This window comes from Lepeophtheirus salmonis, chromosome 13 (assembly GCF_016086655.4).
Source record: "Lepeophtheirus salmonis chromosome 13, UVic_Lsal_1.4, whole genome shotgun sequence".
Lineage (NCBI taxonomy): Eukaryota > Metazoa > Arthropoda > Copepoda > Siphonostomatoida > Caligidae > Lepeophtheirus > Lepeophtheirus salmonis.
The window spans coordinates 44,966,001-45,110,179 of NC_052143.2; the positions used below are offsets into that span (position 1 = coordinate 44,966,001).

At 31.1% G+C, this 144,179-nt stretch overlaps 6 protein-coding genes and 5 long non-coding RNA genes across 26 annotated transcripts; 7 read left to right on the forward strand and 4 right to left on the reverse strand.

Moving 5' to 3' along the window:
* The first annotated feature begins 1,923 nt into the window (after positions 1 to 1,923).
* Positions 1,924 to 7,580, forward strand: LOC121128232 (guanine nucleotide-binding protein G(q) subunit alpha). 5 transcript variants are annotated; one of them, XM_071892865.1, is made up of 6 exons: positions 1,924 to 2,058; positions 2,776 to 2,994; positions 4,214 to 4,455; positions 4,530 to 4,694; positions 5,893 to 6,221; positions 7,215 to 7,580. In XM_071892865.1, the coding sequence occupies exons 2-6, from the start codon at positions 2,805 to 2,807 to the stop codon at positions 7,360 to 7,362; spliced, it is 1,074 nt and encodes a 357-aa protein (XP_071748966.1). In that variant the 5' UTR covers positions 1,924 to 2,058; positions 2,776 to 2,804; the 3' UTR covers positions 7,363 to 7,580. The 5 variants fall into 5 exon arrangements, with proteins under 5 accessions (XP_071748966.1, XP_071748968.1, XP_040579740.1 ...); XM_071892867.1 differs by having other exon boundaries at positions 1,953 to 2,055; positions 2,772 to 2,994; XM_040723806.2 differs by having other exon boundaries at positions 1,962 to 2,058; positions 2,759 to 2,994.
* Positions 7,581 to 18,825: 11,245 nt separating this feature from the next.
* Positions 18,826 to 21,543, reverse strand: LOC139907053 (uncharacterized). Its single transcript, XR_011783366.1, has 3 exons — positions 20,824 to 21,543; positions 19,314 to 20,760; positions 18,826 to 19,251 (listed from the first exon to the last, which is right to left on the reverse strand). It is a non-coding gene; the product is annotated as an uncharacterized lncRNA (long non-coding RNA).
* Positions 21,544 to 27,652: 6,109 nt separating this feature from the next.
* On the reverse strand, positions 27,653 to 29,100 carry LOC139907034 (uncharacterized). Its single transcript, XR_011783343.1, has 2 exons — positions 28,853 to 29,100; positions 27,653 to 28,736 (listed from the first exon to the last, which is right to left on the reverse strand). It is a non-coding gene; the product is annotated as an uncharacterized lncRNA (long non-coding RNA).
* Positions 29,101 to 29,736: 636 nt separating this feature from the next.
* Positions 29,737 to 32,272, reverse strand: LOC139907035 (uncharacterized). The gene is made up of 2 exons (XR_011783344.1): positions 32,133 to 32,272; positions 29,737 to 32,048 (listed from the first exon to the last, which is right to left on the reverse strand). It is a non-coding gene; the product is annotated as an uncharacterized lncRNA (long non-coding RNA).
* Positions 32,273 to 32,508: 236 nt separating this feature from the next.
* On the forward strand, positions 32,509 to 33,226 carry LOC139907036 (uncharacterized). The gene is made up of 3 exons (XR_011783345.1): positions 32,509 to 32,743; positions 32,806 to 32,823; positions 33,161 to 33,226. It is a non-coding gene; the product is annotated as an uncharacterized lncRNA (long non-coding RNA).
* An 89-nt stretch (positions 33,227 to 33,315) lies between these two features.
* Positions 33,316 to 35,626, forward strand: Cdk1 (Cyclin-dependent kinase 1). The gene is made up of 2 exons (XM_040722867.2): positions 33,316 to 33,774; positions 34,690 to 35,626. The coding sequence occupies exons 1-2, from the start codon at positions 33,469 to 33,471 to the stop codon at positions 35,317 to 35,319; spliced, it is 936 nt and encodes a 311-aa protein (XP_040578801.1). The 5' UTR covers positions 33,316 to 33,468; the 3' UTR covers positions 35,320 to 35,626.
* A 327-nt stretch (positions 35,627 to 35,953) lies between these two features.
* Positions 35,954 to 38,983, forward strand: LOC121127483 (uncharacterized). 10 transcript variants are annotated; one of them, XM_071892998.1, is made up of 6 exons: positions 35,994 to 36,143; positions 36,737 to 36,884; positions 36,962 to 37,145; positions 37,250 to 37,564; positions 37,625 to 37,979; positions 38,042 to 38,983. In XM_071892998.1, the coding sequence occupies exons 4-6, from the start codon at positions 37,291 to 37,293 to the stop codon at positions 38,364 to 38,366; spliced, it is 954 nt and encodes a 317-aa protein (XP_071749099.1). In that variant the 5' UTR covers positions 35,994 to 36,143; positions 36,737 to 36,884; positions 36,962 to 37,145; positions 37,250 to 37,290; the 3' UTR covers positions 38,367 to 38,983. The 10 variants fall into 10 exon arrangements, with proteins under 10 accessions (XP_071749094.1, XP_071749099.1, XP_071749098.1 ...); XM_071892997.1 differs by having other exon boundaries at positions 36,737 to 36,877; positions 36,962 to 37,149; XM_071892996.1 differs by having other exon boundaries at positions 36,737 to 36,877.
* A 1,841-nt stretch (positions 38,984 to 40,824) lies between these two features.
* On the reverse strand, positions 40,825 to 43,858 carry LOC139907037 (uncharacterized). Its single transcript, XR_011783346.1, has 4 exons — positions 43,510 to 43,858; positions 43,371 to 43,454; positions 41,755 to 41,848; positions 40,825 to 41,219 (listed from the first exon to the last, which is right to left on the reverse strand). It is a non-coding gene; the product is annotated as an uncharacterized lncRNA (long non-coding RNA).
* Positions 43,859 to 43,903: 45 nt separating this feature from the next.
* On the forward strand, positions 43,904 to 48,540 carry Set8 (SET domain containing 8). 2 transcript variants are annotated; one of them, XM_040722886.2, is made up of 5 exons: positions 43,904 to 44,558; positions 45,570 to 45,869; positions 46,138 to 46,498; positions 46,549 to 46,941; positions 47,078 to 48,540. In XM_040722886.2, the coding sequence occupies exons 1-5, from the start codon at positions 44,549 to 44,551 to the stop codon at positions 47,289 to 47,291; spliced, it is 1,278 nt and encodes a 425-aa protein (XP_040578820.1). In that variant the 5' UTR covers positions 43,904 to 44,548; the 3' UTR covers positions 47,292 to 48,540. The 2 variants fall into 2 exon arrangements, with proteins under 2 accessions (XP_040578820.1, XP_040578819.1); XM_040722885.2 differs by having other exon boundaries at positions 44,280 to 45,062.
* A 147-nt stretch (positions 48,541 to 48,687) lies between these two features.
* On the forward strand, positions 48,688 to 50,442 carry LOC121127498 (tubulin alpha-2 chain). The gene has a single exon (XM_040722883.2). The coding sequence runs from the start codon at positions 48,949 to 48,951 to the stop codon at positions 50,335 to 50,337; it is 1,389 nt and encodes a 462-aa protein (XP_040578817.1). The 5' UTR covers positions 48,688 to 48,948; the 3' UTR covers positions 50,338 to 50,442.
* Positions 50,443 to 93,089: 42,647 nt separating this feature from the next.
* Positions 93,090 to 98,918, forward strand: LOC121127837 (uncharacterized). 2 transcript variants are annotated; one of them, XM_040723373.2, is made up of 8 exons: positions 93,090 to 93,333; positions 94,016 to 94,113; positions 95,140 to 95,692; positions 95,765 to 96,460; positions 96,521 to 96,657; positions 96,715 to 96,816; positions 97,180 to 97,544; positions 97,959 to 98,918. In XM_040723373.2, the coding sequence occupies exons 2-8, from the start codon at positions 94,081 to 94,083 to the stop codon at positions 98,257 to 98,259; spliced, it is 2,187 nt and encodes a 728-aa protein (XP_040579307.1). In that variant the 5' UTR covers positions 93,090 to 93,333; positions 94,016 to 94,080; the 3' UTR covers positions 98,260 to 98,918. The 2 variants fall into 2 exon arrangements, with proteins under 2 accessions (XP_040579307.1, XP_040579308.1); XM_040723374.2 differs by lacking the exon at positions 94,016 to 94,113 and having other exon boundaries at positions 93,092 to 93,333.
* The last annotated feature ends 45,261 nt before the right edge of the window (positions 98,919 to 144,179 follow it).

Genomic DNA, 144,179 nt, shown 5'->3' on the forward strand with positions numbered 1-144,179 from the left:
ATTCATATAAACAGCTCATAACATTAAGAGGATATTATATTAGGGAAGATTTGGGATGCATCTTTTTAATTTGCAATGTTGAAATCATACATTTACTAAAAATTACTCATAATTAAAGTATTTCATTTTGATATTCTTGACTCTCTTTCACTGTATTTAAGAAGTTATTGAAGATTATATGCCATGCATATGTCGCAACGAATTTTTTAACTTTTGATGATTTGTCGGAGATACACAATAAAGAAGGGAAATATATGCAGGTAGAGTTGGTATTACTCCAGAAATTTATCAAACTCATTGACGAGACTTATTCATGAATTAACATAACAAAAAATTGTTGTTTGAAAAATGTGTTATTAAAAATTCACGATATAATAATTTAACTTTAATTATTCCATTTTAAGGGTTTTGTATAATGTTTTATTTCTATTCCGGCTCTTAATTTTATCAACTAATTTCTAAAACTAAAACGAACTCAAATATCCAAATTATGTGGAATACATCAAATTAAAACGATAATATATGATACTATGACAAGCTTTTCCTAAAATTCTTGATTATTCTATTAAAAACTCTTCCCTTGTTGGATCCCAGTGATGTAATAAACTTGATCACTTTTGATGTTATCAACTATGTATCCGTTCCTATATTTGGAATTTTCAGCGATAAGGCCACATATATCGCAGATGCGACCAAAATTATACCCCTCACCTCTTCCACAACAATCGGTTCATATGACGTCAGCCTGCTTGCAATTAGAGCTTTTGAGTTTAGCAGAACAAAGTCAGTTGCTTTGGTTTCAAGTGAAGCTCCTTTTTTCCTTCGTGAAAGTCCAAACAGCACACTCGCTTTCTGAAACTTTTCATCTCTTTTATCAAACCTTTCACATTTAATTTTACAATCTGCTTTAGAATGGTTAAATACGGACAATCTACATAAGCATGGACTGTGTCATTGAATATCTTACCAGAGTCCTGACAAAGCCTCGAGAAAAAAATACAATTAGCAGAATTTTTTTGTAATTATAATCCACTTTTGAACTAATGTCAAATATTATAGCGCATGACTAGTCAAAAATCTATTAGGTGCTCATAATTATTTTTTTCTTTTTTAATATTTTGAACTTTTTTGATAGTTCAGTAGAAATATGTAAAAGGAAAGATGATGATTTTTGCTCTCAAACAATTCTACCTATCCCTTTTTTAGATTAAAATATAATTTTGTATGTTTCACAAATGTTTAATCCACACTTTTTGACAAACACTTTATACAATACAAAATTTTCTTTTATCAAAGAAAAATATCAAACCGTTCTTAAATGGCATTCCCCATCTTTTAAGGAGCTCTACGTTAAAAATTGAAATAGAATAGTGTATGTAAAGCCAGGGAAAAGTAATTTAAATGATTGAACTATATTTAAACATTTGTCCTTAAACTTGTTTCGATTTTTGGAACATGAACAAAACAAAACAAAAAATAGTTTTGAAATATAAAAAATTTAACAATAAAGCTTAATTTGTTGACACATCAATGACAAGTTTGGGAACAACCAATTGTTTAAAAATCATATTTTATTTAAAGAAGGTGACCTCCCATTCTGAATTAAAAATCGTCAAAAGGGATGACTAAAAAAAATTTAATATTCAATTAGTCTTGAACAATTATGTAGATAAATTATTTTTTATTGATTCCCGAGATATAGAGACTAGAGTCATTTAATTGTACTACTTTTTCAAAAGTTATAATAATAATTTGCAGATATAATTAATCAAACTGACTTTATTTTTCTTATTTTGTGTAGTGACACATTCACTCGTGATATATTCTCATTCTTAAAGCAATATATATTTAATTTTGTATTCTTGAAAGAAAAAAAAGTAGTTTTATAGGAAATGAAATGATAAGAAGCAAATAACAACAAATAATTCCTTCGCTAGTTAAAGATTAAAGCTCATTCTAACAGATTCAATTATAGAGTAACGTATTTAAAGAATTTACAGCAAAAATAGTTGGTGAAACGTGTTGTAGTGTGTAATTAGTTATCTAGTTTCGGAAAAAGTTAAGTACTCTACGTATATTCTTCAATATAATTTATTTTCAGACAACGGAAGTTTTATGATTGAGCAACAAAACCTTTCTTTTTAATTTTCTTTTAAAAAATATATATAATTTTCATAACATTATTATCCAATCATGAAATTAACTAAAAAATAAATAAATGCTCATTGGTTTTCATATCAATTCCGTTTTCTAGCTAGTGAACTAGAGCTACAAATTATCATTTCTAACAATGTTTATAACTTCCTTTTCTTGAAAATAATTTATTTCCTTTAGCTTACTTTAGATAACTGAGAGACAAATCATATATTTAACTAACCAAATTATAAATACACTTTGTTCAGATATTAGTAAGTTTACATTCACTAATACTATTAAAATGTATCAATGAGTTGTTTCCTAACTTTCATATAGGAAATAACTATGTTACATAAGATTAGGTTTTGAAAGCGCTACACCATTTTAAAAAGTTCGTTTGGGAAATATTGGTCTTTTTTTATTTTTTTTGGCTTCCTTAGGATTTTAATTTCCTGTTTTTCTTTCTCAAATGCACTATGAAAAAGATAAAAATGAACGTAATTTAATTAAAGTTTTATAATAAGAGCCAATGAAGTTATATAGAATTAATCTTATGCTCATATAAGAACCGCTTATGATATTGCAAATCCAACTAACTTAATTGTCTGATTTATTTTATAAGTTTGTTCATTTCTAAAGGAGGTAATTTGATTTATCGTCGCATCACAATGGGAGGTGACTCCTGTTGTTTCTTAATTAGACCCAAAACCGAAGAGGACAAAATTAATGAGGACATTAACCGACAACTTCATAAGGATCGTAAATTATTGAGGAGAGAATGTCGGATATTGTTATTGGGTTGCGGAGGAGCTGGAAAATCCACATTTATCAAACAAATGCGAGTAATACATTCTGAAGGTAGTTACTGAAATATTTTTTTAGTACTCTTACAATATATGAGTATATAATAGTTCAATCAAAAACAAATCAGGGTTTGTTTTTTAATCTAAAGGTATCATAGAACAAGGGTATATAGTAATAACTACTTTGGATGTACCGATACCAAAATTTCAACTGATTCATATTCCGATACCGTCGTTATGAACAATTCCGATTTTTTATTAATATGTTGTATAAAGGAATTACATAAAAAATGATTTATTTTTATTAATTTAGAGGACTTGACGAGAAAAGACATCAAAATATCCTTCATAATTAGTTGAAGATCATTTGAATTTAAAAGTATTCAAAATTTTAGTTACTATTTGTGCTCCGGAGTCTATTTATTCAAGGTGGGCTCATATATATTACCCGCATTAGTAATAAGATTTTCATTTTCAATTATTATTATTTTCTGTTATGTATGTCCATTATTATTCCACTTATTATATATTAAAATTAAAGACAAAATAATTTTATCTGGGCCACCAGGTAGGACCCCCAAGTCCTATTGTATACTTTTGTCCTCACTTCCTTTGTATGGTTGACCATTTTTTTTTTGCTTAATTAAGTATGCACAGCCAAGCGTGGAATCGGCCCTATTGATGACCGATTGGGATCATTCAAAAAATGAAAATTCTTCCCGATTTTGATAGATCGGTACACCCCTACTAGATACTAATATCTGCAATACTTATGCCCTAGTCTATATTTAAAAAGTTATCTCTCTATTTTTCCATCCCCCTCCCCTCCCCCAATGATATCATATGTAGCTGATAAACATCCCATCCCTCCCTGCCCACCCCTTGGAGGCATTCTTGCTTTTGAAGCATTTTACTATAAAACATATGCATTATTATTTAACATACTAATTCTGAATCGCCTTCAGGGAGAGGGGAGCCCAATCAGGGGGCTCTGGAGTTGTGCCTTTCCTGAAAAAACCATGATAAAGAAAAGTAATTATTGTAAAGAAACTTTATGGGGCCCTTCAAAAAAGTAAGAATTATAATTATTTCACAAATAAAAAACTAACATAATCTTTTCTATAAAAATAAACTTCTATAATTTGTCTTTAAAATTATTTTCTCTAACCTGCAGACCCTGCAGACGCCCCTCTCATTACAAAGATGCTTAAACGCTGAACAAATTTATTAACCGGAAAATACTTTAATTCATGAATTTACATAAATTTTTCAAGGCTTTTCGAAAGAAGAACGAATACGCTATAAAAAGAACATTGCAGATAATATAAAAGACTCCATCATTGCACTATTGGACAACAAGGTTGGAGAATTCGATACTAAAGAAGAAGAGGATTCTGCCATTCGTTGTCGCTATATTGATGATATGAATGATGTTATTGATCTCCTACAAGACATTGATATTGTTTGGAAAAGTGCTCCTATTCAAAAGGCCTATGGCATGCGAAATAGATTTCAGGTAATATATTAAAATATGTAGTTAAGAAAATATCTTATTACTTCATCGCTCAATTTCTTTTTATTTTCTTTTAGCTCCCAGAAAGTTGTAAATACTTTATGAATAGGAAGGAAGTAATAATGGCACCCGACTACATCCCAAAAAATAATGATATTTTCAACATTCGTGTTAGAACAACTGGTATAATTGAAAACTTTTTTGACGTGACAATTAATGGGGTTCCAAGTAGGCTAACGTTTGTAAGTTCTTTACTCAGACAATTGATTATATACATTAGAGCCATTGGCTGCTTAATTGTTATAGAAATTTTATCCATTGCAATTTGAAAATTATGCTAACTTTATTTTGATAAAAAACTATTAAAATTTTGACTGATTAAGAAAATTAATTGATATTCAGATTAATTGGTGTTATCTTATTAAACACGGGGATGTACTTAATGATACTACCAATAACTTTGTAATTTTGACTATTTGGAATTTTGGACAACTTTTACATATTTAGGTCAATTTATTATTTATATCAAATTATTATAAATAGCTCCAAGTCAAATGGTTCAGGGGCATTAAAAAAATATCTATTTTTATTGACTATAATTAAGCCGTTTGTGTACAGTCTCAAAAACTTTCTTATCGATAAATTGAATTAAAACAGGCTAAAAGTAACAAGCTTAGTAAACTGAGTTAGTATTCAAAGAGTATATTCGCTATAATAAAATAATTTATATTTTAATATGTATTACTTTTCATGATATCATTAAAACTTATTCATATTATCATTATATATAGCCTATAACGTATTTATAAAAGTAAGCATTAAAACATTTCAGTAAATGACTTATTTAATTCATTGTCCTAATGTATGAGCCTTATGTCAGGTGCTATTGGTTTCGATTATTACTACATGGGATTTGTCCAAAATAGTAACACCTTAAAAACGAGACTCAAAATAATTTAATATGTCTATAATTAGCAAAAACCGTTTTTTTAAGTAATTTGATAGTGCTTCTGTTGCTAGACTCTACCGTTTTGAAGACCAAGTGGACTTGTTAGTAGTGTTGATTCTTTTTATCTTGAATAATTATGAATCAAGATGAATTAAAGTAATATTATTGATGTAAACTTTCTAACTTATACGGCATTGCATATATTTGGTAATTATCTTACTTGGAAGTCAGCACGTATGGGAAGGTCATTAAGGTGTGCAATGATTAGAAGTTCCTAGTAATTGGACCCCAAACTGTCAAATATTTAAAAAAAAAATTTTTTTTCCTGTAGAGTACTTCTGCTTAACTTTGAGTAGAGGCCCGCATTTTCAATTATACAACTGTTTGAAATGTATTGTTTTTAAATATGAAATGTAACGAATAAAGTAAATGATTAAGCTTTATTTAGAATAGTTTTAACAATTTCCTACTCTTAATTTATTTTTCAATAGATAGATGTTGGAGGTCAAAGAAACGAAAGACGGAAATGGATTCATATCTTTGATAATGTGATGCTCATACTCTTCATAACTGCTATTTCTGAATATGACGAAACCCTTGAGGAAGATCCTTCGATGAATCGTATTCGTGAGAGTTTGAATTTATTCTCAACCATTCTTAGATATAGATGGTTCTCTGAGAAAGGCATAATTCTATTTTTGAACAAGAAAGATGTATTTAAGGAGAAAGTTGAGTCTGGGTCAAATGTTGTTGATTACTTTCCAGAGTTCAAAGGCGAAGTTAAAAACGTTAAACCTGCTATGGAGTTTTTTCATAGAAAGTAAGTCTAAAATAATAAATGGTATTGGTTGTAAATAGTTGCAACTTCTTAATAACGTGGTTGTAAATAAAAAACCATATTTTGAATATCAGAGATATATAATTTAATATTCAGATCATGAATAACGGCCATTATAGCTGTTTGAGCGCTTACATAGAAGAAATGAGAGGATACATATTAAAAATTTGCTGGATATCTAACTATCATTTATGTCGTTATTTGTATATCGACATAATTACTGTTATGAAGCACACCTGCTTCATTTATCTATCAATATTTATCATAGCCTTCCATTATCGGTATCGATACTGCATTGTCAATTTATCAAATTAATATCGATATCTGAAGTATGGATTTATAACATAAACAATTTCGTGAATCCAACATTAATTTTGCTCAGCAGTTGAATGAGTTGTAGCCTTTCCAACTTAATTATGTACAAAATTGTTAAGTCTGCCTTTAGAAAATAAACGATTCTCATACATCCCTTAATTGTAAATGTAGAATGATTGCTTGTTGACAAATTCAAAAACTCATGCCTAGTTAGGTTTGACAAAATTACGACACCTTTATAGTAAAAATCATAAATTAACTAAATTTATGGAGTATGAAGCGTTGATATGATTAAATTTAACAGTTTAGAAGTATACATATAGTGCTATAATCACAGTTTTGTTATTTGGGTGGGGGTAGATTTATTATTAAAGTGACTTTTGTTTAATAGTATAGATAAATACTATCACTGAAAACATTATATCAACCATGATAGTGATGTCAATCGGGTGTATTTTTTAGCTAGCAACTCCCCTCAAAAGAATTCTTCAAATTGTCAGGGTTACCATGTTGATTTTTGGTTTTTTTTAACAGCCTCCAAATACACACGATTTTCAACACTACCCAGTTTCCACGGCTGTCTCCCCAATGATTATGGCCCTAGTATATGTTATAACTACATAATTCATCTTTTTGTTAATCATTTTTATTTAATTCCAGGTATTTAGATTTGAACCCTGATCCCAAAGCTCGAACAATTTATGTACATAAGACTCAAGCAACAGACACTAAAAACATGAGTGTCATTGATTCCGTCATTCATGATATTATTATGCAGAAAATATTGAATGAAGCGCATTTGAACTAGTACATACAATTATGGAAAAATATGAATGTTTGAAGTATGATTTTTATCCTAAAAGTTGAAGTATCTAATGTTGATATTTCTAAATATTTACCTTCTTCATATTTGATAATGTTGAAAAAAAAAACCCGATCATTTTAAGTATGTTTATTATATTTTTCAATTGAAAAAAAGCATTTATACGAATGATTATAAATTTGTGTGTATGAATGAAAAATGTATCACTCGGCATAAACTTATTTCACTAAAAGTCTTGAACACATCTCCAAAAAAAAAAAGTTAGCCATCGATTTTTTAATCCTCCTCTCCCTTATTAGTTATTGGTGTTCTTCACACTGGTTAGTTAAACACGAATTCCTTTTTAAGATATTTATAGTACCATGAATGGCCCCCATAATTGGGAAGACAAGAAACTATCAAATCAAAAGGATACAATTTTAATTTATCACTTCTTTTAAATTCAATAACGAGATAGAGTTTAATTTCATTATTTAACTGGCAGAAATTGATGTGATACATTCTTTAAGTAGTCTCGGAGTTGTGAAAAGACCTTGAACCCGGAAAAGGTGGGCCCGACTACACAGGATAATACGTTCAAATGAAGCATATTTCTTCTAAAATAGCAGTCCAACAAAGGCTTCCACTTATAATTTCCCGCCCAATCTTCCTTAGCAGTATTGTTCACTAGCTCCTTCTTATGATCCTTCCTCAAAAATTAAATAATGACAATAACAGCTTTAAAAAATAAAAATAAACCTAATTCTCGTTGCAAAAATTATCACACTCGTCTAACTTGATATTTTATAACCTACTTATAAATAGGGTTGTAAATCCTAAGGATTTTTTAGTGTGCGAGTTTTTTTGTTGGCAATCTGTACAGTATTTTTTATTTTCTAAAGCTGTTATCCATAATATTTCAATCATTAGAGGATAACTAAAGATATAAAATCCTCGTGAGTATGCAAAAAAATTATAAAACTATATATCTATTGGCAAGTTTGATAGATGACTAACAGTTTAAATCCGGTGTGTTTTTTAGCTGGCCCGTTAATTTGTAATTGGTAATATAAAAAAGGAATTTTCTTCTCCTCAGTAGTTTTCGTTATTATTTAATTCCTGAGTGGTGGACTCTGAGCATCCTTTCCTAAATAGATTCAATTAAACCTGATGGAACATTCGTGTGTGCTCATAAAAGATGGAGATTAACTCTTAGGATTGGTCGCGGAGTTATAGATGTACGTTCTTGTTGGACTCAGAGTAGAATAGAAGATCGACATGAGAGTAATTTTAGCAAATTTCCTTGTTTGTTTCAATTGATGAAAATCCAGTGTGGAATGGGCATGTTAAAGAGAGAAACCAAAAATCAACATATTTAAAGAATATTTTGGAGGAGAGATAGAATAATGCTCATGTGTCTTGACGTTTTATTAGATCAGATTGAATCAGCTGTGACAAGGGAGGAAGGAGAAAAGGATATAAGCAAAGACATATGCTAGAACTACTCCGATATCGATCCCCAATTCTACTCTGAGTCCAACAAAGACTTGTAATTATAACTCCAACAGGTTGTTTTAGTGAACTGCTGGACCTTGAGGCAGCTTAGATTTATCTGCTACACCTTCCCTGAGCGTCAAAGAACCCTTATAAAATCATAAAATATCCCCCAACTGTAATATTATTTGCATTAATATTCTAATTAAAAATAATCCAATTCCAGACTCTGAACTTGCTCCTGTGTTTAAAAATTGTTTTTTGACTTCATTTATCAATGTTGTTATTCAGGAATACAAAAGAGTTTACAGAGTTTTCCTTTGTTAATATTAAAACTTTAAGCATGAATATATCAAACAGATTTGGCTTTGGGCAACCCGTAAGCCAGGGTATATTTAGCATATAAAAATGGTTCGTTGGTGCTAAGATACACGGCGGAGGAGGAGGTTAAACTGCCTTGGGGCCCAGCATTTCATCTTTACAACCTGAGGGTAGGAGTGTATTAAGGGATATTGAAAGAGTTCCTTGATCCTCAGAGAAGCAGAGGTAGATAAATTTAACTTGCTTCCGAGCCCAGCAGTTCACCGACAAAAACCGATGGTCACAGTGTTATAAAATAATAGAAGGGTTCTATCCTGGCATGTTTCTTCATAATTCAATAGTTTTATCTCCGTATAGAATATAAATTACAACAAAATTAACGACGACTAATGTCTTGCAATAAAATTACTCACAATCATATTACATACAATGATATTACTTCACGATGATATTATCCAAAAACGTTTATGTCTTTCAATAATAATAAACATAACGATATTACCACACGACGAACAACCCCAACGTTTTTGTTCTCAAGCATATGACCACAATCACTTTACTGGACACCGATCAATTCGACTTGGTAAATCCATATGAAATTGTAGAATTATAACCCTATAATTTTTGTCGTAATTGTAGTTTCATATCAACATCACGTGGTATCCGAAGTAACTCTTCCATTAAAAAAATAAATAAATATAAAAAATTTCATAACAACTAATCACATTTTTGATCTTTGCTCTGAATCCAACAATTTATATTTGCTACTCGAAATCAATTTAACTCATTCTGCAAATACACTCCACCCTTCCAACTTTATGAATTAATCACATTAGTATCCAAAGGATAAAATAAGAAAAGTTATCCATAATCATTTGAATGAAACTTACTTACAAATTCATCGGTTAAATAATATTTTGAACGTTTCCCAAAGAAAAACCTTCAATATTATAGCTTTATAAATTTTAAAGTAAGTTTCATTCCAATAATATGAAATATTATATATCCTCCATTAATCTTTGAATAATAATGTAATTAATTCTTAACAATGATTATGTTTTTACATGTTAGTAGCCCAACAGAGAAAACTCTATACAGCCTTTATCTGATTACTCAATTTTCTAATTCAAGAGTTTAGAAGGATCAAAATAATGTAATATTAAGTATTTAAAATTAATTGAGCCGGAATTAAGGAAAGTTGCATGTATTTACGCATAGGGTGGAATGGTTTAGGAATTGCATTAAGTGTTTTTCCAATAATATGAAATAGGGTATGGTTGATCAAGTGACCCGGAGTCACATGTAGTGGATTTTCAACACAGATAATATGCATATTTATCTATGATTTGAAGTTGCAAATTTTTAAATCACTCCAGATTGGAGCCAGGCTCTCTATATAATCCAACCTCAATGTCTGGACCGATATAAATTAGAAAAGGAAAACAGGTGACATCACAAACCTTTTTACAAATAATATATGTATATATATTATGATAATTCATTTCATTGCTATTTCCAAATAGGGCATTCCTGTGATTGTATAATTTTATAAGCTTCTTTCTTTTGTGATCATCGTCTTCATTCTACAGACTGATGCAGGATGGAGTCACGTGACAAGAGTTTTTGTATTGCTTCTTTTCTTTCTTTCTTTCTTTTTTTTGTACCAGCCGAGTGAGTTGATCACGTGATAGACTCAGACCGACTAACACAAACACCAACTACATAACAACTCTAAAATTACTTTACCTTTAAATAATGTAGTATCCTGTGTAATATCAAATGCTTCAATAGAATGCTTATGGGCCATAGGTATTTCAAAATATTACCAAAGTCAACTCAGTTATACAATGTCACTATTTGGTTTTATTGAACAGATTAAATTCTCACAAGTGTTCATTTGAATTACAAAAATCCAAGACGAAGTAACTGGTTAATGCAATCTCCCCCTTCATGTTACTAGCTGAAAAATTATTGCACAAATTGAATTCTCATAAGTGTTCATCTAAGATTATTTAACTGGCTAATGCAATCTTCCTTTCCCTTCTAATTTAAAAAAAATATATGAAGAAAACAAAAACTGTTGCTAGGCAGAAAAAAAGGAGGAGGAGGAGGAAGATTCAAAATTTTATTTTTGTATATATAAATAGTACTGCGAGTTGTAATTCCTTTTAGTGAACTAAAAAGATTTGTTGAAAAGATTCATTTATCGAATCTTTTCTAAGATCCCCCCTCCAATAAATAAAAAATTCTACCATTTTTCGCAATGATTCAAACGGATATTTAAAAAACCTGTATTCAATCAATATAACAAAAATTTTAAGGATTAAATTGTAACGGGAAAATATAACATACATTTAACATCTTTAACTTGTCCTCTAGTTAACTTTTTTTTAATGTAAGTATTCATTTTCGTTCATAAATGATTATTAGTTAAGATAACCTAACCACCCGTGGGCCAGGGTGTATTTTTGTATATAATGAGAGGTCCCTGATGCTCAAGGAAGCGACAGAAGGGGAATTTAAACTGCCTTAGGATACTTCAATTACACAACCCGTGGGCCTGGGTGTATTAAAGCATCATAGAAGAAGTCCTTCATCCTTACAAACCGAAGAGATTCAGTTCTTTTGAAGATTCAGTCCTTTTGAAGATTCGTTCTTTCAAAGATTCAGTCAATCAGTTCTACTAATATCTGGAGTGAACAAGGGTCAATCACTTAACCTCATGTTCATTTTTTATGTTTAAAAATCAAATTGCAAAACCTAATTGACTTTGTACAATGTTACTCAATTTATAATTCAGCAGCATCAGAAAATCCATGGTAAGTCACGTGCTATAATTAATATATCTTCCAACAAGACAACATTTTTGAAGTGAAATAAAAAAAAAATTGATTAAAGAAAACTTGAGTAGAGTAAGTGTTTCAATCTGAGAGTGATACAATTATTACCTTTAATATTTTTCTACGAGTCTATTACAAAAAAATAAATACCGAAAGTAAAGTTTAGATTGAACAATTTATCCGTTATAGTTAGGATTCATCTTTTTGGCTAAGTATGTACAATATATATAATGTAAATCTTTAGTAGAGAACTAAGAAAGAGATATAGGATCGAAGGATCATTTTCTATTCAAACATTTCAATGATTATTACGTGAATTTGTCCTCACACTTATCGAAACATTCGCTGGAAAAGGTCAAAATGTTACCACAGACAACTTCTTCATTTCTTTGAGATTATCAGAGCAATTGACAGCTGAGAAGACGAACATCATGGAACCATGAACAGGATAAGGACAGAGATACCAAATGAAGTAAAATCAATTAAAAATCCCCTATACTCCAGCATAATATTAAAAAACCAAAACACAAGCATAACAGTTTAACAATACAAGCCGTTCAAGAATGTTTTGCTTTTGAGCACAGTATATAAAACTCTATCTTGCTCAGAAAACAAAAAGAAAACGCCTGAAAGTGGTAAATGTATGGTATATAAGGAGGAGACAGTTATTTTTAAATCGTGTAAACCTTGATGGTTATGTTCAAAGCTATTATTGTAGAAGGTTATATGAACATTTTGTAATGAATGTAATTTTTTCTATGCCTTTTTCATCAATACATATTGCAAATTTACTTTGAGTAAAACGTACTTTTGTCTCTGCTTATTCCATCCGTACATGTGGGAAATTTAAATGAATTACAGTACTTCATTACATTGTACATAAAAGTAACCAATTCATAGAATGAGGTAACTATGAATATGTATTTTGTTATTTGCTCTTTAAATGCTCCAAAGTATCGCAAACATAACTAAAATAATAGCTAATTAAAGACGTGTTTCGATAAGGAGTTCTTTATTTCGAATGATTAATATAATAATTAAGAACAGAAAAAAAACCTTCCTTTTTGGAGGGAAAAAATAGTTGAATGTAATCAGGGTTGCCAATAGGTGATTATATGGCCAGATATGCAAAAGACTCAGATTCCAACAGACAGATTCTCCTGTGTTCGTAAGGTTGTCCGACCCCCACGACAGTTTTACTAGTTGTATAATTTTATAATATTGTAATTTTTAGATTTATCTTAAATAATTGTTTTACTTTATCCTTCCATACATAGGTTAAGATGTTTAGTCGTCGCCTTTTAATAATTTTATATAACTTCCTTTACACTGTGTTTTCTTCCTCAATTCATGATGATGAGTATCAGCAACATCTCCCTCTGATGTTTCCTCTTAATTGCAAGGAACTGGTTCTACAGACATGGTAGCTGTTTCCCCAGGAATGACTTTTCCTCTTTCACTTTGTGACAGGGGCAATCTCGAACAGGAGATTGGAACTCCTGTGTTGAATGTACACCCAACTAAGGGACCGTCAACGTCTTCTCTTGATTTCTAGCACATCCACATTGATTGGTCAATTTATATATCACCATTTCTTTTTCAGCAACGTTAAACTCTGATAGAGCATTTTTTTTTTTTATTGAGTGTAAAAATTTCTGCCATTTGTTAAGCTCAGTGTTGCTGAATTGACAATGTTGTTCAAGTTTTTATGGACTTCAGTAATCTTTGCTAACTTCAATGAATCTTTCTTTAATAACTCAGGTTTTAGGATTACTGTATCCCCCTTTTTCATTGAGATGGTATAAGACTTCAACCCTTTTTTGCTAATACTTAATTCATTTAAATATTCTTGTCTTCATCTTGTCCAAAAAACTTTCATGATTTTTTTCCTTGACAACCACATGTTACCGTAGGGTAACGTGGACAATATTGGTTTTCTTTTGATTCATTTGGAGTGTTTATTACACCCTTTTGATGGCAATGAATCAGGAGGTTTGTAGTTTATAGCTGAAGGTGATGGGGATCGGAAACTCCCAATTATTATTTATGATACTTGTTACTTCTATAATTAAAAGTTTATTAAATATAGGCAACCTAACAATGACCAGGCAGAGTACCAAGCAATACTGTAGTCATTGATCTTAATTTCGTCCAAGAGAAAAAGATTATCATTTCCGACCATTTCTTTTGTAATCTTTAACGATACTACTTTACTTAGGGACTCCAATTACTTTGTGATGGTGTATCGAGATGGAATGTTTTTGCCAGTATAAAGTTTTATAAATTTTACAAGATTTAGTTGGCTATCAATATGGAGTGAAACATTGCATCTTGTTCATATCTGACATAAAATTAGAAGCATCAGGATGGGATTCAATTACATACATTGAATAAAGCTTCAAATTGTTATTGTCAATATAGTTTTTCTTATACTTTTGAAATGTGAATTTTCTAAAGGCTTGGATCCCAAAATCACAAAGGCCACGTGACAAAAATCTTGAAGCCTGACCATAAATCTATACTTTTTCTCCTTCTTTATCGGCGAAAAAAGGAACTAAAACTATATATAACAATTATCAAAGGAAAATTAATGTTAAAAAATAAAATATAATTGTTAGATGCATAATATTATATTTAAAACATGTTAGAATTCTTCATAAATAGTAAATCTCAAATATAATTAAAGAAAAGTTTAAGGTCCAATATTTTGAGCTGTATTTGAGTCCATCTTTTTAGTGTTTAGGTCAAGTCCGAGTCATCATGCTCGGGGTCTTTCTGGTCCGGAGTCATCATGCTGTGGGTTTTTCGGGTTCTGCGTACAATTCTTCATGCTCCGTGCACGTGGACAAATAAGTAATTTCTGGATCTATCGTCTAACGCAAGATATCCTTTCCCACAAGTTCTTCCTCAATCTTTGACAACACTGATTTACTTTTGGACTCCATTGACTTTATGACGGCGTATTGATGATGAAAAAGAATATAAGAATAATTATGACAGCCTTTGTAAATAATAACATATATTAAGGCAGAACTCTGAATCAGGTAACAACTGCAAAAAGGTTCTTCTTAAATAGTATTTTATGCAACTCTGTATATTACTCAAACTTTTGCGTACCTTGTCGCCTCTATGTAAGGATACAAAAGTGTGCGAGGAGAAGGGAAGAAATACTTATGGTATCATTGATTAGAATAATAAACATCTTCCTCTATCAAGAAAGTTATCAATTCCCGCCTTTACTATTCAATATTAATACAATATTAGATACTGATAGTCGAAAAAGAACTGAATAAAATGCCTAAAATAACGTCGCCTTCTGTCTGGATTTTCAAAAATGGAGGCCCATGAATTTGGAAAATACTTACCGGATGAGAAACAAATGGCTTGTCGGATTTGTCAATATAAATGTGCCTTTAGTCCCCTGTCTAGAATTACACGCCACTCATTATCCTCATCTCATATCAAGAATATGGATATTCATCCATAAAATCAAGTTAATGATGAATACATCAAGTCAGACTTTAATTCTCACAAAGATGCTTATTGCATGTAATATACCCCTATCCATTGCTAATCATCCTACGTTCAAAATAATTTATGGAGAAATACACGGGTAAACCCGTCCCTTCCCGAGAAACCATCATTAAATTAATGGACCATGTTGGTAATGATGTAATCACCAAAACGAAAAGAAAAAGTCGAAGAGAAGGATATTTTTGTTGTTGTCGATGAGACAAAAGATAATTTGGAGAGGTCAATAACTGCTTTATTGATTAGTCCTTTGGCACTTATTTCTTGGGTCGTCCATATCTCATTCAAGTGATAGACATTAAAAGTGGTGATTATGCCAAGAACATTATAAATTTTATTGTCGAGAGTATTCAAGTTACTCTTGGAAACAACTTTAATGTTACTCGCCTGAAGGTGTTTATCACGGATGGAGCTTCTTATTAGAAAAAAGCTGGCGAAGACCTAAAAAGATACTACCCTCAGTTGAAACATACTACCTGCGCGGCTCATGGGCTCCACAAAGTTGCTAAACTTGCTCGTAAATAATTCCCTAGAAAAATGAATTAATATCCGAAATGAAAAAATATTTTTGAACGCTGGACTATAAAAACGTAGATTCGCTGCTTCTTACCAAATTCCCTTACCCCCAGCTCCAGTAATTACACGTTAGGGAAATTGGTTAAAAGCAGTAGATTACAATTTCAAGCATTTCATAGTAATCAGGGAATATTTAAGTAGCATCCATGAAAAAATGCATTCTATAATTAAAGCAAAGGAGATTATTAATGACGAACATATATTTGAAGAGTTGACCATTATTCATAATAATCAAAATCAAATTTCTGGGGTCATCACAGCCTTAGAAGGAAGATTAACCTTACTTATCAGCATTACCATCGTTGACATGCTACGAAATTATATTAAGCTAGAGCCATTCCGATCTAAATTGACCAATTTCCTATCAGAAAATCCAGGTTACAATGAATTGCGAGACCATGTGTTGAAGATTCAATTTATAGAAATACTCCCATTATAAATTGTGAAGTTGAGAGAATCTCCAGTATGTTAAGTGTCATCCACACTAAATTACGATCAAAGTTATCAGTAAAAAGTATAAAATATTTACTTATTTCGAAATGGAACTCTGAATTTTTCACCGTCTAACATTAAGTATTCATTTTTTTAAATCTAATCATAAAATATGACTCTATTTTAACTAAAAATATCTAGCATTATGATACAAAACTCTTTAAACGGCAAAACAACTGCTTAAATGGTCACAACAACGAAGGTAATCACTTTTGATTGTTCGTAACTAATTTGTCTGATAATAGTTTCTTCACTTAAAGAAGGGATTATCAGCTGCCTACTTTATTATGATTTTTGAGGGTATAACGAAAGTATTTATTAGCAAAATGTTTAATGAAGATATACTACGCGTTTTTTATCCGTTATAGTAGATTTGAAAACGTCACACTCCATGAAATTGACATTCAATATGAACCACTTTCTCAGATTAATAACTAATGAAACGACAAAGTAGAGTATTTCGAAATATATTTGAAGTTCCAAATTTAAAAAGAAGGCTTAAATTAAAATCTACATACTAAAAAATAAAACATCATAAATATATATTAAATATACAAAATTAAACAATTAGAATCATATAACTAGTAATAACAATAAATTATCAATACAGTATATTGAAATAATAGATTGATCCAAATAATATTTTCTTGTTCTGACATCGGAATTCAGTTAAATATGTTATAACTTTAAGTTGCTAAACACAAGCCAGACGTGGAGTTTAATCAAAAAAGATCATCACCCTTTTTTCCTAATGTGGAAGTTGCTATATACAATTGTGCACAGGATAGATATATCTCTATCGATGAGATCTAAATAATTATTAACAATAAAGTAAATGTCAAAATCATAAAATTAGACAATAAATATACTAATAAAAAAAATGATAGAAATAAATCCATTATAAAGATTTAGAGCAAAAGCTTATTATGTAATAATGTCCGGCGATATTACACCTTATTAAGAGCATCAAAAAAAGATATTTTCCCCGTTATTTATGCTTATATAACAACATACTATGAAGGATATACACAAAGGCGGGAATGATAATGTTCTTGATTGATAGAAGAATATGTATATTATTTACTCAATGATACCATAAGTATTTCTTCTCTTCTCCTCACACGCTTTTGTATTCTTACCAAAATTATCAACTTTAAGTCCATAACGCGTGTATGACTGATGTTTGACTTCCACCACACTTTTAATATTGACGTCATAGTTAAAGTTGATAATATTGTAGAGAAAAACGCGTGCAAGGAGAAGGGGGGAAAATACATATGGTATCATTGTTTAAAATACTGATGTGATTATCATCTGCCTGCTTTATTATGATTTTTGAGGGTATAACGAAAGTATTTATTAGCAAAATGTTTAATGAAGATATACTACGTATAATTGACTTAGACGTTTTTATCCGTTACAGTAGATTTTATAACGTCACACTCCATGAAATTGTAATTCATTATGAACCTTATTCTCAGAATAATAGCTAATGAAACGACAAAGTAGAGTATTTGAAATATATTTGAAGTCCCAAGTTTAAAAAAGAAGGCTTTAATTAAATATAATCTACATAATAAAAAATATACCATCATACATTTATGTTAAATATACAAAATTAAACAATTGGAATCATATAACTATAGTTGATAATACTGTAGAGAAAAACGCGTGCAAGGAGGAGGGGGAAAAATACATATGGTATCATTGTTTAAAATACTGATGTGATTATCATCTGCCTGCTTTATTATGATTTTTGAGGGTATAACGAATGTATTTATTAGCAAAATGTTTAATGAAGATATACTACGTATAATTGACTTCGACGCTTTTTATCCGTTACAGTAGATTTGAAAACGTCACACTCCATGAAATTCTAATTCATTATGAACCTTATTCTCAGAATAATAGCTAATGAAACGACAAAGTAGAGTATTTGAAATATATTTGAAGCTCAAAGTTTAAAAAAGAAGGCTTTAATTAAATATAATCTACATACTAAAAAATAAACCATTAAACATTTAAGTTAAATATACAAAATTAAACAATTAAAATCATATAACTATTAATAATAATAAATTATAAATACAGAATATTGAAATAATAGATTGATCCAGATAATTTTTTCTTGTTCTAACATCGGAATTCAGTTAAATATGTCATAACTTTAGGTTGCAATACACAAGCGAGACGTGGAGTTTAATCAAAAGATAATCACCCCTCTTCTTCATGTGGAAGTTGCTATATACAATTGTGCACAGGATAGATATATCTCTACTGATGAGATCTAACTAATTATTAATAATAAAGTAAATGTCAAAATCATAAAATTAGACAATAAATATATTAATAAAAAAATGTTAGAAATAAATTCATCGTAAAGATTTAGAGCAAAAGCTAATTATGAATTAATGTCCGGCGATATTACTCCCTATTAAGAGCATCAAAAAAGATTTCCCCCCGTTATTTAGGTATGCTTATATAACAACATACTATTATCATGAAGGATATACACAATTGTTAATTATAATGCAACACCCAATGTAACTACCCTCGTTGTTGGGACCATTTAAACAGTTGTTTTTGCCTTTTATGAGTTTTCTGAACACCATTTCTTGGAGCCCATCAACCATAACTAAGCCTTAAGTGATAAAAAAGTAATATTTATTGACTATGTAATATTGGAAAACCTAATTATCATACCCAAGTCTTAAAGCGAAGTAAGTAGTCTCAGACAAGCTAGTTGCAAACCATCCAAAGCTACTACCCCCGTTGTTGTGACCATTTAAGCAGTTGTTTTTGCCCTTTACTGAGTTGTGTATTATAATTCTTGATATGTTTAGCTAAAATAGAATCATATTTTATGGTTAGATTTAAAAAAAAATTGAATACTTACTGTTAGATAGTACAAAATTCAGAGTTTCATTTCGAAATTAGTAAATATTTTATACTTTTTACTGATAACTTGATCGTCATTTGGTGTGGATGACTCAAAATTTTTTATATGTATTTCTATAAATGACATCAGTACCAACATCCTCCATTAATTTAATGATGGTTCCTCGGGAAGGGATAGGTTTACCCGTGTATTTCTCCATAAATTTTTTGAACATAGATGATTAGCAATGGATAAGGTTATATTACATGCAATAAGCATCTTTGTGAGATCAAAGTTAAAGTCTGACTTGATGTATTCATCATTAACTTGATTTTTTAGATGAATATCCATTCTCTTGATATGAGATGAGAATAATGAGTGGCGTGTAATTCTAGATAGGAGACCAAAGGCACATTTATTTCGACAAATCCGACAAACCATCTGTTTCTCATCTGGTAAGTAATTTCCAAATTCCTGGGCCTCCATTTTCAGAAATCCAGACAGAAGGCGACGTTATTTTATTCAGTTCTCTATCGACTATCACCATCTAATATTATATTAATATTGAATAATAAAGGCGGGAATGATGACGTTCTTGATTGATAGAAGAAGATGTATATTATTTAATCAATGATGCCATAAGTAATTCTTCTTTTCTCCTCGCACGCTTTTCTATTCTTACCAAAATTATCACCCTTACATATAACTAATAACAATATATACAGAATATTGAAATAATAGATTAATCCAAATAATATTTTCTTGTTCTGACACCGGAATCCAGTTAAATATGTCATAACTTTAGGTTGCAATACACAAGCGAGACGTGGAGTTTAATCAAAAAGATAATCACCCCTCTTCTTCATGTGGAAGTTGCTATATACAATTGTGCACAGGATAGATATATCTCTACCGATGAGATCTAACTAATTATTAATAATAAAGTAAATGTCAAAATCATAAAATTAGACAATAAATATACTAATAAAAAAATGTTAGAAATAAATTCATCGTAAAGATTTAGAGCAAAAGCTAATTATGTAGTAATGTCCGGCGATATTACTCCTTATTAAGAGGATCAAAAAAGATATTTCCCCGTTATTTATGCTTATATAACAACATACTATTATCATGAAGGATATACGCAATTGCTAATTATAATGCTACACCCAATGTAACTACCCCCGTTGTTGTAACCATTTAAGCAGTTGTTTTTGCCTTTTATTAGTTTTTTGAACACCATTTCTTGGAGCCTATCAACCAAAGCTAAACCTTAATTGATAAAAAAAATGATATTTATTGACTATATAATATTGGAAACCCTAATTATCATACCCAAGTCTTTAAGTGAAGAAACTAGTCTCAGAAAAACTAGTTGCGAACCATCCAAAGCTACTACTCCCGTTGTTGTGACCATTTAAGCACTTTTTTTTTGCCATTGAATGAGTTGTGTATCATAATTCTTGATAATATTGAGTAAAATAGAATCATATTTTAGGGTTAGATTTAAAAAAAATGGAATACTTACTGTTAGATAGTACAAAATTCAGAGTTCCATTTCGAAATTAGTAAATATTTTATACTTTTCACTGATAACTTGATCGTCATTTGGTGTGGATGACTCAAAACATTTTTATATGTATTTCTATAAATGACATCAGTACCAACATCCTCCATTAATTTAATGATGGTTCCTGGGGAAGAGATAGGTTTACCCGTGTATTTCTCCATAAATTTTTCGAACGTAGATGATTAGCAATGGATAAGTTTATATTACATGCAATAATCATCTTTGTGAGATCAGAGTTAAAATCTGACTTGATGTATTCATCATTAACTTTATTTTTTAGATGAATATCCATGCTCTTGATATGAGATGAGGATAATGAGTGGCGTGTAATTCTAGATAGGAGACTAAAGGCACATTTATATCGACAAATCTGACAAACCATCTGTTCCTCATCCGGTAAGTAATTCCCAAATTCCTGGGCCTCCATTTTCAGAAATCCAGACAGAAGGCGACGTTATTTTAGGGATTTTATTCAGTTCTCTATCGACTATCAGCATCTAATATTATATTAATATTGAATTAATAAAGGTGGGAATGATAACGTTCTTGATCGATAGAAGAAGATGTATATTATTTATTCAATGATGCCATAAGTATTTCTTCTCTTCTACTCGCACGCTTTTCTATTCTTACCAATATTATTAAAATTATCACCCTTAACTAAGAGTAGTTGTGGTTTTGTCAAAATCTGCCTGTTTTGCCCAGCAGTCGGTACAATACATCTTCTTTTGGCGTGCGTTTTTTTTTTTTTTTTTTTACTATAGTGCAAATTGATTATATTATTATTATATTAATTTATTAATAAAGTAAATGCAGTAAATTGAAACTTTAACTGCTCATAAGTAATAACTTCCACTTTGTAAACTACTAAAAATTTAATTTTTTTATTGAAAACTTAAAACATAATTTCAATTGAACTTAATTTTATAATGAAACAAATATAATATGTATAATATACAAATGACATTGATGAAAAAAAGGAGCCAATTCAGAAATTCAATTTGATTTCAGCTTTGAAATTTTTTTAGTATAAAAATAAATTTTGCAATCACTTGACCTTTTTTAATTACATGAAGATGGTTGTTTGCTTCAGATACAATTTTTTTACAACCATATTAAACATTTTTGATGCAACTTGATTTAAGGAAGTGCTTCACTTGTATAATTAGACTATTTTGTATCGACTAAAATTGATGCAATTGATGATACTTATTTTAAAAGTAGGCTAACACGATTTTTTCTTTTTTTTCAGCCTCAAAAACTGTCGACAACTGACATAGTAATTTCCCCCAGCAAGTTATCCATACCACCCAAAACGCCTTTCTATTGGGTACGATTAATTTTACGAAGAAAAATAAATTTAACTTTATTTTTATCGAGTATATATTTAGGTAAATGGGCTAGTTCTATGGATGTTTCATAGGCGGCATGAAATGTCTTGGAAAATAAACCACCTCCATGTTTCTTTAAGGGTGTATCACATTTTCTAATCCATTTTGCAATCTTAATCAAGAAACCAATTTGTTGTCGCTCATTTACAAAAATTAGTTTGAACGAATCGTCTCTCTTTTGGACGTACTAAGTATTAAAGTTCACATTTATGCAATTCCATAAACTCTCAAGAATATCCATAACTTGTGTTGTTTGTTTGAAGCTTCTGAATTGATAATTTTTTGACCATAATGATGAAGTGCATCATTCACAGTGGACTCGTAAAAAAACTTTACAGAAAGATCCGCATGACACTTTCCAATTGGTTGAGGCACAATAACTTTATGAGTCAGCTTGTGAGTTAATTTCAATCCCTGACCTATCTCCATGTAGTAGATCTGACTCAAATTCGGCTTCAAGAATAACATCCTCATTTTCAAAAGATATGGACATGATCATTTTCGTCTGGTAGTAAAGTTGTTATAAATTTTTTTGAAGATATGTACCGAATCGAATAACATAAATATTTTTCTTTTCGAAGTTGATTCAAAGGAAAGGATTCAGTATATGTCTAGGAAAAATTCCATTTCCTAGTTCATCCACATAGAATTTTCTGTTTGAGGCATGCGCATCCGTGATGGTTGCAACGGGTTCTAGACCAACTACTTCAAAAACTTTCATATAATATTATTTTATAATGGAAGATTTAATGATTGGTACCATAGCTACCATGTTAGTGTATTTCCCCAAGTACACTCTTCACCATAAAACAAAGTATGGTTTTAGAATAGTTTCCATTCCTATTATATTCAAAAAAAAAAAAAAAAATGTCACTACTAAATTCAACTCTCTGTGAGGAATATGTAGACTTCATCAATTGTTATAGAAACATACTTGTTTTATCATTCAATAATTTTACTCTGGATTTAAAAAAATCAATTGTTAGGACTCTCACTCCTCCTTGAACTGAGAACACACTTGTTATTCTTCCTATACGCGATTCAGATGGCAAGTAAATAATTCCAGATTTTCTAATTTGCTAATATAAAGCTTGTATTGTGCCAAAGTATTGAAATCCCTACAAATTCAGGAGAGGATCTTCGTCCTTTTGCACTTTCAGAGTGAAGGTGAAGTTGTTTTATAATAAAGGTAATATGATTTTTTGAATTAAAGTCTTGATGATGTATTGCTTCTTCCAATATCTTAATGCCATACTTTATGCTTGAAGCTAGTTTGGGCTCATTCTCTTTATTTTTTAATAATGCTAAAATCTTATTGATATCAGAATAACGGCTCAGACTCTTTGATGAACAACTATGATTCACTTTGACAATAGGTATAGGAAGTCCTTTTAAAAAAATTGAGAAAGAGAGGTGATTATTCACTTTTTAACCAAACAAAATGTAATCAACACGAAGCAACTGTGATGATAAGGCGAAAAACATGACGAAGTCTTCATTATGTATTACATTAATGCCTTTGGGTAAACACAATTTATCCAGGGGTTTTTTTTTCCCCGTGAAATTTATTATCTCATCTTATTGAAATAAACGTTCAATTTGAGGATTAAGACGAAGTCTATCTTGCTCAAATCTGAAAAAATAACAATACACTTTAAACTACTTCGAAATGTTAATATACCTTTCAGTAGAAGTAGATAAAGTTGTTGTCCTTTCAGAAAAAGTTTGTTTTCTCAAGTTTTTTGGAATATCCGGAAATACTGTTGGGACAGCATCAGATTTTAATTTATATCGTTTAAGTGGACTATATATTTTTTGCCGAGTTGAATTTGTAACCGTTCTTTCATGAATAAAAGCAGAAATAGAAAAATGTTTAATACAGATTCTTGAATATTGATTTGGCTCCTATTTTTTTCTTCAATTGGAATTGACCCAGGCTTGTGAACGGAACGGATTTTTTTTTTAACGATGAACGCTAAAAATGAGATTTTAGCGTTCTATTTCAATAGTCAATAGGTAAAAGTAATTTTGGAAGGGGTGTAGTTTTCTACGGGATAAGTATCCTAGAAACACGAATATGCAAATTCAGAGGCAATTTTTGTAATTGGGGAGGGACCTAAAGCCTCGACCCCTCCAGACGCCCCTGATATTAATATTCATGTAAATGTTAATTAACCACCCTAAAAGTACATAACTCTTATTTATGTCCCTTTTACGCAGTAATAATTTAATTTATCTTGTACTGAATTAAACACATTCACACGCTTTTTGTTTTTATCTTTGGGTGTAATTTTTTGTATCGATTTAAAGTACTTCATATCGAGTGGATATTTGAGTTACTGGTTACAATCAAGGTTAATAGTATTTCTATTAATCTTGGCTGCAATGTACTTTTTCAATGTCGCCAACATGTCCGGGTTTAGAATCCCATATATATTTACATATGGGATTAAGAGAAAATCGATATGATTGAATCACATGGGACATAGCTATTCTACTTTTGGGAAAATAAGATATTATAACTTTTAGGCGACTACTAGTGTTTTGAACTTGAGTTTGATTAATTATTTTTATGATTCACATATGCATTTTAAACAATAAAAAAAAGCTCTGGTGTCCCAGACATAGATGAAAACGTTCTCGTTTTTTACATTGAATTAAATTTAGCAATCTCATTTGAAGTATTCGACTTTTGTATGCCTCAAAAATTGTAGAGCTTTATTTAACGAGCGTGCTAATGTATGTAATTATACTGTACAAGACTGGTACAAAGTTTTAGCCTGGTACTACCTTATAATTGGAATGCGGAACGGAAATAATGGCTGAACAATGAACGAAAAAAGAAAATTGAACGGAACGCTTACAAGCCTGAATAGACCTATACTTTAATAAGTTCAGGATCTTTTGGAAACTTTTGAAGATAATGTTTTTCTTCGACAATTTCTTCCTCACTATAATTTTGATGAGTTTTTTTCTTAAGATAACCAGCCCTACAACTTGAAAAACAGCAAATCATTCTCTCTAAAATAATAAATGCAAAATATCAATTTATTAGATAAAATTGTTAATAAGTTCATTAAATAATTCCTATGAAAATGTAATACATTTATGTGATAAATCATATATTTTATAAATATTTAAGGTCCCCAGAATGACAAAATGTATGTATACTATTGTGAAGGTTTATAATTACCAAATAAAAGTAGATATATAACAATTGTTCAAAACAAAATTATGTTAATAAATTTAACCACAAAGTCTCTGAGTACACAAATAATTAGAATAAATATATAACAAATGAATTATTCATTTGTTATTTGCAGTCTTGTAAAACAAAAAAAAAGAGCGCGTTCCATATTCATTTCAGTGTTCCCTGCCTTGTATCTCTATTAGTAGTTACCTTAATATAATTAAAGTAAAATAGCAAGGCCTATGTTTATTCTAATATCTATATTTACATTTCCATATTATTTATCAATTTTCTTTCTATATAAATTCATATAAATGTAAGTAACATTAACTTTAAGGATTAGTTGCAATAAACAATCTTAGAACTCTCAATCTGCGTTTATTTATCGCCCTAGTGGTGAAAATATATGTTGATTGTTGTGAACTGAATTATTCAATTGCCAATTAATTAGTTATTACTTATTACTAATAAGGAATAACAGTCAACCAGGTCATATGAGTGCTCAAAATTGTAAAAAGAAGCTCTATTGTCACTGTTCCGTCGTAGGTTGCAATAAGGCTTATGGAAAAGGGCTTGAAAATGTTTGAAGTGACTGTAATTACTCAGACCATTGTAGTAGGCGATTGCTGAAATAAATAGATAGGCCATGAACATTTTAAAGAGGGATAAATATTCCTCTTAAAATATAAATAAAGTTATATAAGAAAAAATGCATTAACCATTTTTCTTTTACAAAATGCAATTTTAGTATCCTTCTATAGAATATCTAGGGTTGTTGGTATCGTTGAATAAGAACGAATTTGATTGGTTGAAAGAGATTATATAAAAAAAGGAATAACACACGTTGGTATCCTTGCATCTTCTAAACAACTTTTCCTCAGTATTGTACTAATTATCAGCCAATTAACTTCACCCTACTGCTCTCTGACGTGCGTCATAATCATGCCGAATAAAGGTTTCCTTTTTTCATGGGTTTTAACAACAGAGGTACTCTTCTGTGGAATTATGATTTGGAAAATAAAACTACATCTTGCTGTTTTTGAACTTTCTCGTACCCATTTCGTTCTTTACGGCTTTATTTATCGATCACTTAAAAGTCTTCAAGAAACACAAGATTCAAGGAGAAGAAGGATAATTAAACGGTTCATCATCCCAATTTCTCCTTTAATTTATCATTTAATTGTCAACACGGGAATATTAACAATATTTTAAAAATAATTTGTTACTTTATTGCCTCATTTCTATTCTTTAGATTTCGTGCCAAAGTTATCTACTCATCCTTTATGGTCAATGACCACTAAGAAGTTATGAGTACACTTCCTGTAATGATGGGTTTGATGTTCTCTAACTAACAATATATTTTGTCTTGTATAAATTTATAGAATATAATATACATTTATAAAATTATTTATAGGGAAGTTATATATTAATCATGTACAATAATCCCTCTTCCTTTATGTGTAAATAAATAAATAATTTAAGTTAAGGATCTATTCTAAACGATACTCTTTTAATTGGGTTGGAATCGATATTTACTTTGAACTCTTGATCCAGCGACAGATACAATTGCACCACTAGTATATTTTTGAAGTAATTTCCATGGACATCCAATGCATCGATGGGTAATTTATTCAGTTCAAAATTTTGAACTGAGTTGATGATCGAAATAGAGTTTTCTTTTAGACAACTGCATACTCGTGCATAGTGGCCTCTCTTACCACGAAGTAACTTCATCGCGAAGTATAAGTATTTCGACCAAATTTAAGACTATCTCTCCGTTAGACTTAGATTGTCGTTACAGTTTTTCTTTGTCTGAATGGTTTTACGACCCCATGGTAGGAATGAACATATACAGCATCATGCAAAAATTATTATAGTTGTCATTTAATTTACACACATGCTATTTACGATTTGTTATATCCACCTTTTATATTGATATTCGTAACCAGAGTTTTATATTTTGACAATTAATATTTAATACTATTTGTATCATACAATAAATTATAACTAACATTTAGACATTTTCTTGATAATATTATTTTGTTTAAATAGTACCAAGTAAAGCTATATTTTGGTGAAGGAAAGCTTCTATATGTAGTAAATTTTCAGAAAAGTTGTAATATTAAAAAAATCATAATTAATATATCTTATAAGTATGTTCGAAATTACCCATTGGCATAAAGTATGATTTATGAATAAAGGTTGTTTTATGTCCGAAAGAAAACAGAGGAACCAGATAGTTGAAGTTGTATTTGCGGACGCGCTTGCGCAAAACACGATTCCCACAACGCTACCTCCAGGATACATATACAGGGTGTCCACGATAAATTGGAACTACTTTAAACTTCATCCAGATCCATAATGTGGATATTCGGGGTTAAATCATACTAATATAAAAGGTTGCGTGAACAATACAATATAACTTCCACCACAATTGTTTTGGCAACAAACAATAGTCATCATGGAACAAGCAAGGAGAGACGCCATCCTTGAATTGGCTCGCGCGGGACACAAGCCCCCTGCTATCTACAAGCTTCTTAACTACCCCTAGACCACGGTGTACCGGTTCTTCAATGCCTGGGAGGTTGAGGGGAAGGTCTGCTGCAAGGCCCACAACATGAAAAGTGATCGAATCCGCACTCCCCGCTTCCTTGAAGGCCTCCGAAAGTCCCTCAAGGCTTCGCCGGGGACTTCCTTGTCCAGGTTGGCCAAGAACCGTGGAGTGAGCAAGCAGCTGGTCTCCAAGGCTGTGAATGAAGACCTCGGGTACAGGTCATACCGAATGGCCAAACAACACATCATCATGGCATCCATGAAGACCACCAAGTTCATCAAAGTGTAAGCGTCTCCTCAATGACCTGATGGATTATTGATAAACTTTTGGATCGAGAACATACTTGAAGGAGTTCTTCTTTGGTATAGGTAGTTTGAATATATTGATCATTTGTGGTCAACGGATCTGATTGATCATCTCCATCTTATTTGGAGTTAAAATACCGCCGTTGATGTTCTCAGTCTGTATCTCCTCTAGTAACACATCCAAGTATTCCTCAGGAGTCATGCTTATGCTGTTGTCATCGATAAATATTTTACCATTCTATATAAAATTATGGGTTGATAAATTCAAATTTTTTAGGAAGATTTAAAGGCATTAAACTTTCAATTTTCAATGTTGATCAAACAAAAATTTTCCTCAGTTGGATTTTTACTTACTTGTGACCAAGGGAAAAATAGATGGCACTGCATCTTGTTTCAAATGTCAATATACTTTTTGTCCCAAGGAAGCTAGAGTTTCCCTTCCCTCTCGGAAATCTTCATGCTTGAAGTATTTTTTACATAATACAGAGTATGGTGATGGCCTTCAGAGTGAACCATTAACATCTTCTCGTCTCAGAGCAATCCATCATTTAAGAAATGTTCTTTCATTTGAATGGAATCGAAATCCTCCTCCTCTCGAGCACCTAGGAACAACGCAAGACAATGGCATATGTATAAATTATAACAATGACTAACTTAGAAATATCCCAATATTGCAATTTTTAAAGATGAAATATTATTAAATAATAATTGATATTATTATATGTATAACTATTAAGTATAAATCTTATAAGTTATTAATTATTATAGCCAAAGAATACGCCGGCGACACACAACAGTTGACGTAATCTTAAGCGACACTAGTGGCCTTAAGTAATATATATATATACAGGATATCTGCTTGCTTGAATATGTACCTTTAACCTCGTGAAAGTTTAAATTTATATTATGAATTAAGAACCAAAGTGTGGATTACTCAACATATTAAGTCAATATTTTGCCTATTTGAATCCAATAAATCGTTAATAAGGGGGCTCTTAAACTGAAGACACGGCACATAATGAAGTTGGGTTGATATTTCTTTCATTTCATATTGATTTTAATAATTTATTGTGAGAGTAAGTTCAACTTTTACTACCTGATATTATTTAGTTCATTATACCTATATGTATATGATTGTTATGAATCTTCAATTTGAATAGCTCATGATTACATTGATCAATGATCAATCGATCTAGATAAATTCACCTATAAAATACCATGTTAGAATAAATTTATAATTTCTTTTTCAATTTTATAATTACTATTTTTATTTGAAAATCCTATCATGGATTACTCAACATCAGTATTGAGTGATCCTATTTATTATAAATATAGTAATTCAGTTCATAGATTTTAACTTTATTATTTTTGGCTGGGACGTTGAATTTTATTTGCCTAGATTGAACAGACATTTATCTTATTCTTTCATTTTATGCTACTACAAAGATTTTTATCATAGTATTGAAAAAAAATATTGGATATTGTGGACATAAAAGGAGAAAAGAAATGTCTTGATTTACAAGATATTGAAAATAATTGGTAAGATGTAGGGCAAGACATAATAACTGAGTCTAGAAATTAAAAAAAAAAAAAAAACCTTGGACATGGATAAATTAATAATACCTTGAATGCATAAAATTTTCCACAAATACCTTATTCTGAAACTTAATACATAAGTGTGCTCGTCTAAAACTGAACACCCTGAAATTTTTAAAAATAGTTAAATAATTATGTAATTTTTAAAAGTGGTCGACGAATTAATTTATTTAACATAAAAGATGAGAGTCTTAGACACATGTCTATTCAATATGGATTCCCATGCTCTCCACTTCCAACTCCAGCCTGGACCGGAACTTGCTGCATGACTTGGCGATGAAACTCTGGTCGAGGTTGGCTCAAGTATTCTTGAGGGCAGACTTCAGCTGGTCTTTGGACTTTTATTGGACTCCCGACAGCATCCCCTTTAAACGCCCAAACACGGCGAAGTCAAGCGGCGAACAATCAGGCGAGTGAGGCGGCCAAGAATTCCGATCGAAGAAGGCTGGAGTCTCGATCTGAAGGAACTCTTGGGTAAAGTTGCTAGTGTGGCAGCTGGCACCGTCCTGCTGCCACCACCACCTGTCCCCAAAAGTAGCCCTGCCCTAGGGAATAATTTGTCCTTCAAGTATTGGCAGTACGTCTCGGAATTAAGCCTTTCGTGGTCCTCTAAGAAGATGAGATCACATTCCTGACCGTCGGACGCAACAACAGCCAGGACCTGGAGGTTGGCGAAGTGCCGTTCTTTACCCACATGGACCACGTCATCATCCCTGGCACCGAGAGACCCCGCCAGATAAAATCCGGTGTCGTTGGCCACTATCTCGCCTAGGCTGAAAGGCGTCTCATAACTGAACAAAACGACAACATCGGCTGGCTTTTTCTTAAGCATGTTGAGAAGAATCTTCGACCTTGCGAGGCGTTTTTCCTTTTCTACAGGCTTGAGGGCTTGACGAGGGATTCTCTTGTAGACCTTAAGGCCAAGATATTTCTTAACTAGCCGGTTCATGGTCCTTCTGCTGACGTTGAACTCCCTGGAGAGGCTCCTGACGGTGACCTTGCCTCTCTTGTCCTCGACATACTTTTTCACGGGAGCAACAATTTCGTCCGACCTTCAAGGCCTTGACTTAGATCTTGAGGTCGCCTCAGGAGTTCCTTTGGCTACCACGCTGTAAACGGTGGTGCGGCTGAAGTTCTGAACCTTGGCAATTTCAGTGGGAGTTTTTCCCCGCGCAGAAAGTTCCAAAATTGCGACTCGACGTCTCTCCATATTATCGGCTGTTGTTTCACTGTTGCTATTTAGATTTTGCTGGAGTTTTGTTTATAACTAGTCTAGACCCTTGCCTCGAAGTATAAATCGGTTTCAACTCTATAAAATCCCGAATATGTGCATGGCGTATAATTTAAAAGAGTGTTCAGTTTTAGACGCGCACACCTGTACAAACTTCTTCTTCCATCCAATATACTCTTATTTTTGTAGGTATACAATTTATATCTATTTTTTGATTGAGCTCCGACATATTATTCTCTCAAAAACTTTTGCGAACTTAATTCCATTTCATCAATTTTCCATTTACGCCTTACTCGGTCATTTTCATTATATTAGTCCTTTGTATATCCTATATCCTAATCCTATATTAGTCACTTCCGTTTTTATCTTAAAGAGAGTATAGAATTGATGTCTAATTGTGTATAAGTTCATATATGTATATTTTATTATTTTTCGATTGGATGTTGAGTTTTTATTTTTTCTAGAATAAACATATGTTTTTCTTAGACATAATAACTAAGTCAAGAGATTGGAAAAAAAAAGTACGTTAAAAAAATGGGTAAAATTAACATTATACAAGTATTTTGTTTAAATGTCACTTCTGTTTTTAATCTTAAAAAGGTATTGCATTTTTTTTTTTTGCGGAGACACGTCTTTGTAGTTCTCCATTTAGTTTCTGTTTCAAAATCTTCATGTTTAAAATGAAGATATATTTCATATAACTACTTTTCAGAGCTGCCAAATCTATAATAACAATAAAAGTACATAAATTTAACACTCATTAGATATTACTAGAATAAATATATTGTATTTTTTTTTAGTAGGTACTTATAAATTGGTATAGCTAATTTCCATTTATAAAGAATTTCTATGTTTGATGTTGGAAATTTATGTGAATAAGTGCTTATTTAATTTTTTTTTGAGCTTTCGACCAGATGCTTTACCAATGCGACAACAAGGAACCCCGCAAGTTGAAGGCATATTTCACGTCTAGGAAGAATAATCACTTTCTAAGCAAATTATTTTTTTATTTTTAACTAATTGACGAGTTAAAAATGTAACTTTCGAATCAAATAATAATGTTTATAATAGAGAGGTTACATAATTTTAAAAGTAAAAAGTTTATCCACATGTTAAGTAATCCATGGTTTAGCTAGTTTAGCTCTGCAAAAATGTCTGCAACATTGTAAGGATGTTTAAAAGAAGACGAAAGTAGCTAATTATTATACAAAATAAGATAAATAATATTTTAATGATACAAGTAATGTTAAATAATTTCTTTCATTTTCAAAATTACGTCCACAGTCAATCTGCTAAATTATATAAGATTCAGAAGTGCCTTTTCCTATATTTTTTATATTCTATTTTGTAAAATATTCATCACATTAAGATTTTCATTTATTTTGTTGATTAGCGTTAAACAAAACAAAAATGTGTACGTAAGTAATTAAAAGCATTAATAAGTGTTCAAATAATTATCATTATTTCTCTATCCCTCAAGGATCCAATTCTCATGATGGTTGATTAATATATATAATAACATATATTTTTTTTAATACTAAAAAATTAGCTTAAAAATCTAAGTTGTAGAGAACTATTTCAAGTTTAAATTAAAGACATATTTTTAAAAGAAAAGAAATAACATTTTAGTATTAGATTAATAACATTTAACGTATTATTTTCAATAAGACTTTTTATTAAAGCTAGAATATTGTTTTGTTTTGTTTTTTTCAACATAATCGAAGGATATTTTTTTTTCCTTCACTTTATGCCGTGTGCATGTACAAATTTGCTACCAAAAATGAAATAAAGCAATAAAATATTGTTGTTAGTATATATATCACATAAATTCATAGTGATTTTAATAGATCAAAACGGAATTGTAGCATCCACATATATCTAGTTGTTGCTAATTAGAATGATAATATTAGAATGAAATAAGGTATTATATCTCATTACTAACTTTTTAAGACAAAGAGATTGTAACTTGGATTTACACTATGTAGTCCCCGGGTCAAATTCGAGTTTGAAACCAAACTCCTGGTATCTCTATTCTTTTCCCTCCTTCCTTCTTTTTTGTACCTTGAATTCAAAAAACGTTGATCATTCCTGAAACAAGAAAAAGGAGCGAAGCTGAAGGGAATCCCTCACGAAAAGAAGGAAGATGAGTGGAAGTAAGGGACTAAAGATGGACGATTTCACCAAGATTGAGAAGATCGGTGAAGGGACATACGGTGTTGTGTTCAAGGGTCGGAATCGCAAGACGGATGAGATCGTAGCCATGAAGAAGATTCGTTTGGAGTCTGAAGAGGAGGGGGTTCCTTCCACAGCCATTCGCGAAATCTCCCTCCTTAAGGAACTTCAGCATCCCAATATCGTCTGTCTTCAGGATGTCTTGATGCAAGAAAACAAACTCTATCTCATTTTTGAATTCCTCACGATGGACCTGAAAAAGTTCATGGACTCAAAGGTTAATCACATCCCGTGGGCCAATTCAGTTCATTGACCTCAGGCTTATGTAGGATTCAGACCTCATTGTCAAGTCACTGTCCTGAGATCCAGACTAGGCTCAGGCTCATATAAATTCATTTTTAGGGCTTCTCTCCATTATTTCCCATAGAATCAAAAAAATTAAACAACAACAACTTGATGTTCACCACATTTCGTTTTTCATATTCAGAAGTTTCAATTTTTTGTGATTTTGGAGTTGTTCTGTTTAACACTGAGTTTTAAAAGCAAGGCAGAAAAAAATATTTGGTGGGTTGAGGGCCAAATTGTTGCAACCCGAATATTTACACAAAGCAGAATGAAGCTTGTTTAACAATGTTTGTTTTTTTCAAAATTGTATCCTATATATCGGTATATACTAGGGGAATTTCTTTGTTTTCAAATATTAGACTCATAGAATGACATATACGATAAAACTAATACATATTTATAATTTTTGAGTCACTACAATTTGGCCTTCAACCCACGGGTTGCAAAATCGTGTACTGATCGACAGATTTCTTGTTTTTAATGAACTGATCGAACTGGTTCTTATTTTTACCCGTCTTTACTAGTACTAAACCATTTGGGGTTAGGTTTAAATAATAAGAAGTACGTAAAATACGGCGTATTTTGTGATATTTTCATCACTGAAATGCATAATTTATTACATTATTCAATGTTAGTACTCATAAAAGGAACCATTGGAACTTTTTGCATTCCATGTCATACATACTTTTGAAATTAATTTTTTTCATTTATTCAATCAGTTATTACGTCTGCCCGATATTTATCGGCAGCATAAATGGTTTAACTTTTTCACTGGCTGCAGAACAATAATGAACTGGTTTGGTTTTAAAGTATTTTTTACCTTACTTAATATTTATTTATTTTATAGGCTAAAATGGATATGGATTTAGTGAAATCTTATACATATCAGATTCTGCAAGGAATTTTGTTTTGCCATCGTCGACGTGTAGTTCATAGAGATCTGAAACCTCAAAATCTTCTTATAGACAAAGAAGGTGCAATCAAAATAGCTGATTTTGGTCTGGCTCGTGCATTTGGTATACCTGTTCGTGTTTACACCCATGAAGTCGTCACTTTATGGTATCGTGCACCTGAAATTCTTCTTGGCTCCAATAAATACTCTTGCCCAGTTGATATTTGGTCCATTGGATGCATCTTTGCTGAACTTTGCAACAAAAAACCTCTTTTCCAAGGAGATTCTGAGATTGATCAGTTGTTTAGGATCTTTAGAGTTCTTAGAACTCCAACAGATGACATATGGCCCGGCGTTACTCAGCTTCCAGATTTCAAAGCTACGTTTCCTTCTTGGGTTGAAAATAATCTTGCTACTCCTATGAAGAATTTGGAAACAGAAGGATTAGATTTACTTCAAGAAATGCTACACTATGATCCTGCTAAGAGAATAACAGGAAAACAAGCACTGAAACACCCCTACTTTGACAATTTAGACAAGTATGCTCTCCCTGCTAAACCGGGAGAGTACGAAATATCGATGTGAGGGTTTTATTATTGTGGTTGTCACTTCCGTACCAGTGAATTCATTTCGTGTATATATATATATATTTATAAAATAGTATAAACTATTGTCCGTCTTCTACTCTATGACTATTTGGACGGGTTATGACATTCCTTCTCATCCCTATCTTTTTGGCTCAACTTTTTATTTACCATTTGTAGATTTAAACAATGAAACTTGTATTCACATACTTGAATGCTTATAACCATAAATTTTTAAATTGATATTTTTTCAATTCCTGTTAAAGATGATGTATTTTTTGAAAAAATATAAAAAAAACGTCTAGGTACTTATTTTGAAAATGAAAATATTGAATATTGTCATAAATTTGTATTGTTGGTAGATGTTAGTTATTACTTATCTACTCCATGATTATTTTAATTTATTAATAGTGTGGGGTTTCTTTTTTCAAAGAGTGCAATTCAACTCGTTAACTAATATAATGACTGATGTAATTTGATCTTTATTATGCTAGAGTCAAGCATATGTATATGTTAATTTTCAGGATATATCTTTCGCACATTACGTTTAAAACAAAGTAACATAATATTATCTTTCTGATGCGTGTTTTTATATTAAAATTGGGAGGTTGAGAGGCTGAAGAGCTGCCTTAATTACAGGTATTCCTTCTCGTGTTGTAAAATATCCAAATAACTGCTATTATTATTTAATATTGCATAGCCTTTGACTAAAGAACAATATATCTCGTTAGTTCAGTTATTGAAAGTTATTCCGTGCTCAAAATAAAAAATAGGAATTATTTATTTAGAAAAGAAGTGTTATTAAGTATTTAATAGAGAAGATGGGTAAATCGTCTCGAATTAATCTAATATAATAATAAAAGTGCTTGTCACGTCATCGAGCCCAAGCTATAAAATAAATAGTGAGATAGATGGCGCTGAGAGTGAACTTCGTCAGCATTATTGTTTTATTAATTGTCTATATATATGTATGTTGTGTACTAGTAGCGATGTCTGTACGAGTTGCAACTTGTATAAGCACATTTTACAATTACATGGAATGAGGATAATGCAATAGTTGAATCTTCAATGGATGATTGATGCATAAATCTTGGCATTTTTGAGAATATAAATATAAATTATTAAATATTCTGTAGCACATTATAGAGTTAAAATGCCCACAGCTATATTACTCCTATATACATAATAATAATGTAATTTTAATAGATACGTAGATTATATAGATCAAAATGAAATGTTAGTATCAATTATCTAATTGTTAATTAGAATGCACATTGTAGTAATTAAATAATGCCTTTTAAGACGAAGAAATTGCAACTTGTACAGACATCTCAACTTGTACAGGACAAGTATATTATTATATATTGAATAGTCAATAGCTACTAGCTAAATCTGAGATCTGTCCATTTTCTTTTCAGTCCATCATTTTTCACCTTTATTTTTAATTAAATTTCATGAATCCTTAGTTAATTGATGGAATGAGGAGCTTTTGATCCACTCTTGGAAGGATAAGTGGCCATGAATGAGAAAGTGAAGGAGGAAGAAGAAGACTTGGAAAAGTAATTTGTAAATGAATTATAAATAATGCTTTGATGTTTTGTTGATACTTGATGAACTTTTGTAAATTCTATTTTGTGTTCCAGGTTAGCCGTGGAGGAACTCCTTCGTGAATCAGCTAAAGGAAAAACACTATCCGAGACTTGTGGACCCTCTGAGGCCTACATAAGTGCCAGTAAGCGATCCAAGGTGAACAAGCGTTTTTTGAATCGTATTGTTGGGGGTACGATCTGGAGTAATGAACTGGCTCGTAAGAGAGTGAAGAAAAATGTAGGTAGTCTATGATTATTATTCTATTGGACCATTCCTATTTCACTCCATGATTGTTTGTATTATAATGAATACTAATAAGTAATATCCATTATATCTAATAGACATAGTAGGAGAGATCGGGACTACTGTCTATTAATTAATTATGGAAGGACTGGCACATGATTTAAACAGTGCTCTTGAAGAGTCCACTGCCTCCTCCAGTCATAAAAGAAAGTCGTGGAAGCGTAGAAAAAAGAAAAATGAGGATTCGTCGGATTCCTCCTCCTCCTTGTCATCATCTTCTGAAAATAAGATCCCTCAAGTTTTAAGGAATAGCACTCGAAAACAAAGATTAGATCAAGAGTCGGATTCTTTCAATGAGTCTAAAAATCACCATCCTCGCCCTAAACGTAAAAGAAAATGTAAAAGATTAGTAGGTATGGCTATAGAAACTAAACCATCACAAAAACGGAAAAAGATACGTACCATATCTTCAGAAATGAAATGTATTCGTCCTGGTAAGCGTCCTCGATCTACTAGTAGTCCTATGGATTTAGATGAAGACGAATCTAGTAGTTCTTATGACGAAGAAGATGATGAAGAAGAGGATGAAGAGGACTTTGTCGTTCAAGATCACGATGATCGTGGCCAAGAAGCTGATGATGAACAAAGCGACTGGCCTGGGATCAATGAAGATCTAGATGAAGAGCCTATTCGGATAAAACGAATACCTTCTAAAATTGATAATAAAAGAAATATTCGTGCTGGAACCAGAAGAAATGTACATATCTTTAATGATTGTTTGTTGAATTGTAATGATCTACTTAGTAAATTCCTGCAGGATTCATCCAGGTATTCATCTTATTAAATATTCAATTTATTATTATAATTTTTAAAACTTTGTACATTTTTAGAATTGAATTGGAATGGAGTGTACGTGATTTTCGCGATAGAAATAAAATAGTACAATTTGCAAACTTATATTCGCTGAATTTAAAATTTGAAGATCCATTTACACTCCGATTAACAAAAACGTGCAATACTGTACAATTAAATAATAAAGACGGCTTATTTCTAATACCTGGAGCTCCATCCTCATCCTTAGATTTTAAAAGACGTAGAAAAACACCTCCAATATTTGAACCCACTCTTGATGACGTTCGCTCACCCCAAAGGGATAGCCAATCTCCCGCTTCAAAAAGACGAACCAATTATTATGATGGAAGTCGTTCTAGTTAGAGAAAAACATGCACATCAATATAATATCCCTTAGATAATAGTTATTAATTCATATCAGAACTAAAACTGGTAGGCATTATCCATCACATCATGTTAGACATAACAAAAAATTGACTGAGGGATTTATTGATGGTTAAATTATTTAAATAGAACTAAGTAACACACATATTGTGAATTACTGTGAATAATTTAATTATTTGATATGATGTGGATTTTTTAAATTATACCTTACGGAATTTCTGAGCTTTTTCAAACAATTTGGGGAAATGAAATCACGAAAAAAATAATCAATCAAATACATTCATTTAAAATTTATATGTATGTTAATATTAATATATAAATATATATTTCAATGGTACTGTTTTCCTCTCTTCTTCCATTAATACAATTTTATGCTTACTTTTAATATTTTAACTATTACTTAAATACTTAAATTAAGTAAAGTATTATATTATGATACAAGTGTTAAAATTAAAATTAACTACGTAAAAATTCATTCGTAATTTAATTAAAAGTATGCAACTTAATTGATTGAAAATACATTAAATTATTATTATTCAAATTACATACTGTCATTTTTATTAATTGTAATTCAAATAAACAAAAATTATTAGTAATTAGGTTCAATTTATTATCTTATGTCTATTTGAAAATGATATCTAGTTAATGGATGTGGTTGACAACAGAGATATTGGCGATTGTTTTCCGTGCTTTTTTAGTTTTATCATTTATTAAGTGAACATTTATATTAATTTTGGGGCAGATATAATTATTAGTGTTGATTTCCCGGTAATCTAAATGATCCCAAATTTGATTATTCTAATGAAAAATAAAATCATACAATTGAATAACGTAAAAAAAGAAGGAATTATCAGAAGTTGAATTTTTTGTCATGGCGTTTACTAATATGTTTGATAAATGTATAACTAATAAGGCGTAGCATTAGTTCAATATTTTTGGTTCTAGGACCCTTTGCTGAACAGACACTTAACAGAAAAAAATTAATATATTTGATAATGATTACGATGTAATTATGATTCCCATTCATGTTACTGCAATTTTAAAAGATAAAATTATTAATTATTTGGCACGATTTCCAATAATTAAGCTTTCATTAATTAATCATTGATTCATTTCAGACTTCCTCTCTTCTTTAAACATTTTTCTCATTCTAATTTATTTATTAATTGAACGTTTGTCATGATTTTTGTTACAACAGTTCTAATAGCGGTTCAAACCAACTGTTGGAAGCATTCTCATAATAAAATGAATCAATTATTAATTCATTAACACTTAATTATTGCAATTTGTGGCAAATAATTTTAAATATTTTATCTTTTAAAATATGTGTAACATGAATGGGAATCATAATTACATAGTTTTGCAGCATGAACAATCATCAAATATATGTATTATTTTTTTCGGTAAGGTGTTCGTAAAACAATGCGGTCATTCGGCAAAGCTTCTGCACACGAGTAATTCTCAGGATGATTCAGCGAAAATATTTGTCAACAATATTTATCTCATTACCCCATATTATTACTAGAATTTTGAGCTCTACATACAGTTTTCATAAAATAGTATAAACTATTGTCCATCTTCTACTCTGACTATTGGACGGGTTATGACATTATATCAAAGATTCCTTCTTTAAAAAAAAAGAGTTGAGAAACTCTGAATGAGCTATTTTGCATCGCAGCTAATATTGTTCAAAACATATTAGCATTTTTCTGTTTGAGACTAATTCAGAGGTGGATTTTGAAATATGGACAATATGTACTTCATAATATCGAATTGGTGTATACAACAACATATGAACAAATTAACGTTATAAAAATAATTAATTGGCTATTATTTGATCAAAATTAAGCAGCAAATATGTTGTTGAAAGTTAGAGACCTGAGAAATTTGAAATACATCTGCTTTGATTATAAGAACAGTGAGGAATAGTGGGGTAATTCATTTTTATAAAAGTTTGCTTTCTAATCCTGACTGGGTGCAATGCTAGTCTGAAATACTTTCTGACTGAAAATATTTTGTTGGTAAATGTTATATTTTCTATTTTTGAAGATTAACTATTTGTACGCAAGATTTGAAAAATTCCATTAAAATATTTTAACTTATTAAAAATACGTCAATAATTTTATATTTAAAAAATGAACAAGTTCAATAAAAACTTATACAAAACGTTATCTCTCTCTATATATATATAGGTAGAAAAATTAGATGCAATCACGCCTTCAAATATTATAAACATTAGATTGATTAATCAACGATCTAATAACTAGGTTTTCTCTCAATTAATTGCATGTGTATCCATGTATCTGGATTTCAGGCCTGAGTGGAACAAATACTGGTTGTTAAGGTTAGAGTTGAGTTCTTGTATTAACTTGAATAACAGCCAGAAAACATACATATTATATATTTATTGGATTATAAATCCTAAGAGTACGGCTATTATAAATGGAAGAGAAAAAGTGTATTTATAAATTGAAGAAATTCGAGCCTATCCTTGAAATCTATCTGAGTTATAATTTAAAGAATTGTTTATGTTATGATTAAGTAATTATGTAATTGGATTTTGTTGAGCTCAATATTCTGACCAATTTACGGTCCAGGGCTTCATTAAATCCTTCATTTCCATCTACTTTTATCTTCAACTGTAAATTTGGAAGGGATTTGATTAAGACCATGAATTGATTCCTTTCTCATATTTGGAAAATTTACATTTATTCGGTATTTTATGAAAGAGTATGGACTTTAGAGTGGAAATTACATTACATGATCTTGCAGGAACAATATTTATTTAATAAGTAACTTGGTTCTGATGAAGGTGTATTAATGATTATCCTCCTATAGATAGAGGAAACAATAAATAAGATTTTTTCTAAATAGCTATGTATATTTCTGTCCAATAACCTAACTTATATTTAGAATTAATAGTACATATTTTGTACCTTGTTGTCCCCGATTTATCTACGTATAACTACTGAATATTACCGAAATAAGAACTATTTTTTGGGTAATTCTTCAAAGATATAATTTATAGTATTATGCAACATGGCTTTGGAAACAAAAAAAGTATATTTAATTTTAATCCATTTTTGACGTACTATGTACAAAATCTCGTATTATTCATTGTTGCATTATTAATTAATCTCTAAACTACATAAATAGTACATTCAGGTAGCAACATTCAATAATTTTTCATTATAATGATAAAAATCAACGTGTTAAACCTCTTTTCAATTTGAAATATGCAATGTTATTAGTTATTACTAATAACATTGTACATGAAAAATAACAAATAGCTTCTTAGTAATCTTTTAGCATACAATTATGAAAAAAACAACAGAATTACATTAAGTGACATGAATTAATAACTTACTATAATTATGTATTGATAAAAATCGAGTTAATACCATAACTACAATTGCAGGGGTAAGTCCCTATCGGTTCTCGCAGTTCTTGTCCTTTAGTTCCTATATAGGATATATAAAGAAAATAGAATAATGTTATATATATTATAAAAAATATATTAGCTTTAATGAATAAGTCAATTTTCTGAGTTTTTTTTTTTTTTTTTTTTTGTACAATTGCTGCGTTTTGCAATGATTTTTTTACGTCGCTAGGGTGAAATAGTTGTATCTGAGTTCCAAATATCTTCTAATGGATCTGGAAAAGTGGTTTTAGGCACCAGGGGTTGTGAATGAAAGAGGGAAGGAGTGGGGTAGATTATGGATCTAGGTCCGCTACTAAAACTTGTTAGAGCCCTATAATTTGATAACTATAATGTTTTTTAAGCCAGGATTTCCCAAACTTTACTTTACCAAGGGCCCCCTACACTTTTACATTTTTAGATGAGGTCCCATATATACAAAATATGTGTAGACTGAAAGCAATCCTTAATTCTCCATCATCCTGCGCCCCTCCCCCCTTTAGCCTCCTCTCACGGCCCCACATTAAAAGCCATAGTCTTAAGCAACCTTAACTTTAGTGGCCCCTGCGGAACTTGGGGCACAACGCACTCAGCGTAAAAGGTAGCTGCGACCCTGTTGGTATCTAATAAGTAATATCATTTCCTGGGCCCGAATTTTTTAGCGACACCCCTTGTTTTAAGTTCCTGTTACCAAACTGAGCCTGTATAAAAAAGAAGCAAAGACCGGAACCGAGACTAAACCGGTACATAAATCTTTCAAATGAAAGAACCGAGACCGGGACCGATAGAACCTGAACCCGGCACAACTTTGTACAATTGTAATAAAGCTAATTTCAAGGACAACCATGGATGAAACCGTAGTAAAAACGTGCCCACCTTGAAAAATAAGAGTTGTAAGCCGGTTGTCAAGCTTTTTGCTTTGAAGAAATACCTATTACTAGTAAGCAATCCTTGTAACTGTATCTTTAGGTCTAAAATCGAACTCATTGCAAATATTATTATGCAGAATATTTGAATAATGTATGTACGGTCATCATTCTACGTTTAGTCAAAATACCCCTGTGCTATTCAAATGCCATAAAATGTTTTTAAATCCATTTTTCTGCAAGGTCAGCAGCAGACCCTCTCCCCTCATCTACCACACCCTTGGATTTGAAAAGAAGCATGTCGATTTTTTACATAAATATCGCTCTAATATTTTTGAGTGATTTCCTTTGAGATTTGATGATAATGAAGAGTGATGACCAATTAAACGATTATTACAATGATTCAAAATGAAATCAAACGATATCAAACTTGAATATAAGAAATTATAATAATGTAGTTATAAGCGGAAAAGGTATTAGTGTCTTTATTAATTTCTCGTCCCATACGAGTCACTACAATGTGGAAATCTATCATGTTTTTATACCATAAAAAAAGGGCTAGTTTAACCTTACTGACACCTATGGTGGCGCAATGGAGTGTGTGCGAACATACAACAATAGTTCGTTTATACATGGGTACGTACCCATAGTCAATAGCATAATATACTTACATAGTCCTCATTTTCAGGAGGCACTTACTTAATAAATCGAAAATATCTAAACAGATTCCAAATCATGTCATTTATTAGATTATTTAAAGATGATAACTATCATTAATATACCCTACAATTAAAAAAAAAACATTTAAAAAAAGTTGAGAAGAGGATTTAGGACTCACATCCTAATTTCCAGTTTTTGAAGACACCGTTAGATCTTATTATATTTTATAAGATGTCAGCGAAAAATACAACGAGTGCTACAAATAGGGATTGTGATTGATTTTAGTCATTCACTGAGAGATAAGACACATGCATTTAATTATTCTATCGCATACCGACATGAGTGAGTTTGTTAAAAGGAATTATGAACTATATATAAAAAAAGGCGAGAAATTATATTAATTAAATAGCTACGTTGCACTTCCGGCCTATTTTAAATGTACATAAAATAATACCATGCAACTCATTATTTTTAACGGTCTTGGAAAAAAAATGAGTTATAAAAAGAGGAGAGCGCTATGCTGAGACTTGATAGGTTGCACGCTCATCCTCATGAGGTTTGATTAACGAATTTATTTGTGTATTTTAATTGAACTACAGTTAAGTGCTGATACTGGGATTAGAAGAGTGATTAAATATGTTTAAAAAATATAAGTAGTTAATAATAATTATGTTGGCAGCACCCCCTCCCCTTATTTTCAAAGGATTATGGAGTCAGAAGGCGCCAATAAAAGCGTAGCTAGCAAGTAATACAATTTGAAGGAGAAAGAAGAAAAGAAACGCAGTGTGGCGTCAGAGAACTCTAAGGCAGAAGAAGCAGAAGAGAGAAGCACAACAAAGGAGGCGGGAAAAGAGGGACTTTCTTTTTGGCATGGCTGTAGCATTTAGCCCGTTGAGCGCGCGCAGCAACACGCTTTTTGTACATACACTTCTATAATAATAATAAAAAAAATAGAATACTACTGAGTAAACTGTGAGCTGAATTTGAGTGTGAATGCGTTTGGTCGTGGGTTCAACGGATTTGATTGACTGACTTCACTTTCCTATTTTTCGTTCTTTATCCAGGATACTTGGAACCTCTCTTTCTGCTGGAAGAAATGAAAAAAAAGGAACGGAACAAAATTAAATTAAAAAAATAGACGCTTCAATTTTCAGAAACAAAATCTTAAAAAAACATCTGAACAAACCAACAGTGAACGTTCAAAAGTTCTATTAAACATGTCTGGAGGTAATCAAAGTGAAGATTCCTTCTCTTCACATCCTTTAAAATTATAATCAAACAATGTCATCATCATCTTCTTCATTTTTACAACTTTGTTAAACATTGGAATGACAACTCCTCGGAGTCAGTGTTACTCTTAGTGTAGAGGACGTGATCCGGGCATTCTGAAGCATGTGCTCTGGCTATTGTGATAGATATCTACTTTGGATATTTCCTTGTTCCCTAGGTTCATAGAAATCTCACATCCATGCTTCTTAAAGCAAATAATTCTGGACATATTTTTAATAACTCGTTGGCCCTTCATGTACACGTTGCTATTTTTAAGTACCATGTGAAAGAACCATATCACATTTCATTAATAACCAAATACTCTGTATTTTTTCTCAAACTGTTCAGCATTTACATGTGTGTGTGTGTGTGTGTGTGTTGGCCTCTAAAAATTAATATACACTACGATTATATTACGAAAGTAAACTCCATATCATATGGCATTTATACCTGAATATCTAGGTACTTTGATGTCTGTCCAACTATTCATCATTTACTTGATGTGTGTTTTACTTAGTATTCATCTTTCAATTATAACATCAGTGATACCAAATCTCTTATTTAGTTCATTACTTCATTTATTAAAAAATAACTTGTTCAACCAAAGTAATGTTCCTTTAACTTTAAATATTCACTTACGAAACTTTAGTTTAAATACATGTGTAATCATAAAATTTTGAAAACAGAAAATTATTCATGAGAATTAAAGAGTCAATTATTGCTCATTTCAAGTATATAATTGGATAAATACACTTGTTATCCCTATATGTAAAGCTAATTCTATTTTATTTAAATGCTGGTCTGAAGTTAAAAAGTTTTTTTCAATTCATTATATGAATTTCATTCTATTAATATCATAATCAATTTTAATATAAGAAGTTTGGAACCAAATCTATTGCAGCACATACACAAAATGTATTTTTTTAGAATGTTAAGCTTGCCAATTTATTCAATCTTTTTTTTTTCCAGCTAGGCGAAAGAATCGTAAATGCGGAACGCCAGATACTATTCTGACAGTTCCTGAGACTGAGGAGGAACCTAAATACAAGGATTCACGGCTTGAAAATGGTGTTTCAAGAACGCGTCGGTCGTCAAGGTCTAGGATAACGGATTATTTTCCTCCATCTTCTATTCCGTCCGATATTATCGATGACATTATTCCTGATGATGATGAAATTCCATCTGAAGGAGGGAATTCTTCCGGGAAAGAAAATGATTTAGACTCTAATTCAGAGATAAATGGACTGAATAATAGTGCATTTGTGCCTGGTAATAATTATTAAATGCAATCAATATATTATAAATTAGAAAGTGTTGATAGTTTATCTGATATACGTTTCCTCAGATTTGTTTTAAGGTCTAATGTTATTGATATTTTATGATTACAAATCTTCATAATATTAAAGAAAGTATCAATAATGTTGGCTAAAATGTTATAAAGTGATAAAAATATTAATTCTTTCCATTATATCTACTTATGTTTAAGTCCCGAAATAATGGAATAATTCATTGTCTAACCCGTTTTTCTATTTTTCAGTCAATTCTACTCGAAGTAAAATCCTCCTTAACAAAATGCCTTTAACTACTTTTGCTGACAACGTGAGTCCACCTCCATCGCCTTCCAAGCTTGGAACTTCACCTTCAGCATCGTCCCCACCTACTCCTCACAAAATAAAACTTATGTCAAAACTAACATACAACAACCTAAAGATCTCATTAACGCCTAAAAAACCCATTGAATGTTCCACGCCACTCACTGATGTACATGACGAGACAGAAAATAATTCAGTTCTCCCCAAAGATTTTAATGTTCCCAAAAGTATAGATGCAAATACAGATAATAAAAAACCACAAAACCTTAAAAAAACTAAAAACACTGTTATTTCGACGAAAAAAAGGTATTTAACTATTATTTAATTTAGTTTCATTTAAGTATCTTTTTTTGCAGGACTTCTCACACGTCTTCTTTAAAAAAGACAGCCACTGCCAAGAACAACTCATCTTCTATTAAAAATGGAAGTCACAAAGTTACTGAATATTTTCCTATAAGACGCTCATCTCGTAAGTCAAAGAAAGAGCTAGATAAGCTTTACATTGCCGAAATTGAAGATATTCTACGTAGTTCAACTGATGATAATCTTGATCTTGGAATAGCGTTTTACTCCCTCAAAGGGCGCGGCATTCAAGCTATGAGAAATTTTTCTAAGGGTGAATTTGTTGTAGAATACGCTGGTGATCTCGTGGAGGTAGATGTTGCCAAAGAAAGGGAAAACCAATACTCCAAAGACCATTCAACGGGTTGCTACATGTATTACTTTAAACACAATGAAAAACAGTATTGGTAAGCAGTTGGCGTAGGATTCCTAATAGCCTCAATTTTATTTTTCAGTCTCTCATTTAAACTTACATTTTCTGTAACTTGATATTTTAGTTATGAACTCAATATAATTTACGATATACTTTTTTTCTTCTAATAGTATGGATGCTACTAAAGATACAGGACGTTTAGGTCGTTTGGTGAATCATTCACGTCTTCATCCTAATCTTCTCACCAAAGTAGTAATCTTGGAGAATAAGCCTCGCTTAATCCTTGTTGCCAGACAGGATATAGAAAAGTACTCTGAACTACTATATGACTATGGAGATAGGTCTAAAGAAAGTTTGTTAGCCCATCCATGGTTAGCTCTCTAAATTTATCATTATAAAATACTAATAAGATGTTCTACTGCACTGTTTAACCGTCAAGTGGTGTAAATAGTAACATGAGGATTAGCATTTATATTGGGATACGGTTTTTGTGAAATGTATACCTAACAATATTTAAAACAGAGCCCATATATTTTTATAGAAATACTTGACTACAATGCTTTGTTCGTGTAATTTTACAAAATAAGTAATATCTTAAAAAAATATTTTTTTGTACCTTTGGAGCTAATCTCCAGAAATATCTTTTGATAAAAGAATTATGCAGCTTCTTTTGATGAGCTTTAATACTAAAACGAAAGGGAAGAAATTGCCGTGTTCTTCATTCTATCTCAATCACTTTAAAAAAACAAAGGAACAACTGATAAATTTGTTTTCTGCGATATCTTATTTCACTAACCAGATCCTCAACTATTTTTCACTTCAATGACTAATGTAACATCAGTAAAACTTAAATAGAATGCAATTTCTCATAAGAATCAGTTAAGTAACTGTTCAAATCTTTGTATTGTATATTTTTTTAATATGTACTTATATACATTTGGTCTTTCCTGACAAATCATATCAATGTCTAAATAAGTGCATATTTATCTGCCATTTTTCGCATATATATATATATATATATATTTTGTGTGTATACATGTAAACTTGAACTTAAATTGTATTAAATTAGTAAATTTAATAAGTAATATTGGTATCATACTATTTGTAAATACTATTTTTCATTAATTGAAGCCATTATATAAATTTTATACCCTAAAATAGTTAATTGAATATTTAAATCTCAAAGTATATATTTATAAATATAGTTTTTATGATATTTTTATTTATAATGCACGTAATAATTAATTTAAGTTAGAAATGTAAACTACTTATTTATAAAGTTATGGTCAAAGTTATCTCCAATATCGCAAATTATGTAATTTAAACACACATTTGGTGAGATCCTTTATTATGTTGTACATTTGGATTTAATAAATATTACTTGAAATTGTCGAACAACAAATAGTAAAACTAGGTAATTCCTCTTTTTATGTTTCTAAAGTGTGCTATTGTATGTCCGTATTCGACTTGTTTGACATTGTCTAAGCGTAATTCTGCCCATTCTCATTTCCATATACTGTTTCGTCTATATATTCAATCAATATTGTAATTAAATTTGCTCCCCTGTTTTTTTTTCTATATTGTTTTAATATTAATTAACGTATAAGATGAAATATAATTTCAGTTGAGTAAATTTCAATTAATTTCTTTACTAACTAATCAACTGATATAATAGGAGGAATTGATGACTTTAGTATTTACTAAGTGTATAAAGACTGAAGGAATATTTTGTTATAAAATAAAATATGTAATATACTTAACTAGAATCATATTCTGGGAGCACAAACTGTATCATCTAAATTTATCTTGCTGTTCTACATCATAATTGATATAGATATGGTTCTTAACATTAGAATTTAGAGTAGTTGAATCGTATTTATTGTATATTTTTTTTGTTAAAAGTAAATCTTTTAATGTCTTAAAACCATGATTATTCTAATAATTCTTTGGGAAACCGTTTAAATTAATTCATATTCCTTTAGTTGTCGCGTCAACTTAGATCTTAAAATTCAAGTGGGCTTTTTTTTTTTTAACTTTCATAATGAGACAATGCGTTAGTATTCATATCGGTCAAGCTGGATGCCAGATTGGTGAGAAGTGTTGGCAATTATTTAGTCTTGAGCATGGGATTGATGAAGAAGGTAATGTTCCACCAAGGAGTGATAATTCACCAGAAGGAAGTCGAGACCTTTCAACATTTTATGAGATTTCTCAAACTGGAAAGCATGTTCCCCGATGTTTGTTTTTGGATTTGGAGCCCACTGTGGTTGACGGCATCAGATCAGGTCCGTACCGTAAACTTTTCAATCCTATGTCAATTGTTCATGGCCGTGAAGATGCAGCCAACAATTTTGCAAGGGGACATTACACAGTAGGAAATCAGTTTTTTGATGTGGCCATGGATCGAATTCGTCGAGCTGTTACGAATTGTGATGCTCTTCAGGGATTTTTGATATATCACTCTTTTGGTGGTGGTACTGGCTCAGGATTCGCATCACTTTTATCAGAACACATTAAAGATGAATACAAACGCAAATGTTCACTCAATTTCACGGTGTATCCTTCTCCAAGAGTTTCTACCGCAGTTGTTGAACCTTATAATACAATCCTTGGAACTCATTTCACGATGGACTCAATGAATTGCTCTTTTCTTGTGGGTAATGAGGCTATTTATGATATATGTCTTAATAAATTAGATGTTCAGCGTCCTACCTATGTCGATCTCAATCGTCTTATTGCACAAGTGACATCATCCGTCACAGCATCTCTGAGATTTGAGGGTTCTCTCAACATGGATCTAAATGAATTTCAAACGAATTTAGTACCTTTCCCTCGTCTTCACTTTCCTTTAGTCTCATATGCACCAATAACAAATTCGAGTCAATTTGGAAACGAGGTTCTTAATGTTGATGAACTCACCAATTCTTGCTTCTCTTCTTCTTCTCAAATGGTAAAATGTAATGCCGACAAAGGTAAATATATGGCTTGTTGTTTACTCTATAGAGGAGATGTAGTTCCCAAAGAAGTTAACTCTTCAATTCAACATCTCAAAAGTCTGAAAAAGATTAAGTTTGTGGATTGGTGCCCAACCGGCTTTAAAGTTGGACTGAATCAGTTCCCTATGAAAGCAATACCAGACAGTAATCTTGCCGAATGTCCAAAATCAGCATGCATGTTGGCTAATACTACAGCAATGGCAGAGGCATGGAATCGTATAGGTCATAAGTTTGATTTATTATTCTCTAAGAGAGCATTTGTACATTGGTATACAGGAGAGGGAATGGATGAAGATGAATTTGTCGAGGCTAGAGAAAATGTTGCTGCACTTGAGAAAGATTATTATGAAGTTAGTGGAGATACTCCATCTGATTCCCCAACAAATAATAAGGAATCATTTTATGAAGAGGCTGCTATGGAGAGTGTATACTAAACATTTGATTAATATGAAAGTCAACCCTTATTTAATTGTATAAATTTTCTGTATTTTCCATCATTTTAGAACAGTGCCCCATAAATAAACTAAATTTTCATTAAATGGATAGTTTTTTTTTAGTCTATAGATATGCTTTATTGAAAGGTTGAGAAATGGGAATAATTGAAGCTGAAAGAATTAAATAAATGAGAAATACATACATACATTCAACCAAGTATGTTTATTCATTTTGATGAATATTTCAGTTAACTCCCTATATTCGAAACAAAATCTCAGTTCCTTTTGTAGGTCACATAATGACAATATTTAAGCGTGGTTTAGTAATGTGATACAAACAAATATTGTGTGAATCATTATGTGAGTGCAAAGCAATTCGTAGTAGTGACAATGCGATAATAATGAGGAAAAAAGAACTACATAGTACATAAATGAAAAAACCATATAATCTTATCAAGTAGCTTTATTGAAACAATTTGTGAATTTCCACATTGTAGAGGTTAAATATTAGTTGTATAAAAACATTAAGAATTATAATTTTATTTTATTGCCACTTCAGTCATGATTTATTTTTAAGTCCACCTTTCTTTGATTCTTCCAATCAGATAAATCATGAAATAAATACTATTATGTACAAGTAGAGGCAGTTTATTTGTTGCCACTTTATACATATGTATATTGTATACTCATGTATTATTTTTTATCACTTATCATATAAGATTACTAAAAATTTGTACACACTTGTGTGTATGTTCATTATTTATATATTATTTCTAGCTGTAAGATATATTGTTTGTATTCAAAATTAGAAGAAAAAAAAAGAAATAATATTTTAACGGATTTTTCTCCATTATTTACAAACTTTAATCTCACGTACATGTGTTGAAATGAAAAAAATAATACAACTTTTTTTTACTTATTTAATATAAATTAAAAATCTCACTGTTTATTGTTTTCCGTTCTTTTATAAGTAAATAAATATTTGTGTTATATATTTTGATGAAATGAAAAAGATTATTCAATTCATTTTATGCAACCTCCATTCAGAAAATCCATATGAAGTCACGTGCTATAATTAATATATCTTCCACCAAGACAACATTTTTGAATTGAAATAAAAATGTTTTTGATTAAAAAACCTTGCGTAGAGTAAGTGTTTCAATCTGAGAGTGATACAATTATTACCTTTAACATTTTTCTATAAGTCAATTACAAAAAAAATACCAAAAGTAAAGTTTAGATTGAACATTTTATCCGTTAAAGTTAGGAGTAATACTATATAATATAGATGATAGTGATTAATAATTAGTGTTTATGTAAGCGTAGACTATGTCCACTTCTTTTGTAAGATCTTTACATGATGAAAAGATGTATTTATCCAGAGTTCTGGTACTCTAATTAGCGATCTCGTTGCATTTACATAGAGTAAGCTGAATATGTGTTTGACTCTTATAGAGGGCCTAGTAACATAATTTCCTTTTTCCAAAAGGCAATAAAATAAGTTTTATATATCAGAAATGTTTTACATTTACCTCATAATGATAATACAAATCATTGAAATTTTTTTTAGACAGTTTTGAAAATCATTTACAAGGTCCACGGAAAGTCCTGTTAAATTAACTTTATATAATACTAGAACAAATACTCTATCTTAAAGATAGCCAACTGAAAAGATTTTATTTATATTTAGCTTGCCTATGTTAAAACTCTAAACTAAAACCACTTAGTATAAACTATAATTATATAATAGGTAAATTTCTACTGTACAACCTTCTTCAATATAACATTTTATGTTGTTTTCTGTCCATTTGATGTAAATATAATCAAATCTGCACTCTTGAAAATCCAACATATTTGACCATGTGAAAATACTGATTTTGCTAAATATAAAGCAATGTTTTCAAATGATTGACCCTGGGATTTATTAATTGGCATTGGCATTGCTAACTTGCCCTGTTCCTACTTCAACCATAATGAAGATTGAAGATACATACTAAGATTAACTTTCTAATCCGCTCCTTCCTGTGCTGGACTCGTAGACATAATTCCCTCTTTTTTATACGTATGTATTTCATTATAACTTTTTTCATTTTGTTCCATAATTTGTTTTTTGTATTTTGTATTTTTTAGGTGGATTTTCGAATCTACAATCCATACCCTAAAAAACTTTGAGACACGGGGAATCCATCTTGTTTTATTAAAAAAATCAAGTTATTAGCGAAAAAACAAATTTGCTTCCCCCAGAGCCCAGGAGTCTGGTATGATCAGAATTAAACATGGACTTACGCACGTAACTCAAAACTCTGAACAACTTTTTATGCTGCGTCTAAAGTCTGTATATGTCCTCTTTTTTAAAATAAATGCGTTTTTATCATTGTTTTTCAAAGAGGGACATAAATTATTTTAATTATATACGATAATTATATGCAAGCTTGGGAGATATTATGTTTTTGTTAACCACATTGTAAGCCCAGATAGAGGCAATGATCAAGGAGTACCTGAAGGGCAAATCTCAACCAGCCATCTTAAGGAACCTGTAGAGCCTGGAGATCAACTCCATGTTCATCAAGAGAACCATTGAGAGGTACGAGGAACTTAATCTACCAAGGACAGACCAAATCTAGCAGACCAAGGTAAAAAAGGACGTCCTGAGTCGTCGTCAAAGAAAGGATTGCAAGAAATCCCGGGAGGAACCTCACCAAAATGGCGTAGCATTTCAACATGGGTGCAACAACCTTATCTGAGAGGACCTTGGGATGTATCCCTACAAATTGAAGAGGCAACAGCACCTGTCAAACAAGGTCAAGGCTAAAAGACTTAAGAGAAGCAATGGCATTCTTCAGAAACTGAGGAGTTGCACGGATCCCAAAATTGTGTTCACTAATGAGAATACATATTTTCACTGTGGAACCGGCTTTTAACCCCCAAAATGATCGAATTCTGGCCTAAAAGGTCAACTGGGTAACCATGGAGTCAACAGAGTCCTCAAATGTCTTAAAAATGTTAGTTTTCCGAAATAAATTCGGTTTCAATTACCCAATTTGGACAAACTGCTCCGATTTATCATTCTTGCATGATCCAATAACTTCAATTGTAGATCTCTAACTTGATTATGTAGGAGTTATTTGCGTTTAAAGAATTTTACAAATTTTAAACTATGAAAATGAATTGAAAAATCATTTTTTGCATACTAGAAATTGAAGCAATTGACGGATTTTCATTAACTGCACCATCAAAAACTCAAGAGCTAAATTTTAATTAGTATAATTTTAGAATAAGATGTTACTCCTTTACACCTATGAGTGGACCCAATCTTGAGCTGAGACACATTATCTGATTTTAATGCCTCGTTGTATTTATTTATACACATTCATTTTCTTTTGAAACTCAATTGTCAGCTTCAATGCGTAAACTTTTGTGGTTAAATTAAGAGTTAAAAAATTGTTTGAGTATTCAGCAAATATTAGTGTTAGAAAGTCAAAGAGTAGCTGTTGGGTAAAAGTGACTGAATCTATTCCGCAAAGGGAAGAAAAAATTGCAAACATCTTGAGGAAAAATGACAAAAAACGATCATAAAAAGTGGCATCTTGCGTAGGAAACAAGATTTCATATAGACCATGAATCTGCTCAAGCTAACCATATAGTTAATACAGTATACCAGTCATCATTGATACTGTATCATATGTGATATTACTTATGAGCTAAAAAACGCGTTTCTTAACTTGGCTTATAGCTTACATTGGAACAAAATATAAATCATAACATTATCCCAATTGAAAATGTGGATAAAACGATATGTAATATTGTGGAATCTATTTATTTTTTGACATATTTAAATTGAAAAGTCCCCGTTAGTTTTATTAGTAACTAGGGGGAGTATTCGGAACTTAGGCGTCGATGAACTTTACTTTAATAATAGAGCTTTTTTTTTAATATAACAAACTGAGCTTCAACTACATACGCTCGTTCCTAAATCTCATCTAAAGTGTCATTCAATACATATTTTATATTTTATTGATGTACATTCCTTTTGTTTTCTTTTTTAATATGACGCACTAAGCTTTAAATACACACACTCGTTTTTAAAAATCAGTCCTCCTTAGACAAGATAAACAACTTTGGTTTATATAAACTATATAATAGAAAAATAAAAATGTGATCCTCTTGGATATATAATTAGAAACTCAAAGTCCTATTTCGTTTATATTCTATATGTATATATATATTATCTATGTATAAGAACAAACCGGTCATCATAAATCAATCTGCAAAATGATATATCGCGGCCTTAATAATAATAACGATCATGTATTGAGTTAACGTTATAAAAGTTTGCACAAAATTTGCAAACGTATTATGGAATATCGTAAAAAAAACTACCATTAAATTAACCAAGGAAAATATACGTACACTTAAAAAAATGTGCATTTGATCTTTGATGAAATATTGCAGTAAAGGACATGATTCAGTACACAATTTGAGCATGCCCATCAGAGGTCAAATTTAATTTGATGCTTTATTGTTCATCTTGAAAGAATAATTGTTTTATGATAAGGGTTTATGTTCCTCGAGTCTATTTGTGGGAATCATATTCATTTCCGTCGAAAAGGATGGTCTAAAAAGTAATTCACTACATTTACCAAAATAATAATGTCAAAATGAAAAAAATAATATATATTCATTGATTAATTATGCACCTATTAAACTATTGCAGACATGGGCTCTACTTTTATTTCCTCACGCAATCTGTTCTTAAAAAGATACAGAAAAAAGGCCAAAAATCATCTGGTATCTAGCCAAATAAGTCAATCGTACTCTCTGACTATTATTGTTATGGTATTTTTCCACAATTTTTAAAATGAATTACATTTATATATTACTATATGGTATTACAATTTTGCTTGGTGATATTTATTTAAAGTCTAGCTCTACATTAGTATTTGTGTATGATAGTCAACATTTCTTCATAAAAATGACAAAATGCCAATATATATTATATATACGACAAATGATCAACAAAAAATTGTATTCCTGTCTATTTGGAAACGGAACAGGAATATGGAATCAATTATTACTTCGTTTATTTATCAAAAAGTATTACTTATATAATAGTCATGACGTATCAAGGGAGAAGAGGGAATGGACAGCTGACAACAAAATATATGGGGGGTATTTTGTTGTTAGACAAGTACTTTAATGATGTGTTTTAGCTATGAATTTGTTAGCTGGCTAATTTTACTTGGAATTGGTAATCTGAAGAACGAATTTTCTTTCCTTAGTACTTATCATTTTATTTAATTCTTGAGCAGTTAACTTCTTTTTTTTCTACTAATTCCATTATATTCAAAACCTGTTTGAACATTTCCGTGTGCTCATAAAAGATGGAGAATAAACGAGTTTAGTTGTTCAGTAGTTGACCAAAACATTCAAATTGTAGTAGTGATAAATACGGATGTTATGCATCAAACATTTTGTTGCGTGAAAAAAGTTCTGAAATTAAATATAAATAAGTGGATTATATGACTAAATATGTAATAATTACCAATCAAGTCTCTAAAATATTAATTACTTATTACCCTTAGTTACATAATTGACTTTACTATATTTAATTTTTAACATTTTCTTGAAACCTTGCATTGATTATTCATAAGAAATTTAAAAGTTAAAGTGAAAAAATCAATCAAAATAGAACTGTTTGAGATGGATAATCTATTTAGAAGTATTTCCCTTCGATTGCCTCCATTTTCTTTTTACGAGGCATGATGTCATGAAAATGGCATTTGAATTGAAAAAAATATGATGATAATATTAATTCTTTGCTATTACAGCCCAATAAAAAATGGGATCCCTACAAAATGGAACAAAAATCCTTGGATATGTATGTCTATAAATAAATCTTCTTTTAAAAATTATACAATGAATATTTTTCTTTAATATAAACTATGAAATTTTTCATCACTATGTATTATGATAAGTTATAAGGATCTAAAGAAGAGTGTTATTTTTCAGCCTAAAAATGGAAATAGATCGAGTTCAGAACCAGATGGAGAATCAGTAAAAATACTTTTATAAAGTTTTATTAATCCTACCTTTAATGTGGGGATTATTTTAAGGATAAAAAATCACTCTGAATGATAATAGTCACAGATTACTATACTCCCAGATATTTCAATACGGAATGAAAGAAAAACTGAAATCAGTTTTGGGATTGGCTCTCAAAGATAAATTCCTTTTTTATGCTTGAATCCATGGGCACAAAATGTATGTTCCCCTGTATAATTAATAGTTATAAACTTGTTTCCTAATTCACCCAGGATCCTGCTATGGACTTCAATACTCTCTGTGTTAAAATGGGGTAAATAATAACGGTTGGCGCGGTTTGTAAATAAAGAGGGGTTTGGATACTAAAAAGTTACTTTTTCCGATATCTTGTGTACATTTTGACAAGTTTTTTATCTTTACCCGTTATAGACTAATTCTATTTATTTCTCATCTATAATACAAATATAATTAAAAAATCTAGCACTTCCTTAGCTCATTTACTCTTACTCCATGTTAATCAAAGTCCAAGGACAATATAACGAATAAAACTAACAAAAATGATCTTATACCCCATTATATATTTTATTCTTTTTAGAACAAATTGATACTCAAATTTTAAAAATTATTAGCCGAGGAATGAGAAAAATAGAGTTTCAAAGTCTTTTGACAAATGAGAGTGTTAATAAAACGTATCCCTGTCATCCCGTGTGCTTGAAACTTTTCTATTGTTATTTTCAATGTACAGGGTGTCCACGATAAATTGGAACCTTCTTAAAATTCAACCTCCTTGATAAAAATGGAATTTGGAGTGTATTTGTTAATATGAAAAAGTTAGACATGATATTAAACAATACCTTTATTCAACATGTCCTCCCTCAGCAGCCACCATCTTCTCCACCCTGCCCCTAAAGGATTTGCATGCCCTGATGACTTCTACAGAATCGACAGCATTCCACTCCCTCGTAATGGAGCCCTTCAGGGCCACCATGCTCTTGTGGCTGACCTTGCACACCTCCCTCTCCAACTTCCCCTACCAGTAGTAATCACACGGATTGAGGTCGGGTGAGTTGGAGGCCCAGGTGTTGCGATCCCAGATTAGTGATCCTCATGGCGATGTGTGCAGCCACTGAGTCTTGTTGGAATATGAACTCCTTCCCAGCTGCCGTATCCTTCATCCAGGGGATGACGAACTCCTCCATGACTTCGCAGTACCTTATCGTGTTAACCCTTTCCTTGGGATTGGAAAAAGAAAGGAGGCATCACCACACAGGTGCTGCAGATGGCACCCAGGGTCATCACGGAGGCTGGGAACTTTGTGGTGAAGACCGCAGGGATCTCTTCTCTCTCCTTGGCAAGCCACCTGCCATTCTGGAAGTTGTAGCTTCTCTCGACAGTCCAGTTCTTCTCTTCGGAGAAGAAGATGATTCTTCCTCCATGGCTCTTCAGGTCATTGAGGAGACGCTTACCGTTGGTGAGCCTGGTGGCCTTCATGGATGCCGTGAGGATGTGGTGTTTGGCCATTCGGTATGAATTGTACCCGAGGTCCTCTTTCACCGCCTTGGAGACCAGCTGCTTGCTCACTCCACGGTTCTTGGCCAACCGGGACAAGGAAGTCCCCGGCGAAGCCTTGATGGACTTCTGGAGGCGTTCAAGGAAGCGGGAGTGTGTATTCGATCACTTCTCATATTGTGGGCCTTGCGGCAGACCTTCCCCTCAACCTCCCAGGCATTGAAGACCCGGTACACCGTGGTCTTGGGGTAGTTAAGGAGCTTGTAGATAGTAGAGGGCTTGTGTCCCGCGCGAGCCAATTCGAGGATGGTGTCTCTCCTTGCTTATTCCATTATGACTATTGTTTGTTGTCAAAACAATTGCGGTGGAAGTTATTGTGTATTGTTCACGCAACCTTTTATATTAGTATGATTTAACCCCGAATATCCACATTATGGATCTGGATGAAGTTTAAAGTAGTTCCAATTTATCGTGGACACCCTGTAAACATGAGATACACACTATAAATTATCCCATTCAGAGACATGGATTCATAGCACACTTGAAATCGAGTGCCAAACATTGAAATCAGGATTGATATTTTTTTAAAGTATATTTACATACATTAATACTTAATTTAATGAGTACATAGCCAATTTTCTTTTATAAAGAAATCAAACCAATCCACTTATAAAAACTAACTTTGAGAATTTTTATGTACTATAATTTACAAAAAAATATATATTTATGATTGATGTTTGAATACTGAATTAAAAATAGCAGAGGAAAAGAAAATATTCTTAATAAAGTTATTAATATGAAATAATTTATATTAATCTGAATTTGATTAAAAATAAAAATGAACTAATAAACATAATGAGTAATAATACATATGTAGTTATAATGTCATCAGAGTCTGGAAAGCATAACATTCCTGAGAATCAGTGGTATTTTGGGCTTGTTAAAAAAACAAAAAAAAAAAATCAACATTGAAACCCTGAATATTTGTAGAATGTTTTGTCGCGGAGCAAATTAGCAGTCATGACGTTTCATTGGCTCAGCTACAATCAGCTGCGACAAGGAAGGAAGGAGAAAAGGATACCAACAAGGACATTTTCTAGAATTACGCCGATGTCGATCCCCAATTCTTCCCTGAGTCCAACAAGGTCTATCAATAATTAAAACTAGGCAACAAATCATCTGGGTTACGCTCTGTCCTTTATATAAACACACGAATGTTCAATCAGGTTTTGAATATAATTGAACGTGGTAGAAAATGAAGTGAATTCCTCAGGAATTAAATCATAATGACAACAGCTGAGGAACAGAAAATTTATCCTTCATATTACTAATTCCAAAAAATAAAAAAAATAACCCAGCAAGTTATTAAATACACAATATTTTCATCACTACTAATATGATGGTAATGCACAGATGTATATTATTAGGATTCCTACTAAAAAAACAACAACTGCAAGTCTAGTTGTACCAACTTGACTTGCAGTTTTTTAATTTATAAAACAAACTTTTGGAATTACAGTAAAATTGTAATGGTTTTAAAACTTTGAAACTTTTTTTCATTATAATATAAAATATTTTTTTCACACAAAAATAGGAATACTATATCGTATCTTCACTTAAAATTTTAATATGTGATTTTTTAGACTATCAAAAATGTTTCAAAGTCCGATAAAGTCCCAAAAACGTTATATCAACTGCCTCAATGATATTGTGAAGATCTGTTTAACAGAATTAAATGCACTTCAAAGATATGTCAAGGATAGTATAAATTGCATTAGAAATGCCAAAGATGATGAATAGTACAAGGGAATTTAGTCAGTTGGAACTGCAAGCATTAAAAGAATGACATTTTCTTTGTCCTTAGAAAATACTAGTATATTTTTGAAGCTACCTATTTGTCGGTAATATATAGGGTTACATTGAGAAATTTTATGTATAAAAATCTAAAATAGAAAACTTGGAGATAATTAAGAAGTTAACAGAATATTAAAGTATGAATTAAGAATCACGTACCAATTGCAAACCGTATCCATCACAACTTTAAATTTCAAGAGAAAACAATAAGTAATAATGTATACCTATGTTTTCGTATGAATAATACTTATTTTTTATAAGACATTTATTATTATTTTTTAGATTTTTTTATTGCCAAGTGTTTAATGTTTAAAGAGAAGGAGTCAAGACAATAATTACTTGTCCATCGAATGAAATACACATTACTTCTTTTTGTGCAATGTAATTTCACATTGAATGAATTCTATCATTCATTGAGCAGAGGTATGGTTAAACTTACGTATGAACTGGTGGTCGCATAATTATGCGGAAAACTTGAAACTCTTTATTAAACATCCGACAACATTTTGAGACACCTTTTTTTTGACATATTCATTATAAACAAATTATCTACATATAAATAAGGTTATATTTAATTAGAAAATATATCCGCTACTTTGCCTCAAGAACACGGAAAACTTTGCAGACGTTGATAATGTACTGGGCCTTCATGGCCTCCCATTGTGCATTGATGCTGGTCTTAAGGAGTTCAAATTTTTCATTTAGAGGAGCATATGTCTTTTTTTTTTCAATTTGCCACTATACGCTGTAGTCTAAGGGGTTCAAATTAGGAGACTGTGGAGCCCGAAAGTCTTAGTCCTAGAAAGGAATGATTGCAGTGAGATATTCTTTGCGGTGTGAGCAGGTGCCCAGTCCTACTAGAATACATACGGGGTCCTCTTTGAGGGCCTATTAAAGTACTTCAAAATCTCCAAGTAAGCCCGAAACTGGGGTCAAACCAAATATACTTTATTTTCACTCCGTTTGATGCCATTTGAACCAAACCTCATCACCGATACTAGATGTTTGATTTTGCCTAGTTCCTCAACCACTTTTTTGTTGTTTTTGAAGGCTGCCACATGACCACTGGACTTGTTGAACACTGTTTTATACGAAAAATTGAGTTTCATGCTTCATTTGATTCAAGATGGCTCTGCAACGCTTAAAACGCTTTTCACGTTGAATTTGGGACATGAAAGGTCGCTCAATCATACGTAGAGATCGCCCATCTTGTTTTTGTTCGGCCTGGGATATTATGGTCTTGTGAACATTGATGGAAATCCTTAGGTTGGCCATATATACCTTCTTCAGCATGTTCAATTAATTAAACTTTTCGAGGTTTAAAGCTCCGAGGACCTTCTTACATGTCTATACTCTCTCTGAAAAAGATTATGGACATTATAGACGGTGGTCTCAGAGAGTCTTGTGTCTTTAATTATATACCCAACAAGGCTTCCGGTGGCGTGGACAAGGATTGCAACCATTACAGGTTTACCCTCGTCATTTATGGTAAACGTGACTCGCTCGATTTGACAAGAAAACGAAAATAAAGCCAATTAATGTAGCTAGTTATATTTAGCGTTCCTTTAGAGGTTTAATTACTCAATCTCCATGTACAAAATCCGCGTAGTTACAATAGACTGTCCTGTTATGGAGTTAATATTTGTTCTCCCTGTGCAATTGTCTTGTCTGCTGGGAAAAGCAGAAAAAAAACATACTTCAGCAAAGTTTGCGGCCTCTCTAACGATTTAAGCCATTGAAGAAAAAAAATGAAATTTTCGTGTCAAAAATGATATTTTTTAGGCCGTTTGTACCGTACTACAAGTCAGAAATTGTAATTTTCATGAATGTTAGCATTCAGTCTATCAGTTAAAAATATTGTGCACTTTGTTCTTAATCATTTAAGGGGTCTAAGATGTAATCAATCATTTGTTGTTACCCTATTTTATCATACCTACATAACATATCAAAATTTAAATCTAGTTGAAGTCATAGTTGTTGAACTAAAATTAGGAATAGTATCCTTGATAAAACAGGGAAACCACAAATCATTGGGCACATACCCATTAAATTATTAAGAACAAGGTGCAAAATATGTTGAACTGATGAACCCAATACTGAAAAATTTAATAATTAGAACTTTTGACACAAAGCCTCATTGTTTCGGTAGGCACAGGAGGCTTAAAAGTGGCTAATTTTGAAAATGTCCTGTCCTAAGCTTAAAATAACCTGAAAGGACTCACTTTTGTCAGAACCATTTTTTTGATTGACCCCAGTAGAACAGGTGTAAGTGGAGAGATAAAAATAATATTAATCCACATTTTGTATAATTGCATTACAAAAAATGAAGGACATGATTATTGATTAACTAAACAAACATGGCATTATTGACTGAGTGGGACATTCACACCCGATCCCTTTTAAATCCATTGCATGATTTGATTTTCTACACTCACTTCAATACTCTATGACAGAACCAGTTTCCCTTTTGATTACTTTTTTTGATTATTTTTGTTATTATTATTAAATCAAGAATTCCTCGTAATTTCAAACTTTTTAATTATTTATTTCGCAGTATTTAAAAAATAATAATATTTTGAGACCTACAGCGTATTCACATTCGAGTATATTATCTAGCATAAAAGTGTTACAAATCACGAGATTATTTACAACTGTTTATAAAGAAGCACATGAAATAAGACAAAATGCATTGGTATTGCAGTCCTTTTGATAAGTCTGATTGGCTTTAACAACTACTAATATAATGCAAAAAAAACCTTTGAGATCAGATTTACATCCCAACTGTTTGAAAACAAAGGTTAACTGTTAATTAAGTGACAAGTGGATATATCTTTCTTGATTGATGAATAAATGACGAGTTAAATTTTTACTTCCATTCATTAAAAATACTGAAGAAAGTTCATACTTGCTTAAAATTAGAAATATTTGTGAGTTTTTATTGAATTTCGCCAATGAAAATGTGAATGACGTAATTTTATATAATATGGAGTTTATAATGCGTGACAATCAGACTGTAAAAATAGTTGCAGGGTGGGGTTGGTTTAATTCAAGAAGACAATATTTTTCTTGAAAATACAGTGAGTAGCTATCATGAGTTGGAGTAATGAGGAACGTATGTTTGCCTCAGTTTCAGTGTTTGAAATTTGTAAAATTCTTTGAGCTCTAAAATTTTTCGAGAGTTTCGAGTTGAAATTGATGCCATTAGATCCAATGCTACCCAGGCAATTCTAAATTAGTTCACTTTGTCGAAATCAAGTAATTGGAATAGGATTTATTCCAAGGAATTCCAACATTTTTAATACCTTTGCAGAATCGTTGAGTAACAATTATTTGATCTGCTAATCATCCACAGTTATAAATAAAGTATATTGCTTATTAAATTTTGCTGTTTTTTGTATAAAATAATTATCTCTCTAAATGAAAAATTCTTTGAAGGTAAACAAAAATTGATAATATCACGGGGTATTAAAATACCGAAGTTTGGTTTATTAATGTATGTACACCAACCTATTCAACCTGTAGTCCGATGTAGTAACGACATTGAATGTTGTATATTTACAATTATCATAATGATGAAGAAATCAAGGCATCCACAGGATTATATTTGGATTTGGGGGCAAATATTTTTTTTGATTTTTTTTTTTCAAATATTAAATTTTTTGGAGACAAATTTCAAAAAACCATAGTTATTTCTAGAAGAAGAATTTTTTTGGAAATAAATTTGAAAAACTAATTGAATTTAAAATATCTATTTGTTTTGAAAAAAATATGAAATTTTTACAAAAAAATTTATAAAAACCCCAGCTATTTACAAAAATTTCAAAAATTAAGTTTTAATAAAATTTTTTAAATTTTTTTTTAAATATTAAATTTTTTGGAGAAAAATTTCAAAAAACCATAGTTATTTCCAGAAGAAGAATTTTTTTGGAAAGAAATTTGAAAAATTAATTGAATTTCAAATATCTATTTGTTTTGAAAAAAATATGAAATTTTAACAAAAAAATTTATAAAAACCCAGCTAAAAATTAATTGAATTTCAAATATCTATTTGTTTTGAAAAAATATGAAATTTTTAAAAAAAATTTATAAAAACCCCAGCTATTTACAAAAATTTCAAAAATTAAGTTTTAATAAAATTTTCTAAATTTTTTTTTTAAATATTAAATTTTTTGGAGAAAAATTTCAAAAAACCATAGTTATTTCCAGAAGAAGAATTTTTTTGGAAAAAAGTTTGGAAAATTATTTGAATTTCAAATATCTATTTGATTTGAAATTTTTTTTTGAAATATTATATTTTTTGAAAAAAATTTATATGAAATCCATAGCAAAAATTTCAAAAGTTAAATTTAAATAAATTTTTTATTCTAATATTTAAATTTCGAAAAAAGTTAAAAACACCATAGGTATTACCAGAAAAATAATTCTTTTGAAAAATAATAAATTTCAAGTAAAAACAATTCTTTAATATGGAGGAGGGGCTACATCCCCTCCAGCCTATCCACTAGATAGCCCCTGAAAATACCACAGTCCATCTTTAAATATAAATAAACTCACAAGCATAAGAATCTTGGAGGAAGCTGGAGGATTATGATATTGTTTAAAAACTCTCAACTTATATTTAATATGTATCTATGCACGTCATATTTGCAAAGATATTGATCTCCGTCCTCCTTCCAACAATTAAACAAAATAGTAAATGGATTAAATTCAACTTTTTTATTACAAAAAAACAATTGTTAATATTCAAATCAACCTAAAAAGTCACAGGAGTAACAAAGAAACATCTGGTCAATGTCTTGAATATAAAAAAAAGGATAACTCTGTACGTGTACAATGTACATAAATAGTAAGAACCTCATCCTCAACGCCATTAATTAGGAAATAATGAAGTCTTTGTCTGTAGCTGCCCGTCCATGTGTACACACATATCATGTGTGTATCACTATTGCAAATTTATCATGGATTTGCTAATAAATATGATGTATATGTTTAATGTACACACATTCAAAAAAGATAAATAAATGCTGGATATAAAGATAAGAAGACAAGGAAAGGATCCATGTTTATTCCACGTTTGATTCATGTGGAGAGTACTAAAATTAATTAATTATGATTAGCTAGAGCAAATAAACAAATGTATTTTTCTATAAAGAAAAAGTACGATTCATTTGATATTTGGTTACATTATAGGATATGCAGGGTGTCATTTCTATTTAACTACATACACATATATTTTTAAATAAATTTTCTCCTAAACTGAGCATATGATTTAAAAAAAAAAAAAAATCCAAAATGAAAACTGAATAAAAAAAATAAATTATTTTTCAATATTATCACACCTTTGGAGTCAATTACGTACTCGACTCGACCCGGGAAATGGAAGCAAGTGTTGATGATAGTCTCCATTGGCAGATTCCGGAATTATTCCTGAATACTGCACATCATCTCGGATTTTGTGTTGAAGGAGGATCTGTTAGTGTGTCCCTCAACTGCACCTCACGCAAAGAAGTCCATTGGGGTGAGGTCCGATAATCTTAGAGGCACTTGCTCCAAAAAAGTCATTTTACAACCAAGTTAACATTTCCTTTGGAATATGGCAGGTCTTGTTGCCAGACGAATGGTCTCCCAGCTTAGCTCACAACCCTAGAATTCTTCTATAGAATCCCTCTCGACCGACTCAACCCGACCAAAAAACTTTAAGCCAAGCTGTGGATAGACATGGTTGTCAATAAGAGGCCTTAGAACGGCAGTAGGACTCCCTCAAATGGATCTAGAACAATTTCGATAACTTCATCATGCGGAACTTTTAGCCTCCAAACTCAAAAAAAAAATCAAAATCATTTTGCAGCAGATAGATAGCTTCTGCACCCAGTATTGTTCATACATATAGTCATTCTAGAAGTTTCCTTAGCAATATGTTGATAAACAAGCAATAATATGCATATCTATGTACATATATACTTTTTTTTTTACATAGATACACTATATTTTTTGTTGTTGCAAAAAAGCAACATTTATCTTATCTTGTATAACTTCACTTTGCTGTGCTTGAGGTTTTAGAAAATACTAAATATACAATACATACGTACAGCTTTATTTGTGTGTACATAATTATATTTGTTCAATTAGCTTAAGCTCTACTAACGCCTTGACTTTGACTGTCTTTGATACTAATAAATAATAATAATATGAAGATTACTATTTGAAACAGATTGAGTATGTATATATGTATAGATGACGGATTTGATCTTAAAACAATGTCTGACTTGATAGTAAATACAGTCAAATTCGGATATAAAAAAATACGTTTATAGTCGACGTTCTTTTAGATACGAGTTTTGACTACAACAAATGATTTGCATAGAAGACACATGATGTAGAAAATCCGCATAAGGTCAACTTTTTCCTTTTTTTTTCGTATCAACTTGAGTGAAACTCATGAGAATCAGTGATTCCATTAAGGACTTTTTTTGTATAATTTTGTATTCTACCAAGTACACATTCTACCTATTTTTCAATTCATTTCACATTGCTTTCATTCCATAGGCATGAATATTATGAGTCCCTCGAAAAACAATTTTGTTCAAAGATAAGTTAAAAATCCTGGATGATTTGTAAAAACAGGATTTAATCAAATATGGGTTTCCTCAAAAGTGGGAGTTTCAAAATTACTTAATCACAAAAGTATTAAAAAAATTGTGATTTTGTATATATATAAATCCGGATATAGTCAATTTTTTATCAAAAAAGGATGAAGTTTCACTCATTTAGATTTGACTGTATATCTAAATTTCTCAAAGCCATCCTTATATGTAAAGAATGATTGGTAATTAACTAATGATGATTCTACTTACTTTGGGTAAATGTATCGTTGGGATATTTGAAATAGTAAAAATAATTTAATTTTAATAGAAGTGAGTCTATGTCCATTTTTATTAATCTATATTTTTACAAGAAAAGGGTATCAGACTAACAAAATGTTTATGGTTAATATACAAAAATGAAATCAAAATGACTCAATACAAAAAAATAACATTTTGGAGATTCGTGATTAACACGTTGAATATCTACCAGAAAATTCAAGCATTGACCCTTTATATTGCCTTGTATAATATATTATTATACAAGCCTATTTGTATAAAAATGCTATGGCGACCGCATTTCATACAAATATACAATGAAATCATAAAAGTAGTTTTGCTTAAATAATATTGTATATACAGAGTGTTCACGATAAATTGGAACTACTTTAAACTTCATCCAGATCCATAATGTGGAAATTTGGGGTTAAATCATACTAATATAAAAGGTTGTGTGAACAATACACAATAACTTCCACCGCAATTGTTGTGACAACAAACAATAGTCATCATGGAACAAGCAAGGAGAGACGCCATCCTCGAATTGGCTCGCACGGTACACAAGCCCTCTGCTATCTACAAGCTTCTTAACTACCCCAAGACCACGGTGTACCGGGTCTTCAATGCCTGGGAGGTTGAGGGGAAGGTCTGCCGCAAGGCCCACAACATGAGAAGTGACCGAATCCGCACTCCCCGCTTCCTTGAAGGCCTCCAGAAGTCCATCAAGGCTTCGCCAGGTACTTCCTTGTCCAGGTTGGCCAAGAACCACGGAGTGAGCAAGCAGCTGGTCTCCAAGGCTGTGAATGAGGACCTCGGATATAGGTCATACCGAATGGCCAAACAACACATCTTCACGGCATCCATGAAGGCCACCAGGCTCACCAACGGTAAGCGTCTCCTCAATGACCTGAAGAGACATGGAGGAAGAATCATCTTCTTCTCTGACGAGAAGAACTGGACTGTTGACAGAAGCTAAAACGTCCAGAATGACAGGTGGCTTGCCAAGGAGAAAGAAGAGGTCCCTGCGGTCTTCACCACAAACTTCCCGGCCTCCGTGATGACCCTGGGTGTCATCTGCAGAACCGGTGAGGTGATGCCTCCTTTCTTCTTCAATCCCAAGGAAAGGGTTAACGCGAGAAGGTACCGCTTCCTTGAACGCCTCCGGAAGTCCATCAAGGCTTCGCCGGGGACTTCGTCATCCCCTGGATGAAGGATACGGCCGCTGGGAGGAAGTTCATATTCCAACAAGACTCAGCGCCCGCACACATCGCCATGAGGATCACTAACCTCTTCAACTCCCACGACATCACTTTCTGGGATCGCAACACCTGGCCCTCCAATTCACCCGACCTCAATCCGTGTGATTACTACTGGTAGGGGAAGTTGGAGAGGGAGGTGTGCAAGGTCAGCCACAAGAGCATCGCAGCCCTGAAGGGCTCCATTACGAGGGAGTGGAATGCTGTCGATTCCATAGAAGTCATTAGGGTATGCAAATCCTTTAGGGGCAGGATGGAGAAGATGGTGGCTGCTGAGGGAGGACATGTTGAATAAAGGTATTGTTTAATATCATGTCTAACTTTTTCATATTAACAAATACACTCCAAATTCCATTTTTATCAAGCAGGTTGAATTTTAAGATAGTTCCAATTTATCGTGGACACCCTGTACATAATAAATTAGGGACGCATTTGTAAGGTTGAATAATTTTTTGTCCTTAACTATGGTCTCAAAAATAAGTGAGCTCACTTTAGATAATTATTGACTATAGAACGTTCCTATTTTCCCTGGTATATTCATTTTAAAAATACAATATGCTTTTTAGATAAATATCTTATTAATTGAAAAGAATTACTTTAATATGTACGCTATAAAAAAAACTAAGAATACACGCTAATTAGAGCTGGTACGGTATGGGGTGGTACAGCGGTTTGGTTCAGTACAACCCTTACAATTTAGTATGTTTTTACCTTCTTTGCGGTACGTATATATATCAACTTTTTTTTAAGAGAGAAGTTAAGCATATTTAGGAATAATTTAATTATCCAAAATAGAAATGATTTAACTAATAAAATAAGGAAAAATTTGAACAACTACATAAATTCTATTAAAAAACCATTTTAGTATTATACCGTACCGAACTGCATACCGTGAAGGTTGTACAGTGATTCGTACCAAACCGTGGGTTTAGTGTACTGTTTCAGTCCTAATACATAATTATAAATAGTGCCTCTTCTGACTGAGCATGTTATCTCTGCGAAAAAAAAAATATTCTACTCATCACTGCATAATAATATGATTTTTAAGAAATCAATTCCAAAACATATCTTTTATCAAAGAAGTACCATGTTTTAACCAAATATATTGCATAATACCTTGTAATTAGATAAAAGCATAATGTGTTGTCTTTAAAAAAACGTCATTAATCTATTTTTCATAAAATATGTTATCATCAATCAATCTGTTATATTTGAAAATTTTCATAGATAAAAACTAATAAAGTACAGAATACATTTTATTAAAATACTTACAAAATTACTGAATAGTTGATGGTACTTCCATGGTTTATTTGAAAATTTCAGAATGTAATACTTTTAAATAAAATGCTTATAAAAGTATCAGCAAAATTTAACAGATGTCGAGGTAATCCAACCTTTATATATGAATATTTAGTTTAGCTTTGTTATAGTCAAAATCAGATAGTTATTTATCATTGCATAAAGTATTGTAAAGTAACATCCGGCTACAATTTCTTAGTTCAGCAATTTAAATATTGGTAGCATTGATCTATTTGGATTTTGTTAATTTTGCCATACAATGACGGTATTTCGAGTGTTTCAAATCAGAATTGCAAGATAAGATTAGTGTAGCTTTTGCAAAAATGTAATTGTTCACACAAGAATAGGGCTGCCTTAATTCATTTTTGCTACGTTGATAATTATATTTTTTCTTAACATATCTTTGTTATCAATCAATGACATGATGTGACTAATAGAATTGAAACTAAAAGGTAACTTTAAATTAATCTTTGTTGTATATATTCTGTAATAAGATTTATCGGCTATTTAAAAAGTTTTTAGATATCAAAATTTTCAAATATAACAAACTAGATGATGATAACATGTTTTATGAGTCATTTGTGAAATAAGAATTTTTGATTTTTCAGACAAAATATGATTGATTAATCTCATTACTTAATTAAAAGGTATTATGCAATAAACTTTGTTAAAATATTATTACTTTTATGACAAAAAATATGTTTTGTAATTTTTTCGAAAAACCTATTATTATCCAGTGTGTGAATGAAACAATTTTTATAATCGGAAAGAGGCAGAATAGAATCAATTCCTGTATATTCAAAGGACCATCAGAATTTAAATGTTAGCCAAATGTGTTGCGTGCCGAATAGAAAGGCACCCTTCTCTTTCTTGTTTTCATAGAATTCCCTTATATTTGATCAAAACAGAGGGGACACATGCGTTAGAAGGCGTTTTATTTATTCATGCAAATATGTGTATTTTTGATTTAGAATATATATTATGTTGCCACGAGAATTATTTATTATCAAATAGATAAAGTGAGAATAGAACAGTGAACCCAATTTGTTTGCTAAACTCATGAGTCTACTCTTGACTACAATAGTGTTTACTTTTCATAATCATTATACAACGTATCTCTAATCATACTGTATGGATTAGTATGTATGAATGTATCTTTATCAACAGGTTAGCGGGATAGTGAAATAAAATAAACAATTCTACAGAAAAAGAGATTGCTAAGATGTATAATTATTTACCTAATAATTATATAAATATATTCCTAAAAGGGCAAAATCCTACACATTTCTGAGTTCCACAAAAAGTTCGTTTACCCTTAAAAAATATATATACTTATAGATTTGAGTTGACAGATAATTGCATTAAGTAATAAATATATACTTGGTGTTTAAATTATACAGTACTATCAAAAATGATCTTCAAGGTTTTAAAATTATATATCAACTTTCGAAGAAAAAATCACCAATTGTGCACAAACTAAAATCTAATATATATTTATCTGTTTCACTAATGTTTTTGTCAGCTGTTGTTGTATATCTTATCTTACCACACACTTTAGTATGTACATTGTACAGGGTCTAACGGATAAATTCGGACAAAGTTTGACTTTATCAAGATGAATAACTAAGGAATTGCAATCGAGTTAACGGGTATATACGAGAGGTTGAGACTCTTACTAACTATTGATATTAGCGACTATTAGCCAGAGCAAGAAGTAGCACCATGGCTATTATCTACTCCTGGGTAACCCAGGCGACCGTCTAGGATATTATATATCGCCGGAACTAGTCGTGACAAAAAGAAAACCTTGACATTCCATGCCGGGCTGAAGAGGTCAATTGAGGTGAATCTAACGAAGGCCATGTTGTAGGTGCACAAGGAGCACGATGAGGGTGAATTGGGCCTTATCTCCTATGCCCAGTGCCAGCTTCACTTCCTCCAGACCACCGTCAAAGCCAAGCGCATGCTGTGCTGCTCCAAGGTCTTTAGTGACAGTTGAAGATTGCCCAAATTCCTCCTCTGATATTTTTCTCGGCAGAAAAAATTTTTCGCCCGAGAAAGTACAAAGCGGCTCTAAGAACGACAGCTCCATCAACAAGTGAAAGGCCGAGGTCGTTTTGAAGCAGAAATGTAATTATACTTCTCCTTATTGATGGAAAAGGAGGTTTGTAAAGCTTCAATCTGCAATGATCAATTTTCAGACATCCCTAGCCTTTTAAATTTTGAAAAATGACATGATTTTCTCCGAAGTTGACTGATTTCGAAAGGCTCAAAAGGCCTGATTTTTTACTGTTCATTTATTATCTTATCAACTTTTTTTTTTTTTTAAATCTGTCACCTCACAAATAACGATTTCCTTCAAATGAGATCCAATACCTCTGAGAGGGTGAATAACGAATTTATTCAGTTTATTTGAATGTTGAACTATTTTAAAAGTTTCTTATTAAGTTAAAGGGGCATGCACAGGGAATGTGATGGAGGGGTTGTAGGCTCCCCAATCAAGGAATTTTTGCTTTTTACTAGAAAGTTTAAAAATTTAATTTAATTTTTTAAATTTTTTGTTAATAACTATGATTTTTTTTTTGAAATTTTTCCACAAAAAAATTAACATATAATTTTACATTTGAAATTTTTTATGAAAAGCTATGGATTGGGAAATATTTTCTAAAAAAATTAACTTTGAGAATAACTATTGATTTTGGATTTTTTTTTACCGAAAAATAGAATATTTGAAAAAAAAAAAATTCCGAAAATGTTATATTTTGATATTTATTTTCCAAAAATTTAATAATGAAACTTAAAAAAAGAAATAAAAAATGTGAATAGTTTTGAATGCTACATCTGTAAAAATATACTAGCCCAGAATATCATAAATATTGGAATATTTTTAGACTAGTATACAAGTATTTTTGTTTTTCAAATAAGGTTTGTCTTTTAAAAATATATTCTACTTGAAAATAACCCATAATATTTGTTTTCAATGTTTATTCCAGGTAGGAGACCTTGTCACAAGGTAATGCTTTTAATTCGAACCCAAAATTGCCTTTGTATACAGTATTTAAGGTAATATATAGATACAGGCCACCAGAGCATTAGTCCGCTCAATAAATCCTTTGGTTTCCTTCCTGCTTCCGTTCATATACTAATTTTGTGAGCGCACTCGCGCTCAATTGAAAATAAGTTGCCGTTATTTTTTCCTCGTATATTTTTATTTAAATTTGAGAACTCTTTATGATTGTAATTAAATTCAATTAATTGCAAGTTCAAGAGTGCTGTACAATTTGTGACAACCATACATTATTTGCAATAGTTTATAATAACCAAATGATTGGTTTAATTAAAATAGGCATGTCAATAAACTTTTATTTGCTTTTGGTGGGCTTTGGGAACAAAAAGTTTGGGAACCACTGTCTTAAGGACATGAATTTTCGAGGTTTTCGTGAAATATGATTCAGTTAAGCCACATAATTAGCTTGAGCTGGATAAAGGTTTCTTAAGTTTTTAACTTATGCTTGCGTGAAATGTAGAGATCTTATGTCAATTTACTATATAAAAATTTTAGTTTGGAAAATTCGTTCACAAAAAAAATCAAAAAAGAATCCAAGTACCACCCAGTAATGATTTGAAGGCTACCCAGCACAATCACGATTGGTTTTTTACTAGTCACATGCTAGTGTGACTGTTTAGCGTTAAAATGCTGACCAAAAAATGACTAATTGTTGATATAATTTTATATCAAAATCTAAATAGTATTTTCATGGACATCTAGATTATATTTTTTTAACTAATGGATTAATAAGGCTAACATACAGCTGTATAAACGCTTGCCCATAGCCACATTGCTTTGCTCTCTACTTGCATTTAGCCAACAAAATATTTTCTAGACAAAAAATCATTGTGGCATGCATGTTATTGTCCAATGTAAATGAAACCACTTTGTCAAAAAGAAAAACCCTTAATTTTATGTAGTATTCAATAGAAGCTTGTATTAAGCACGACATGACGTCACTAAACCACAAATTTACAATGTCTTTAGATGTCAGTTATCTATTTTTCTATTTCCTTTTTACCTTAACCGTTTTCTGAACGTTGATGAGTGGAATTTGAAATAGTTTTTTGTTGAATTTTAAAACATTTTTAACAATTATAAAATAATATTTCCTTTGTATTTGGTAAGAATTAGCTAGCAACTATCAACTGATTTATTCCTGTTCCCGTTTCTTTTCGAAGGAAAGGTTGTGAGATACAATAAATATAAATAGTTATATTCTAAATCAATTCGATTCAAGGACAAATTATAATTTATATATGTATTCTAATGAATAAATATAAACATTTAACTGCAATTGATGAAGGGAGTGAGTGAGTTCATTCCTGAAGAACAAAATAAAAAGTATGTTTGAAGAAGACTACAAATCTATGAAACATTTTATGCATGTATTGATGTATAAGTTTAAACATTTACTTTATATCTTGTAATTATTATTTCCTAATAGCTTACTCACCTTATATAAACATGAGTCAGGTTTTATTACTTTAAAAAAATGGAATTGAACTATTTACTATTCTTGAATAATATGTATATATTAGATATACATGTTGAAATATATTATATAAAACTAATTTTGGACACAATGCTCCTGGAATTTTTTTAATCACTTATATACGTATGTATTTAAGAGAAAAAATAATTCAATTTTGTAGTCTTTGAATCAGATTTTTTTCTTCACTTTTTTACGTTGAGCGTTATTTAAATATTTTAGCAAATCAGAAATAATTACAATTTTTAAGCATTCAAATAATCATGAGGCTCTTTTTGATATATTTCCCCATTCTAAAAGTTGAACCATGCCTCTCATAACGTATGCCACAATACCAGTTAACATAATTGACGATCACTGTACTTTAAAAACGGCTCAGTAGTTTCAAAACGAAAAGATTACTGTCAAATAGGTATATTGTTATTATTCGTAGATACTTATAATATTTTTGCAATGTTTTATTTTATTTTAAGTGCCTATTTCTTACTTAGAGTAGTTTAAAAGATACTTAATTACAATTTAAACTACTGATGTCATAAAGTCTCTGAAGGGATTTTTCAAATATCACGTTAATAATTGAATATTTTTACATGGAATACAAAGTATCCCCCACAACAATTTTTTTTGTAGGAGCAATACTTTTGCAATTTGTGGCAAGGAAGGAATTGTTTTGAAAAAATTACAAAAAAATATGCTATGTTTACATTCGAGATTTTCTTTCTTTTTTATGATGTCATAGAAAATAAAAATTGACAATGTAAAGGGTCTTCTTCTCTCATTTTAAAGCCATTTGCTATACAGCAGCCTTTAAAATAACAATAAATAAAATTATAAAAAAATAGAGTGGTAATCCATTTTAATCCATTTTAACTCATGAAACTTTAAGAAAATATAGTTCGACTACGATCCTTTATTTAGAACGATACAAAAATATACATTTAGATAGGATATACCTTTGAACATTTTATATTTAATATATCACATATTATGAGAAATTATTGTCTTCACACTCTACGGTGAATGCGGTACACGCTTTAATTATATTAAGTGCCAACATTTGATCAGAGCACTTATTGATAGAGATTTAAATATGATTGATATTAAGGTTGTATTATAACGGATAGGATTATCTTATCCTATAAATTAAAATTATGCCCAATGTGAATCAAATCTTCAGATCAACCAATCTGATTAACTAGATCCTTTTTACCACTTCTATGGTTACATTTAATGCCATCCTTCTTCATAATATTTTTAAAGTATACCTAAGTGGACAGCCGGAGTTGTATAGAAATCTCTGTTGGTGCCTTGCTTACCTCCAAAAGTGCGCCCTTCGGCATTCTTCTGTCAAGTTCGAAAACCATTTTTCCTTATAACAATGAAGATGTTGTTTTTGCATATTCATATATTTAGATAATGGAACAAAAAAATGTAATTCCTTCTGAATTTTGTACTTAACTCCTACTTTCCTAAGTTTTGAACGCATTCTATATAACATTGCAATGACAATACTTAAGCAATTGATGTTAATCATCCATTAATAAAATTGAAAGATGTCCAACAATTTTTATTCATATGCATCTATCGATTCCATGTCCTTTTTTGAAAGCAGTCCTACGAACAACTCTTACCCTTAAATTTTAAAAGATCGAACCACAAAATATTGAACATTTCATATTTTACGTTTCTTCAATAATGTTTTTCCTTTCTTTTGTAGGTGAATATATTTAAGTTTAAAATAAAAATTTTATGTGGTCAAATATATTCTATTGACTTATTCATATCTATTTATGTTTCTTTAAAGAACAGAAAAAGAAAGCTGTTTATTGATCAACTTTTTTTCATCGAAAAAACCGATAAATTTAACTTACTTAAATGGTAAACAGTTCCTAAAATCATGATATCCATATAAAATAATATATCTGTATACTCTAATCATTGTTGAATATAGTGTTTCGGTATAGGATATTAAAAAAAATGAATTTACCGTCTAGTTTTCTAAATTGAATCTTATTTAATATGGGTAGTACACGGTATTACTTAGAATTATTAAGCGTCGAGGAACAGACAAATTTTGTTTAAAAATTATTAGCAACCCTAAATAATCCTCTTTTCTGTTCTTTTTTTTTTTAAAAATGAGGCACTGAGCTTTGGAAACACACACCCATTGCTAAGCCTAGAGGGTGATGATTCAAAAATCAGAATCTTTTTCGAAGCCGTCTAGCCTTAGTGCTAAAAGTATGACAATTTTTTACTTGAAGCCATTCGAAAGAGATGATAAAAAGCTACAATTTAATGTTTGTTTTGTTTTTGTGGGATCAAAAATGCCTGAGCAAGAAACAAAACTGCAGAGGGTCTGCGATATCCTCCGCGCACAAGTTGACAAGTGGATGCTATTCTGAACAGTATAAATGATCGCTTCTTAGCTAAATCAAGAGCTCAGGTCAAGGGATCCTTCAGGACCAAACATCCATCTCAGGTCATGGTTCTCGGGGCCGCGGGTTCTGACTCAGGTACCATTTCTTGCAATGGTTGAAGAGCACGTTTCCAGTTTACTTTAACTAGGCTCATTTAATTGCATAAAAGAAGGAATTACAAATGATAAATAACAAATTAGCACCATGCATCATCTACTATGAATAAATGAAATTACAATTTGAAGAATCAAATAGGGGAAAAAAATAATAACAAAATGTAACAAGGTTAATGATATTATGTAGAAGCTCATTCGTATTGCACCTTACCTTCCGACTTAACTTTTTAAAATTGTTTTTATTATGAAGATATTAAATCTAATTAATATCTTTACTACCTGATTGTTTATACAATACATAGGTACATATCTAGGTCTTATAACCCTTACACATACCTATGAATAATTATTTTAAAAATAATCCTAATAATAATTTATTCTAAACATCAAATAAATTATATTCATATATAATTTAATTTATGGCTTGAAATGTATCTATGTACATAAACTCGATCTATTTAATATAGAATAATCGTAATTAATGGAAAAAGTACAATAACTATATTTACTCGGTTATAGATTGTTAGCGATGGATATAGTATGACTTTTCATCACATTAGCTCCAAGCAACTATGATGTGAAGGAAATTGACACGAACTTCGCTCAGTGTCCAGCTATGAATTATAGCTATGTCAATCCTCAATTCGACTTTGAGTCGAATTACAACAAAATTATCAAAGTTACTCTTTGTATTTCAAGATGTAGTTATTATTCTATAATTACTCTATTCTCTTCAAGAAATTGATTATAAAAGTTTGTCGAAGAATATTAAAGTAATCTAGAATCAATTTTTAAAAATTGATTCTAGCTTACTTTTGTGTTGACGGGATACATATGTACAAACCCAATATTTATTTGAAAATGATTGATAAGTCTTGATGATAGATTTAACGAATTAAGAAGGTATTTGAGAAAAGTTTGCATATTTTATACATACAGTCCCGTAATCATATCTAAAATGTGTGGTGAGGGGTATAGGGGGTCCACAGGGTTATATTTTGGGATTTTAAAAAAATCCGAAAAATTAAAAGTTTTTGTAAACAAAATTTCAAAAAAAAATTATAATAGTAATAATTTTTTACAAGAAAAATTCAAATATTATATTTTCTGATAAAGAATTTCAAAATGCCCACAGCTGCTAACAAAAATTAAATTTTTTGGAAAATTTTTTTAAAGGCCCACAGTTGCTTAGAAAATATATTCAAAAATTAAATTAAATTTCAAATATTGGAATTTTTCGAAAAAAATTCCAATATTTAAATTTTCTAGTAAAAAGCAAAACTTTTTTATTCGGGGGGAGGGGGCTACAGCTTCTATAGGCAATCTCTCCAGCGTACGCCCTTGAGGGTTTCCAAATTCTAGGTTGTTACTAGAACTTTTCCTTGCGGTTTCTGGTGACATTTTTATATAAATTGTTCCAGAAATATCGTATAATGGTTTTTTTCTTCATAAAAAAATACAATTTATTAAACATTTATATTATTATTACTAGGGATGTTAAAATTGGTAAAATTTACGAGAGCATCGATTAAAAAATAAGAAGTTTATATTGGTAATCTTACAAATATTAATGCTATAACTAATTATGTCTTCCTCTTTTGAAAATTCAAATGTATTAGCGTGCAAGGAACACTATGTATAGTTTATTTAGTGATTTTTTTCAGTAGATATGTCTCTATTAAAGTTGTCCACATTTACTTTTCTTTTTTATTTATATTTACGAGAATTTAGATAATTTTTGAATAACTATCTCTTACGTTTCTCAGTAATACAGCACTTTAAAGAAAATAAACGATTGTTTAACTCAAAATTTTTGAATGTAATCGCAATTCTTAATTTTTATAACATTCAGATTTAAATTATGCTTATATTTATAATTTACTTGATGGAGGGGTGTAAATGGCCATCATTTGGGGACACGATCCCTTTGTGCCTCCTCGTAGTTAAGGTACTATACTATAGATGAACATATAGAAAATTATGTAGGACCTAATGTAATTAGTAATATTCTGTTTAGTACGAATTTGATCTTTCCATACTTTTGCCATTGGTGCATTTTTTAATTTTTAGAACCCTTTTAGTGATCAATTTCACTATTTTTTTTACCTATGGTTTATGCAAAAAGAATAAACTGTTTGTTCGTTTGACGAACATTATTCGGAATGTTTGGCGTATGTCAACTGAGGCAGTGATAATTTATGAATTGATGGGAAATTATTTAGTAGTAGAATTGAAGAAAACAAAAAAAGTTAAGCTATTTTTTTTGTTTAGGTATAAGTGGCAATTTGAAACAAAATATTAAGATTGAAAAATTAATATTATGTTCATAGTCGTAGATTTTTAACTAAGCTCTTTTTAAATTAAAACATCTTAACAAATTATATGATATTACAAAATGGTTACTAGTCATAGATATAGGACGTATCGGGATATGAGGCTAACCAAAATTCGATGTATCCCATTTGGAATTTTGGACAATAGAAATATTGGAAAAAATGAAGTTTTTTCTCTAAAAAAGGATGAACTTCTACGCTCAAAAGTCAGTAAGCAAGTAATTCAATGTTTATAATAAACCTTTGCTTGATATTGACTAAAAAGAGGGGTTTCTTGAGATGTTCCAAACATTAAGCCAAGGGATTTGAGAATGGATGATACATATATTATGCAAAAGAGATCATTCATCCATTAAAAGAACTAATTTTTACAACATCAAAAATATGTGGAAAAACGACCACGAGGGATCACGGAACCTCTACCAAAAACAATGCCATTTTAATACCAGTCTTACAAGTTACATAAATGCAATATAATTAGTATATGAGATTCAACCTCTCTCTTTTTTAGCTTATCTATAATAAGATAATTGCTTTTATTAAATGTAGCAAATACAAATAAATGCGAAACAAATATCCATGTATTGTTTGTTCTAATATGACGTCAATGTGCAAATTTTTGCGATAATGGGATTATAAATAATATGAAGGGGGGAGGAGAAAAAAGATATTGAATATGTGTATATATTTGCATAATTATGTTAGTTCATAAATAATAATATATATAATATTGTGTGTATGTAGAGCTGTGTATCGCTAGAGTGGAAGTAAAGAGTTGTAAAGATAAAGACAGTTGTTATAATTGTGTATGCTTTTTGAATGCTTTGCATATTATGATTGTACTTGTAGAAGCAAGGGAAAAGAAGGAGAGAGACTAACAACTAACGTAGTCTGTTCGTTCGTATATGTACTACATTGAACACAAATTCGTAAATAATAATAACAATAATAAAAAGTGGAAGGAACAAAAAAAAAAAAAAAAGAAAGACATAAATAATTGAGATAGGTAAATTAAATTATTCATAAATAAATTACATACAAGGTTTGAAATTTGATACATCTCTGATCCATTATTTAGTAATGTGTAGTAGTAGCAAGTACTAAATATTATGTCTTGTTTAAAAATTGCGTATTTATCCTACTCTGCTAGAATTGTTATGAGGATCTGTGCATATAATTTGGCATGTTCTAGCTCTTTGACAAAGCTACCTTTTTTTCCATGAGCAAAAATATATATTAAATGAATTAGTAGGTATTAGATCATAAACTGACATAATGTAAGCTGGTACTCTGCTAAAATAAAGATATAAATCGTATTTTGTTGTCAGCTGTGGATGTATCATCTTATTTTTTCGCAGTCAGTGTTGACAACGTTGATTATTTGAAGTAGAATTACCTTCTTTTATTGCTGAAAGCAGTTATCAACAATGAGCATAATTAGAGTTGATATGTTTGAAGACACATATGAAGAAACTATGTTAAAAATAAAAAGGGAGGAAAAACGGTTTTTGCGTGCGCTCTTTCTTCTTCTTTTTTTTTCATTATTGACTTGGTCGTCGTGATGTTAACTTCAATCCATGATGTAGCATTATTGCCTATTTTGGATGGTAATTGTTTTAAAAATGCATGTTAAAATAAATGTATATTAATTTAATAATAACAATAACAATATTTTTTCTGTCTTAATGCTATTTTAAATGAATTAGATTCTCCTCTTTATAGTATTAGTTCATTTTCTCCCCCCTCCCCCAAATCATAACACAAACAGTTGATAAAAGTAAGGGTATTAGTTCATTAGAACCATATGTCTCACCTTCTCCCGGCACTCTTTTTTATGCATAATATATGTCCTGCCGGTATTTAAAATAAAAGAAACAGAAAATGAACATGGGCACCATGACATTTTGAAGAATGTTTTGGAGGTGCTTATCTGTTATGATGTTTGATTAGATCATCAACAATCTCCTGTGAGAGAAAGGAAATGAACCGAAAATCCTACAGCATATATAGCAATTATGTCGATTCTCAATTATAATCTGAGTCCAACAAATACTTACTCTTATAACTTCCGAGGATTTAACTCATTGTTACTTGCAGTCTTCATGAGTAATACCACTAGTTATTATTTTATACCTAGATGTTCCCTTTTCAATAATTAAATAGTAATAAAAACGTCTTTGGAAAATAAATAAAAGTTATATTCAGATTACCAACTTGGAAAAACCACTCTCACTTTCTAGGACAAGTTTTATACACCTCTAACAAGTATTAAATACTAATTATATAGTCGGGAATAATATGCTAATGCCTTGTAACAGATTTTGACCCTTTGCTCCCCAGTTTCTTTTCGTAAGAAAGGTTCCCTGATTAAGGAAGAGAGTATGGAGTGTTTTAAGGGGACGTCATCATTATTGATGTCAGGCAATCTTGGAGGTCTTAGTAATCAAATTTTATTCAGAATAACATATTTTTAATCGGCTACGTACTGGGTGCGGATAAAAAATCTTTCCACTTCGTTTTTGCCTATATAAATCAAGGTTTTCGTGAATGCAGTAAAATTGTTCCAGTAAAATATTTAAAAAAACTAAAAAAAAAAATCGATCTTCCCAAGTGTCTTAGAAGCCGAGAAAATGCCATCTGAACGTGACCAACGAATTTCCGTCTGCACACTTTATGGACGCTGGCAAAGAAAAAACGGAGGTTGCAAAGCAGTTGGGGATCTCGTACATGAATCTCGATATGAACGCGGAGTTCCAGAAGGATAGTGTGTCTGCACACACGTCCAAAAAGGCACAAAAGTGGTTGGGGGTATAAATTACCTTTCTGACCAAATAAAATGTGGCCCCCTTATCACCAGATGCCAACACATTGGATTTCACTTTTTGGGTGCATATTGAGTACAATTGCCTATATTGAGCCTCCACCGCCTGACACCCAAATATCAATAACCTCAAGACACCCTCAACCAACACTCCTCCCCCCTCATCCTAAAAAGTATTTAAATCAGCCCCCCCCCCACACCCCGTCAACTGGACGTCATAAATTTATGAGCCCTTATTCGTTATTTATAAGCCTGTACATTTGCTGAAATTTTTAAAAGATTCAATATATTTACTAAATATAAATATTATGAGCCCACAAGATTACGTTCCCCTCAACTGTGTTGCAACTTGGGACTTTAGTCAACTCTAAAAACTCTCTATATTTGTTACAATTAGACATGGCTAATTTAACATTATGTAATATTAAATTTGGGCATAAGAGGAGGTAAACAATGCGAATTTTAGTATTGATCTTCATAGATAAAACATTTATACATAGTAATACTTATTAATATCTAAAAAAAAAAGACGTAATTACGACTTTGAAGCCATATTCCATAAAATAATTGAAGCAATCATTCTGAAAAATAATTGCAATGAACGATGGTTTTAATTGTTATGTAAAAGTTTTACATCACTAATTGATTTTTTTAATCATTTTTTTAATTCCTAAGGACAAAAATGGGTTTTAATTATTATTTTATAGAAGTAAGAAAATAGGTCTATTTTTGTCTACTTAAAAAAAAAAATCTAGAAATCAATTGTATGCTGTCAAAAGAAGCAGTGGTAAAGTAAAACAATTTTCACGAAGGTAAGGATGTGTAAAGACTGGATCTTACATATATTTCATTCATATCTTCTTTTGATTTGGCAGTGCTAGGCGACTGATTTTAATTGTGTGCACCCCAGCAGTGAAGAACTGTATCACATTGAAATAATTTCTACATGTAGGCAATTTGAACCCAATAGCTCTCATGAGGGAAAAGTGAATAGAAACAAAAAAACCATTTTAAAATAGATATTCATAAATTTTTATTTTATTTTACAATGAATAACGTCAAAATAATAATAACAACTAAAAAAAAGTAATAATAATTTTTTAAGCGCCATTTTTGTATTGTAAAATAAAAAATCTTTATTCGTATTGTGTTTATGTGTTACACATATTTACTCATTCATCGAGAACTATTCACCATTGTCCTCTGACATTGTTTCTCCTTCCCTCAAGTTAGTACTCATGAGTTGGGAAGTGGAGATTCTTTAAATCCTCGTGAGTGTAAATCAACAAGAAAAGTATAAAATATTAGCAAGCACTTTGATAAAGATCGCTAGTGTTGTGTCAGTCTTCATTTATTCGGTCTAGTCCGGTCTTAGGACCGGTCCTATCAGTTTTTGGGGCCGGTCCTTCTCAATGCTAGCGCTGATAAAAAAAGATACATTCAGGAATTAACTGGTCCGGATCAAGAGCACTAAAATCTTACAAGTGACCAACTTATACTTTTTTTAAAACCATACTCATAAAGACTTCGACAATTTTCACATCCGTACTCATGAGATAGTAATAAATCAAGAATGATAAATAAAGATAACAATATTTTTACCTTTATTGCGTCTCGCAAAGAACCAAAATCAAATTGGAACTGATTTTTCTAAACAATTGAATTTTTAATTAATTCTATAATGTCATACGTACAATAGTTGAGTCTTACAACGCCTGATTTGAGCACTTTGAATCTTTTTTTAAGCTCGAATATATATGAATATAATTGTACATATACCTATAATCAGTAGATTATCAAAAAATAAAAATTGCCGTTTCAACTTATCACCTTAAATTGGTGCAACGTGTTGCCTTATCGAAAAAGTGCTAAAATCACGTGTGTGTTTTTCAAAAAAAAAAATTACAAAACGAAATTTAGAAAGGTTATATGGGGAAAACCATCCTTTTTCTTAATAAACATTACAAAATACATTCCTTCAGTTACTTTGAATATTGAAAATATTTCCATTACTAGGCAAAAACAAAATACCCTTCGATTTTGACCAGTTAAAATAAAAAAACAACTTTTGTCTTTAAAAATGTACAATTTTGATCAGACATGGACTTAGTGGACGTTATAGGCTTCATAATCGTTAAAAAGTTGTTCACAGCCTAACAACAAAAGCTCATTCAAATTCAACCAAACCACGTTCATAACTAGAGCTGTAGAAAACATGTCCAAGAAAGTTTTAATTAGTGAAGGGAGAACATCCAAGTATGTAATGCGTTAAATTCGGAGAATAACATGAATGGGTTATAACTGGAAGTCCATGTTGAACTCGAAGTAGAATTAATTGATGATCGACATCAGATTTATTCCAGCTTATATGTCCTTGTTATATACGAAGCGGGATTTGTTTCATTTGTTTCCTCAAATAGCTGTTCACAGCTGATTTAATGAAACGTCATGACAGCTAAACTTTTTAGGTTACTCATATAACAACATGATCTACAGGGAGCGGGGATCAAATTTTCGCCTACTTTAAACCTTGATAACTTGAAGACGACATTATCAAATAAAAAACCGGTTACCAAATAGGAAAGCTATTCTCGTCAGCTGACGATACGTAGTTCTTTTAGCATCATGTCGTCATCATATGAGGAGATAAAGAGCTATAAGTGGAACGAGGAGCTTTCGAGGTCCGCCGTAGTCATGGCATTGGTTAATAATGGAGGGCAAATCTCCAATTCAACGATTGTTTCAACCTTATGAGTGAATTTACGGACTGTTCAGTGTATCCGTAAGAAGCTAGAGGACACCTGGGATGTTGATGCCACCATAAAGAGGGCCCCCACGGAGGAGGGCGCCGACAGGAAGGTCAGGGACACCGACTTTGTCGACAAGGTGAAGAAGATGGTTGAAGATGAACCTATCAGGTCCATGAAGGCCATGGCGAGGGATCTGGGCTGCCATGAGAAAACAATAAGGGACTGTGTATCTAAGGATTTAAGGTGCAGGAGCTACAAGATGCAAAAATCTCCATGCAGTGGTTAACCGAGAACTGTTATGACGTCGTAACCAAGGATTTGTGGCCTCCTAACTCTCCCGACCTTAATTCTTTGGACTATTTTGTCTGGGGCTATGTCGAGAGACATCCCAACAGACATCCCCATAGCACCAAGGCCAGCCTGATGGATTCCATCAAGGAGGTATTCGGCAACATGGACAATGAGATGGTCGGAAGAGCCTGCGGCCGGTTCAGAGGCCGTATTGAGGCCGTTATTGATGCCAATGGTGATTATATCGAATGAATGGCTACTCTATACCTATATGCTCGTCATAGTTTTGATTTTCAATAAAAAAGTTAAAAAATGTATATTTTGTGTTGTTTTTTGTGGAAAAATATTTTGGCGACAATTTGATCCCCGCTCCTTGTATATTATGAAGTATTGTTCGACTTTATAGTCTTCCTATAATATTATAAACATGCTCATACCATAGAATGAAAATCAATCAATCCTTAAAACGATTAAAACATATAGTCATTTAAATAATGAGGTAAGGATTAAATTAAAGTAAAAGTATATATAATATACCTGGTACACATAATTGAAAAAAAAAAAAGTATATAAATACATATTTGATGAGTATTCCCACTTCAAAAACTAGTTACGTTATTTACCCCTGTAATTAAAGTATCAAATCATTTGCAATACCTTTACTACAAAAAAGAAATGGTGTGGGTGAGAGGGGAACGTGTAGTATCTAATATTAATTATTTATTCTATTTTTACAACTGAATCAAATTACTCTAAAAAGTGTATAAGAGGAAAAAATTTTCGTCAAACTGAGTTTTTTTTTAGGTGTAATTAATGTCATGAAAGGAAATGTGCACTTGAAAGCCTGTGCTCTATCTAATAATAAAAAAAGAACAAAGCACTACCGACCTGGCGAACGAGGGATGAAGAAAAACGCCAAAGTCCCTATAAATAGTAGGTATATGTTGTCTATTACAATGGCTAAACAGCAGTTAGTTTTTATAATATGATATAAATTTCTCATTATTTTTGTATTTCTTTGATATTAAAAGCCTACGTTAATAACCCTACAACACTTTTTAGGTTCATGCTTGGTCAGAATTTAATTTGTGTTTTTGTTTATTAAATGAGAATTTAAAAAAATCAAAGTAACCAATGAACTTTAGCTTGCCGATATTTAAAAACAAGAATAATTTTCTCTGTATAATACCAATACAATTAGATAGTAGTTTTAGGACTTTTGGATAATTGCAACAATACACAAAATCCCTATAACATGATAAAATATTTTTCTTTGAAAATTGTACATAATATTGTTAAATATATGATAAACATCTTTCATTTTTTTCTTGTATGTTAAAAAATAAAAACAACAACGAATTTCTAAAAGAAAAGAATAGGTTTAATTTTCTAATAAAAACAACTTTGTAAAAAAGTGCTCCTTTTGAACAAGACAATTTAGAGGTGCCACTGTTTAATGGACGTCATTTTGGAGGGCATTTATATATTTTTATTTTATGTATATACACCCATGAGGGTTGTTCTGATCAGGGGTGTTAGTAGCTTTACTCCTTTGGGAGCTTAGCGCTAAAATTATCAACACTGCAATACATTTACTTATACAAATTAATTGGAAAAACTTTGTTTGGGGGTAAAAAAAGGTGCTAGCAACGTCAGAGGCCTCGATACTAAATTTTTGGTACTTTTTCCAGTACAAAAAAAAAAAATATCGGTAATTCGATACTTTACAATTTAAAAAAAAATTAACAAAAATGTCGTTTAGGAAACATTATTTGCATTTTCAAATGCACTTGCTACATTTTTTTTTTTGTTTGGGAGGTGGAGCTGTTAATACTTTTATGACATGACGTCACTTATTCAGTTAGCATGATACCTTTTTAAATACATTCCTCCTCAGTACCACCATAGTGTCCTTGTTTGCCAAAACAGTGTATCTAAAAAGATAATAAAATTATGAAGGTAACTTAATTTGCCCTTGCAACACTTTGCATTAAGAAAATAATTTCCAGTATTCCATGTTCTAGGAGTAATCAAGAAGGGTTGACATAAGCCAATTCTTGCAAAAAGTTGAATTGTACTTTGTTTAATAGTACAAGAATATTATTAACAGCTTAACCAGTGCTCATTTGTATTCAAAAATCAATATTTGTGGAAGAAAAGTAGAAAAATTAACAACTGACAAAAGTTCAAATAATTTTTTTATATATTAGAGCTTAGATCTCCAGAACCAGAGCTGGTTTGGCAGAGAAAACATCTTCCCTCCTGTTTATGTTGACGATTCATATATATATATATTTTAAAATATTTGTGTGTTTGGCGCAAAAAAATGTATCGGACTTTAATCAAATTTTACAGGAGGACCCAATATGCAGGCATAAGTATGGATACACTATGCACTACACTTTTCTTTAAAACTCATTTTTGAGTATTGTTTCGATTCAAGAGCCATACTTCCAAATGAAAAAACTATATAAATGAAAATTGAAGGTAATAACAATTGAAAAGATAAATTATTGAAAGTTATATCGAATACAGTTCCTACATAATCTGTTTAATCATAGCAAAATCCAGGATTATAAAAATGGAAGCTAATATTTTTTTCAACTGTTGTATATTATTGCTACAATTAAAGAATAAATATTATATTAAATATTTAAAACATTTTAATTTTTGTGAATAAAAGTGGATTAAAAGAAAAAAAAAATAATAATAATATTTGAAACATAATTTTTAAAATTTTTTTTTCAAAAAAATCATTTTTTGTGAATTACTAGGACTATTTGAAATTTTTTTCAAAATTTTTTGTTTAAAATTTTTATTTTAAAAATAATTTTTTTTGAACAGCTGTGAATTTATGACATTTTTTTATAATTTAATTTTATATTTTTTTTGTGGATTGCTGTAGATTTTTTAAATTTATTTCAAAAAAATTTGATATTTGGTATTTAATTTTTGAAATTTTTATTGAATTTTCATTTTTGTTTTTGGTACTTTTTACGAAAAAAAATTAAAAACCAAGACCCCCCCTCCCTCCCACAAATAAAAATATAATCCTGGGTACGTTCCGGATATGTATCTACGATTTCCGGATTTTTATTTTCCATTATTCTCAACTTGTATTCTTCTTCAAAAGGAGTCCTACGATACGTCCTACATTTATGATCAAAACGTGTTATTTACGTAGTTATATGCTAAAGTCTATAATTTATTTCCTTCTCCCTATAATTATTAGCAAAGGATCCATGTATTATTGCACTATGGTTATACATATTACGATTTTTGAAGTAGTGAAATTCAACAATTGCAATTCACATATGTACATACTCAGAGAGTAATGCAAATATTCTATATATGATAATATATGTTTATATAGAGGAACGTGTATTTTTCTTCCGTTTGTTCGTTATTCAAAAAGTTGCTATGGTTATCATTTTGTATAAATGCATGTAACTATAACAAAAAACAAGAAAAAAACTACTAACGTAATATTCATAAACCAGATGGTTGACTTCTTTTACCGTGTACTCCTCGTAGATATAACAATAAAATTATACCATAATGAAATTCAAAAAAGAAAGAAAACACACATAGAGTAGGTATATATATATAAATATAAATTCTTGTTCATCCCATCAGCTAGCTGGACTGACCCGTATAAATAAAGTAATAAAACAACGCTCATGAAAAAACACAATTTAAAGATATTATGTTTAATTTGATCGAAAGATATTTTTGTTCTTTTTTGTTACTTTTCAAGGACATTTATTCGGACTACTTATCTAAACAACAATGGGGAGGTGACCATTGTTGTGCATGTGTGTGTGACCAAGTTGATGGATGCAATAAAGAATGCTCTATAGTTGTGCTATACCTTCCATTATTCCTCGAATCAAAAGTATGTAAGTATGATTCATATTCTTATGACCTCTTGGCCAAAGTTTACACAAATAAAATGTGCTTATCAAAGCTATCTGATGGAGATCCCCATCCCAAAGTCGGTATTTTTTTGTCATTATCCCCCCCAAAAAAAAAAAAGTCTTGCTCCAAAAATTTAAACAGCAAAGCAAGTGAGAATTTCTCTTCCAATGTGTTTCTTTCCAAAGAACCCAACAATTTTAACTGTAGAATTTTCTAAAGAGTTTTTTGCTTACTCCAAAAGAAATCAGCCTCTCTACAAAATAAAATCCCCCAAGGGCGTACCTGGATTACAGGAGCATCCAGAGGAGGGTAGCTGGAGGGCTGTAAGGCCCCCCTAAAAAATAAATGAAAAAATTAGGAATTTTTGCCTTGGTAGGGAAAAAAATGTAATGGAAAAACAGGGAATTTTTTTTTTCCTAAAATAAAGGTCATTTTATGAAATTCAGAGTGGGTAAAAATTGTAATTTTTTTAATTTTTTAAGAAAACTAAATATAAATAAGTGTATATCATCCGGCGGAGGCCCTTGCATTCATACCCGTGACTACGGAGCACACTCCCACACCCATGGTCAAAAAAATTTGTAATATTTTGTGAAATAGACTTCACTTTTTGTCAAAAAGATAAATTGTTTTGATAACATTTTTAATAAAGATATATATTTTTTGTCAAGTAATGAAAAAAAAAAATGAAATTAATGTTATCAATTATTTATTTTCATTCTACAAAGTCTTTCAAAAATAACATCCACATAAAACAAAGGTATTCAGCCTTTTATTAAAAATTTGTAATCCAAAAATTGTGGAATTGTATAAATTTGGTCAAAGAGAGAAAAATATAAATTCAGTCACATTCTTCTGTAGAATTACTCAAAAACCGGACAAACTCTTATTTCCCCTTGCTATCAGAACGGTTGTTATTTGGACAAATGCTTCAAAACCATACGAAAATAGCTAATTGTCTATTTTATTTGTTTAATGACTTCAAATACCAAACAAAAAAATGTGTTTTCCATGATTAACTGATTAGTTAATTAAACAAATATCTCAAATTCCGAAGAAAAATCAATTTGTTCCTAGGTTATTGTCTGTTTTATTGGAAAAATAAATAAAAAACCTGAACAAAAACTTATACTCCTCTTCAAAATCTTAGCAATTTTATTAGACAAATGATTCTTAAATCAATATTTTCAAACAAATTATCTATCAATGTAAATGTAAAATCCTCTAACCTAACCATAAAAGATACCGAATAATTGCAGCATAATAATATATTTTCCTTTGGTATATCCAACACAACAGCTGTTTTTATTAAACTACCATAGCTTAATATATTTAATACACCTTTTTATAACGTTTAAAACCCCTTAAAAAAATCGCAAATCCGGATTTTATAAAAGTAAATTTTACAATTTTTTTTTTTGATATTGTCAATCTACAGACTCTTTCAAATGATATGTTGAGAGATTCGAATGCTATTTTATTGTCTGCGGATCTAAAAGACTTAGAGTTTAATGATCAGGTTTGAGGTGCAAATAATTATAAAAAAAGATGTTGAAATATTAAGACGGGTTTGTTTTTGTAAAGGAAGGAACGGAACAGATGAGATCTTCTAAATCTAATTTAATGCCTTTTTTTTCCTCTCCAAATGCATAAGGGTTTATTAACTCTTTTCTTTTTGTTGCTTTTTTTTTACGAGGAATGTGACCTTATGTGATGTGGTAAAAGAAAAGGTCCACTAATTACGTACTCTTCACCTTTGATTTAAGGATATGTACATACTTAATAATAATAATAACTGCATTCATGATACCTGCATATGAAATGCATTATAAAGTGACGGACTTCTTTAAGTACTCAAATTTTACGAATATATTATGCATTATATCGTATTCTCCGTTACAAACTTTTTGGTCTGTAGCTGTACCTCCTCCTAGTTATCCAAAGGACCAGTAATGTACTCGGTATGATTGAAGCCACCTTTAACTAGCGGAGAGTTCAATGCAAAAATAATTGCATCGGTCCAAACTCCATTTTGGGTAGGGATAACGAGAATAACTGTGGCCAAGAATGGTTTTATTTTGAGCAAAGCTCCTTTCTGTCTTTTGAAAATTCGAATTTAATTTCGAGCCTTAGTTTCTCTGAAAATAAAATACATTTATAATTTTTTTTGAATGGAAGTGCAAGGCCTACTCCACTTTAATAAGTTGTAATGTCCTAAGGCCGATCCTAATAAAAGCTTAATCAACAATACATATTATAAGTTATCAGATTCAGTGAAAAATACATACATTAATTTGTTTCCCCCAGAGAGCTTTCATAGAATTACTTCAAAACTATTGAAAAGTACTTTTAATAAATACTATATCAAATGTATTTTTTTATGGATATATTAAATTGTAAATAAAATTCAAAAACCTTTAAAAAAACCATAGTGCAATGATAATTAAAATTAGTCAAACATTAGTATTTTTTTTTTTTTTTTACTTTGAGAAAAGGAGACCCTTTTAAGGACAATTAATTATCATCATTGAGCCCCCACAATATCTAAGATATTAGATATCATAGATCTAAATTAGGATCAATACAATCCTACACATCAGGATTTCTAAAATGAAAGGTGGGTTGCCATTGTGGAGATATATATAATGAACTATCCAATCAGTCGGATCCTGATGAATTTGTCAGTACTGAGAATGGTCCTTATGGGTTTTTACAATAACTACAACAGCTGAAATGAGGGACTTACTTAGAAAATTATTTCAGCTGTTAAAATTTTATCCTAACCTCTTTCAAAGATACGAAATACCTGGAGTTGTGTGACGACTGAAGTATTATACGTTCTACCTATCTTTCATTTATATTTTCTACAATCCTAGCTAGGAGTGAAGAAATAAAAAGCAGCTCAGTCCAACCTTACGAGCTCAGTCCAAGAGCGAAATTTAATCTTGTATCAAGGTATTACTATATAGTTTTAATTAATTATTAGCCAAATCCTGAGATGAAATAACCCGCTTGAAGCCCTCTCAGAGCCTTGCCAATGACGGATTCCTTCTGAATTTCGCAATTGTAGACCTTTTAAATGCCATAGGCGTGGTTATATCCACTCCTGTGCCAAATAAACTCATGCTTCATTTATACATGAAAAAGTAGGGAGCATAAAATCTCTGTTCATGCTAATCAGGACCAAGCATATTATAGAGTCCATATTCTTTGTTTTCATGATAGGTTGATCATCAAAGATGTCAGCTGTGATCCACCAATCATTTTTTCTATGCCTCCTTGCATCCAATTTAAATATCTTTTCCTCAATGAAAAACTGGATGAAGCCCCCACGTGCTTCAATGATGCTTCATACTTTTATCAAGCCTAACTTCCCTCATCTCATCTGTGAGCAGATGCTTGACCCCTCTATTTTGTATTTGATATCATCTCTGAAGGCTTTCTTGATCGTGGTCTGGCTTATTATATTCTTCCCCCTGACCAGAGTTTTGATTGTGACGGTCGGATACAATTTCCTTTTTCAAGTTGAAGGCAAATGTTTTTGTTCGGATTTAAGTAATCCTTGAGTTGTGTGTGAGTACTTGAGGTATTTTTCTCGTCCTTGCAGCCTTTTACAACACGATAGGATGTGCCCTATTTGTACTTTATAATGAAGATTATCTCGGGATTTATTCTTTCGGTCCGGATACAAAGATATATAATTCTTGAAAGCCTCTCCATTTATAAATAAAATCCACTTATTAAGAGTCTCAATTTATCGCGCCAACCCTGTATATCCCTAAAACAGAGCCGTAATTACGGCCCTGTATATATGAGCACTTGTAAGACTACACACAATTTAAGAGTATAAATCCAAGGTAACGCTTTGACAAAAAACAATAGTTAAAATAAGAGGAAGAATAAAAAGTAGTTAAAAGATTTAAAAAATAAAAAAAATGCGTTTTTATGAGATTAATAAATTATATTATTATATTTATACATTCTTATTATACGTATTTCAATCTTGTTTCTGCCAAAACGGCGCTCATAAAAAGTGCATTTCGTGATAGAAATTGTGCAAATTGTGCAGAGATAAAGTGCTTATTTTATCTAGTTATGTTTTTATGATCCTTTTTCCTTCTTTTCTTTTATTCTCCTGCAACCATTTTCACAAAATTGTAACTCATTTTTTCCCAGACTTATTTATATAATAATAATAATGAAGGACTCTGGGATTAATTGTTTATTTTACCTACACAATGAGCATTGTGTATCAATATATGCCTTGTAGATAGATAAAACTAATTAATGATAAAAATCTTTTGTTCACGGAAAGCACAGAAGTCGAATAGAACAGAGCAATTTGGTTATATATGTATCGCAGAACCTACCTTTAATATATTTCTATTCTAATAAATATGTAGATATCAATACCTAAATTAATTTGTTAAAAAATGGAAATCTACAATGAAATATCATAGATTATTTACTCTTGTAAGTACATATAGAAAAAGTACAAAAATTAAAAAAAATCGGGCGAGTGATGGAATTAATAATACATGAAAGGGCGCACGTTACTTTTTCTATTATATAAAATGATGATCGTGGTAGTAGTAGGAGGAGGGGGGAAAGGAATATAAAAATATAATAAAAGAAAAAAATTCGCGTGTACGCGTTCTTGTATATATTTGTGTTTCTCGGCGACATATCTAAGCACGCATACCCCAAACGCGCTCGGCCTAGGTGCGCGAAAATTTAAGGAATAATCAGTCGTTGTCGAGGCTCTGAGAGGGCTTCAAGCGTGTTATCACATCTCCGGATTTGACAAATTATAATAGTATTATTAATAATCGTCATTTATATATATTTCGGATGTCTCCATATTAAAAACTATATAATTGATTTGTGATTTCCTGATTTTTTAAATCATTTATTCTAATATTTGTGGTGTGGTGCTTCATAGAGGAAGCTCCTTTGGTTCTTCCCGAATTCTTTTTTAAACTTTTGGAGGTAAGGATGTTATAGATTATTGTTTATAATGTGTTGAGTTCATTTCTATGAAAAGAAAAGGACAAAAAACTATATTATGATTAGTATTATTATTAATAATACTAATAATCATTGCAATTTTCTAGTTGTTCTGCTTATTGCTGTTGTTATTATGCTTGATTTCGAAATATTGCATGCACATACATAGGATTTGATTTGATTCCATGTTTTAAATTACAATAAAAACTGCTTATCTTTTTTTATCAAAAACTTCTTCTTCTTCCATGTTTTAAAGAAACAAAAGTAAAAGAAATCCTCGGATTTCATACTAATAAGTATGATAATTAATTGCAGAAAAGAAAGAAAAAAACATTGATCAAATGCAATTCTATGGATACTTTTGTGATTCCCTAGACATGGGTACAAGAAAAGTTGCATATATTTTATTTATGGCTGTTATCCTAAAAGTAAATCTTCATCAAACCAGTTATTTTCCTTTTCTTTCTTCTTTGGCGAATAAACAAATGATTTTTATTATTTTATTACTTATTTCCTAGTTTTTGATTTTGTTTGATTTCCTCTTCTTGACCGTTTATTGCATAATAACTATTCAATTAGAACTACTTGGATCCTCTAAAAAAAAAAAAACTCTTTCTGTAGGCTTTCTTTTTTTACTCTTCACCTAAAATTCTCTTTCTTTTAGACTGGGAGCACTAACAAACAATTTAAGTAAAAGATCACAGAACCTACTATCCAAACTGACTGGACATGTTGGATTTTCCATCGGCCACATTGCTTCAGGTTTGTTGCTTTTATCATTTTAATACATGTATGTATGTACCACCTTACGTTTGAATAGATGGGTCCATAAATAAATATTAATAATTCTCGGTAAAGGGGGAGGAGACACTAAGAGAAGAGTCTTTATTTATTTTTTATTATTATTAATAATAATAATAATAATGAGTAAAGAAAGAAAGAAAGAAAGAAAACAAAATGTTTTTTTGTGGGAGGGGAGTAAATAAATGAGAACTAAGGTGCAAGTAAGTACAAAAAAAAGCGGGCGCTTGGAATTATTAGTATATATATATTTGTTATGTATAGTTATGTACTGCGAGAGAGAGAGAGAGAGTAAGGAGTAAACAATTTGTTTATAATGTATGATAAAATATATAGTCGTCACGGAACCTCACATTTCTCTTATGCGGGTTTTTTTTTCTCTCTCTTTTCCGAACTATTTGTTTCTTCCTCTATTTTGACTACATACATAGAAGAGTGTTTTGTGAAGATTTTCTCCTCCTTGCTAGAATCTCCGCTTCTTGTATCGGTCGTGAATACCCGGGGAAATATTTATGCATGGATGATGGATATGAGAGTAAATTTGTCACAATTTGCATGTAGTTGTACTTTAGCGTGTGCAAAATGCTTTTCCCTTCTCTCTCTCTCTCTTCTTTATCTTTGATATTACATATACATATAATTGCTCATCTAACAGGAACAATTATGAGTGCTATGGAAATGTAATACAAATTGCACTTGAAATAAAATGCAAAGCCATCTAGAGGGGAAGGCAGAAATTATATAAATTAGTATTATTTTTATTTATTTATTATACATATTCCATATTTCCATAGCTTCAAGGAAGGAAAAGTCTGCGCGAGTCTACATAGGCAGTTGTAATTGGGTTAATTTTGCATAGCTAATCAATAATTAGGTCAGAGTACATATGTAGATAGACATAGGTGGTGTTTAGAGGGTTTGCAATTAGTTGCAAAATTATAAAAAAAAGGAGGGATCATAATGGAGTACTTTTGTTTTTCTTTTCAGAATCCTATGCAGATACGAGGAAGTGAGCCGTCAACCAATTTCCCTCCTTCATCCCCAGCCATGAATGGCGGAGTGACCCTCCCGGCGCAAGCTCTTCAAAACCTCCAACGACTCCTTCAAAGTCAAATTGCCGCTGCAAATCCCCTTCAGCTCCAACAGGCTCTTCAACGCCAGCACCTTGAGCGTCAACAGGCACAGATGGATCAGGGTCGGAAGCAGCTTCAAGGCATGCTGCAATCCCTTCAGGAACAGTATCAAATGAATTTGCTTCAACAACAGAGTCCCCTTGGAGGCAAAGGGAATCCTGCCATTCAACAGCAGCTCCAAAAGCAACAACAGCAAATCATGGCTCAAATGCAAATGACGCAACAAGCTCTTATTCTTGGAGGAGGAAATCCAGATACACCTCCCAAAGAAGAGTCCAGTCCTCGAGGAAGTATTGATCGTGAGAGACACTTATCAGAGAACCTTGGCTCAATTGGCTCTGAGGGATCTCTCAAGGAAAACCGTCCAGACAATAACAATGAGGAAAACAATTTATCCAACAAATCAGGTAAGATATATATATATATATATATTTCCTACTCAATATTATATCTAATACTCATTCAACTCTTATTCTCAGTGAGAAGCCGTCATCCGAGCCGCTCCGACTCTGTGAGCCCCCCTGCAAGCCTCCTCACAAGTCCTCCCTCTGCAACCTTAGACCATCTCTACAATCGTGGACATTGTCACTGGCCTGGTTGTGAAACCCCTTGCGGCGACATTCCTTCTTTCAATCGACACCTGTCGGAGATCCATCATCTGGACGACAAGGCCGTCGCACAGACACGTGTACAACTTCAAATTGTGAATCAGCTTGAGCTTCAGCTCAAAAAGGAAAAGGACAAACTCCGAGCCATGATGCTCCATCTCAACTTGGAGCATCATAACGGGGAGCTCCGGGAAATCTCTCCCTCCGCCAGTGACATTGTGACCATTTCCACACCAAAATCTTCGAAGCCTACTACACATGATAACAACAGTAGAATCTCTTCTCCAGATCTCCTTAAAACTGTGAACCGATCTTCGATCCATCACGGACAACAACTACATCCGTTTCAGTCCGGGAGTGAGCATTCATCACTCCTTAGCCCCACAACTTCTTCTTCTTCCTCACCCCTGTCTGCTTTGACTGCAGCTGTAAGATCTCCCATGCTGATTGGTACATCCAGCAATGTCCCTTCTGCTTCCACGACACTCACATCTGTGTCCTCAGGAGGTGGTGGACTCATCAGGCCAAAGCCACCTCATTCAGAGAAGAATCATTCTCTTCCACCCGGTAGGTCCTTCCACATATGCTTCGAATATGAACAACTATTACACATCTTGTTATTTCTAGGGTTTGATGAGCGGAGAGGCCGAGGTGACAGAGGGAATCCAAATCTGGATCCTGCCATGGACATTCAACAGAATCGCGAGTTTTATAAGCACAATGATGTGCGTCCACCCTATACCTATGCTGCACTTATTCGCTATGTAAGCCATTTTTAATTCTATTAATTCTATATTCATTCTCTATAATGTATATTGTAGGCTGTGCAAGAAGCTCCGGATCAACAGCTGACCCTTCACGAAATCTACAATTGGTTCACAACCACTTTTGCTTATTTTAGAAGAAATGCTGCAAGTTGGAAGGTAATAATCTAGGGCGTTCTTTTATGACCCTCTACTCACTAATTTTTTTACATTTAATAAATGTATTTTGACATTTAAATGAACTAAAAAAAAAAAAAAAAACTAGTTTTTTTTTTTTTGTCTTCCTCTTTTTTCACAAAAGACCTTTCCATGACTTTACTACAAAATGCAGCTCATTATTCTATAAAATGCAGAAATATACTCATAATAATATGTAATAAAAACCCCTTTAAATAATTATGACTCTATTTGGAAGCCCTCAAAAACTTCCTAACATGAGCATGTCATTTGTAATTTTTTATGTATGCTTCTTAGCCCATCAGAGCATCTGATATTAATACAATTCAATTTCACTTCTTCCAGAATGCGGTTCGTCACAATCTCTCCCTCCACAAATGCTTCATGCGTGTAGAGAACGTCAAAGGAGCCGTGTGGACCGTTGACGATGAAGAGTATCACCGTCGTCGACCCCCACGTGGAAGTCAACCCCCTCCTCACGTCCCTTCCGTCTCAGGATCCCCTACTCTCACTCCACAAGCTCCTTCCCTCATCGATCAAAGCCTTTCTTCCATGTTGGCAGCTCATGGACCCTCCTTTTTCAATCAGGCCTTTTTGCAACAAGCAGGTCAGAGAGCAGCTGCTGCAGCAGCTGCCGCTGTTGCAGCAGCACAACAACATTCCATGGATGAAAATCATCTTCAGCACCATCATTCATCCTTTGATAACAGGTAATTCCATTCTCCATACTTTTCACTGTCCTCGTGTTAAGCAGCAAATCATATTTGTAACATCTCCTACTTTTTGTCACGTATGTCCTTTTGACAAAAACGCTCGTGGCAAGTAGAGCTCCACGCGCTATTTCAAGTGTATGCAGATTGGATTTCAATAGCTACATATTTAATACCTATATTTATACAAATGCATGCATTAAATATCTATTTACTATGGGCTCTAAAGAATAAGAAAAACAAAAAAAAAACGGTCAATATTTGTATAGAAAATGTGTTTTTTTTTTAAACATTTTTTTTGTCAAAACAGGTTAAGATGAGTAGGCGTTTGTTTTACAAATAATAATACATAATTATATACTTATAATAACCCTAATAACAACAAAAACCATTTACTATTTACTTCATCTCTAGATCCACATCCACTCCCGGCTCACTAGACTTTTCACGCGTCAAAAATGAAATGGAAGAAGATGAGGGTGTAGATGCAGAGAGGCCTATGGACGAAGATGTATTGAACGGGAAAAAAGATTATAGTAGTCCGGATCGTGAAGACGTCGAAGAAGGACGTACAAAGAGCTCAAGAGGAGAGAGTCTTACAGAAGGTTCTATATCCTCATCCCCTTGCAAGGAAGAACTTTTAGAACATAAAATGGAAGAAGGGATTGAGGATGATGCACAGGATTTGTCACTGAGCCGTGGGCCTTTAGACTGATACTCATTATCAGGATAATCATTCACTCTTCTAAAATACAATCAATTTGTTTCATTCCTGAGAGCCAAGACATTGCTTTTTTAATTCACAAAAAAAGAGGATGTCAAATCTAGATAAATTATTAATTAATTATATATTTTCTTTTTGTACATTTCTTTAATAGTATTTTTTTTTTTTTATAAAAAAAAATTATATCCCCGGTGTGTAAATCAAACTACACTCAAATTCTGGTGAATAGCAACCCTGGTGATGACGAAATACAACCTTGGGTCATTGGGATTCATTATCTCCCTTTGACTTAAAAACATAATTATGTAAAGAACTCTTATCCCCCCCTATTCCTCTCATTCTATGAGTCACCCATTATTTTATTATTTCTTCTCTTTGTGCGTGTGTTCATCATGTTATAAGCTGCTTGCTTGCTCACCCATTGTCATTTTTATGGGCGTGTTGGGGGAAGGATACTTTTATAAATAATATGTATAAAAAATATTTGTAAAAAAAATTGTAAAAAAAAAAATAATATTCTATATTTCCCCACCTATTTTTTTATATATCCGCATTGTAATTACGATTATAATTATTATTTTTTTTAAATTGAATTATTTTTATGTTAATAAAGAGTTGAGATAAAAAGTATTTATTTTCAAATAAACACACATGAAGTTATTTTGCCCTTTTCTTCTATCGTTACGTACTAAATTATATATAGTATACATTATTATAAAACAGGTGACATTTTTATGACGACTCGAGGTTGTAAAAGAGTAAAAAATTATCATATGAAAAGAAATATGTAGTATTATATAAGTACTGACCTGATTTTCTGTTAATGTAACCAATGATTGTAATAGAGAGGTCTGTTGATTTTTATTTATTGATTAATGCTCCATGGTTCTTTGGGAGGTTTTTTTTTTTTTGCAATAAATCCATGAGCGTTTTGAAGGTCTTTTGCTGTTTCTATAGATTATAAATCTGTTGTATATTGTATATATTTAGATACCCAAACAAGAAACTTGAAAAAAAAATAAAAAATTATCTATTTAACAACATAAAAAAATAAACTCATAAAAAATCCGAGGATGAATAAGCAAAAAAACACAAATAAATCTACGTTTTGGACATACTTAAAACTTGTAGGTATATACATATATGAATACAAAGCAAATTTTTGTACTTAGAGAGAGATATATAACTGCATTCAAGTCATAATTACATTTTAATGACTAATGCAGCAGGTAAGCAAGCAAGCAAGCAGGCAGGCAGGCAGTTGTAGTTATTATATTATGCTGTTATAAGCACTCAGAATAAAACTTGATTTGACTCGTAAATAAGTTGATATGTTGAGGTACAAAGTGTATATATGTATGTAATGTACATATTTGTGTTAGATTGCAATTTGCCGGGTTTCTTAATTTTTGCAATCGTGTCTTAAGTGATTTAACTAGACCGATTTAGAGTGAAGATTGCAGTTTATGACAATGCATCAAAATTCCATCCTTTTCAAATCGTAGACTAATTGTGTTTGTCCCAATCTATGGACCGATTTTTTCCCCATCTCAATTAGAATATGTAGTTGTATAACAAAATAGAAAACACGTTAAAACTACAAAACAAAAAAAGTCGGGTCGGACTGAAGGTCTTTAAAAGAACCGAATGAGTTCGGTCTAACAACATAATTTATAGCAATCTCATACCCATCAATTATTTCTGTTTTGAGATCCAATTTTAGTTATGTTTGTGGACAAACTGTTAAAAATAAATAAATGAGACATGATAAAACAATATGGGTTTGGATTTTTTAATTTTTTTCCCAGAAAATTGTTTTTTTTTGTGACTTGATATGGATTTTCCAATTTTTTTAAAAATTGTTCTGGAGTTTTAATATTGGGTATTTCATTTTTGACTTTTTTTGTCAAAAAATTTAATATTTTTAAATTTCATTCTTGAAAAAATTTAAGTTTTTGTAATCAACTGTGAATTCTTAAAAAAAATAATCAAAAAAGCTTAATTTTTTTGTGAAAACAACTCTGGATTTTTTTTGAAAAAATGTAATTTTTGAATTAAAAAAAAACAAAAATCAATCTTTGGAATAATTTGTGAATAGCTATGGATTTTTGAATTTTTTTGTCAAAAAATTTAATATTTTTAAATTTCAATCTTGAAAAAATTTAAGTTTTTGTAATCAACTGTGAATTCTTAAAAAAAAAAAAAAGCTTAATTTTTTTGTGAAAACAACTCTGGATTTTTGGATTTTTTTTCGAAAAAATGCAATTTTTGAATGAAAAAAAAAATCAATCTTTGGAAAAATTTGTGAATAGCTATGGATTATTGACTTTTTTTGTCAAAAATTTTAATATTTTTAAATTTCATTCTGGAAATAGTTTAAGTTTTTGTAATCAACTGTGAATTCGTAGAAAAAAAATAATCAAATAAGCTTAATTTTTGTGAAAACAACTCTGGATTTTTGGATTTTTTTTTGAAAAAATGTAATTTTTGAATTTAAAAAAAAAAAAAATCAATTTTTGTAATAATTTGTGAATACCTATGGATTTTTGAATTTTTTTGAAAAAAATATCAAAAATAAAGCCCCCCCCCCCTAAAAAAAAGAAAAAATAAAAAAAAAATATATACGTATCCTACGGACTCCTTTGTTGACATATTTGATTAGATTTCACAGCTTTTAGATGTAATATGTAGGAGATATACATTTATAGGTAAATGCCACGTGTCATAATGATCAATCTATGAGAAATGCATAAATATGTTCCTACTTACATACATATTTATAAAGGACTGTGTGTCAATAAAAAAAGTTCATTTGAAATGTGCTGTACTAAGAGCCATCCTTAGTTAAATACATATTCCGTGCTTCTATCAAGTTATGAAATTTATAGGCTTAGATATTACGACATTGTTCGTTTATTATTTATCTTAGCTTCATTCCCTAAGGGGGCCATGCTGTGTTAAACGAGCTTTAAAGAAAGAATGAAAAAAATAAACACAACAACTAAAAATAATTTAATTAGAATTTAATGAACTCATAACAATTTGTTATTTTTTTGTTTTTTAAGAGTCTATTTAAAAATAATTTGTTATTATTTATGTATGTTGAAGGTGCAAATAATAAGGCTGTGAGAGACGTGAAGCGGGTTCTTTTCCTCCTCTCTCTCTCTCTAATAGGCTTGTATGTGTGTGTATGCCTTCAAGCAGCATGCCTCTTCCCCCCTCCCTCTCACCTGATCATAAATAATAAATAATATAATATTTTTATGGTTATAACTAAATAAAACATAACAAAAAAGGATAGAACGTTTGTTTCAAGACAAGTAGCCCGTATTTAATTTCTTGAACGTTCATTATATATATTAGAGTGCTTCAAAATGGCAGTCACAATAAAATTTTATATGAAGTAAATATATTTGATAATTATTTGAGGTCGTTCACGCTATTGTTTGAATAGGGTGGGAATTTTAAATCTGGAACAATTTTAGATATTGGCAACCCTGAAATCTATATTTATAAAAGTGTGCTATTATATATATTTTTTTAAAAATATCCATTGCTATTCACAAAAATTTCAAAATCTACAGCTGTTCCTATAAAAATTTAATTTTTTGAAAAAACATTTCAAAATTACTTTTTTTTTAAATTAAAAAAAAAATTAATTTTTCAAATTTTTTTTTTTGAAAAATTAATTTTCAAGTATGAAATTTTTAACATCCACAGCTCTTCATAAACAAATCCAAATATAAATTTTTTCCTCTCCTGCATAATTTGAACGAATTACTTTCTTTTTTAAGAAATATTTTTTAACCTTACTTTTGCTAAATTTTTTTCATTCGGAATTTGGGGGGGGGGGGCTACAGCACTTCTAGGCCATCCCCTGTGTATACCCTTCTGTTTATGATGTTGCCAAGGCTTTCAAGGAGTCTGGTGGGAAAACCCTTGAATGAATTATATTTCTGATCAAAAAACGTACACCAGACTTCCTCAAGCAAAAAGCAAAGGAAATGTGGCTATATTTATTTATTTAAAAGATCTTTCAGACTAAAATACTCCCAACGTGAGGCAAATTAAAGCAATCTTATATACATATTGTTGAAATATATACCATTAATGGGCAATATTAAATTATATAAAAATCCTGTATTTTGATTCAACTCGATAATTTTAAAGGAATAACATGGAAAAATGATTGTTTTTTAATGCTTTACAGATTTTCAAATCAAAATGAATAGATTAACTACCTTATTTTAGGACAATACAAGTTTATTTTCTTATTTATATGAATATGGTGAAGAATATACTGCCTTACCAAATTTACGGTACAGTATAACGTACATACATAGGTAAGCCAAGACCCCTACCTACTCTATAACATGTTCTTAAACAGTATTTCTTTAATAACACGTCGATTGATTGTATGTATAGTGAGTAGTGTAAAGTAAATAATAAATTGGGAAATCGTCTGCTTCTCCTTTATTTATTATGTCTAAAGGAAAACTGCAAAATAATAACGCTAATAAAAATATGAATAATAGGAGCAATATTCTTCAACCTGCAATTATTAAAACAATTCTAATCCCCTTCTCAAGTGCTGGGGGGGGAGTTGTTCAAAACAACACTTAATTGCAAAATAATAATAATAATATCTACCTAATAAGTAAATAATAATTATGTATGTATGTACTATTTGTAAGAAAGGGAATCTGCAAAGAAGAAGCATATTTTAGCGAGGTATATAATAACAGACACTTGCTACCACCAATGTGCAGGAATTGCTGTTGTTTACATATGTAAGTAGATTCCTAAGTAACTATGTACTACTAATATATACATGTGTTAGTATTTTGACCACTTCTTTTTTGAACAAACTAAACTTGTTAGATTCTATTTACTCAATATTACATGATATACATGATAATAAATGAGGGTTTCTCAAACTTTTCACATTTAGGAATCCTTTCAAAAGTGTATATGATCTGAGGGTACCTACCTTTAAAATGTAATTGAAAATGAGACTGAATGGTCCATTCACAAATTTCCTCTTATACGAACACAAAATAATATTAAGTTCAAGTTTTCTTGGAACCATTCCTTGGTCTGACAATTTCATGTAGCATGTTTCTCTCACAAAGTTCTGATAAACCTAAATTTGTGATAATTGTCGTTGTATCTACTTTTTTTAAAAGTATTTTCTAGGCTTGCGACCTTTGGTGCAAACTCAGAGCTGGTGGACAAAGGCTCGTATAAACTAGGGTAAGGCTCTTTGCGAAATCAAATATATTTTAGTGGTTAAATAATTACAGAATATGCAGTTGTCTGGAGGGCGCGTTGATCCCGGTGGGGGTATTGAAATTAAACGATATTGATAATGGGTACTTGAGACGTGTTAATTATATATATTTATTTATTACAAATGAATTTAAAACTTTATCCTTTTTTATGTAAAAAGTTTATGTTTTCAAATATATTTATATATGAGATGTCAGATTTATTTATTTTATTAAAATTCAATGCCTAACTTCTACTTTTTTGGGTGGCATCCCTGACGAGGTCAGGGAGCATCCCTGACCAATCAATCATACACACATCTATGTTTTGATTAGAGTACGATGGATATTGATTTCTAGGTAGGGAAAAGTTCAACTGATAACTGATTAAAAAGCTGATTTCTCCCCCCTCAAGTTAACTCTTGACAACTTAGAAAGAGAATATGCAAAATGACAGCAAAAAAAAAAAACGAGTCACCGTTTATTTTTATTCATTATAACAGGGGAATTTGCTATGCTTTTGAGATATTTTCACAATCTTTCAAGACAATAAATGATCAAATAATGTTTAAAGAATATGGATAAGCATAACATTTGAATGTAAATAGTAACGCTTTAAACACCATTGCTCATAATTTGGGTTAATTAAGAGTGTGAAAATAATGGACCTTTAAAAAATGGCTTCTAAGAACCATAAGAAACATTCCTAGGTAGCGTCTATCTACTACTAACATACAAGTGTTTATTTTGACAAACAAAAAATCTCTTAAAGTCTCTCCTTAAAAATTCAAATTGCGCCTACAGAAACAAAAACATAGAGTTTGCCTTATGATGCTGTAAAAGAATGGTTGGAGAGAAGTTGGGATTAGTGGAGTCCATCAGAGTCCAAAAAGTCAAAGTCGATCGCAGCACCCTTCTCTGTCAAGGGGTTATCAGTCTTTACGAAACTATACTTGGACCACAATACAATTCTACCACTCAATGTCAGATAAAAACTAAAAATTCTTCCACCGATTAATATACAATTATAAGAATTATGAAATTTCTAGCTTTTTTGCGACTTTGTTTTATATATTTATTTACTATCAATCTTTTTAGAGGGAACGTTTTGCTGAAAATGAATGGATTAATAACATCATATACATAAATATTTTTCTAAATGTTTGACTATAAGCATACCCTAAGCTTTTTTTTTTTTTTTTGATACAGTATATTAATTGTGAGAAATAGGTTGCTAAAGATATCCAGCAAAAAACGCACATAACTTTTTGCTTAACCTTGTATGTAACTTCTCTAAATGAATAAAGTCATTAAAAAATGCTTAGGATTTACAACCCTAGATAAGTATGTATGTAGGTATATGAATATTTTTGAAGAGTGATACCTGTCTATTAATGTACATATATGTGTATATTGTATGTACTACATATGAATTTGAGCCGGTTCAAATTGCATATAGGTATGTGTCTATTATTATGAATCAATTTTTATTATTATTTTATTAATTCATGTAAAAATAAAATGTATGTATTTGGGTCGAAGGGGTTTACACGTCCGTTTTTGGTAGTACAAAATAATATGCATTTACATAGATTGAAAGAAAAAAATATTTATGGGATGAATGATGTCATTCATCTCACTATATTTCTCCTAATAATAAGAACTCAATTTAAATGGACGCTTTGTTAGGTATGTAGTAGTGTATTTACATATGAATTATGACGCCTCAAGAGGGAATAAAACGGTTTGTATGAGATTCGGAAAGCGTTGACCTAGAATGAGATAAAATATGTAATTGTATGCAGTTTGTAAATATATTAAGTATGTAAGTTGTTGAATCAAATTTAAAATCTGGGAAAAGGGAAAAACATTGTATATAAAAGTACTCTTTTTTTATTTAAAAAAAAAAAAAGTTGTTAGTAATACGTTACTAACCCTAGAACGCCCACTGCTTTAATGTGTGGTCAGAATTTTCAGATTTTTCAGGTTATACATAATTTTCGTCCATTTTCATGGACAAAAATTTTGCTTGAACATAAGGTCGAAAGGCAAAATGACGAAACACTAAGTGTACCTAGAAGGACATAAGGTCGAATGGACAAAATAACGAACTTATAAAACGGTAAAGGACAATTTTAATAAGCATATTTTGAAAGAAAAAAAAAAAAAAAAAAAAAGGAACAAAGAAAATCCAAAAACAAAGACACCTGTGAGCATTATGAAATTGAAACTAATTAATGTATATTTACGTTTTGAACAAGTCACTTACTCGGTTTACTATACATCTATTTTTAGTAAATTTCGTGAACAAATTGTCTGAGGTGCAATTGATATGTTCGACGTTTTGTTCTTACGACGTTTTCTCCTAGTTTTACCAATGAAAGATTTTTTTTTATACCAACCATAAAATAAGGTTTTTAATTTTTCAAAACATGCGGTTTTTTTGCACTTTTTTCAATGCTACACAAAACTTTTGCCACACTGGAAGTTCATGACTAAGAAATTCTGATTTTTTTTCTTAAATGATTTGTTTATTATATATATATTAGAATCCGAATATATGAAGTTTTTAAACACACAACTGTCAAAAGGCTCAAATCAGAACTCCAAAACTCATCAACCTATATTTTCTCAAAATGTAAGGGCAAGGAATCGAGTTTCAGAAATATTGTATGAAAGATCTGTATCTTTCATACAATATTTCTGAGTTACATTAAAGGCAAATCCATATTGACCCCCATCAAGAAATTATCAATTTTACTATATGATAAAAATAAAAATCAACCTCGTATAAATTTAAAAGTACAAAGACTCTTTTTTTCATGTGATATTTTAGATTTGGTACATAGTATTTGTGGTATATATATACTAAACTTACAATTCCATTATTTTTAAAAATTAATTATGTAATGTAAGAAAATTTTCTTATCTTGCCTAATTAAGAAAATATACCTGTGTACAAAAAAGAAAATTGGTCTCTTAAATACAAATGGATAAAATTATTACATATTTTCACTTATCCTAGAAATGTGAATACAATGTCTATGGAATATTGGGCTGTACGTGGTAAATATTGGTAAAATGAGATTGCCTCTTTTTCTTGATTTTTGTTCAAGACTGTTTCTACGTTGATACAGCACATTTACTAGATATTAGTGATGGGACGATTTAAAACAATCCCAATACCGAAGTGATTCTAGCAAAAATTCCCGATGCCGATTGATATTCTTTAATATTTTAATTAATAGTTTAAAAATACATACTATTAGGCTATAAATTTCTAAGCCTCAAAGAAGGGAAGCTTTTTCCAAGGCAAATTTTCTCAGGGCGAGTTATCCCACAGCAAAATTTCCATAGGTAAATTTTGCAAAATTATTCGATCCCGTTATAAAACGTTATTCCCCTAAAACAACAATATCTGTACTTACTGCCTGTGTTTAGAACAGTTTTTGTTCACGTTTAGTTTGTGCTCAATTTGTTATTTATTTTCAGATTTTGAGGATTTTTATCATAAATTATTTTATTACAATATTTATAAAATTATAAGAGTCAAGTAACGAATTCACAAGGTTTTTTTTAATATTTTGAGGGATATATTTAAGGTAACACCAAATTTTGACAAAGTTTTATGTTTAAAAAAAAAAAATATTAAGGGATTAATTCCCTTGACTTTTTCCTCCTGTTTTGGACATTAATAATCACATTAAGTGCAAAAAGGGACATGCATGTGGAACACTCATCAAGGGATGATGATGGTGATGGAATATGGAAATCCGTTGGCTGCTCTGTTGTTATTATTATTATTATATATTTTTTATGAATTATCATAACCTATTTAATATTCTACTTGCATTACAAATGTTAACTAGTTCTACATATATATATATATATATGCATATTCATAACAGATATGACGAATTTTGTTCATATTTCTGTATTCCATTCTTTTTCATAGAGCGTGTGTTCGTTCCTTCAAATTGTTTTAATATAATTTTTTTGTTTCATGTTTTTATTTTTAACCGTTGATTTTATTTTTGTGTATGTAGCTCATGTTTTGTCACTCTGGGTTGCTATTGTTTTGGGTGGATTTACAGAGAATTTATGTATATATGTGGTCTGTCAACACAAAATCAATTTTGTACAAAATCAAGAAAATGACTACTACCTCATTCCCAGTTGATCGCTTTTCTTCATGTATCATAAATAAGTATATGCAAGTTCTATTATTTCACTCGTTTATATCGATGAGTTAACGGCTTCATTTTCTAATTTATGGGACAGATTGATGTATCTACAAATATTGACGGCTTGGCTGAAAAGTTTATTTGGCAAAGTTCAATGCACCTAGTTACCTTTGAGGGTGATACAAGGATTATATTGTCATACAATTTTCTGATAATATCTCTCAAGACTCAATACAGGCCTCAGTTTCGGTGATTACCTCTTCATTATCCCTGATTTTTTTTTTCAGTGAGCATTCTTTTGAGATCTGCAAATAGGACAAAGTCAAAAGGGGTTAGATATGAATAATATGGTGGACGGGGAAGCAATTCGTAGACACACACATGTAATTTTACAATCGTTTTCAGTGATTTGTGACACAATGAAAATGAAAACTAACCTTTTTTTGACAGTCGATTGGACTACTTTGAAATGTAATCACGGAGACACGTTTCATCCAGTCATATATTTTCTACAACATTTGTACATCCTAGAGTTGAGCTAAGTTAAATTTTTCTCCACATCGTACACACGTATTTATTTCTGATCAATTGCTAGCTTTTCCAGTCCCAAATGTTCAATCACGATATGTCCAGCCTCTCACTTTTGATACAAAATCCTCCCGGTTGTGTTTTTTGTTGACGTGCCACATATGTATGTCTCTATTGAATATATATTCTTAAGGATAGTCAGGTAAAGATCTGATGATGTGATATAATAATTGCTTCAACTTAGTCAAACAGAAATAATTCAGAGAGATGAATAAAAAAGTTTTAATGAATAAGAAATTAGGGAAAGAAAATCAGATTTTTTTTTCCCCTCCCACCCCCTCAAATACATACATATATAATTCTTAATTAATTAATTATTCATTTTTTTATATTCTTAATTACTATATATGTACATATATACACATAAAAAAAACCAGAGATACATAAAAAAATGTAATTTTTTCCGGATAAGAAATTTAATTTTTTTTTTATATTTATTTCTTTGAAAACTCAAGTTTTATTTTCTTATGTGGGGAGGATTTTATTTACGTGACGTAGGGTCATGTTTTATATGTACATATGAATCTATGTGTGTTCCTAGGATTCTTAAGGGAATTGAAAGAGAGAAAGAAAACAAAACAAAACATCCGAAACAGGCATGACGTCATATGATTAAAAAAGTAGTTTTTGAAAAGGATTGACAAATAACTCGTTCTAAATCTCCATGCATAAAAGAATTGAAAGTCAAACCAAATCCATCAAAGCTTCCAACATTTCTAACCGTTTCAAACAATATTATTCATTTTCCTTCTCTTTTTTCATTCCTCGTGTTTGACAAAATTTATCTACAATTAAGTTAAAACGTGCGTAAAACATTATGCTTAATATATAATGAAACAAAATACAGAGATATGAAAATTATATCATATTTAATTAGAAATTCTGATCTCATTTATGAAGAATGATCTAATCAAATTTGTTTCGGAGTCAGTTAATTTAAAAAAAAAAGTCATTCTTCTGAATTTGCTTTGTATTTTGCTACATATTATTTTATGAGCACTCTTATAGAGAATTTCAATTACGAGTAATAATGTATACATTTGATTCCTTAGGATTAAAACAAGATAAGATGATTTAATAAAAAAAAAATGGATATGCATTCTACAACAAATAATTATTTAATAAATTATCTTTCATTTCTATATATCATTTATCCTTTGGAACCATTGTTCTCAAATTGACAACTTTTTGTCGCAATTAACAAAAATTTTAAGGATAAAGAATCTTTAAATTTATTCGCGAAAACTAATTCAGAAATTCACAAATCTTTTGCTCTTACAATTATCGGTATAAGTGAAGTCATTCACTCAAACAAAAGATCTCCCGCCTCAATCACAGCCTCCATTATGGTATTGAATCTGGCAATGTCTTTCATAAGGACCCAAGCTAGGAGGCCTCATTTCCTTTGCTCTTTTGCTTTAGAAAGTTTGTAGTACGCGCCTTGCTCACAAAACAATCATGAATCTTGGAGTGAGAGTTCAAATTAGAGAATGACTAAACTTTGATAATCAGTTTATTTTTTTAGTTTATGTACATATATTAAGTGATGAAAATAATTGTCAAATTATTTAATAAAGAAATTCGTTAATTCTAATTATATATCTTTATATTTTAATTTAAAAGTCATAATAAAAACACAAAACCATCCCCCTCAAAAACATGTTCCAAATGTCAATCCCTATAAGTGCTTTTGTTTCTGTTTTCAAGGCGTATGTAGACTCCAATTGCATGATCAAAAAGCATAAAAAGTCTTATAAAATATACAATAAAAACATACAATATTCAGGTGTCAATTTTCATTTTGTGTGCATCAAAGTTAGTATCTAGCCGTGTTTGTATTAATTATAAGAATTGACCCAATTATCTATTAAAATAAGCACCTGCAAAACTAATAAACAAAACTACTTTCCCTCTTACTGATGGTCACTGATATATAAATACAGGCAGGCCCCTCTGTCAAGAATGCAACATTTCTTAAAATTGTGCACCTTTTTTCTATTAGTTATATTTTGATGATATTTGACTCCAAAACTTCCTGTAAACAATTCTCCAAAGAAATAATGAACCAAAAAAATATCAAAGTCAATCGAGAAATAAAAATGTGATAATCAAAAACACGGAGCAACGCAGAGCTGCAATTCTGGAGCGTTCCGCGACTTGGAAAATCAGTATCAGATATCTTTGAAGTGTGCCATGCTTTAACTGCTCTACGGAATAGCGGGGAACGACAAGAGACATACCAAAAGCTTCCACAAGGTCCACATCAAGGCCAAAATAATTGGTTCCGGTAGTTAGAGGCACCATTGAAGTCAGAAAGGGGAAAGTGACCGTGAATGGCCTTGCACGTGAAATTGATAGAGGCTAAACCACCATGCACCGCTTGATGAAACAAGACTTAAGCCTTAATTTCTACAAGAAAACTCCTTGTCAGGGTTTGAAGCCTTTGGATCAAGTGTGCAACATCCTCATCAACAAACTTAAAAAGTAAGACTTTTGATATTCCCAAAGGTCCAACTGTTTCTCCTGGACTTTGGTACTTTTGTACCAACTCAGGACACACTGAAGACCGCTATCCTCACTGCTTGAGCCAACCTAGAGTCGAGCTTTGTTAAGAACTGCTCTACAAATCTCTGCAATGGGCTGTAATTTGATATTAAGTCAAAAGGTCGCTATACTGATGCAAGTTACAATTGTATTTAAGAATTAAATTTTCCAAATTTGATGATATTTTTAAAAATATAACCATTTTTGTAATTTTCAAAAAGTCTTGCATCTTAGACGGAGTAGCATTTTTTTGCAAGGAGGATTGTTAATAAGTAATATACAGATTTGTAATTATTACACAAAATTGTCTTTCTTGCCAAAGACGTAATATAAAAGCTATTTATGCTCGTAGATACAGGAGGAACATCTGTATGGATCAGTATAGGTAGCCACAAGTGTGTATTTTCTACCTACTTATCCTACGTGGTCCTCGGGAGCACATACCTAGAATGGAGCTATAAGTAAATAAAATATTCAAATAACAAATATGTATAGGATATGAAATAGATTTCTAGGTTTCTAATGCCTTACATATAATATGTACATATAGGTGCCACTGGAGGAATCCTGAGAATAAACAAATGTTTTTAAAGGGACCTAAACAATTCAGGTGTGATCATATTTGTTGGAGAGTAGAAAAAAGAAAAACAATTTCCCATTCGGAACATTCCAAAATATATTTAAAAAAATAAATAAGATCTCATATTTAAACGTTTAGTTGAAGCTAATATTTTATCGTTGTCTTGTATTAATTTATTCACAATTATTATCATTTGACTACACAGGGCAATATTTTCGTCCTTAAATCTACAAAATTACATATGTACTATATATTTTATAAGTTATACTTTGTGCATATATCATTGAAAATGGATCTTGTTAGGGTCATTCAAATAAATTTGTGTATTTAAATCTCTGACGGTCAATGAGTAGGTTCTAATGTTGTATTTGTTGGTTGATGTAACATATTAAAAAACCGGGATATTTGATGGGGAAAATTATATCTAATTTAAAAAACACGAAAAAAAAAACCGAGTAGCCATATATTTTTAAATCAAATATACACACGTAAAAAATGGTTTCAGATTAGTTGTATTGTTTTCCATTCGCCCATTTACTTAAACGATAAGGGTTTCATTCAGATAGAACCCCTTGAGCAATCCGTTGGTTATTATGAGAAGTATGTCCAGACTAATAGAGATGTGTGCAAGGGTAAAAATGAACCACTTTTGGGGAATCGTAGATCAGATGTCTAAAAGTCTTTAGAATGGACTGACAGAATGTGCAGTCTCTCTCTGTATCTTTAACTCTCGATGTATTCGTAAAAAGGGTTGAAGTAGCAATTCTATAGCAGCACCACTTTTCTTTTGAGGCACTGAAACCAATTACCTACACGTTGAAGAACCTCACTTTTTATAATGTAAGAATTTACTCAATATTTGAGCTTAACTATGCCTTTTAAAACCAAATACTCTTTTTCATATGAAACTTTAATTATTTAGATTTAAAATAAGTCCCTTTGGTTTGAAAACAATTAAGAAACCCAAACTTTGTTGAACAAAACCCCTTTAAACATGGTGGTTTTTAAACCACTGAATTACATTTTCTCAATATTGGATATTTAAAGTCAAATTTTGCAAAAAGAAAATCAACTTTTATATCAAAAACTATTTTATAATAGTAATAGTAAAAATATATCAGCTTAATAATTTTTGATGACTCGCGTAATCATTAATATTATTTCTCTTTGTGGTAGTTGATATAATTTACTAAGTCAAAATAAAAGTGTGGAAGTGCAAAAGGACACACATTATCCACAAAGTGTAAAAAAATAAAAGTAATATTTGATAATTAGGAAAATGAGTTATTTTTATCTTTTTATATTATGTCAAACACAATAAATTTATTTAGTAACTCTTTCTCTCTTTCTGGTGACGTCATTGGGTGCGTTTGTTTGAAAAGGAGTAATGGATAAAAAGTAAAAAATATAGTCATTAAATTTGTGTTTTTTTTTTCATTATTTACGCTAAGTTTAGATTTTTCATTTTTTCTCGTTAGTTATTTGGGGTTCCAATGATTCTTATCCGCTATGCTTTTAGATTTTTAGTGAGAACAGAAAAACGCTTGTTATAATAACATGGAATTAAATTTTAAATCACTTTTTAGGACCACTGACTTCCCTACAAGGATAAACGAAACGAACCCTTCTTCCCTAACTATTGCATTTCACTCCGAGATGATTGTTCATAATATGTACATAAAATTATAGTCTCTTTATTTAATTTTCCTTCCATCATTTATGTGTGTATAATATGTTGTGTGTTCTTCTTCAAGCCCTTCCATTCCTTCTTCTCCTTTTCATCTTTATTTCCTGAAGATGTCTATGAATATTTTCGCTGGATAAGGATCACTAGATTTCCATTTCGAAATGGTATACATACATTACAAAAATATGTATGAATATATAAAGAAGCTGTTTCATATAATGACTCCTTCTGGAACTGTTGAAAATGTATGAATATTAACCAATTGTCATATATACATACATAAAAGTCGTCTTTTCTTCTCTTTCTGTCAATTGTCATGCTCAAACAGGGGTTTGAAACATACATACATACGTATATAGAATCATAATCAAAATGGTTCATTGTGGCAAACCATACACGTAACATTATGTTCATCCTTGTTTATTATGCCCAGTCCAATCTTAGGACTGGTCTTTAGGACTTTTGTTCCTAAAGACTGGTCCATAACTGTCTCTGAATGCTTCCTAACAATGTCGATGGTTTATTACGCCAAATAAGATATATGATATATGTGTTTAGAGCATATTTTACATATCTTGCAAAATATATATATAAAATTGTCCTTCAACCTGCAAAAACATAGACTCCCACCAACTTTGTTGGCGTTGATAATTATATAACTGAGTAAAAATATAATATTTTCGCATTATAATCAAAATATGAATATATTTTGCAAGATTTGTACAATACTCTTAATATATAACTTATATACCTTATTTGGCTTAATGGACCATCGACATGTTTTAGAAAATGGTTCTAGGAAAATTGGCCCAAAATATTTTTGTCAAATAGCATTTTGCCAAAGGAATATTTGCTTAACGGACATTTGGACGAAAAATGATATTTAATATACTGATATATGCAAGGGTATATTTTAATTCAGTATAAAATGATAGTATGATAAATAGGTATTATTCATATGAGGTAAATCAATGAGTAGTGTTCTTTTGCAGAATTAAAAATATATCAATGATTATATTAATTAATGATCATTATATAAGCACAAAACAGTAGGATATGGTTATAATGTAGTTTGAAATCTTTACCGTTGTAATACGTTAAATAGTAAAAAATAAAAATAAAACGTAACAGGGATTTTAATCAAAGAAGTACTCCTTTGATATCAATTAATTATCATTCGCCATGATGGATTATTCATATTTATCATACAATCATTTTAAATTGAATTAAAATATATCTATATATAAAATATAATTTTTTGGTAAAATGTATATTCGACAAATTGTCCATTGACAAAATGTACATTCGGCAAAATGTCCATTGACAAAATGTACACTCGGCAAAATGTCCGTCTGGAAAATTATCCTTCAGTGAAATGTCATTCGGCTAGTAGTCTGCTCACGGTTTTTGCCTTTGTTTGTATGTTAGACACATGGATTACACCGAAAGTTACTGTTCGATTTTGATCAAACTTAGTATGAAGAATATAAAGAAAGGCTCACAGTAAGAGGCCATCATATTTTGAGAGGTCAAGTTCAAAAGTCAAGCTAACAGAACACGTAAAAATGCATAATCGACCATCACTTTGGAAAAAATTGATTTACATAACTCAATTCGAATTTAAGTGGAGGTTTTGGGCTTTACCGAGTTCCCATTCTAGTTTATTATGTTATATATTATCGGAAATATTACTAAAACCCCCCCAAAAAAACCACTCTCAATGACGTTACGAACAATCAATTTTACCTTCCTTAAGGTCCGAAAAATTGGACGGGACTGTACTGCAGTGCCTGGTCCTAAATAAGGTCAAGTATATTTACTTACAAATGTATGTACCCCATCAAAGCAAAACAAGCTAAACCATTTCTAATTCAGAATGGAAGTTGTACAGTTCAAAATGGAAACAGTTCAATTCAAAGTGGAATAATTCAGTTCAAAAGGGGATGGTCCACTTGCAATTCGGATCTGTTTAGTTCAAAACTGAATAGTCATATTCCAAATGCCAATAGCCCAATTCAAAATGAGAACTATCAAATTCAAAACGAGAACAGTCAATTTCAAAATGAGAAAAGTCAATTTCAAAATGAGAATAGTCAAATTCAAAATAAAAATGTATCTATTCAAGAAAATAGTGTAAAATAATTGGAGCTTCGATACAAAAAACTACCTACGGAAATCTGTGCATGATATATCAGTTCAGCTGTGTCTTTGTTCAAGATTGTTTTTATGCCAACTCACCTCATATGTAAAATGAATAGGCTTACTGAATATTCTGTTAATAAGAGTAGAGTCTATGATTGAATGAAGATTTAAATTTAATTGAAATTCGTCAAAAAAAAAAATATAAGATAGAGAGGGATAAAAAAGTACAATAAATGTATGGAAATATATTTATTTATATACAGAGAGATAATGATTATAACTATATATATAAGATTTTTGATAAAGTTACATATACATCCTAATACGTGTGGCACTTACTCAACAAACTCATTAAGACAAAAATAATATATAATGAAATTTCGCTAAAATCTTTTTTTCTTCCTCTTTCACAACCCTTTTTTCTTATTAAAAAAAATACATTTAAATATAGTGAAAATAAGGGAAGAATAAGGAATATTCAAATTTATTATGTTAAGGAGGATTAAAAAGAAGGTAATTTAAAAAGTTTTTTTCCTTCCCTTTTTTAACCCTTTGAATGCACATGAGGTGTTTTGCCAATTTTTTATTTCCATTTCCTTAAAATCTTTCTTTCCTTTAATAAAATATTCTTTCATATACTATTATGTACGTATTTACAAAGTGAGGACCCAAAAATTGCTGGATCATTTAATTACAGTTTAATCCCCGTTATTTCCAATGTCGAGGTTTCATGATACAACCATACGTTATCTACAAAAATAAACCAGTTTTGTTTTATAGAGTGTCTCTAACTGTTTAAATGTCATAGCAAAAACCAAAAAGACAACGTTTGTGAAATCTCCTACGGGTCAGTGTCATCGTCGAGAAGGCTGTAGAGACCGCTGGCATCTCCATTTGGACTGCCTACAACATTTAAAAGTATCTTAAAGCCCCACCCGTTCAGGAATAGCCAAAACTTCTGGATCATCATGATGGTTGAATTTGAAGCTGTTTAAACAAATGGACGAAGACATAATGAATAAAAAATATATTTACACATATCAAATAACTGTTTTAAGTCGTCTTTTTTGATTCCATAAACATCAATTCTTTTCGTAATTTAGTATTGCGACTGCGAGTTTTGGTCTCCACTCTGTATACAAAGTGAAAAATTGAAGATCTCCACAATTTGTTTCAACTTTTTCCATCCTGCATTTCACTTATATAATAATATTATTTATAGTTTGATTACAAAATAGAGTGTTTTCGTCATTTAATACTTTGACGTAAATCCCTCGCATTTCAAAGTTCTTTATCTCTCAATTTAAGGAGCTACACATTTATGTTGAATCAACACAGTTTAAATAAATATCAAATGTGTTGACTTGGAATGTTTTTTTTTATGTGATGTTTAACATTTTTTTTCACCTACGTAAAATTTATTTAAAAAAAAGTAGTTATCTCACTCCTAAAGAGTATTTGAGGTAGACTTTGATGAAATCAAGAAAAGACGACTCAAAAATAATTGGTGATATTTTTAACTCTCCGTTAGTGAAATTCATTTTTATAACGCAGTTAGGGAACTTGGTAAAAAGAAACTTCAAAAAATAAAACGATCAAAATAATAAACCCGGTTAATCGATTATAATATTTGTGCCGAGTAAATTTTGTGTTTGGCTTTTTTTTTAGGTACATGATTAAATATAAGATATCAAGAAAAATAAACACAGGAAAAAACAAAGGAATTACTTTTAAACTAAAATGTTAATCGAATTTACTAAACCTCAATTTCAAAGGGCTAAATCTATGAATAAATCATGCAAAAGATATTATCATCCATACATATAACCAGATTTAATATTTCAAGAGCATACTGTAGATTCAAAGAAATAAGAATCCTTTGTATCCATTTTGGATTGTGAAAAAACCCAGTTTAATATACGAAGGGTAAAATACTATATTTAGATATATTTTTATTTAATGTGCCATACTTCACAAATATTACCAGCTTCAACACGCCCACAAACAGATTAACAGTTCTTTAGGATGAAGGCCCTATCAGTAGCAGGCTGTCATGAAGGAAACTCACAGTTAATTCAAATTTGGATGAGAAGTGCGGCAGATATTTTTCTCCAAGACGCCTCAATCTACATAATTTAGGATATTGAGGAAAGGGTTGGAGGAGGGCCACATTGAGGTAGACTATAATAAGGTTGCAGAAATTTGGATTCTTCTTGGCTAGATGGGGTTGTAATGAACTTCTTGATGTTGTGGGGATTCCGGATGGAGATTCTAACGTTCTCGGCATCCTTCTCAGAACTTACATCGGTGCAAAGGAGATATCACAAGCGCTGTCTTTTTTGTTGATGATGTCGTTTGATCGCCTAATAAAACCTCTTGATAAAAGGGGATAAAAATGTAATTGAACGAGGATTTGGGTCCTCACTCTTTATTAGTTGGGAGACCCCCCCACTAAATTAACCTCGATGAATGTGCGTTTCATATTTGTAGCAAATGATGTACATATCAAATAATAACTTCTCCATCTGATGAGTACTAAACTTCCGGTTCTTAAGACACTTAAAAAAAGTAAGAAATGAAAAATAGATTACAATGTTTTCTTAGTTTTTAACGTTGGGTCAAAAATATTCGGCTGGTTGTGATTTAATTTGATTCATGGGTCTCTTTTTGTAGTAGTTTTGTTATTTCATATAAGAAACTATACTTGAGATCTTAAATAATAGGTTGCAAATTTGAAATAGGCAATAAAATATAAGAATCCTATTGGTAATGATTTCATATGTTTATTACCATGCTTATAAAACAAAAATGATGTAATTTTTTTCTATCAATCAGTAATCGGCAAGTCTATAAGTATTTACTACATATGTATATGTAAGTCAGGCTAGAATTGAAAAATAAAGTATTATACTTCTCTAATACAACCTAAGCAATTCAGCCACAGCTGCCATCAATTAAAGCGCCATGGATCTGAATTCGACATCACTTCATTACTTAATGAAAAAAATGAAAAAAAAAAAGAGATGAAATCGACTTCTAATCATGGTTCAATTCATTGACGAAAAGTTAGAAGCAGATGTTTTGATATGATAAACAGAAAAAAATAAATTAATAAAATGTATTGACAAATAAACTACAAGTCGATTCTACATAAGTGGTACTCAATCCGCTGTTTTTGTTGATGGATCACAGGTGGTTATGATGCTTCCTTCCTTTCCTCTTCATGAGCTCAGTCAAGGAGAATACCTCAATCAATAGTAAAGTAGTGAAAAATTAGTGTTGAGACTCCTTTTATTGAGTTCCGTATGACGTGATTTTTTCTAGACGGATCTGCGATTTTATTTTATTTTTAAAATATTGAAGACCGAGTTTTTAATTCTATGTCAGCGTGTTACCTTACAAACAAAAGACTATGCATGTGTTCAGCTGTCAATTTTTTGCTTCTTTTCCTCCTATCAGTGTTCTGTAAGTTGATTTGTTGAATTAGCATTAGCTCTTGTTAAGACGTCAACAATTCCCTAAAATTATAGAATAATAATTTCATAAATGGAAAAATTATGTAATCAGTACTACCTACTGATTTTGGGATTTTTCTGCTTATTTCGTATGAAAAGTTACGTGATAACATAAAGGTATTAACTTGAGGTATATTGAATTTTACTGTAAGTCCGGTCCAGACCAAATTTAAAGAAATTAGTTTAATTTCACAAAAATGATAACGTTCCTAGAGCGGTAAATGATTTTCAGAGCAAACCCCAACACTTGCAATGTTATTTTTCATGTATTTTATATATATTTTTTTTTTTGATTACATCACCATTCACTTTTTATCTCAATTCTGTATTTATTATTATTCAGAATAACTGAACAAATGCAATGATTATTCTTCTAAAATACATAAATATCTGATTACCTTATTTTCAATTGATTTATATATGTAAATTTGAAACTTCTTACATCATTATCCTTCCCTAATCATTGATAGTAGATACAAAAATATGAATAATAAAAACTTCTAATATTTACAATAATAACTTCAAGAATCGCGCTAATATTTTGCACATTGTTCATCAATATTTAAATGGCACAAAATTTGCACAAATTACTTTATTTGTAAATAAAATACCTTTATTAAAAACATCTGTGCAAAAAAAAGAAGAAGAAAAAAGCCCCAAAATCTTCCATAAACAACATTGAAATAAAATAAAATATAGATATTAGGCTGGGGAAAAAGTAATTTCGTATTTTTCGCTTTATTTCAATGCTTTATAAGAAATGTTACAATCATCTGATTTAAGCCAAATATACCCCTGTCTGTTCGATAACTTGTTCCCAACAGGTATCCAACTTCATAATGCCCTTTTCGTAGAAGGTCTTGTCCCTATTGTCAAAAAACTCAGATAATTGATTGTCGTAGTAGTTACTTGTTGCATGTGAATAAAATCTTCCGTTCTGAGCTCCCGGAGCTTCTGGCGCGTCATCAAAGATGTGTGCTGCCTGTCGTTGTCTTGATGAAACATGATTCTCCTCCTATTTAAAAAAAAAGAGGTAGGGAAATACGAAATTACTTTTTCCCCAACCTATTATATAAATATCTTAACGACCAACACCTCAAAAAATCTTCTAAAAACGTTCGCTTTGAGCAATGTAACAAGAAAAAAAAATGCATTTTTGGGAGTCGAGTGAGTATTTTACTAATATTCATTTATTTATTTCTCTTGTTCTTCATATACATACAATATGCTCTGAATATTCAAAGACAGACAAGGAGCACACAAAGAAGGAATGCGATAAGAAAAAAGGGCCTCTGACTACTTATAGCATATAATATATTGTGTATTTCATAATGGAAGCATAAAATTATCATTATGAATTTAATAAAAATGTATTTTGTCAGATAGAATGAACAAAATAATATGAATAAAACAGAGAATACAACGAAGATATGAATCTTATTCATTCTAATATACTTTTCCTATTTATACATTCTATATAAATGCATACATATGCTTACTGCTAACTGTGCCGCAACGGCTCCTCCTGCTCTAATAATAATTGTATTTTTGTTATGAATTAACGCGGAGTTGATAGCTAATAATATTATTATTAATGATCTCCATTTTTATGTCATATTAATTCATTCCATGGATTCATAACTAAGTACATACTTGAAAAAAAAGTCTCAAATTACCAGCACGTATTGATCCTTCAAATAATATATGTATAAAGTATACGAAAAAGAGAAAAATTACTCTTAGAACCTTCTACTTCTTATGCCTCTTTAAAAAAAGGGATATTAAAACATACCTCAAATATAACTACTAACTCTTAACATACACATCGACTCACACATAGTAAGTCATAAACAAGGCATAAAAAAGCATACATGCATCTCAGACACTGACATATAAAAGAAGTTTCTTCCAATACAATTCACGTGGGATCGTTTGATAATCCAATCTCAACAGAATGAGTCTGCAAAAATTGTTTGTCTATCATTTATACATGGATGACTTGAAGAAGGATTTCTGGATCCATCACCAAGAATTGCAAGAGGGAATTGAATAAAACGGTATATGTATATTGTACCTATACATACAAAAGGCAAGACTAACCAATTAAAAAGAAATATTTGTAGATAATTACACCTGATTTCGTAAAGGTAAAGGAAAGAAAGAAACTACCTCGTTATATGTATCATAAAAAATCAACTCTCTGCCTAAATGTACATTATACATAGGTATATAAAAGCTAAAGGCAGAAATAAACGCTGTAATTAAAAAATCGTTTTTCAATTTCTAAAAAAGCAATGAATAAAAAGAATAAATTGATCCGCACTTTCCCCAATTTTGATCTATTTACTTCTTATGTACTAGGGGTACTAACTATACCAATATAACTGCATGCAATTACAGAATTATTATTAGAATTTGTAGTATATGCTCTACAAGTAACCAACAGTAGGATTTGCCACCCAAATAAACAAATGAAAGATATTAAATGAAGAATTTACTGGGGAACACTTTAACTTCTTATGAGCAAAAGTGGTTCCAATATCGAATGATTACATCCTCACTCTATACCAGGAGTGTATGTTAAGTGTTCATCTATTTTGGTGTTGCGTTAAAAATAAATCGTTCTGCCATTATTTCCGTTCTGTTCCGCGTTCCAATCATATAAAGGGAGCGGGGATCAAATTGTCGCAAAAATATTTTTCTACAAAAAACAACACAAAATATACATTTTAAGCTTTTTTATTAAAAATCAAAACTATGACGATCATATAGGTATAGAGTAGCCATTCATTTGATATAATCACCGTTGGTATCAATAACGGCCTCTGAACCAGCCGCAGGCTCTTCTGACCATCTCATTGTCCATGTTGCCGAATACCTCCTTGATGGAGTCCATCAGGCTGGCTTTGGTGCTATGGGGATATCTGTTGGTATGTCTCTCGACGTATCCCCAGACAAAATAGTCCAAAGGATTAAGGTCGGGAGAGTTAGGAGGCCACAAATCCTTGGTTACGACGTCATAACAGTTCTCGGTTAACCACTGCATGGAGATTTTGGACACATGGCAGGGTGCTGAGTCCTGTTGCCACACCCATGGCCTGTCTCCGGTCTTCATGAACCTGGTAGGGTCATCTTCAACCATCTTCTTCACCTTGTCGACAAAGTCGGTGTCCCTGACCTTCCTGTCGGCGCCCTCCTCCTTGGATGCCCTCTTTATGGTGGCATCAATATCCCAGGTGTCCTCTAGCTTCTTACGGATACGCTGAACAGTCCGTAAATTCACTCCTAACATCCATTTTGATAGATTAAGGATGTCTCATTGAAGAATAAGGTTTTAAGATTTTTTAACATAGTAATACAGAGTTCAAATGATCTACAACTGACTAAAATTGATTCATCTATTGTCGAGATGAAGGGCAGAAGACAAACTATATCCGATTAGATTTGCGCTCGGCAGAACTACAAGCCAAGAAAAATTTGATCGTGAACTAGTTGAGAAACATCAGGAACGACTGCTACCTCACATACACGGTCAATGAGGTTCTGCCGGTGATGCTGGGAATCCTGGAATCAGATGGGAAGATGATGCCCCCGTATTGACTCCCGAAAGGGCTGACAATCGGGGCCAAGGTGTACCAGTACGTTCTCAAGGAGGTAGTCTTTCCCTGGGGGAAGTCCAACTACCTAGAGGGAAACTATGTGTTTCAGCAGAACTCCCTCCTTGCTCGACATAAATCCTTTGGACTATTGTATCTGTGTCTATGTCAAAATTAAGGCCTATGTCATCCCCATCCCAGCGTCGACGCGCTAAAGACCTCCACCGAGATGTAGTGGGTGGCCATGTCCGACTTCCTGTTCCTTGGCAAAATAAATTGTCATTCGTTTCCCCATTCTAATTCCTGAGACAGTTGGCAAGACTGCAAATCTCAAATTTCTATTGCCAGGTAATTTTTTGCCCTCTCATACTTTTCCATATCCATGAAGCTTACTTTAAGCTCAGGGAGATATGCTAAAGCAGTCAATATATCTCCCTGAGTTTAAAGTAGGCTCCAAATATTTATCTATACCAGAGAAAAGGGTATCAGTTAATGATTGGCATTTGGAAGCCATTCCTCTCTCCACGTAAAGATACATTTGAAGGTATGATATGCTGGGAAGTTCCTAAGTAGAGGTAAGGCCCAGTACTGGAAAATTTCGTGTTCGACCATTTAAAAAGTGCCTCCTTAGCCCCCTCCCTGTACCACTGCCACATTTAGGTCTCCCAACCGTTCGTCTTTACTTTATCACACCTGTAAATCAAATTTAAAAGAGTAAAAAAATATAAACTTCGATTTTTTAAATTGCACCGGAACGCTAAAATCTCAGTTTTACCGTTCAGCGTTTAAAAAAACAAAACAAAGAAAAAACATGTTGTTTTTTTGAACGGGCGTTACATGGAACGCTCCTTCAATTTTGCGTTCCGTTCACAAGCCTGATCTACACTAATAAATCAGCAGTGGAAAAATAAATACTCCACTTTCTAAGCATGTGCAGATGAAAATTAAGAACACCTCTTCTTCCGATGCCCATTCGTGTCGCAATTAATTAATAGAGTTGAGGAGATGTTACAGAAATAATGGAACGGCAGGTTGATTGGGGTGTGTCAATGGCGTCAAGTACCCCAGAAAAGTTCAAAATAGAAGCCTTTTTACCAAAAATACAGTAAGCCATGTACGTGGCAAGGATGAATAAAAAGGCAATTTCTCGAGAGATGGAGAAGGGGGTCAAGAGATCAATGTCAATTATAGACAGCTTTGATGAGATTGAAGTATTGATTAAATTAGAAAGGAAACAAATCTACAGAATTAAAAGATGGAACAACAGAAAATAATGCAATGAAAAAGTGTTAAAATTTGTGTATAAACCTCTTTTTTTCATTCGTTATCATTTTTAAATAGTTACCCTATAAACATTTCTATCAGTTGAAATGTTAATTATTGTTTAATTATCTATGACATTATTGTTGGATGACTATGGAATTGGTACTGCATTTAATTGATAGTTTTTATTTTCCGTAAATAAATTTAGGCTTAAGAAAATATATATTACAAGTAAGTAAGAATTTACTGAATAACCAGGAAAATGATTAAGTGATAGGTGAGCATTTTGTGGAACATTATATACATTGTTTATGTGTCCAAACTTCCATCACTTGCATAGTCAGGATATTCTTAAATAAATACATAATTTTAAATCATGATAGCTTGAATCAGTTGAGTAGGTAGTTTGACCCCCAGCTACTTTTCTTCAAATCCTAATGGTAGTAATTTCCAGTTGTGTTCAGTCAATTTTTTCAGTATAAGAAGACTTTATTTGCCTTGAGTAGTTGTAACATATCTACTATAAACATACGTGAACAATGTGAATACTTTTTTTGATTACTTTGTTTTATACCTACCTGTGAAATCATATTCTAAAATAGAAGTTGAAGAGAAGAATATTAAATTTGATAGGTCCTGTAAATGATAGACTATTTCTAAATTAATACATTATTATCAAACAAGAGATGTTTTGTACAGAATAAGACATCGTTGGTATACATATATAATACTTTTGAAAATACTGTATAATACAATATTGAAATGGTTGGTGTTTTAAAAAAATAGTAAGACTTTTATAATTTAAAAATTTTTAAATCTGTATAGTAAATTTACGACTTAATATTTTGGCAAGCCTGAGATCTATGTTTATGAAAGTGTACTAATCAGATACAACTGATAAAAACGTATTAGTATTGATAAAAAATCCTTGAGCTGTGTGGCCACTATAGTGTGCCTCTATGCCGGGCGCAGACCTAAGGATATAATTTAGTTATAATTTGGACATGAAGCAACGTAGCTCCCAGATCTGAAACACTTGTGTGGGGGGCGTCTTGAAGAGAGAGTCCAATAAACGTGAAGATAACCCAATGACCTCCTTGTGGGCTTGCATTCTCGAGACAGTGGTCATCGTGGTTAAGGAGGTCCTAATCTATGGCTGTGCTAAGTTCAGGGACAGAAGGCTGTTTTTGGAGTTATTTGGTTTGAGGGATTGGTTTCACTATGGAGCCCAACATATGTATAAGAGCAAAAGATTTGTAAATTCCTAAAGTAATTTTGGAAAATAAATTGTTATATATGTACATTATCATTAAATTTTCGTAATTACAAATCCCCACCCTGTAAGATGTAACTTGTACATAGACATGAATACAAAGTCCAATAATGCTCTAATTACATAATATCGACATTCATAAGTATGTAGTACCTACATTCATACATACACACAGTTAGGCAGTTAGGTATATGCTTGAATATATATGAATACATATGTATGTATATGTATAAAATAGATATGAAATTCAATATCTTTTTTTAATATTAGAGTTAGGGAGGAAAAGGAGTTAGTTATGAGAATGGAACACACGGTACATGAAGGTAATTGCCAACATGTTCATTATCGTTATTATTATTATTGCTATTATTATTTTCGTAATTTGCAAGCCCAAGATGAGTAATTAATTCATAATAATAAAAACAGCAACAATTTGCGAAGTAGGTTAAATATCTATTTTCATCATCAAATACGTAGATATTGCATCTCTTATTATCTGGATTTATTTTATTTTGGAGTAGAGTATTTTGCAGTGGTATTCATAGATAATTATTGTATTTTGCTACTAATTTGATGCCCATAATTCAATCAATGCCAATAATGGAGTGTCCAAATCAATTATCAAAATGAAAACTTTGTTTATTCATATCCAATGATGCGTTCAAAATAAAATATTAATTTTTTGGTTTGGTAAAACCTTAGAATATCTTGAGCAGATGATGTCTAATATTTTGTACTCTGCGGTTTACTGCATGGTCCTCAAAAACTGACCCGTTGAGAAATATGCAGATGTTTACATACTCATTATCTTTCCTCCATATTCTTAGTAACCTCGTGTGCCATAAGGCTAGATAGTATGAGTACGAACCATAATACTCCTTCCTACTTTCAAAGTAATTAGATTAATTAATAGGGAAAAATATATTCGCTGGTTTTTATTTTTGCTTTGTTTGTAGCTATTTATATTTAAAAAAATGGAGTCTTAATGTTTTGTTATTGTTTTTGGTTATACCTATATTATTCACTCAAGGTACCAGGTGTAAATGACATTCCTTATTTCTATTGTTTTTCTTTACCCTTTATGCGAGAATAACCAGGGCATTGGATCTAGGTTGATCTACATACATATGTATAAAAATAATGCGCCCTTAATTAAGCACAATTAATTGAATAAACAGTACGGCTTCCTCTTTGAACTGAAAGTGGTTGTGGAGGAACCTTTTACCCAATTTATTTCATATTAAGATCAAAGATATGGATTCCTTGGCTCGCCCTATACTTTCTACTTGGTTCAGCTGTGGAGATAATTTTCTTTGAGGTAGTGAAATTAATGACCATAAAATAAACGAATTTGAAATGACCGAAAATATGTATTCATATGAAACTAACGCTCTATCTGATTTGCATCACGCCGAGCTAGTCTTGTGCTCAAGAGCACTTTATCACAGACCAAATTATGAAGAGCAGGACTTGAGGAAGCCACTACTAAGTCAAATGCAAGACTTTAAGGGATGGATCCAGACCTACAAAAGAAATCATGATTTTGATAAAAAATATTATTTTGCTTTGGTCTTTAGAGATCAAAACGTTCAAGGTTCATGTGATTTCTTTCAGGGATGAAAACTTGGATAAGAGCAAGACTAGAACTACGTGGAAAACCATTATTAGTCGCATTTTGATTGAAATGAGTGATTAAGTATGTGTAGACATTTGCAATGCTCAACTCTCCTACAAAATTAAAAAAAAAAAAAACGTGTTCGATATTTAGTCCCCATCCTTTCAATAAAACATGTTTACAATATACTTGTTTACTTGCACAATACAACCATTTTTATATGCTTAATTACTAGCTTCGGACTCCTCACCTGTCAACGACGGGGCTCCCGCAAATTAATCCATGTAAATTGCAAATGAAATAATATTCATATAGATACACTAAAATAATAATAATTATGTTATTTTTCTGCCAAAAAACCCCTCTCTAGTGGAAGGTATAATTGAAGTAATTAATTAGAGAGAGAGAAAAAAAGGCTATCATGTAGGTATGTAGTATACATACTTTTAATTAAAGGTTTATATACATACCTATAAACAATTTGGATATCAAAATATGAAGATAAATAGAAAAGAAATGTGAATTCGATTGGTGATGAGGATGATTGCCCTGAGGAGGAAATGGAGTGAGTCAAGTATACATATCTAGGCATCCAGATACATTCTTAAATATTCAGGCAATATTTTACTTTTATTTTGTAATTTTGCGTGTTTGTCTTGCATGTAGATCTTGATTATAATATACATACATATGTATACATATTACAAAGTCTGAGATAGCCCTCCTGTCGACTTCTTACTTAATAAAGGGTTCTTCTTTGCCTCTTTTTTTTTTTTTGTTATTATTTTTGTAATGTAATCTAAATAATTATGCATTTCACGCAAGTTTTGATAAACAAAACAAAAACCCCAGCCAAACAAAGAAATGACCAAGGTGAGTCATTCCAAGAAGAAGATGATGGAAAAGTAATGTATTATTAAAATTCGGGAAAGGAAGGATCTAACCATTGTTATTACTATTATCATTTCCTCTCTCTCTCTTTCCTATTTTGAGTTTATTATAGGGTCAGAGTGGGGAGGCAAAAATTGCAGTAGCATTTAAGTACGATTGAATACCCTTTTGTTTATAGCTAGAAGGTTTCATTACGCAGCCAAACGAGAGCTGAAACTGAAATAAAGACATTTTAATTCTATCCCGTGCCTCTATGAGTTAAAGAAAATAATAATAAAAAAAAGACCAATACGCCAGTGTAATTGACAAGAAGGCTGCAAATGTTCTCAGAAATGTGACAACTGTTATACAGTGTGGTGAAACAAAGCTTGTAAAAGTAGTAAATTAAGAGTTTATTTTTGTTATTTTTGAATTACGAGGTTTAATTATGCAACCAAACGACAGCTGAAACAAGAAAACCAAGCTGCTTTGTTTAAATCCCGTGTCTCTAAATGTAAAAATGTTGAAGCAACATCAAATAGGTAACACCCGTACAATCTCCTCCACATCGTTGTTAGTGGCCAAGAAAGCAGACCGTTTGCATCTACGTCCGGACTACCTACAACGCCAAGGAATCTATTACAGCCATATAGCCAAGAAGAAACAAAGCTTATACAGCACCAATATGGCAGACCTATGGTTTTCTGCTTTTATGTGGCGTCCATCTGCCCTGAGGTCAACTCCCCTGGACTTAGCAGTTTGGGGCTTTTTGGAGAAGAATGTATGCTACACCTCTTATCCAAAATTGTATTCTCTCGGTTGTCAGCGTGGTAAACCATGGACACGGCTTTTTATATCTTGTGAAAGAGGACATAATGAATAAAAAATATAGCTAAATATAGTATTGAAACTTATCATCAATTGGGTTTCAGTTGTTTTTTCTTGTTTCCAAAAAATCACGGTTTTTATAATTTAGTCGTGCAACTGCAATAGACATTGCATTAATGTCTGTTTTGGGTCCCAATCCTCTGTAAAGATAAAATATATATTTCCCTATGTAGCTACTATAGATACTTACATACTCATATATATGCAGTGTGCAGGTTGCATCCTGAAAATGAGATGCATAATTTAGAGTAGCTCTGATGAAGATAATGTCGTAATTTAATATTCTTGGGATGGTCGATATATTAATGATATGATTATGGACTACTTTGATAAAAATTACTTCAAATTGTTAACCAAGTATTTGGGGGTACGTTATACAGTTCAAAAGCTCTCAAATACATTTTGTTAAATGTGTAATTATATGATAACATTAATTAATATGAAATTACTGATGTAAGACTTATAAATTGTAAGTTATACACAACATATGAGAGAATTAAAAAGTCCCATATATGCAAATTAGTTGTGTTGGATCGATAGGGGCCAAGGGGTCATTGGTCCCCACCTTTTGTAGAGTTTGTATAGTTATTAGAATAAATAAAAATGTCTAAAAAAATTTAAATGTCATAATTTTCAAGAAAAAAGAAGAACCAATTTCACTAATTTAAAAAAAATTATTATTTGTTCAAATTTAGATTCTTCTGAATAGATGTAACTCCAAAATTGAAAAAAAGTGTTTTGTCTCTTCCAAAAGAATTATATGTCAAATTTGATATTCATAAAAAAGTACAAAAACTTTTCATACAAAATTGTCAAAAATAACTCTTATGACGTCACCATTATATAATTTGGCCTCTTATATAGATATAGATTCCTTTGCCAGTGCTCAAAGTTCAAGTCAAGTCTCAAGTTTTTCCTCATAAGTCCAAGTCTTTCATCATTTTATCGGGTCAATTTTGAGTTCTCAATCCGTCTTTTGAGATCATTTTAAGGTCCACAATTATATTCTAGAATCCATAGTGTTAAGGATGAAGTAGCCCATAGCTTACTAGTCCAACTCGAGTCGCAAGACCACCTTTTCAAAATATAAATTATACATAATAGAGAAATCAACAAATAATTGCTATATACCATCAATTACACAGGTGTAGGGATGGGTCAAACATGCGCTAAAGATACGTATCGTTGTTGTTGATCCCTTGAAGGAGAATGCAAACTGACATGCAAATAATAAATACACAACATGCAACACAAAGAATAAAATAACTCCTTTGCAAAACGTAAAGGAAGAATCAATAAAGATTCTGGGAAAGGTACATATTATTTGATGTTGCCTTGGTCAAGTTGCTGCCTCACGGAGTTTCCCTCTCTCTGGACTCCCCTCTACATACATAACTACCTAGAAGTCCACAACAAGACTGTGGAATTGTAATAATAATTTATACTTACCTGAGCCACACGATACCTTTTTTTTTATATATTTATAATATTATTATTTTGATTTTTTTTTATTTCCAAGAGTTAAAGTCCATGGATTTGTTGTTGTCGTTCTCGTCGTTGTTGCTGTTACTGATATTGTTATTATTCCACCATTTTGAATTTGTTCCCCCCCTCCACACTTTTTATGCCCGTAATTTCCTTTTTTTTATTTAGGGGATTTTACTACATTTTATTTATATATATATATATATACTTAAGTATGTAGCTACAAAGTCCTATGAAATCGTTGTAGGACCATAGCTTGATTGATATGGATTTTTCAGAGGGAAGTCTCCTCTGTTGGGGTCATTTTACTCACATATTTGAGTGAAACCCGTATTTTTGTAAGGAAAACGCTTTAATTCATTTCTTATGTAGCATATATGTACATTTTTTCTTGTTAAATATTAAAATAATCAGGAAAAAAATTAGAAATTTAAATTTGGAACATTTTATCACAAAGCATTATTTCAGTACTGCTATACCTCCCTCCCGACTTCAATACATTTAAAAGCTGGCATTTCCGTAAGCTGTGAGTAAGAAACTCTTTAATTAACTTTTTCCATAAATGAGTACCTAAAAAATTTAAATGTAAATAAACACATATTTAATAATATATTACAATGATCTTAATTTTTATTTAATGATGGTTTTAATAGTTGATAATATGTAAATGACTAATATTGTACTCGTGAATCAATAAAACGTAGAAATTGTAACCTGTAGACAACATATCAGAGAGTTGAAAACTCCATTTTGCAACTTTCATAGTTTTCACAAAAAAAAAAAAAATATATATATCTTTAAATATTGAAATGTCATAATTATGGAGGAGAAAAAATTATACTATTTAGATAATCATTAAACTGACCTGATTACAGTTTCGTTCTTCTAAGTATACTGGAGAAACAATCCCCCTAAAATTTGCTAAATGAATCATTAACTGCGTTTTTAGTAACTTAAATAATGTAAATGCTAATTTTAGTTGACGCCTTCATTACGTGGCTTGGATCAAAATATAGATTCAAAACGTTATATAAATACACCAAAAGACCAAATTTGAAAAAAAAAAAAAAATCTGTCTCGAACCAAATCTCAATACTAACTAATACTGTACATGGATATATAAGCAGAGTTTTACAAAATAAGACTAGAATGGGCACTCACTAGAGTGCAAAATCTCCGCCTAAAATCAAATAGAGTTATGATCGATTATGCATTTTTACGTTGTGTGTTACCTTGACCTCTCAAAACATAATGTCTATTTACTGTGACCTGTAATCAAGTTTTATCAAAATCGATCGGTAGCTTTTTTCGTAATCCTGGTAATTAACAAACAAACGTAATTTTGTGGGGGGGAAGTAATAATTCAGATGGAATTGTACACGGAATTATTAACGGAAATCAACAAATAACTTTTTAGTATATAGCCAGACAATATTATATTAAGTTTTTGTACTTTTTTTATGTATGTTATATATATCTTTAAATAATTGATTTGCTTTATTTTTATCTATATAAATATTCACAAACAAAATTGAAATTTGAAAAGTATGTCTTTATAGGCCAAAAAAGAAATACTTATATAAACTTACGTAAAAAAAAAAGAACGAAAATTTGTATGCACTTATTCAAAAAATAATTTGAGCTAAATTATATTTAATCTTTGTTTTAGTAAAGAGCAATGGATTGCGTCCATAGTGAATAAGTCATTGCTCAATCAAAGAATAAGATTTCCCTAACACACATAATCCCCCTCACCACCAAATAAAGGGCCCCCTGGGAACACACACACCAAGATAGTTTTCCGTTTGTTCCCTTCTTGACTCAAAGGTCAAAAATGTGCATAATTAAGTTTCTTCTTTTCAAAAATAAACAGAGTAAAAATAAGTTGTTCGTACTCTTGAATGCATAAGGCAATTACTATTAATAATAATTATTATTTGTTAATTATAATTATGATTTTTACTTTTTTTTTGGTAGTTGCCACCCCTCAGGGGGGCTTTTTATTCTCCTCCTCACGAACACACAAAACACTTCATAACTACTTTAGTACATGTGTAGAAGAAGAACAACAGAACAGAAGCACCGCACCACGCCGTCATCCCTTCCTTAATTACAGTTTAATTGTGTTAAAATAATCATAATGATAGCAGTAGGGTATAATATGAGATACTACGTGAGTTGAATCATGACGTAAGCCCCACGTATCATTCCTCCTCCCTTCTCCCCCCTCTGTCTCCTATCCTTTCTTTATTGATGCCATAAATCATATTGAGAAGAAAAAGAAGATGCTCCTTCGTGCTCATTGAATGGCGGAATCAATTTGTATATTATTTCTAAAACATCCTCTTATCTCTATATGAATACAAACCGTGTATCCATGTAACCAGTGCTGGTTTATGTGTGTACGGGGCCAGGGGAAAAAATACATGACTGATGCTTTTTTATATACTTTTATTTAGATCGCAAATAATATTATATAATTATTTAAAAAAAAAATTGTGAAGATGGATTTGAGAAATATAATTAAACATTATGGCATAAAATTTATTAAATAAACTAAGTTTTATAAACATAAATATTCATAAAAATCCAGTTCAAAAACATTAACATTTGAACAACAAAATATCAAAGTGATAAGTCCATGAAACAAAACATGCATACGACTCAATTGGAATGTTCCGTATCTTGCAACCACCGTAATTAAAAGTGCATAATTATCCTCTTCAAATATGGGTTCTCAAAAAATTTTCACCCTTTAAAAAAAATTCAAACGTTCATTTTCTACAAATGACTTTTTGTTAAATAATTTATTAAATTTTTTTAGGTAAGGCCAGGCTTCTCTTTTTGGCCTTTTTTTTCTTCTCTGGACTCGGAATTTGGGCTATTTATTATCCTTAGAGTAGTCACATAAAACTAATAGCCACAGAATTACCTCCTAAAAACAAATAACTAAACCTTTAAAATAATGAAAATACATATATTTAAAATAACATGAGTGTTGAAATTCCAAATATATAAAACTAATTTATCCTTTCAAATAGTTCATTTATAGTTGACAAAAAACTTCTATCCAGTATTTCCCCATGATTGATTATTTTTGTTCAGAGTTAATTTAATATGACGTTTTTTTAAAAGAAAACAATCTTTCTTTCTGTTTTTTAAAACAACGGTTTTATGGTCATTTAAATGAAAAATCTTTCTAATGGCATATCTTTGAATGTTTACAAACTTCTAAACATTAAACAGAGCCTCTGTTTAAGAGTGTGGTCTGAGGAAAGGACCTTTAAACTGGGCTTGATCACAGTTTTTGTTCTTCTGAATAAACTGTCAAACGAGATCAGTCTGAAATTTGGGAAACAAATAATGGACTCCAGTCAAGTGTGGGGGATTTGATTAATGGACCCTTAAACTGCCTTTGATCACATTTTCGTTCTTCTGATTAAACTAGTCAATTGATCAGCCTAAAATTTGGCGAACAAATAATTAAACAGTGTTTTTATTAGCCTAATGAATTAAAATACAAAAATTTTCTCCCAATAAATCCAAAGGATTCCATTATAAATTTATTTCGTGATCTTTTTTTATATAGTAATGAATCTACTTTTTTATAACATTATAAATGAAATAATTGGTTATTATAAATCTGATGAACCCCTTTTTTAGGAGGCCGTTAGGGGCTTTAATTGAAATTGTCATCTTTTGAACAAAAAAACAGTGATTACAATTTCAAGCACCTTTAATTTCTGCCAATATTCGTTAATATAGTCCGTCCACAAAATGGGGGCAATACGTTTCCATTTAAAGGTCTTATTTTGTTGTAAGCCTCTTCTAATAATCTTTTCAAACTCCCAGAACAAGCTGAGGAGCCTCTACTATTAGGTACAGAATACATTATCTACTTGGAACTCTTGTGTTCCTTATTTGTGAGCTGTTTTTGATAGCTTTGATATTAACATACATAACATAACATCATGTAAGTTGGTTTTTAACCCTATGGTGTAGTATGATTGTATAGTACATATATATATTCTTTCCCCCCTTGGAGGCATATAAATCATAACTCTTATATGTGTATAATATACATATATAGACTATGTATATTATATGCAAATCCGCAATCCATATATGAAGCTTTAAGATTTGTTTATACCCTGAGACAAATAAATATTCAAAATATGAACTTTGCTATGTTGTATATTATTCCTATGATTAGAATGTTGACGATGCTTCTTCTGATAAGAAAGTTTTCCTCAGAGAGAGGGGGTTAAAAGGAGGGGGGTGCTGAAGGGATTATAATTTCTTTCGAGGAAGGAAAAAGACAGAAAATGTTTGTCATTTAGATTTACCTATCAAGAAGAATCTGTAAATATATGTCTTTTCTTTAAATAACCAACTTTTTTTTTGGAGAAGGGTTTTTGATCTTTTATAAAATTCTTTAGATACAAAATTACAAATGCAAATAAATTGTCAAATATTTATAGTGTGTGGAACCAAAAGCTTTAAGTAGCATCACTGAATTACGTAGAAACGTGATTTTTATGGAGTCAAGTAAAGTCAACCCGAACCCATTTGTGATATGCTTAAATACCATAATTAGCCATATTTTCTAATTTAATATGTCCTCCTTCATCAATAATAACCGCTCCAACATGCTCTTGACGATAAAGTCCGGATCCATGCCCGGTATACATCTTCCGAAAGGTCTAGGATTATCATACTGAAACTAAATACAAAATGACATATATTAGGAATACAAATTCAGCAATCCAACAACATTTAAGAAGATCACGTCAGGCCATTATCGATTACAGAAGTAAGTTGTTTATATTACAAGCAATGTTAGAGAAATGCATCTAAGCCAACTAAGAGCTTTCTTTTTAATACGTTTGGTACGAATAACGTATTTATATATATATATATATATATAATTGTAAAAATGCAATTAAAAAAATACGCACAACGAATATATTTGTCAGAATTAAATTGATGAACTTATTGGGAAGACGGAATAATTTTACGAATTACGTCGGCATAGAATACTAATTATGCTATTTAAAAACCCATATTATGAACTGTAGAGAAATGTTATTGTATAGATATCCATTGGGCTTATGTCCGCTCGTGCTGAGTAAATACAGCATAATACACGAAATGTGGCTGTAAGACTCTACTCCTGATCAAATTATGCTCCACTTTGGTGCATTTGCCATCAGGTGGCCACCCTTGCTCTAAGGAAAATGATTTTATGTTAGATGAGTGACTAAAGCCGGAAACTGACTTCCAATCATTCACACCCTCAAGATGGTATCGTTAATCTAACTGGAAATATGGTTTGAAATGTATGCAAGACATTTGCAAACAAAGTTTTTAATATTTCAGATACACATTTTATTAAGAAAACTTGTAAGATTCAAATAGGTTCTACATTCAGAGAGTCCCTTAATAGATCCGCCAACCCCTCGTCTTTACATATCGAAAGACAAAAAATAAAATAAACATGGTAACCTCTTACACAACTGTCAAAAAAGACATTTTCTTCTTCTGATTAAGAGGTTATTTCAGCTCCTCTCCTTACTCTTGGATACATCGTCTTCTTCTATAGAAGTACAAATTGATTGATAAACAGACAACATTGATGGTGGTAGTGGGTTATTTATTTTGTGGTTTTTTAGACTCATCTCAGACATTGAATATTATCTCACTCACAATGTACATATACTCATATAGAGCTATTTGCATATTCCCTTCTTCTCTGTCTCCTCTTTCATTATCCATAAACCAGTAAGAAGATGATCAGCAGAAAATCCTCCCTTGTGCTTCTTCTTCTTCAATATTAATCAAAACAGAATTCTTCTTCATTATTCCTCTTATTAAATATACAAAGAAAAAAAAGAATAAATATGATGTTCTAAAAATAACACAAAATAATAACAATAATAATACGTAAATGAAGGTTTGTGTTGTGTTTTTCTTCTTCTTCAATAAGTGGGGGAGGAAGAGGGAAGTAAAACGAAGGAGATCTTCTTTTCCTACTCTATTTGAATCTCCTTTCCATGTCTAGAATGTTCATAGGCTCGTACTTTGTATCAGTGGTGGGAAAAGTCCTTATTCTGTAAATTCAAGTTCATACCCATTTTCTTTAAAGCCCAATTTAAGTCCTCACAAAAATAAAATACTTTAAAACAGGAGTTCTCAACAGGAAGCCATACTAATGAAACATTTGCTTTTATTTTAATTGGACACTAAATAATATATACATGATCAAATTCATTGACGTTTGAATAATTTTATTTATATATAAGTAATTATACTCTAATATACTCGTGTTTAAAGTTCGCATCCAGACCGGTTTTGGGAATCCTTATAATCGGATCAAAGTGCTCATTAGTGAGTTTAGTACGATATGTATTTTTCACTATATTCATCACAAAGAAAAGAAATTATCACTACCTTCTTGATACGAACTTTCCACAAACATAAAGCCACAATTGTTTTAGAAACTGAAATCCTGGTTGCAAGTCCAATAGAGTATTCTTCAGTAGATGATGATGACTTGTACATGTTTTTGAATTCATCATTTGATTCCAGGTCAATCAACTACTCAATTTGCAATATTTTGCAATTTTTACAAATTGAACAACCTGTCATCCCATACACCATTGTGAAGGGATGAAAAAGGGAACTTAAACAGTTGATCACAATTATTGAAGTTCTGACATATTTGATCAAATTATCTGATCAAGGATTCTAACAGCAAGTTTTTGTCATCAAGGTTACCTGTAGCAGGGTTTTTATCACTTTGCTTAGAGTTAGGAATTGAAAAAAGAACCGTGTTTGAAAAAGGAGGACATTGCCTAGCACGGGTAGAAACAATGGTGGAAATTGATTTATGACCTCTTACTATTATTGGATAGTATATTTCAGTCTTGCCATAGAAATACAACTTAGGCTAATTATACCGACATCAAATGTATAACTTCAAGGAAGTATAAAAACTATTTATGATATTTTTTTTAGCTCTTTTTTATTTGTTATAAAATAATATTAGCAGGTCCTATGAAACGTATTTGTGGGCCGGACTTGGCCCACGGGTCGCTTATTCAGAAAAATTTCATTAATTTCGAGTCCATTGCCAATTGATTGCCCGATGAAGTTGTATCGCGTGTCTTCAAAACATGGACTAGAGTCCAAATAGAGTCACAAGTCTTCAAATCATGGACTTGAGTCGAGTAGCAAGCCTCGAGTCCTCACCTCTGCGAGGACGTACTTTGAATTTAAAGGGTATTAAATTATCCTTTCATTAGTATATGTAATTATAATAGGATTTATGCTCAATTATCCTTGAATTTCCATGTTTTGTTTTGTTTTGGGTAGACAACACTCTTTGCATACTAATGAAGTCCCCGAATCAATGCACATATTACGTACAATGTACATAATTAGAGACTGCACGTGTTAACAGCCATCAAAAACATCAATTTAATTTGTAACTTAAGGTTGGGCGAAAAAAGAATACAAATATTTTATAATAAAAAATAAAATTCACCAACTTCATTTTTTTGTTTTATTTGTACTCTTTTCTACATAATACAAAATTTAAATTTGTATGAATTATGAGAGTAGTTAACATCAAAATGAAACGTTAATCAGGGCTACATCATACATATGCATATATCCTCTTTGCTCATCACAACACAAAGCCCCATCCTTCTCGGGGCTAGACGATAAATTCAACTCTATTGTTTATAATAATATACAGGGGCCGCTCTATATTTTCATTCATTTCATTCTCCAATCCCCATCTTCTCTAAATTACAATTATATAGTCATTTCTAGTGAAGCTGTTAGATGTATGTAACTATATTGTACGTACAAACACAGACATTCATCTAGGAAGTTTGAGTCGTCGTCCACATCTCTAAAGAGTAGAAATATTATGTTAATAGGGGAGGGAAAACAAACAGAGGAACTTTTGTTAGAAACAACAAGGAAAAAAAAAGAAAGAAAAAAAAATTAACATACACTGCGGATGATGATTTAAATGTCATTAAAAATACGTCCCGTCAGGGGTCGGGTATACCCTCAACCCCATTGTCTTTTCAACTCCAGAGCACTGAGTATAAAAAAATAATAATACGCTTAATCAGAGGTTTTCATATTTTTTAAATAATAGGAATTAAAATTTGCTAAAAGCTGAAAAGAAATTTTAATTAGATTTTTGAATAAATCCTGGTTGTTATTTTGGGAAGGGGCTCATATTTTATTTCATAATATGCTCCTATTTCGGGCTTGAAGAAGGTATCACAGTTTGGACTTAATTGAAAATTTACATAAAATTAACGGGCGATACAAAGTTGATAAGTTTTTGAGTTGATTTATATAAAAATATATGTTATATCAAAGGTTTGAAAGTGTTGAGTGACATTGGTTATGTGATCCCTAATTGAGTGTATTTTTTTTTTCATAGAAAAAAAAATATATATATATATATGACATGATTAATAAAAACGGATCATTGGATCGAAATCAGGCATTTTGTTTCATAAATGTTAAAGAACATTTTTACAGAGAAAAAGAGGGAATACCCAACATCTGTGCCCGCTTTTTCATTCTAAAAATAACTATTTTTGAACAATCAAAAAATAAATAAATAATTTCCTAAAGCTGTGAAAAAAAGTAAGGAGAATGAACAATGTAGATAATCTTTACACACTGGACTTGGTGTGTTAAAAGTCCCCCCATGGGAAAATTTTTCCTCTCTGTGACCTCCTCATCACAAACAATAACAAATATTTTTCTCCCTTGGCTTTGCTGCAAGTAAGAGGCAGAGTGCTTGCAGATGAGGACATCTTGTTCCTTCGCTTTTTTTCTCCTTTTTATGACTTGCCTAGCCTATTGTTATGTACATATAAAACGTATATGTATATGGTAGTATACAATTTTGGACGGACAAGCCTTACCCCCCTCCCCCCTCACATCATCCCCGTCCCCCCATGAGTCTGTCTAAATAACGCAGAAGCGCGGAGGATTAACTCCAATATGAATTTTTTTTAAAAGTTTTTTTTTAATCATTTCAGTTATATACTTGGGAATTTTTTTGACGACATGGATTACAAAGAATAATGGATGAGAGATGGATGATGGAAGCGCAAACGAGTTCAATAACAATAATAAAAATAACAATAAAGCAGTAAATTGAGATTCTGAACTTTGCCTTGAGATTTTGAAAAAAAATAACAACATGCATTGTACATATTACAAAAATAACAATCCATTCTCAAGTGGAAGGCGCATTTCAAATTTATGTCGTATAATATTTAAAAAAAACAATAGATGCAAACTCCCTTAGATAGAGGGTTGAGGTTGTGTGGAGTTAGGGAATTATAGAATGAAAGGTAAGGGAGACTGAGCATCTGTTGATTCATGTTTCACATAAAGACCTTTGTCTCTTATTGAATGTCTTTAAAAGCTAGTTTAAAAAAAAATATATAAATGCTATGATCTAACATACATATGGCTGGGATACTTCCAAACTACGGGAGGAACATTTCGATACAGTGAGCCATAATTAGTGCTATGTCAATCCTTAATTAGGATTGACCACTGCAGTCCAATCTAGGTTCGTTCTAGTTCAGTGTTCCTAAAACTTATAATGGTCGATCCTTAAACACGTCACTCAACTTTATTTTTTATATTTTTAACCAGTTCTACTACTGACTGTCCAAAGGAACAACGGTCTTAAATACCGGTACCAGAGACTTTTTCTGCATGCAAATATCCAAAGAATAAAAAAAAAAAAAAATGTTTTTGGACCCATCTCAAAAAACTTCAATCCTTCTAAAAATCTTTTTGGTATTTGCAAAGGGCTATATGGACAGCTGTTTAAATTTGCTACAATCAACAGGACTAGTGAATAAAAAAATTTACCAGCCCAGAATAGCACAAATATTTGATCATTTTTAGACAAGTATTGGATGACCTTTTGCCTTAATATAAGATTTGTCTTTAAGTAAATTATTTTACTTAAAAATCCCCTTTAATATTTATTTTTGAATGTCTATTCCAAGTAGTAAACGTTGGCACAAGGTAATACTTATGATTTGAGCACAAAATTCAAGTATTTACATTTATATATAAGGTACGGCATTTTGGAGCTACTAATCGGGAGATACAAATCACCCTGTACAAGACCGTTTAGTTTTTACTAGTCACGTCCTATAGGGCTAGTGTGGTTGTCAAAACCTGGGCATAGTCAAGTAAATGATAAATATGGCGTATGTAACACTCTGTGGTTATCAAATAAATTAATTTAAATATTGAGTATTATTTATGAAAAATTATCTTATGGGCAAAATTAATGTATGAATAAAGGATATTTAGGGGTGGAGAAGTTTAATAGTTGTGAATCTTACTGATTGACTAAGTATCTTATTGTTCAAGCAAAATTATTTGCTGGGATATAGTTTGAAACACACCACCTACAAGAAAGTGATTGACTTACAAGAAAAATAATGCAAAATCTTCAAAAATTGGTTAATAAAGCAAATTATAATAGTTGGTTTATATTTTGATAAGGGAATGATTCTCGCTCCAAGGTCGAATTTGACCATTGTATGTATATTGTACATACATGGTAAACATGAGTATACACAATATTTGCATGGGCAAAACAATTTGCAATCTCTTTTTATTTTTTTGCCACATACGTAAATGTACATAATATCTATTTTGGTAAATATTTTAATACGCATAATAATAGTACCGTTTCTAAAATACAAATAAATATGGAGTTTCTTCACTCCGTCATTTAATTCAAAACCTTCAATTTAATAAAATGCAGCACATTGATATAACAATTAGTTTTCACGAGTTAAATATCGGAATTATATATAATTTTTCAATTTGATGTTCTTTATGTGTTCATACATATTGGCAATCCCAGGGTCCCATACATATATACATCAATGCTTGTTCAAAGAGCAAATTAGGTCTAAATGAAGTGGAAATCAATAGAGTCTCCTGTATTTCATTAAACAACTCTCTGCACCACAAAGGATCATAAACTTAAAAAAAAAAAGTATATTTAAAGGAAAAATAATTCTGTTAAAAGATTGAAGGGGGTAGAGAGAAAAAGCTCAATTTGAACATAATGATAATTAAACCTTCCACAAAAACAAAAAGGAAAGAATTATAGTGATGAAACTTAATTTTAACAAAAGATAATTGCAATTTTCAAATAAAGTTATCCATGGAAATAATCGTTGTTTTTATCTCTTTCTTTCACCAATCATCCATAAAAATCACGTTTTCCTAATTTAGTTATTTTAATGCAAGTTTTGAGTCCCCATTCTGTAAGTACACACTCTACTTCTTCATTTTTAATTCCAAATTCATTATTTTCCTTATATAGAATAAAAAACTCAATTGTTTCTTTATACTGAAAGGTTATTTAAATAAATAAATAATAAATAGGAGTAGTTTATTCAACTAACAAGTTTTCATTTTTATTTCTTTCAATTAAAAGTTTATTTCTAATGAATATATATGTATATATACTTATAAATAAAAGTTTTACAGAAGAAAGAGAGGAAAAAAAAAAAAAAAAAAAAAAGTTTTATGTCCGTTCAACGAGTAAAAAAAAAAGAAGAAGATTTTTAATTTTTTTTTTAATTTCTACCCTTTAAATAATACTAAAGATTTAAAATATACTTTTAGTTCATTTTATTTCTTTATTTTACCAATTTCTATTTGATTAATTCAGGAGTTTCTTTTGTTGAGCATTATATATACAAATGTATTTCAGAAAATATTATTTAACATGAGTAATATTTATTTATTCATTCAAACAAGAAAGCCTGGATAAATATGATTTAAAAAAAAAATAGTACCATTTTTTTCCCCAAATTCTTTTGTCATTAATTTTTGTTATTTTTTCTTTTTTTTTTACTACTTCAATAACTTTGAGTATAAAGCTATTAAAAAGTCAATGGGTGTTACACATCGTTTTTTGTTTTGTTTGGGGGGCATTGTTTACAATGAAAGGTTAGAAGGATATATTTACTATATAATATAATATTTTCCCATGGACTCTACAATAAATTTAACTTGCAAATAAATAGGAAAGGTCGTTGCATGGGGCACAATGCAACTATATATATATTTATATAGGAAAGGGGAGGACAGATCCATTTTTTAGATTAATATATATATGTATAAATTTCCTTCTAATGTTTGTCCCCGGTTTTAACTGCATTTTTTATTAATATATATTTGCTTTGTAAGCATATATATATACGCTGGTAGTTGCTCGTTTCTTAATCCGTATTGTTGTAAACCATATTTCATATGCCTCCTCCTCCTCTCATAGAGGAAGGTATGAGAAGAATAAGTTAAAGCCGAGTAGAAGTACGTAGGGAGACGTTCATTTGTTAAATTGATTCATAATTATCCTCCATAGGATTCATTCCATCTACCTTAATTGGGGTTCCCATATGCAGTTATGTGATATCCATAACCTCAACAACTTCCAAAATCCCAGTAGGACACCCAAAGCAAATGTTGTCTTATACTTTGATAAGTTCTCTTAATGAGGCCTGAGGATTCTTTACTTATATTAGTTTGTAAACAAAGCGGTAGAGAGTGGCACCGTTTTGGCGGAAAATAATACAATTTCTGAAAATCGTAGTATTAATCGTAGAATTATCTCCTATATTATTAAGTCCCAATTTGTCTATTACTCCGGAGAATCCCAGGTACTATCGCCCTTAAAAGATATACTATGTAGTTATATACAAAAAGATGTAAAATTCAAAAGCAGATATGTATTTTACAATTCTTTATGATTCGTTTATTGAATAATTAGTTTTTGGGGATTTTGTACAAATGCCTAAAAACATGGGTTATATTACTTACAATTTGGGCACTCTGGGAAAATTATACTACATCACCAACATAAAGACAGTCAGACCACCATGCAAATAATATAATTTACTCATACCAAAGTATGCTAAGATCTTATATTTTTTCAATGTTTCTTTAATTGGTGAGATGGAATTGCACGGATTAAGTAAACAGTAAAGCATTACATTTACACCATTTGACCAAGGAATTGTCTTTGAAGTCTGTGTACAATAAGTATATACCCTTCTTGTGGAACAACCGAGTATCGAACCTACGCACATTGAGCTCCGAAGAAAAATGTAAATTAAAGATTTGATGACTAAAATATTCTTGATATGAGAAAAGTACTGTAAAACAAGTTGGGGTAATCGAATCCGGATTAAACTGATATTTTGTAGGGAACAAAATGAAATATGATTTCTAAGGTGTAGGCAGGTTTTATTTCAGATGAAAGAAAGGACAATATTTCTCTGGTATGGACAATTATTATACGGAAATATATTGGTTTCATTGATAGTTGTATTTATGGGAGAAAATGTTATAGCCCTAATCGTTAAGTTAATATTCCCTTTTAAGTTCTTGCAGAAATTATCACTATCCGCTGTCCCATTGTACTGACGATAAAAGTGTTATATTTAAAACTTATAAATAAAGTCCATTGGTCTCATGAATGTCCTATTTTATCAAGCATAAAATTCGGTACATTTTTAATACATCGTAAATAATAGCTTCTCCCCCAAAAATCCTAAAATATCAGATCCTTAGACCCCTCCGAGTTTTGAAAAGTCAACTACCTCACAGAGTTCTTTGATGATCCGTTGGTGTTCTTATGTTGAGTTGTGAGAAATCTCTTATTTTTGCAATACAAGTCTAGGAACACGATGAAATTAGTACAGAATTGCCCATCTTTTAGATGTGAGTAAGTCTTCTCCCTCAAAATCTGAGCTTATCATTCAACCACTTAGATTTTCTTTCAAGCACTTCCTACGGCAACACATAATATGCAATACCGTTGATGTTTTCCCTCTGTCATTGATAGAGCCTCGTGACTAAAGCATAAATATGTACAACCAAATAATAATGAACTAATGATATATCCAAGGTGCTCTAATTGTATTACGACCACATAAAGATGAACCTTGCCTAATTGACAAATTATATTTATATATAATTTGAGCATCAAAAAAGCAAAAATAATCTCATGCAAAGAGTAAATTCAACAAATTATAACCTCTGAAAATAAAAATAAAATTTTCAAATCAACAAATGGTTGCTACGTTTTGACAAAATAACTTATGATTTTTATTTTTTCTTCAAATGCCTTGCAGCAAAGAAAAATAGGTCAATATACATATATATAGTTATACATTTTTTATTATTAATAGCGGCTTGAAATACAAGAATTCTTAATGACGTGGGGAGCTAAAGAAAGAGAGAAACCAATCAAAATTTGGGTCAGTCTTTTAAGAGTTATCATTATTTAAATTTATTATATATTTCCCCCGTTTTCTTTG

What these genes read in the sequence shown, in the direction of transcription:
- LOC121127498 (XM_040722883.2), top strand. Translation starts at nt 48,949, where the DNA reads ATGAGACAATGCGTTAGTATTCATATCGGTCAAGCTGGATGCCAGATT.
- LOC121127837 (XM_040723373.2), top strand. Translation starts at nt 94,081, where the DNA reads ATGTTGGATTTTCCATCGGCCACATTGCTTCAG. An exon ending in CAATTTATCCAACAAATCAG is followed by an intron (nt 95,693 to 95,764) that starts GTAAGATATATA and finishes TCTTATTCTCAG; the next exon opens with TGAGAAGCCGTCATCCGAGC. An exon ending in ATGCTGCACTTATTCGCTAT is followed by an intron (nt 96,658 to 96,714) that starts GTAAGCCATTTT and finishes TGTATATTGTAG; the next exon opens with GCTGTGCAAGAAGCTCCGGA.
- LOC121127483 (XM_071892993.1), top strand. Translation starts at nt 37,291, where the DNA reads ATGGAAGGACTGGCACATGATTTAAACAGTGCTCTTGAAGAGTCCACT. An exon ending in TTCCTGCAGGATTCATCCAG is followed by an intron (nt 37,980 to 38,041) that starts GTATTCATCTTA and finishes GTACATTTTTAG; the next exon opens with AATTGAATTGGAATGGAGTG.
- Set8 (XM_040722885.2), top strand. Translation starts at nt 45,038, where the DNA reads ATGGCATTTATACCTGAATATCTAG. An exon ending in ATTTATACCTGAATATCTAG is followed by an intron (nt 45,063 to 45,569) that starts GTACTTTGATGT and finishes TTTTTTTTCCAG; the next exon opens with CTAGGCGAAAGAATCGTAAA. An exon ending in CACAATGAAAAACAGTATTG is followed by an intron (nt 46,942 to 47,077) that starts GTAAGCAGTTGG and finishes TTCTTCTAATAG; the next exon opens with TATGGATGCTACTAAAGATA.
- Cdk1 (XM_040722867.2), top strand. Translation starts at nt 33,469, where the DNA reads ATGAGTGGAAGTAAGGGACTAAAGATGGACGATTTCACCAAGATTGAG. An exon ending in AAAAGTTCATGGACTCAAAG is followed by an intron (nt 33,775 to 34,689) that starts GTTAATCACATC and finishes TTTATTTTATAG; the next exon opens with GCTAAAATGGATATGGATTT.
- LOC121128232 (XM_071892865.1), top strand. Translation starts at nt 2,805, where the DNA reads ATGGGAGGTGACTCCTGTTGTTTCTTAATTAGACCCAAAACCGAAGAG. An exon ending in GCGAGTAATACATTCTGAAG is followed by an intron (nt 2,995 to 4,213) that starts GTAGTTACTGAA and finishes AAATTTTTCAAG; the next exon opens with GCTTTTCGAAAGAAGAACGA. An exon ending in GCATGCGAAATAGATTTCAG is followed by an intron (nt 4,456 to 4,529) that starts GTAATATATTAA and finishes ATTTTCTTTTAG; the next exon opens with CTCCCAGAAAGTTGTAAATA.